This window comes from Leiobunum rupestre, chromosome 4 (genome assembly GCF_980474605.1).
Source record: "Leiobunum rupestre chromosome 4, qqLeiRupe1.1.hap1, whole genome shotgun sequence".
NCBI lineage: Eukaryota > Metazoa > Arthropoda > Arachnida > Opiliones > Sclerosomatidae > Leiobunum > Leiobunum rupestre.
Window position 1 is genome coordinate 35840172 of NC_143387.1, and position 106023 is coordinate 35946194.

General features: G+C 37.5%; 1 protein-coding gene across 6 annotated transcripts; it reads right to left on the reverse strand.

The window, feature by feature from the left end:
- Window positions 1–245: 245 nt before the first annotated feature.
- OtopLa (proton channel otopetrin-like a) lies at window positions 246–45959 on the reverse strand. 6 transcript variants are annotated; one of them, XM_090171263.1, is made up of 7 exons: window positions 45785–45959; window positions 36813–37219; window positions 8826–8940; window positions 4593–4899; window positions 4369–4529; window positions 4120–4294; window positions 246–2785 (listed from the first exon to the last, which is right to left on the reverse strand). In XM_090171263.1, exons 1-7 carry the CDS (start codon window positions 45926–45928, stop codon window positions 1872–1874), a joined length of 2223 nt encoding a protein of 740 aa, XP_090027389.1. In that variant the 5' UTR covers window positions 45929–45959; the 3' UTR covers window positions 246–1871. The 6 variants fall into 6 exon arrangements, with proteins under 6 accessions (XP_090027389.1, XP_090027388.1, XP_090027391.1 ...); XM_090171262.1 differs by having other exon boundaries at window positions 246–2800; window positions 45785–45956; XM_090171265.1 differs by lacking the exon at window positions 45785–45959 and adding an exon at window positions 41338–41365 and having other exon boundaries at window positions 246–2800.
- Window positions 45960–106023: the final 60064 nt, after the last annotated feature.

Below are 106023 nucleotides of genomic sequence, written 5' to 3' on the forward strand. Positions count from 1 at the left end.
ATGATCACATAATTATTTGAAAAACGCATTCCGAATTTCGGGTAGCTCTCCTTTTCCGTACCTCTTGATAGCAGATACGACCAACCTTATTAGAACATTTTCCAGCCCGGTTTCCGGAGACTATCGAGTGAAAATAGTTCATTCTAACGATTCTATGGATCTTTAACCTAATAATAACTTAAAACTATCCCAAATATGGCGAAAAACTACGCTCGGCAATCTAATCTATTTTCAGAAACTCAAAATCGATATTTAAAACAAATTTTAATTACAATGCACATTTACATTTATGGATATTCCGTTAAAAATTCACAAATATATTAGTAAAACGTTATAAGGTTTAGTTTCGCTGGTTTACTTTGAGAATCTATAAATTACGGGGGAGTTGGTGAAATATAATCGGAAATCGTTGTAAAAACTAAAAAGGCTTTAAAACCCTTCCAAAACCTCCTTTGTTCGCGTCGTATCACAAAATACAAAAACTTTCAAAAAAGGTAAAAATCGAAATCTAGTTGTGATCACGCCAATTCGTTTATCCGATGTCCATTCACCCAATCGAAATACAAACAGCCCACAGAGGCTTCGAACGCGAATGTTCTTAAGAACGTATACATGTACACCACGTTTCGTACTAATTCACAACGAGAAACCTATAGGTCAAGCATTCAATTGTCGTTGAGAAAGATAAAATTTATAAGGGTCTATACTTCATTACGTTAATAATTCGAAGATAATAGCCGAAGACATTCCTCGTACAGGTTTGTGGTGCCTGTTTACAAAATTTCAATCTCAAATAAATTAAAATATCATTATCCGAATCTGATACTCGTTTAGAACACATTTTTACTTAAAACTATAATTACGGTTTGTAATTTTATTATTATTATAATTCTTATTATTATATATTTTTACAACCAGTATCGTTTTTGAGTACTAGAAAGTTTATATTTAATTGTGACTAGATACGCTAGTACGCGCAATACGATGTTTTATCTATTTGGTTTCGAATTATTATTGCCGTAGAAAAATATTTTAATTGTTTACGCGACATTTCGTTTCCAAATAAAACTACTAAAATTAACAATTATCATCATTACTTTATTAATTGCGTGAACTATTTACGGTCTTTTATCTACCCCAAACGGTCGAGAATATTTTTATTTTCAGTTAAATAGAGCATTAATGGTAAATCGGATGAAAAACCGTTGTACGTGAAACCGCGAAAAAAATGTCAGTTTAGCCCATAAAAAAAGTATATTTAGGAAAATCTTTGAGAGAATATTTTGTTTTACGTTTAGATTTTCGGTTCGTGACCTCTCGATGCGAAACAAATTGAGAATTAGCCGGTAGATCGTCTGTTTCCTACGAAGAAGACGATGAACCGAATCATTTTCGTAACGAACCATCAAACCATTAATCGCAACTTCTTATTACGGGACTAGAGTTCGTCCGATTAGGCACTTTCACAACAACATTAGTGATTATTATAATAACTCGTGTAAAAATCTGTCACGTTTTTGCACGGCCCGAAAGCCGTCGCCACGGTATGGTAATAGACGTCAAACATCGAAGAACGCGCGAACATATAACCAGGATGTTCTTCATACGTTTCGCATTAGGAAACTATAAAAAAGGAATTGTTTGTAGGTTTTAAAAAATACGAATGTTTAATAAATTATGGCTAATTCAAAAACAAATCTCGCGATGTCCGTTTCGCGGAAGTCGAGTCACCGATAAGAGTCGGGTTTCCGCGTTTGGTGGTGAACTCGAGAACGAGCGTTTCCTCTCAAACGTCCGTGAACAAAACGCGTCCACTTTTGAAAAAACGACAATTGACGAAACGTAGACGCGCGACGAGTATATAGAATAATTTAAGACGTGATGTTCTTGTAGGAATTCTTCCAGACCTCGGCGAATGTGATGGAGGAATGGAAGCGGAAGAAGATGCTGAGAGGCAGGGTCGCCCTGATGATGACGGTCCACGCGATGAAGCCGTAGAAGCCCAACTGGACGGGGCTGGCTTCGACTTTCTGCATCTCGAAAGTGTAGATGATCCACAGCGTCATGTTCGCCATCAAGAGGAAGGTGACTACCTGTCGGCCCGGTTTCGTGTAGTCGTGCTCCGGCAAGTAAGTGATCCTTCGGGTGATGTCGGCGATAAAGAGTGACTGCATCGTCACTTGGGCGATAGTGAGGCAGCTGGTGACCATGACCAAGAGGTTGGGCGTGTACGTGGGCGGCGATAGAGTGCCGGCGATGATGCCAAACATGGCGTAGACGTAGAGGCCGAAAGCGGCCACGCTGAGCAACAGATCTCTGAGAGGATCCTTCCTTTCAGGAATGAAGCGCAAGTACTTGATCCGGAAAAAACCGATCCCGATCGCGAGTATTGAGAGAAGAGTGATCGCGCAATGCGAAAAGTCGGATAAGTAGATGGCCAACAGATTGTATTTGTCGTGTTGGATCAACACGAAGAAGACGATGAGGCAGATGGTGGCGCCGACGAGCATCAGCAGCCCGATGAAGAGGCCTTTCGTCGATCCGGCGCAATTGACGCGGTTGATGCTTTGGAAACTCGACGTTCTGGAAATGACGTCTTCGTTGTGGGCGTCGATTCGGTAGATGGGGTCTTTGCCGATGTTCTTCCACATGACGTAGAGCACCGCCGCCCCGATCAGACTGTACTCCACGATGAACGGGTACAGGAACGGTGACGAGTCGGACACGATCGAACCCATAATGTCCAGCTTCTGACACGGGTTCGTTTCGTTCGAGCTGAAGTTCTCTGTAACGTGGTAAACTATGACGGTACGGAAAAGTTTACCAATGAGAGAGAGCGACGCAGATTTTCTCGGACCTTGGTCTTTTTGGTATTTACCGCTAGTCGCTTTCTCCTCTCGATTTCACTTCGATAGTTTGCGTTCAACCTTAAAAAACCGCCATTACGACCACGGTTAAGACAGACGGTAATATTCTACGCTTCTTAATTACTCTACTTTGAAAATATAAAAATTTAATTTTTCAATCCGATTCTTAAAAGACGCGTTCGTGATCGTAATGGCGGTACGTGCCACCAGAATGTTGTACATTATCACCAAAGAATCTACCAAGGGCGTAGAAACTAAGTATTTTACTTGAAGGGGCATCTAATACTATTTTTGGGACGGCTTAAAACTTCAAATTGACTTGTTAAACATATAGTTAATTAAGAAAATTAACTCCGTACGAAATATGTACCCTACGTTTTTAGTTTTAATCTAATTGTAGTTGACTAACTGAAATCTGGTGACAATTATGGATTTAAAGGGCCAGTGTCAAGCTTAAATTCATAAAATAGTAATATTTGACGGAAGGAGTGAAATGTGTTTTCCAATTTCGGAGCCCGCGTTGCAAAATATTAAGCAATTTAAGCAAAATTAAAATTAATTTTTGCAGTTTGGAAATTTTCACGACCGATGCCATTGTAACCGGCCTAAGGCAGTATTAATTTTTAAAGTTTATTTTTACGTCTTCCGTTGCGTATCTTTTCAGAAAAAGAGTGTCAGTTCCCTATTTTCCGATTGTGAAAGGTTAACTAAGAAATTTCTGAAATTAGCAACAATTATTGGTGAACTTTAGACTAACTCATTTGGACCAATAGTGCAATTTGCCTCGTCAAATAGATAATTTATTTTAGATTTGGGTAATTTTGTGTTTAGAGTTGCTTATCTTTTTGGGTATGACGCCAATTCTTCGTCACTACATTTGGAGAGTTCATGCTTATTTGAATAGCTCAGCACTCGTCCTTAAAATATCTAAAAATCTGTGGGTGGTTTCTGAGCGAGTGCTACCCGCCCACGAACCCGGGATTAAAATGCCCCTACGCCCCAGGAGTCAACAGAAGACGGACTTAAATACCCAATTTGATAAAAGAGGACCGAAAACAAAGGCGAGTAGAAGGAGACCAATAGGAAGAGGAGAAAGTGAAAAGTTGCCAAGATACCAGGACCAAAGACCTCCGTATAGGCCACGCAAAGAACTAGATAAATAAATCCCTTTAAAACAACAGCACCACGATATAAAGATGAGAAAAAAATAACAATAGTTGAAAAGAAAGAAGAAGTTTCACACTAAGTATACCTCTAAATGGAAGAATAAGTTCTTCTAAGATAATTCCCGTGCCACTCGTCACGTGATGATCGACCATTTCCTGGAGAGTTTCTTTGCCCAGAGTCCGGATCCAAACGCAAACGTTCGTCGCGACTATGTGCATCAGACCAAAGCGGGCGATCACTTTGTACTTGTGAATATTCAACTGCGGCGAGAGAAGGATCAATTTGAGTTAGTAAAAGAACGTGGCGGGTTTCAAAGTATGACAAAATAACTCACGCGAGCGTTCATAAAGATGAAGTACATCTGGGCGAAGGTGAATATCATTTGAAGCAACGGGTTGATTCCCAACAGAATGCTGTAGCAGGGAGACGCCGCGGGGATCTCGAAAAACGACCCGAACTCCAGACCATTGTAGACCATAGTTCCAAGACCAAAAGCTACGGAGAAAAGTAGTAGATTTAAGACGATATAACGCTAGAGTCTAATAGAAATAGCAGTACCAATAGCGCCGATTCTGAGGAAGAGACTTCCGTGGCTCCTATCGTTTTCGGAGATCCTGTGTTTCTTGAGTCTGGGTGCCATTCCGTCGTTTCCAACGGATCCGCCCCCGACGCTGCCGCCGGAAGCCTCCATCTTGGGACCCTTGTCGCTGAACTTTCGAAGATTCTCCAAAATGTTGAGTTTTTTGTTGTTTTTACCATGTTTACTGCACGTTGACGGGGTGTTTGTTGTCGGATCCCGCAGCAGGTAAATGTAGACGTATAGCAGAAACAGAAGGCTCACGGAATACAGGTACAAGTAAAAGCCCTGGAATGTACGTTAAAAGGTATAATTAGGAAGGCAACTTAGGTACGTTTAGAGGCTAGAGCTCCAACGTCAACGATTCGTAATCATCGTACAACGAACTGATTAACAACAGCGACCATCATTTATATAAGCAGGAATGACACTTTTATAGGAATGATAATCGTGGCATCTAGGAGCAACAAACACAAGGAGAAAGCAGCTAGCCTTTAAACACGCTAAGGCAGTGTTGTGTACAAATTTCATTGGACGAGCCTTTACGCTGATCGTTTTACGGAAAGGGGGGGGGACAATTTCTGAATTTTCCCCTTCCGACGGCAGCAGGCTCTAAAGCGTCTAACCAATGAAAACTGTTAGCGAGAAAATCCACGACTTTTGACGGGTTGCGTTCTCTTTGTGTGGGGTGCTGTGTTTGTTGCTCCTATAGGTGGCATATTTCCCTTGGTACAACTAGGGTTTCACTCTAGCCTTTCATTGTCTCGTTAAAGAGAAAGTATGCTGGATAATCATTCCTAGTACAGGGTTCGTACGAAATTTTCGGATTTCAAATCCCCGACTTATCCAGGTTATCCCAGATTACTTTTTGGCAATATTCCTGACCTTTTTGGTAATATTCCTGCTAATTTTAATCATTTCATGTTTTCATCGGTAAAAGTACAAAGTTAAACAATATTTTTTAAATATCACAAACTTAATTATGTTTTATAAGAGCATACTGAGAGCGTCTCTCTCCTCTCCCGGCAAAGTTTGCTGACTAAGAAAATCCCTGACTTATCCCTAACTTTTTACGATATTATTTATATCCCTGACTTATCCCTAACTTTTTACGATATTATTTAAATCCCTGACTTTTTCCAAACATTTTACGATATGATTTTTATCCCTGACTTATTCCTGACTTTTTAATACGATATGATTTAAATCCCCGACTTTTTCCTGACTTTTTAATACGATATGATTTAAATCCCCGACTTTTTCCTGACTTTTTACGATATGATTTAAATTACTGACTTTTTCCAAACATTTTACGATATGATTTAAATCCCCGACTTTTTCCAAACATTTTACGATATGATTTAAATCCCCGACTTTCTCCTGACTTTTTACGATATGATTTAAATTACTGACTTTTTCCAAACATTTTACGATATGATTTAAATCCCCGACTTTTTCCAAACATTTTACGATATGATTTAAATCCCCGACTTTCTCCTGACTTTTTACGATATGATTTAAATCCCTGACTTATCCCTGACTTTTTACGATATGATTTAAATCCCTGACTTATCCCTGACTTTTTACGATATGATTTAAATCCCTGACTTATCCCTGACTTTTTACGATATGATTTAAATCCCCGACTTATCCGACTTTTTCCGCCAAATTGGAAATCCCTGACTTATCCAGGATATCCAGGTTCCGTACGAACCCTGTAGTAGAAGCTATTAATTCTGATACAAATAATACGTATTCTTATTATTATTTTTCGGCAGATCACCGTTACAGGGTGCTCTAATCATTTAGCTTTTTTCAGCCAAAGCTACAGATTTGATTTTAATTATAATTTAATAATTATTTAATCAATAGAGGGTGTCCCAATAAACAAGTGAGCGGTCTCCCCCTTATTCGTATTGCAGGTTACTTTGTTTACAAGTTGATCAAACCTTTTTACACTTTTGAAAACTGCGAGCGTAATTACATTTTTAACGCTTTGTAACCGTAAGTTACAAACCATAAAATAATATTACTGGTTTCCCTCGTAACATGTTTCAGTTTTTTTTTAATAAAATACCAAGGCCGAGATTGTTGTAGACCCAATTAGTATTTGCAGCGAAATCTATATTAAACAGTGTATTAGGTTACTGAGACCTTCGTAATAACGAGGTAATGTTTACGTGTCGTATTCCATTTCATTTAAAGTTTTTCACTAAAACCACACGTTCTTTTTAAAATTAATAGCGCTGTTCAAGGTTTCGTGAAAACTGTATAACGGCGTAAAATCAATTTGAAAAGGCGACCTAAAAAATTCTCAAACGCTTACGTACTGTTCAAACGACAGTCCGGAAACCAAAAAACACCGACTTTAAGAACGGAATTATAATAATTCCTAATAAATACAAGACGTTTACGGCGTCAGGTCAGTCGTGAAGCTAATTTTTTACGAGTCTATGAAATTCGTTCCTCTTTATTATCTTTTTTTTTGAAAATCAAGATTTAATTAATTCGGTTCGAAGACCAGCCAAACGTTCCGGAAGTTTTTTTTTAATTTTATTGTTAATATAAAAATCATTTTAATCTTATCATACCGTTTCTTGCTATCCGCATTTTTCGAGTTTTAAGAAACGCGCCATTATTGGTAAAACCATAAGTAACATAATTAAAATAAGTATGACACTCCCTATTGTCTTAATGCTAGTATTTTTTCGACACCGACATACTCGCTAAACAACCGAACTTGATAGTAGCATATTTCTCCTTGACTATTTTTAAATACTAGAGGGATCTGTGCTGAACTAAACCTTGATCGCGAAAATCAGTTCGGATAATTCTTTTTAATAGTCATACTTATAGATATTATGTTACTTATGGTAGAACCAGTACTTTATTTTTAGGGTATTAACGAAGTAAAAATATAAATTTAAAGGATGACGAACTACAATTGTGGTCTACTGACGAAATCAACAAAAACTAAACTTTTAACGTAAACGTCATTTCGAAGTAATTTATAATCATTCTCGAATTATAGGAATTTGGAATTTCCTTGGCATTAGACTTCGCCCTGTTATTTCAAACTAGGTATTAAAATACCGCACTGAGGACAAGGTATAGGAACTGTACTTCATTTTTATTTGCAAAATTTTTACCGTTTTTAAAGGGATATTTTTAAAACAATTCGACCATGAATATTGAAAAATACGTCACATTATTTTTTGTAGTGTAGACCCACAATAGCCCAGTTTAGCCGTTTCCCGTCCCGCGTCAGTATAATACGTGTTCCACGAGTATGACACTTCCTTTTCCTGATGACGTCAGACTCGCGTGATGACCCTTAATTTAAATAGCGCCATAGGGATACGTAGTAAACATTTTTGGGGTGTGACGTAGATACGCCCGCGCTAGTACTTAAAGTGACGTCACGGCTAACGCGTTCTCTACCGTTTTGTAAATACAAAAATGTAATATAAGAAGATGTAATAAAAGTTTTAAACACAATACGAGATTGGTATATTCATATTCAAGTGTACAGTGAAACAATAGTCCATTCACTTTGATTTCCCAGTTTCAAAGGACCAAGGTTCCGTACGAGTTAAATTAAGAGTTTTTTTTCCTGGTGATGTTACAGAAATATGTTATCACGAATGTGTATGTATGTATATCCGCGTCCACAGTCATTAGGCTTTCGTTATGGCGAAAGAGACAATAGTGGTAATATACCACCAAACGTTAATACCTCTATTGTACTTGACTTACGAGATAAGCTTTTAATAGCGTGGAAACTTTCTTCTTGACGATTTCTACCTTACCTAACATTAGAGTTAATTTACTTCACACTTTACTGAACACGACAATACGCGGAGCGATACTCATTTTAACCTTCGAAATTGAGCCGAAAATAGATTTATACATGACTAGTAAAATTGGGTCTCATTTTCGCGCTATCAGTTAAAAATTAGCGTCTTGGAAATTGCAATTATCGCGGTACAATTACAGTCCCAGCGCGAATTTTGGAATTTCGCTAATAGCGTTTACGGTAATATTTCCGAAAGCCTTCTATTATCTTATTAGATTCGCTTGATGTATTGTCTTGGTATATTTGATAGCGTGGTATTGTTCCTGACTCTCTCGGCGTCGATTCGCGTTCTTATTAAGAATACTATTGCGTACGTTCGTAATGAGGGTTGAAAAAGACACGAAAGTTGCGAACTAACCTCGAAGTAAAATAGTGGTACTCTAGGCGTGACGATTTCCGACGTGAAGAACGCTACGCAGATGACCACGAGAAGCTGGGCATACATTGAACTGACCATGACGAACTGTTGGGTTCTGAAATAAAAACGAAGCGAAAATTATTATTTGTATTATAAAAACATCATATATAAAATCAAACAAACAAAAATTCTTTCGGATCAAACGCGATGGTTAGTAGAATATTATGGAAATTAAGAACAACATTACCATGATCACTAAACTACTAAAAAATGGCATTACTTAAGCGTAAAAATTAAATTAGATTTTTTGAAATTAAGACAATGCGCTAGGTTATGTAACATTAGCACCTTGAATTCTATACCGTTCACAGACCAATATATAATTTTAAACTTAGAATTCTTTAATTATGTTTTGTATTACATTTTTGAATCAAGATAGTTTATAGAACAGTCGACACATTTTCATAAAAAAGTGATTTTTTTTTTGGAAAAAAAGGTTGTACAAGTTTAAACGAACCGCGAACACATTTATCAATTATGAAAAACGGAGCAAGTTGATCCTCAAAATAGATTCGTATATTTCATCTGTCCAGAAAAAAAAATACCCAAGAGCATTTTTTGAATACCTTTTCGCATTATCATTAAAAGAGATTAATAAAAATATTCCTCTCGAGTGAAATTGAAATCCCGCGCGCGAGAAGGAAGACGTTACTCGTCTGGAAACTAGACGCGCACCGTTGTATCAATGACGACCCAGTTCCAAGACGGGACGAGTTTATGGGTCACTGCTAGCGGGGAGTATATGGCGCCTTCTCGAATTAACCCTTTCCCAAACGTCGGCAACCATCCCCTTTCTTTTCTTAAGAGCAAAGAACCCTTCGACCGGACTTATTTATAGACCGTTATTCAAAAATCCTCGTCCTTTTTCTCTAACGACCACCTAGTTTTCTGTATCATAAATTATTTCCTTTTTTCCGCGTTCAAATGGTAAATAGAGTTTCCACATCCACGACGCGGGGTCTTTGGCATGTAAGAAACATTCGGAGGTTGCGTAATACCGGCATGGCTCGATGATAGGCTCGGCTCGTGACCATCACTTTCATTTCGATAGGGAAAGATGCTCGGAGAGATTTGCGGATAAGCGCCGCAGCTGCATTCGCAAACGGGAAATACAACGTCATCAAGGTGCTTTGCGCAAACCAGCGCCGCCAAAAAACAGAGTTCCCAAGAGGAAGTATTCGATGTTAAGGCATTCGTAACAGGGTTGGCAATTTTCTTGATTTTTGGAAAAAAAATCAAATAAATCGATTCTTTTCATTTAAATCGGATTTTTATTGATTTATTTGATTTTAATTAAAATTTCAAAGTTTTAAATAATTTAGTATCATAATTTTACCTAAAATAAATATGTTTTAATTTTTAAAGACTAATATCAGAAGAAAATTTTCTTCTGCTAATATGTATAATAAATTTATTAAATTTAAGCTAATAATCATATGGAAGTTTTTATTTTTTAAAACCTATTTTGGTACTTTACAAAATAAATCCGGCGGAATGTCCAACCACAGGTAGAATCCAATGCAAAATTAGGGGAAAGTACAAGAAAGATTATATTTAAACATAAATTATAGCAATTGGCGAGGTTTTTTTTTTCATAAATACTATATAAAAATTGATTTAAATCGTGATTAAAATCAAGTTGATTTAAATCAGCCAACCCTGATTCATAAATGTAAAACTATCAACCATAACCTGGCGGCCATCGGCAATTTATTTTTAATAAGATTTATAGTTATAACTATTTATGACTGTCGTTACGGGTTTATTAAACCTTGCTCACCGTAATTTAGCAAATTTAGGATTTACGAGTACTTACGTAACTTGTAAGCGATTAAGGGCCCTTATTCCGTAAACATTCGACTAAGATCAAAGCTGGTTTCACACTCGACGGAAAATTAGCAGCGTAAAGTTGAACGTTAGCGGTATATCGAATGGGAATCAATTTTCAGCTCGGCGTTTATTATCGTCTTTCCGGCATATTTTCCGTCGAGTGTGAAACCAGCTTTACAATTCGACTTCGACGTTTTCTACCAATTTATGCTCACCCGAAATTTTCAGACTTTTTTACAGAGTTCCCGAATTTTTAAATCGAAATCTCAAAAACTTTATTTTGTTCGTTTACGCAATTGAACTTAATCGTTTTTGTAATCCATTGAACTTACGGTAGTAATTATACTAACTTAACAGAAAACTAAGTAATTTAGGTTTTGTAAAATGAACTCACTTCCACGTAGGTACTACCAGCTCTTCCTCTACCTCCAATACTGGTATATCCATTTCACACTTTACGCTTACAATAACTCAAACACACTCTCATAGAAAAATCACCGCGTTATTACGTTACTATTTCTCGGCTTATACTACTCGAGAACGGCAAAACAACTAAAGCTAGATAACATTTACGCTCAAGTTACTAAAAAAAAGGTCCCGCATAAAAAATGCCCTTATTAGTCAGCGCGCGCGGTGAAGTGATAAATTTGAAATTACATTAAAAAGAACTTACAACTAGACACACTAAGCGAGTGCAAAATGGGAACGTTAACCACTTAAAAAACACAATAATATATTTATAACTTAGTTTACGAACATTTCCATTTTGCAACGCAAAATTAGGTGAAATTAAACAGTTTCTTTCAAACCTGGCGGGCGAAGTGGGACGCGTTGTGTCCTCGTGAAACTGATACTCTCTCAAAGTATAAATCACACTCAGATGGTCCGAAGCGTTTTGATCCCCGGGATGTACGCTCGCCATATTTTCCACAATTAGCCCCGACACGAACTTTGGTGCCGTCAGCCGCTAAATACCGCGCGACACTGCTTTAAGAAGATCCGCTTCATTTAAAATGTTTGCCCAGTTCCCGAGAAGGGGGAAAAGGGTAGTCGGACGATTGGCGAGGGGCAGCTGCATTTTGAGGTGCAAATTTGGAAGGCCCAAAATTCGCCGTTGATGGCGGGGATTGGGCTTGAGCGCCCCCTACATTGCAGCCACGTCACCGGATGGGAGGAGATAATCGACTACTAGAAATACGTATTGTTATCGAAATATTCCAAAATAAACGTTTCAACTAAAAAAAAAAAAAAATTTCGTAGAGTACGTAATCGTTAGAGTGGTATATTTCAAAAGCGTCAAATCTCACTTCAAAATATTTTTTAACGAGAGCTAAACAATAGGTAGTTCCTGCAACCGGATTTAAACTTCCGTGAAATCGTTTCGATACCGATTTTCTTTTAAAATGTCAAGCGTTTCAAAATATTCAGAATTGATTTCAATAAACGGTATTTTAAAAATTCGACTTTGCAAATTTAATCCGAATATGGTTTTACGTACATTAATTTTTTTAATTTAGGTTGTATTTGTTTATAATAGTTTTATTTATTTTTTGTTCCACAAGTAATAAATTAAATTTTTGTTTTTATAATCGAAGCAATTTCTTTATATAAATAAATATATGCAATATATGAAATGAACTTTTTCAACTTCCTTAATTGAATATTAAAATTAACAAAAATATAATAAGTGGGTGAATACACAGTGAGCCAAAAAAGGATAGCCCCCCCCCTGGCTACGCCACTGAACGCGTCGTTACGGTAACATTCATAAGAGTACGATTAAAACAGCTAATGTCGGACCCACCCTTCAGCGATGCAGGCGGTACAAAGTGTTAGTCACATTCAGAAAGTAAAGTTCATTGCGAGGCTTAATGTAGCGTTGGTAATACACGTCCATCAATCGAGAAAATCCATTTGAATAGAGCCCAAAAAGAGAACAACGAGAGAGAAAAGAAGGGCAAGCGGCGCGCCCCGAGATTCGGCCCTTTGTCCCACCGAATGGCACCACGATCTCGGACACCCTGACCTCGATACGCTACTCGTTTACGGACCCTTTTCGTCGTCTCAATTTTGGAAGATTCGCCTTGTTACAAGAGAAATTAAGCCCTTCGCGATGAAACTACAACGTGTACTCTGACAAAATGGTTTTCTTGCAGAGATTGACGTAACGAAGTCGACAAGTTTAACCTCTCAAATATAGTTAATACGCGAAATACGCGTTGTTTAAATATTAATATTTTCATATTTTGAACGACATCAGGGACACCATAACGGTCTTACAACGACCGAAGGCTACGCATTATGAGCGGTGGGTGTCCAGGGCCGTCCCTTGAGGGAAATTCCCTCCCCAAATAATATTCGGAAATTGGCAAAGTGAAGATTTTGGCAACCTTTTTTTTAGAACAATGTTTTTCTTTAATAAAGTTGAAGACAAATTGCGTTAAGTCACCTAGTAAAATTACGATGGCGTTGGCCAAATCAAGTGCTCCATCCCACTTAATAAAATCCAAGTTTTTTACAATTAGCTAAGCTAATAATAATAATCAGCCAGGCTAATAAACAAGTAATCTAGCCACTTTTAATGCCTTTAAACAGGTGACCGGGTTACAACGCGTAGGAGGGTTGTGGCAAGCCCATCATGACACGTGAGCTAACCCTCACACTATTACCGTAACCTCGACAAGTTTTTACAGAAAGAAAAAACCGATGAACACGGGAGAAACCCCTTTAACCAGTGGGGAGAGAACTTGCAAACTTAACGCGGATGGAGCATTTTCGAGTTTCCAGTTGCTACAAGCCGAGGGGCTGATCACTCCGTGTAATCGGTGTACAGAGCCGTACCTGTGACTGTACTAATGGGACTACGCGTAATCTTTGAAGTCCCAGCCTTTGGCAGTGCTAATCTAAGCGTAATCAGGTGTACAGACTTTCTAAGAGTGGTTAGCCCCTCGCTACAAGCTGGGATCGAACTCGGCTCCTCTTGCTGCGAGGCGAAAGTGCTAACCACTCCGCCACCCCCCATTTTAATAACCGCGGCACCACCATAGGCCCAAGTCGTCTAGCGACTTCTAACGCGGGTGGTGGAAAATCCTTCATGCCGCGCGAGCAGCTCTCTACACTAACTATTTCCGTTAACCGCAACAAGTTCAGTAGGTAAAAAGACAATTTTCTTCATGGATGGTGAAATGAATCCGTTACGGAGTTTCAAAGATAATATATTTTGCCTAAGAAGTTTTATTTATAGCAAGTTTAATCGGTTACTTGGAGAGCCGTGGAATATTGGGAAGTGTACCGTAAACATCGTCGGACAACTATTACGTAAATGGTGTCAATGGAATACCGCTATACATTAACGGACAGATTCAGAGAAATCTACGAACCCATCCTTTATAATGTACTCGTTTATTCGCGTAGGCTTATATTGTTCAAATACGCGGTGTAAAAAGAAAAATGCTACGCATGACTATCGTACGAATTTCCCACAACGGGCCGTTGCCGCGTGAACCTAGATACTTCCCAAACACGAAAACCAAAATTCGTGTTTTTAGCGAGGCTAATTAACACAGTCGTTAAACGCAGACGTTACGTATTGTGACAGAGAAACCCGCGAAAAAGGGTTCTTTAAGAAAAGACTAATTTTTTTTAAATAGTCTAATTTTCTCTATCTACGAAAAGAGGTTCAAGACCACGAGCCCTTGAAAGGGCATCGCGAGCGCCCTAAAATCCTAATTCCGCGCATTTGAAAACTCGTTTCAGAGAAGATTCTCGTCTAATCGCACGACGGTAACATTAAGCGGGTTCTGACACGTACGCCGTTATCTTATATTCAAATTCCACCTCAAGAAGAGATTATATTCGGCATCTCGCTTCTATTATTGTTTTGGCGGTATCACGTTCTCGGTGGGCAGTACTCGTTGCGTTGTTGAAATTTAAGGAAAATGTACGGTACATTAAATCAAACCCTTAATGAAGGATTAATGAGCTTGAAACTAATGTTACTATATTTTTGTTTAATTAAAGCTACGTTCCCACGTAAGCGGTAGAAAACGGTTTAAAACGATTTAGCCCGGTTCCACGCAAGTCCTTCGAAACGTTTTGAATCGATATCAAGGCAAAGCGTGAGTTTACGATAATTATTGCCTATTTTGTAATGATCTAAACTGGTGGTTTTTTCATATCGACTCTTCAATAAAAATACAGTATTATTACAAATATTGATTCATAATTAATTGTATTGGGTTCAAAATTTCAACTGCATATAAAATTAAAGTTATCGAGCAGTACAATACAAAAGTATATTAATTAGTAGTAAAAATATTTAAATAAATATAAAATTAAAGTTTGTTTTTAGGAATTTGGGACATTTGAGGTATTATAAGCACGGGAAATCTCGCGAGTAATTAAGAATCGGGTGACAAGTTGTATAAAATGAAAGCAACGGATCAACATACCTCGGAGTGAATCCGTAATTATTTTTATCCCCGGTAGTATAGCCATTAGTGGTTTGTATGGTGAGAGCGGTCATGGTGAGTGTCGGCACCGGGACCACGATGGTGGCTAAATGGTTATTGGGGCTCGCTTTCTCAACCATGCACTCGTCACTGGCGCTGGCCGACGACGTACTGGAGCCGCTGTAAACGCCAGGTATGCCCAGCCACATCTTGCTAATCGAGATCAACTTGGGACCCGCCAGGAACGCTGTCGCAGGCGCGGCTTAAGCCGGCATTCGTCGAACCGTTAAGAAATTCACGCGGAGAAAGACAGATACACCAGCGAAACTGGATAAACAAAACACGTCGAAGTAACACGCGGACTCGCCCCTGTCTACCGAGCGAATCTCATCCAACAAGTGGGGAAAGGTAGGACACCGAACACTCGAAAATATCGCGGGGGGGGGGGGGGATATGCAAAAGTCAAAAAACTCCGAATCGGGCTCCCCCTCCGCGGCGATTTCCTCGTTTTTTAGACTACGCGGAAAATAATGTAAATTAAAAGAATTCAGGTTTTCTAACGGTACACCGTGCACTGTGTAGCGGCCCGCGGTAGATATTATTTATACGGACGATATTTTGATATTGATCGTTTTCCAGTTCGGTTATTTCGGGATATTTAAGTGTCGAGGGCATTCGTATTATTACGACATCCACGACGAAATTTGGCTATTAATTACGTTCTTACGTTCAGTCTCGAACGACAGGGCTCTATAAAAGGAGTTATACCGCTCCGAGTGTACTGAGCGGGCATTTTCGCGGATGGGCATTGATTTTCACCGGAAGAAAAGCAACTATTAAAGTTATATGGGGAAAACTCCAAAAGATTAATATCTCGAATCGTCGTGAAATTTGTCATTTTTTATAGGACAACAAATCAGAGATATTATGAAAAATATATATATCTCTTATCTATATCGAAATATGAGACCCATTATATTATTAAAAACTGCTTAGTTTCAGCTTGATAGAATATTTTTTAAATATATTAACTTATTCATAATTGATTAAAATTTGTTCGCGTTTCTAGGTCTTAACTTCTTAAGTCTATTGGTGGATCAGAAAATTCATTTTGCGCGTGAAAATAAGCCGCCATGTTAGTTTATAAAAGCGGGTAAATATGCCTGCTATACCTCACAAGGTAAAGGTACTGTCACGCGCAAGAACGTAATTTCGAAATTGGTCAATTACCGGGAACAGATAAGGGTGATCTAATACCAACCCCTCGTGTACACATTTTAACATATACCATCTGAAATTGGTTTGAATTTCGCAAAATCTCATGAAATCCCCATGAATTTCCGAAAACATAGTCCCTTAGAAGAAATTTTATGACGTTTATCTTTTTTATAGTTTGCAGAAAACCCCCACTTTCTCCTCCCCTCCCTCCCCTCCCCTTTGTTGACCAGAAAGGCTTCGGTCAAATTGTCCTTTGTTATAATTTTACTTCTCTTTCCACTCTTTCACCGTAAGTGACAAGAGGAAGTGCTAGTACCGTCATGGATTTCCCGAGAGTTACTTTGAGAGGGTGAATTTGGGGTTTCGCTTGGGATATCTATTGTGCCAGTGATGCTGCCGTGGTTACCACTTTCTAGGTCCGTTAAATTATTTTACACGTTTTTGTTATTTTTATATTTATTTCCATAATTAATATGATAAAGATACGCGTGTAGTCAATTTGGTAAGTTGGTCAGAATATTTATGTTCTTCTACTAACATTGTAAGACATTATTTCCAGAACCAGAAAAGATACAGTTTAATTATAAAATCTGGTAAAGTCCCTAATTCTAGCTTGAAGTCATTTGAATTCCTTGATGCAGGGCCGTTTTAACCAAATTTGGCCCTCAAGGCAGACTTGTGGTGTGGGCCACTGTGGGCCCTCCCTACCGGAGTTGCAACCACTCAAATATCCAATTGTATAGTACAAGTGACAAAAAACAAAACATTGTAAGAATGCCTTGTTTTTAACATTGTTTTTACGCAGACTCTACTCGTAGAAATGGTAAAATGCACACTCAATCCTGGATCTAGTAGTTTTGAAAACCATTTTTTTCTTAAAAGCTTGTGGTGCGGGCCCCCTTTTGGTGTGGCCCCTAAGGCAGTTGCTTCGCTCGCCTGTGCCTTAAAACGGCATTGCCTTGATGTTTGCGAAGTAATTTGAAATAACGCGAAATCCTTCGCGCGAATTCATCCGTACTCATTTGAAGTTCGAAGTCAGTGGTTCGTTTTTAGCCCGAGTGGTTAGCCCCTCTTTGGTAGGCCAAATATGAATACGACCAGATTGTCGGATTTAATAAATTCAACCCTCCCTTTATTTCTTATCTGTGACACTAGCTGCTTTGAATATAATTGGAGATTGAAGTTTTATAGTCAGTGGTCTGGAACATTTCCGTTGTTTCTTACTCGAAAAGAAAAAACACCCCCCCCCTCTACATCTTCGAAATTTCACGATGAGACCAAACGGAACCAAGGGCCACGCCCTGCCTTCGAGAAAAAAAACTAATTGTTGACTAAATAGATTATTGAAAATTTTGAAATTTTAAGAACAGGGTGGGAAAGTTCCATTTTGCTTCGAAATCAAAATTTTCCGAAAATGAATTCGTTTTTTTCCCGAACAAAATGTTTAATAACCCATTATTTTAGGTGTAATTATTTTTTCACATTTGCGTAAGAATATTATTTCTTAGTTAACGATGTAACCATATAGACCTCCCGAAATTTCTTGATTGAAGATAGTTCTTAACTTAATTAAGAACTTTATCCTTTTAGCAAATGTTTGGAAAATGGAATATTGATAATGAATATGGTAAATAATTTTAAAATACATTCTTCATAAACAAGTAGTTGCGAGTCTCAAAAAAGCGTACGGTTTATTAAATTAGCCGTTTAGTCTCTTATACTTTTGCTAATGACTGTATCTTCGCATGGGTGCTGTTGAGTTTTCAAAATACGTTTCTAATGCGCTTGTTACTTGTTTTAAGAGACATATTATAAACTATTAATAGTACAGATAAGGTAGAAGATGGCAGTAAACAAGGTATATTTTTTTGTCTCAGAACTGGGTATTGTGGTTTTTTAAGAAACGCTAGTAGCATATTTAAAAAAATATCCAACAGGAAGTATAAATTAAGTACAGCTAATAGCGCCTAGAGCTGTATTGTTAAACAAAATCCACCTTTGATGTTATAGCACCTCTGCATTAAAATAAGTATTAAGACTCTCCAAGGCTTATTTCCTCTTGCCACCACGTTCTATTTGGGACATGTTGACAATAATTGATAATAGGAAAATCGGTAATAAAAGCTGTTCATAAAATATTATTCCTAAAATTTAACTGAAAACGAGATATTTCAATTAAAAATGTATTTAATAATGATTTTGAACAAAGTTTTAAGTTAGAATTCCAAGACGATATAATACAATGCGACAGTTATATCAAATTGTAATCTTTTTCGTGTTTTTTTTAGATGTTTCGGTGGAGAGTTTGCGCGAGTTTTATAGACTAAGAGCGAAGGAAACGTTTTAGCGAAATAGTAAAGCGGAAAATGTAGCACTTCTGAAAAAGGAAATTTTCCACAGAGCGGAAGCCAAACGTTAGACATTTTTCCTTTCGCAATTTCATTTATCATCACGACGTAGAGTCTAGCGGGATATGTAAAGAGCGGAATAATAAAACCTACGCGTCTAAAAACGGCGAAACTCGTTTCTATTCAGAGTACCCATCTCCCGCTATATTCGCACGCCACTCGAGGAAAGGGTGCTTCCAGTTTCAAAAGAAATATTTGAAACAAATGTCTAAAACATATTTCGAACTATCATTTAAGAAACAGAAATTTATTTAAAACGTTTTGTAATACCATTTTCATTGTTTTTTCATCCTATTTAGACGGTGTTTTTAATATGAGGTAAATATAGAATAAAATATATTCACGAGATAAAAGTCCGTGCATGTTGTAAAAGTGATTTTTATGTGAAAGTTAATTGAAAAATTGATAAAACACTTTAGTTAAATTTGCACTTTTAATTAAAAGTAAATGAAATTTTCAATGATCAGTATAATTATAATTTACTTTTAGTTAAGTGGGTATATTTAAACTTTTTTTTATCAATCATTGTACATTTTACTGCGTAATGAAATTGAAAAATTTTAGGAAGTTTTTTAACATCTTTTTTGACGAGCTGTAAACTATATGTATTAATTGTCTAAGAATGTTATGCCTTGAACATTTTATTTTAGATAGGGAGTAAATACGGATGTTGCAGACAGCGCTGATCAATCTTATGCGAGGGGTCGGACATTTGCCTGTTTTGTGTACGGGATTTTGGATTTTTTGAAAATCCAGGATTTTTTATTGTGGATTTGTCATACACAGTCTATAGGAGCAAAATTCTTGGATTTTGGATTTGTGGATTTTTTTCCAAATTTTGTACGGGATTTTTCCAAATGACCGACCCCTCGATCTTATGGGTAACCTTACTTATAATGTTACTTTCTCTAAATGGTTATAACATGGCTATACTGGTAAGTATGACGAAGAGCAAAAGGTGTTTAAAACAAAGTTTCTTAATGTTGTTCTCAGTTTGATTTAAAAACAATTTGAGACTGAACAGTAAAATAAATTGGCTCGATTTAATCCTTCTAAAGAGTTGGCAATTCTGGTCGGATGACTAAGTTCCAGCGAGTGCGTTAGCCAATTAGCGAACGGAAAAACCGTCCAACAGTGGAACAAAAGGTCGCCACTTCCTCCGTCAGCAACTGGCAATTGTCATTCGTACAGAAGAGGGAATTCGCAGCGGGATATGCGCCAGGAATTCACAATCGAGAGAGATACTTTTGTTTGGCCGTATAATAAGGGTGTGATTCGTAAATAAATCTGTCGCAATATAGGCTAATTTAGATAACGAGGTGTTAACGATACCATCAAATGCGGGATACTGCGAATTAACTATAATCGCGCTTGGTTGGACTGAAAATACTGATCGGCTCAGTTAGAGGTCGGCGTTCGATTAACTTTTATCCATGGATAAAATAAGTTCGCGGATATTTAAATAATAATTATTTAAATAACCAATGTTTAAATAATCAAAAGTGGATAAGCCTATTATTTAAACAAAACAAACAATTATTTAAATAAATACCATTTTAATTCAAATAAATGCTTGGTTGCGTAAAAAACATAATTAAATCAGTTAAAATTATATTCTTTTTACCAACTTTTGTTAAATAAATCGGAAATTTTGTGGATACTGAATAAACAATTCCGAGCACTAGGCTCAGTGGTCTTTCAAATTTACTTACAATATAAATTAATCTAACTTGTTGGAAGATTCGTGGGTTTCCACTGTAAGATCAATACACGAATTTCAATACTATGAAGAAGTTTCGATGAAGACGTCATTTGTTACGTCACCGGCGACGTCATGATAGATCGAAATTCATTGCAAAAAAATTGCAAAATAGCTTCGAATATTGAAACTCATCTATTGAAAAATAACGCGTGTGTTTAGGTCTATAGCAGTCTAATTACGGCGTGTTAAAATTTAAGATAATTGTGGTAATTACACGTATTAAAATGAGTAAAAGGCTGAACGCTGTATGAATGATATAAAATCAATTTCTGCCAATTTTAAATTTAAATATCTTTAAAATACTACACATGTAATTGCGTTATGTAGCTAAAATTTCTAATAACGTGTTTTAATTGAAATGTCTGGGCCTATAGAATGAATAGTGTGTGTCACAAGACGCGGGAAAGTCCGCTTGCGAAAAAATAAAACATACGCGCTTAAACCGGATTCAATAAACGAATTCTGTGGGTTCTAAAATGGTAAGATCGAGGATAAATATCGCTAGAGTTAAGTCTATAACTTGGCGTACAGGGAAGGTGAAGTTCAACTGTAATATATTTAATACGAATGGAAGATTTCTGACGGGGAAGTTTTTTTTTATTTTCGAACCTTTGTGGGATCAAAGTGTAGAAAAATGTTCTTTTGACGCCGTACGAAACGAATTCAATGGGCTTACTCGACCATTTCTCGAATAGCTAAATTATTTGGTATTCTTCGTCGTTATGAAGACAATAGGACGAGTCGAGCGTGATAAATATTCTACGGAAAAAAATCCCTAAGATCGAGAATATAGTATTGTCAGGTATCGGTAAATTGGCCGTGTTACAAAAACAGAACTATACAAACGGTAAATTAAGGTTAATCTAAAAAGGCGAACGAGAATTATAAGATTTGACGACCAAATAGATTTTCTCCCCGTCGTCCGATCATTTTAATGTCTTAGAATTTCGAAATTTTTACAATAAACCGTTGAAAAGAAATGTATCGTATTACAAAATTAAATTATAGTGCTCGTAAATTATTATTTTGTAAGAGTTAAAATTGTCCAAAAGATACGAGGTACAAAATGACAATTTCTTAATTTCTACTGAATGCATTTTAACTGAAAGTTTCGTAGTGATGGAAATTTTAGATTCGCGGGATTTGGGTTTATATCATTATCAAAATTGTTGAAAACTTTATAATTCAGAATTTACTTCGTACAGACAACCTTCATTTGAAATGTTTTTAATAGTTAAAGCAAAGGTTTGAAATGTGCAACAGGTGCGCGGGTTAAAGTGGGCCCTGCAGAAATGGATCTGGAGAAACGGAAACTTTCGCGTTTCAAATTTCGGTGGTCGGTCGAGGAGGTAGTCACTCGTAAAACGTTTGTATACCTAATTACTGATTTCTCACAATATTTCTGTGATTGTCAGTGATTTCTCACAATATTTCTGTGATTGTCAGTGATTTATCACCATTTTTCTGCGATTGCCAGTGATTTATCACCATATTTCTGCGATTGCCAGTGATTTATCACCATATTTCTGCGATTGCCAGTGATTTATCACAATATTTCTGTGATTGTCAGTGATTTATCACAATATTTCTGTGATTGTCAGTGATTTATCACCATTTTTCTGCGATTGTCAGTGATTTCTCACAATATTTATGTGGTCAAAATTTGGAAATTGTCTTCCCCTTTCCATAAAACGCTCAGCTTAAAGGTTCTTCCAATGAAATTTGTACACAACACTGCGTTAGCGTGTTTAAAGCCTAGCTGCGTTCTCCTTGTGTTTGTTGCTCCTAGCGTGCACTAACTATTGTTTTAAGACCACTGAAATTTGTTTTGGAACGGGGAAGCCATGGACCATGAATCTAAAGGGACTCGCTGTTCAGGCTTTTAAAAAGCACGCGTTAATGCGGGGAATAGGAAAATCACGAATAATTTTAGTACAATGTGGACAAACTTGGCGTCGCTGAAGTCGATTTCCGGCGTACTTTCGTAGAGAAGCTGGAGCGTTCACATTCAATTTTGATAAAATGGGGCCGTTTTTGTCGGTTAAATGTCGAGGCTTAGTAAGTTTTAGGCCTTTTATTATTGGTATTGGTTCTTTAAAAGTTTAAGTAATGGTAATTAACCATTGTGTTTTGTAAAAATAACCGGTAAGCAGCGAATGGTTGAGATTTATATTATAAAATTCACTCGAGGGGCTAACCACTCTTAGAAAATCTGTACACCAGATTACGCTTAGATTACCACTGCCAAAGGCAGGGACTTCAAAGATTACGCGTAATCCCATTAGTACAATCAAAGGTACGGCTCTGTACACCGATTACGCGGAGTGATCAGCCCCTCGAATTCACTGGATTCCATTTCATTTCCAAACTTAAAAAAAGTAATGAACTAAGCCTAACCTGACTTTATCGCTTAAGCACCGACTAAGCCTCTCGTAGTGATAGTTGAAGAGAATTCTTGAGGCGCTTCAAAGCGGCTGATGTACCTCAGTAAGCCTTCCGATTTAGGCCACGCCTACCGTGTCCAAATATCTGGAACAGTGAGTCCCCATAGATTCTTGGTCCATGGGGAAACCGAAGTACTCCGAGGAAAAACCCTTTAACAGACCGGGAGAGATCCAAACTCAACGCAGGAGTTGTTTATAGACTCCCACACACACACACACACACACACACACACACACACACACACACACGCCTCAGGTGTATTTATTTTTCTGCGAGGTTGATATTTTACATATGTTATATTCTATGTTCAGAAGTGCTATTTAACAGTAGACAAATTGTGTGATGAATAATGATAAGTATTGTTAAGTTATAAAATTCAAAAAGTGGTAAATGATGTACATTTATCAGTAACACATGGTGACCTGACTAAGTTTTTGAAATGTTAATTATGTAATGGGTTTGCCACTGTTTACCAAAAATTTCCTTGAATATTATTCACTATTTACCAAAACACCCATATTTATTACCATTATCATGCGCAATATTCAAAAAGTGTTATTTTTGGAACACTGACTTTATTTGAAAAGTATGATTTAGCTTAAATTTATTTAATTAAATTTAGTAATTATAATCTACCATCTCCCTGCACACTAGATGTGATTTTACTATATGCAGAGTTTCCTAGTGAAATCACGAACGACTTGATATCGTATTTTTAATATTATTTTATACAAAATAAGGTATTTAAAAATAAGACCTTCCTTAGGGTTCAAGAAAAGCTAGTGACGGAAACTATATAAACAAAATTATTTAAATAATTGTCGCTACTCGCTCGCTGTAGTTCACCCGTTCAAATGGTCCCATGTACTCTAAATGACCAACTTCCCAAATATCGACTTTTATCTTGATGAAACTATTATTGTTCAACCCGAACGGTCTATTTCGGCGCCTGAGAAGGTCGCCAAATGCCTCTTTGTCGCGGTTTAAATATTCAACGCCGGAAACAATTGCCTCCGTTTCGAAACAGAATTAACCAAAAAGGGTTAAAACAATGCCTAAACCAAGCGGGCGTGGCGGGCCCCTGCTTTAGAAGAGGCCTAAAATGAAAATAAAGTCTCGAGAAAAGTTTGCGGATACAGCGAAGGAGTGGGCTATTTTCAAATGGCTTTTAAATTTTTAACGAGCTAGTCTCGAACTTTCGCGTAAACGATAACCTTACGATTACGGCGTCGTAATTATCCAAATGCAGTTTGGGCGGTTGCTTGTGCTATTCTCTTCAGTTTTTGTTTAAAGTTCTTTTGAACTTCTTCTGGACAATTAAGCTTCTATAACATTGTTTTGCAATTAAATTTTTTTTCAATCACAATTGAATGTTTGGTGATGAATGATTTATTGATGAAATGACGATAATTATTGAATTAAATATACCTAAACCGTCCGAAATCTTGTCATTTGACATTAGTTTACTTTGAATAAATATTATACCAACTTGAAATTCAAAATATCCAGAATTTTCGTCTGCAATAGACGCATTCACATATTACCTACAGGGAAATATGCAAAAAGGGGCGAAATCCACCCGAGGTACCTTCCTATTTAATAATGTTTGAGGTAGATGGCGACTCTATAAAGTTTATGAAAAATAAACCTTTTTAAAATGTTATAAGTTAGTTACTAAATTATAGTACTTTAAATTCTTATTAAAAATAAATAATTTTTGTAATTTAAAATAACAATTAATTTTAACAGTAGTTAACACTCTCCGCCATAGATGGTACTATAATACAATTTTAAACTATCCAATCAGGGAAGATAATTTTGTATTTTAAATCTCGACAAAACCGTTCTCCACTAAAAACTGAAAACTTTCTACCAATCGTTGAAAATCAAAATTATGACGTCATGTTTGCTATCAGAGCGCCATCTACTAACAAATAACGCCATCACCACGTTACCTCGGATGAATTTTATCCCTTTAAAGTCGTCTTTGCCCGTTAAAAGTTCTAAATTGATCTATATTTTTTAAAATGAGTGAGTTTTAACGGGGATATTAACAGTGCTTGGTGAAAAATTTTGGTCAGCTTATTTTTGATTATTTACATTTTTTTAGCAAGATTATCGAGGCTATAACGAATATTTTAGTAGAATATAGTTGAATATTTAAATTCCCACCAAAATAGGCCAAAATTAGAGATATATTTCTGTTTGAATTCTAAGAAACCACTTTGGGGCTTCGGGGAATGGTAGCTGCCTCTTGGTCGCCTGTCGCTATCAAACTACCCTTATTTTTTCCAGAATATTTTCTCTCGGACAATGGTCATACCCAGAGTTCGGGTCGGGAGCTTTTAGACCCACCGCCCAATTATCTTGTCACCTTTGATGGCGCGGCTTAGTTTATTTTTACTTTAATTTTGGGGAATTGCGCGTGCTTTATTTTTGCCGCGCAGCTTTTATCATAGTTTTGGAATGCCAGGGACGACTTAATATAAATCTATCATACCCGATGCCAGGGCAATAAAAACGAACTCTTTAGAAGTTTGTGGGAAACCTCCAACGTGTCCGGTATATATACCGAGGACATGGAAAATTAAGTAGAAGAGAACTGTTCTCTAAAAAGACGGGAGCAACTTCTCCACCCAGTCCATGGGACCATTTCACCCTAATATAAAAAGAGAGACTTAGTCTCCAGTCTCGGTTTAAGTGAGTTCCCGCCAGCCGTGAATCGGTAAATTGTGCCTTGGATGTGCTCACCGACAGCAAACAAGTCAACGTATAGTTGAGTATGAAACCAAGATCGATATAACTCTAGTAGAATAATGGTTCGCCACTGACCCCAATTGTATTAAAATCCCTGGCATCCATCCAATGTTTAGTAGTAGTTTTGTAGGATTTAATTAATTAGTAGCTGTGCATGCTGCATGTTTCATTTTGGGGGAAATGTACGCGTAAAATTTAACATTAGTAAAATTATTGTAAAACCAAATTTAAAATTCTTAGTAATGATTGATATATAATAAAAAATCCACTTTAATTAAAGTAACTCTAGATATGACCAAATTCCTTCGCTCTAAACCCTATCCCTAGTTCTAGGCCTTGTAGTAATAATTTCATGTTAACGCTTGGCATAGTAGGGCCACCGAGCCGCACGAGGGCAGCTACAGTGGCGGCGTAAGGGGGGGGAGGGGGGCGGTCCGCCCCGGGTACCAGGGTAGCCAGGGGTGCCATCGGAGAAGCTCGAGGGGGGGGGGGTGCAAAACAGAACGATTAAACTTGAAGAAGACGGACCCGTGAAAACTTCTGCATGGTCCTGGGGGGTGTCACAAAACACTGCCGCCACCCCGGGGACCCAGCCTTCTTAAGCCGCCACTGGGCAGCTAGTAGGCTTACGGAAAAAGTGGTTACAAGGCTATCTACGGTATCAAGCGATATCGCGTAAATAAAACTTATATTTTTGGGTAACCCAGGGTCATGGCACCTACTTGACTTTGCACGACGGATCATCTTCGATAAAGCGGGCCTCGTTATCGTGGCAAACGGTAATGACCGACTCATCTTGCATGATGGTCGTCGCGCGCCCCACGAGCGACGGTATCCTACAGCGGCGGACGGGCCACGCGAAGATGTCTCCCGAGGAGGCGACCACTCGATGACTGAAATAGTGGGCGCAACGGGGAACGAAGCTCTGACTGGGAATGTAAATGGCCCGGGGTCTAAATCTTCGCCTCATCAAACTCCGCGAAATGAAGATTTTTAAAAAAAGCGAAAGGAAATTTTATTTTCATTTGGCGTTTTCTTTTGTGAGAAATGTCTATATCTGACGCCTGAATCGTCCTTAGGCGCTTAATGACACTCGTTGGAGAGGTAAGCTCCAGTAGCCTTCAATAGCGGAATCTGAATAGACCGACCCAAGTCGTGTACGGGGCCTCGGAAACACGCCTATAGTGACGGACAACCCGCCTGAACAGATTCTTAACTGATTTTCCCATTTGATTCCCACTTTGGAAGCGACAGTTTCGTGAAAAGCCTCGCCAGGAAATACGCTCCGCCGAATTCCACTAAAACACACTCTTCTTTCTTCCTATTATTATTGTTCAAGTATCACGAGCACGGTCGAGTGAACCTACATGCCCGATACCACGTGATGTCAACGTTAATTTATTAATTAGAAGAACGATTATACCTTTTATTAGGCGTTATCAAAATCAGTACCGAAAATTTCATTTAACGAGTTAAGTTTTAAATTAATTAAATTTTAAAATAAAGAGTTTGAAACCGTGAATAGATCCGAGAACCGTAACTTTTCAATCGAGCGTCGCCACAATACGTTGAGTGCGTTTCGCGAAGCTTTGTTGTTACGCAAATTCCTTCGCTATTCGTGCCAAATGCTCGGACAATGTTTACCATAATATTGAACGCCAAAATTCATTATACAGGTAGATAATAATTGGTAATAAACGAACGGAACCAAGGCCAAGGACATTGACGCTATAATTTGAGGGGCTTTAACAAATTAACGACTGTCACGCGGTTCAAAGTGAGTTTCTCGGTTATGGAAATTAGAACATTACCTCAAGAACTTGGCGGATTTCGCGTCTTTTCGTTTGAGCCACAGGGAACTACCTTCTCCCTCTTCGACCATTTTGGGCGGCCGACTCGGAGTAAGTGAAGTACTAAGGCCGCCGAAGAGCCACCGAAGGCGCAAAAAGAACTTATGATAAACAGAGAGGCCCGCGTGGAAACTTCCGAAAGTCCCTAGTCAATCTAGAATCGAGCCAAGCCAGATGCCTGACGAGCTATCGTGGAAAGCAACCTCGGAACGGTCGAGGAATGGCAAGTCAGACTGTTCATCCCCCGCGATGGCGTATAGCGAGGTTTCCCGTCCCACCCACAGGCCCGTTCGACCCCGGCGTGAAGACCCTCCGAAAGAAGAAGGTTCGGGGACTGGGGTGGGGTGCGAATCTGTTCACTGGCCTCTTTGTTATGATCTAGAACCGTAAATATAGCAGGAACGCTTCCCTCCGGGCACTAACCAACGCGGCTACCAGCACGCGGTTCGCTGTAACGAAGCGAGCAGGCGTACAACGCCTTAGTTACCACTGAACACCGAATAGAGGTTAGAGTTCCGAATAGATTTTTTTAAGGTCTCCTCCTCTAAAGTATATTCGCCAAAATGGTCTATTGGCACGGAAGGTACGCTCCCGTAAGCGGGTAGATGTTTCACTTACGTTGATCAGTCGGGTTGTACGCTTACCAAAGTATCTAAAGAAACGTGTACCGAAAAGAAACAACTCGGTAGACATTTCTTAACTGTATAAACCGTCCTAGGTTGGAAATACTTCGTTAAGCTTAGAGGCTGAGTTTTGACCCGCAGTTTTCGAGATCGTATTTCTGGGCTACTCTGTTTAATAGGCTTTGTAAATTTTGGAACTGATGGGATTTGACACGATTTGAACATCGAATGTTTGGAATGCCGAGAATCGGATATGAAAGAACCACTCGCGTAACAAGAGGGAGCCGCGTTTATTCAACAATGAAAAAAAAATGACGCGAGAAAAGTGGAAGATTTCTCGAAACCGGTTTTTTGGTCACGCTATTCGAACTAGGAGGATGAAAGCGCGATTGAATCAGAGCCAAGGGGCGCGGGTCACTTCCCCGCCATAACCCACATATTTGACCGGAATTTTACAGACTATTTCATTATTTTGTAACTGCAAATAATTTACGTTCCGAATTTGGTTTAGAGTTACGGAAAGTACAACATTACTGCTAAAGTTAAGAAGTTGCACTGTTGTTATTTAAGAATTTGTTTTGAACATTTAAAAAAGAAATAAACGCTAAAAAGGTAAATAAATGTTGAATGACCCGATACTGACCACACTAAAGTAGTCTCTGCTGATCAAGACCAGTTCATTAATTGCTGGGAGCAATTCATTTATTCCAAAAATAAGGGTCACTGGTCCCAGGGATCAGTGGCGTATCCAGGATTATTTCGGGAGGGGGTAGGGAGCAAAACTAACGTTAAATAGAGTTGTTAATTTTCCGGAAAAATAAAAAATTGAAACATAAATTACTTTAAGGGTTTTTAATGTTTTTAACTTTTTATCGATATAAAATGTCTAATATCAGTAAACATACTACAAAATATTAATAGTGTTACATTGTTAATCAGATTAAACTAGTCTAGAGGTTTAGTTTTACTTCTAGATCCGAAAATAATGAGGCGAAAATGCCGCTTTATCTAAATTTGCAAACAATATATTAGACTCATCGTGGAATTCATTTTTTTTCCAGAAAAATACGGAAAATTTCCGGAAAAAAGGCCCGCTTTATTTAAATTTGCAAACAATATATTACTTATCGTGGAATGAAATTTTTTTTCGGAAAAATACGGATAATTTCTCTAAAAAAAGCCCTCGGTCGTTTTCCGGAAAATTTTCTGAGCGGAAAATTTTCCGACTTACAACACCAAAGTTAAGTATTAAAAATAGTAGATTTTAAAGAGATGGCTGACCGACGTTTTTCCATAGTTTAGATTTAATAAATTCGGTAACGAATATAGATGTCGGTGGCGTCGTTTTGCAGACCCTGTGAGTGTTTTACTACTTCTCCGCCTTACAGTGAAACAGAGCCGCGACCATAGATAAAATAACTTCGTATATAGATAGGAAACTTCAATGGGGCAAACTGACTCTCAGGAGATTGCCCTGACATCTAGTGACTGCGCCAGTTGGCTGTGTTCTCAAGAGCGTAGAAAGTATTGAGGAATTTGAGGTCGGAGTTTTGGGAATAAACGTATTTTGCAAGGTATATGTCTTCAAATATACCAGAAATAGCGTTTAAAACAAACTTGAAATCTTTACTGAATGCTATTTCTTTAGTGCTATTTTTTTTTATTTGCTCTCAGTTCAAGAAAAAGTACTTAAGCCTTTGCAATTGGGATTGCGTTACACCAAGGTTCTAGTACGGACTTCGTGTAGTGCGAACTTCACCAAATAATATTATTCGGGTACCGCCACCAGATGTCGGCCAAAATTCTGGCGTCACTTCTACAACATGAAGCTTCCTATCTATATACGAAGTTATTTTATCTATGGCCGTTGGAAAGTCATTCAGAAATATCTCGAAAAACGCTGAAAATACCAATCTTTGTTGTGAATTGTAACTATAATCTAACATTTTAAACTTTATTTAAAATATCTGAATTTATTTCGAGTGGGTTTGAACACACCCTGGGTGCGCCACTGCCAGAGATCAACCTCCTTATAAGAAATTTGCTGTGGTACTATTAACTACCTGCTCAAAAGGACCAGTTTTATAATTGGACCTTTGAGGGATTTTTGGTCCACAGGACCACTTAAGGAAAATTATATATCTCCACAGAGAGAGAGAGATAGAGAGAGAGATACGTCAAACTAGTAGCGGCACCTAACTGAATAAAACTTTGTTCGACAGGTAAAACGTCAGATGTGGACTTTTTAGCCTCAGGTTTGATCATCCAAGGGGAAACGATGAGGCTACTATTGTGGCCGGTGCTTTTTTGTTTGGATCGCTTTGGGATTATTTATTTCGAAAATTTCCTTCTTTTCGAGTGGTCAATAATAAGTTAATATTAAATGTCTTAACGCGAATAAAATAGTTTTATTTTCCAGAATTTCAAAGTCAAGTAATAAAATAGAAATATTTTACGTTGCCTGTACGAAAGAGGGCGACACTATACTCCTCCCCGTTCTATCCTATCTCTCATATAACTCTAAAGTTTTAGTGTGGCACCTAACGCCATCTAGGCACGGTGTTGCACTAATAATCGCTTTGCAATAAGGTGATTTCAACACTTACCTGATACCGCGAGGAGGCATATAAGCCAATGTCAGTCTACTTTTATATTTCTAAATTCGCGACTGGTAACTGAAGACGAAGCAAAGAATCGCATCTCAAGAGGCGCTTAAAGGGAGTATAACCTTTACAGGAATTTGGGGCAATACATATTCCCCTCCCCTCATTTTTCTAACCACGTGTTTACGTAGTGTGACATACCGTGGTTTTTGAGGAGTAATCCCACTAAAAGTATCGCCGCTTTGGTACTGCTTTATTTTCTCATATCTACTGAAACGCGTTTCGTGAATCTAAAACCACGTACCTCATTATTAAGAAATTATATTTGAATAAATATCCAAACTATAATGCAAATAATTAATTTATAGCTCTGATATTGTTGTTTATATGTTAATTAAGGGTACGTTTAAAAAATAAACACTAAATATGAAACAATGGAGGTTTCAAGTGAGAAAACCTCTTCAGGGCGGGCACGCTTCCTCTAATAGAAGAATTGGTTGTTTCTATTATCGTTCTAGACTAGCGCCATGAGCGAGAAAAGAGAGAAGCTATGGCGCACCCTACCAAACAAGGATGGTTCTACTCCCTTTAAGTAAAATCGACATCCCACCTTTCGAGTATGGTGTCATAGCATTACAAAAAGAAACTCATCTTATCCAGTACAAAGGCGAACCATAGACCAAGCATTTTCTAATTGTTTTTATAAATGTAAATTAAATTATTGTATACTTACAATTAACGTAAGCCCAATCTTAAGCGCCAAAATCTATTTCGTCTTTTGTTAATTTGATTTAGAGCTATTCTACGACCAATGAATAAATGAAAGGGTCCTTTCACAGATTTTACTATCCATTATTTAAGGGTTGCATTTTTTGCCTAACCACTAACAATTGTAAGTTTACTAAAGCGCCGCGAGCGACACCTACGTCAATTAGGATTTTACACGTTGCACGGTTTAAATCCTGGAACAAGTTGAATCTCGTAATGAGATATTGTAAGTTATGCAATAGTTCTTTTTATAAAATAACCTGGGCCATCTTGTTGAAATGTTGCCTCCCCGCTTCAGCACACTAAAGAGTTTATGAACTCATTCTTAGGCATTGGCTGAACTATTACAGGGCAACATTTCAACAAGTTGGGCAAGCGTAAAGACATTTTATAAAATCAACTATTACTCCGAAATCCAATTATAAAATGTACTTGAAATTACTAAAAATACAATCAGTAATTTTTAAATCTAGTTATTGAATTTAATGAAAATGAAAATATTATAATAAGCCGAAATAGCTGTAGAACATCGTAAAAGTTGATTCACCGAATAAAAGATTGTAAATTATGTATTCCATAATTTAAGTAAAAGTGTAATTGAAAATACTAAAAATACAATCACCAAATTTTAAAACCAGTTATTCAATTTGATAAAAATAAAAATATTCTTATCCCGCGAAGTAACTGAATAACAACGTGATAGATGGCAGTATTCGCGTTAAAAGTTCAAATTTTGGGCGGAAAGAAAATTCATTACTAGGTCATTATCACCGGCATCATTAAAAATCCCCAGCTATAGAATTTTAATGTAAATAAACGACTTTAAATTAGGAAGTGGCCCTGGCACGAACGCGAGCCTCCTCCTCCCCCCCCCGGCTCAATGGGAAACGAATTGAAAGTGCCCTCCCCTCGGCCGATTCGGGGTCCTGTAAAGCTCCTGGGGACATCTACCTTCGACTAAAGTTACAGCTTTTCGTAAAACGATTTTCCACGACAAGTTCCGAAAAATAATTTCGAATAAAAAAGCCGTTTCAAATTCAATTAAAACCCTAATTTAACGATAAAATCCTTTGAATACTATTTTTCGAAATCATTAAAAGGCGTTCGGGAATTTATTACTATCTAGATTTCCTAAATAGAGGGTTGTCAAAATGCGAACTAATGCGCCGAGATTACAGAGCGGTTAACGTTTAAGCGCTCATAAAAGATTCATAATGGCGATATTAAGGCAATCATGTCAAAAGAAAACTATCATATTTTTCAAATAAAATATCACTGCGAGGGATTCTCCACCCGTCTCGTAAAATGGAACGATATTATTAAACAAAATTATTGTGCCATTCCGAAATTCGCGTTGCTTCAATCTTCTTCTCCTCTCAATGGACCAGCCTAAAGACCAGAGAGAGAGAGAGAGAGAGAGTTCAACTTCGTGATGTTATTATCGCGAAATTATCTTTAACAAGATGGGACGTTTCTACTCTCAATTTTTTTATTTCATTTCATTTTTTAACCGATTGAGCGTGTTACGCCATTTTGTAAATGATTTTAGTCTCGCTTGGGGTCTCGCCGATATCTGTATTTTCAATTTAATAGATTAGTGTAATGTCAGAAGTAAATAGTTCAGCGTGCGAGAAAAAATATAATTTCTTATACAGGTACTCTTTTAACTATACTATTATCTACGCCAAGAATTGATCTATTTATATATAGAGAGAATGTTTATATTCCGTCTATTTTTGCCTTCGCTCCCGTTGCAGCTCTAGGATTAGAACCTCGCCCCTCCCCTTAAAATCAATCAATTCCAGGCGGCGCATTATTGGCTCCCTAAATATTACGTCCTCTTGACGCGATTGACGTAATATACGTATATCTGCGGGAGTGACGTGTTAAATAAGAACGCTTGCTTTTCCATTTCATCCCCCCATTAGTTGATTCCCCCGGTTCATGATGCATCGGGACGGACGGAATATAAACATTCTCTCTATATATAAACTAGCCGAGAAGCCCAACTTATAGGCGGGCCCTCAGCTAGTTGTGTGTACTGCAGTACGCCCCCCCAACCCCTTTTTCCCATGGGATAATTTCCGTGCCACCCTTTTCCCCATAGTCGAACCATCGCAGTTAGGCACCCTCCCCCTTTTACCCATGTGATAATTACCGTGGTACCCTTTTCCCCATAGTAGAACCACCCCAGTAAGGCACCTTCCCCCTTTTCCCCATGTGATAATTACCGGGGTACCCCTCCCCCTTTTGCCCTTTGATAATTACCGTGGCCATAGATAGAACAATTCTTGCTACGCTAATGACGTAAATAACCGTTAAGAATTTGGTCTTTTTAGAGCTATAAATACATTTTCAAATTTCGTACCATATTTACAGATTTAGTAGTAACGTTTTAAAATCATTTAAGATAAATTTGTTTTTAATTCTAGACATTTCCTACTATTTTATTGTTTTGGAAAGTTTGTTAATTATATTTTTTAAATATGGTTGTAAAACATATTCCTGAAACAGCCAAAGATAACTTAAATTTAAGAAACTTTAAAATAGAAAGATGATGGTTGAAAACCTTTCCTTACTCATTTACTTCTGATAACTTGATATTCAAATTCTGAATACTTTCGTATCGGTATTTAACACGTTCACAAATATGAGGGCAATTTTATTTTTTACGGGCAAAAAGATACATTAGGTATCATTATTATATTTATAAAAAAAAACTCTCCATAATCATCGCTTTCGAAGCAGCCCAAAAACTAGCGTGCCCTATTTAGAATGTGTCATTCTCACGAAAAACGTGGGCCGTTCCAGCACAGAGAAAACACCGAAGAATTTTGCATAATAAACGGTAATTACAACGGATATAAATCTATTTTTGACAGTTACTACCTAATTGTAACCTACATCAATGGCCGCGGCCAAACTACGTAAACTGTTACGAGTCAACATCAACAAGTGATTGACACCTCTGACGCTCGAAATGCTCCGATTCCACCATCCGTTCCAGATTTCTAGCAGAAAAATCTCAAAAACTATGCTACCGCCATCTATGAGAACGTACCCGAATCATTCTTTAATGGAAGACAGTTTCTATACTCACGAGAGCTTTTAAAAATTGAATATCACAGCGCCATCTATGAAAAAAACGGCTGAACTGGTGATTTAAATGGGATTAGTTTCTCGTGCTAAAGTTTTGGTAACAAAGTGTGTAACTCCAAAAATAATATAGAACGCCGTACCCTAGATTCGAATACTGAGAGCGTTCTGATTGACGGTTTTGTAACGAAGCGTTTACCCACTTCCGGCACGTGACCTCCGAAAAATAGACCTCCATAGGTCGCTGCCATAGTCCTCCATAGGTCGCTGCCATAGTCCTCCATAGGTCGCTGCCATAGTCCTCCATAGGTCGCTGCCATAGTCCTCCATAGGTCACTGCCATAGTCCTATCACGGCCAACTTTGATGACGCGCTGTTGCTCGAACATTGCATCCTCAAATTTGGATACCATGGTAACTATGGAGCTAATTTTTTCGGAGTTTCGGCAGGAAGTGGGTAAACGTTATTGACTACGCGGATATTTCGAATCTAGGGTACGAGGTTTAAAGGGGAACGGCCAAGCTTTTCCAAATATCGCCTTATTTGCAAATTAAAAGATCAACAAGACGTTCAATATACTTACACGTACCTTATTTTGTCTTGAAAAAATAGTTTTTGGCCTAAAAAGTTGAAACGCAAAATAACGCCAAGTATTTGGGTTTCAATTTTCGCCGCCATTTTAAGGTGTATCGCCAGCGCCAGCAACACCTTAGTGAGCGATTTGCGAACTATACTAACTTTAAAAATCGCGCAATTTATGCTTAGGTCTCGCATAACTGGAACGCGCCGCGCGTGCAAAACAAATCTTTCGCGTCTTCAGCAGCACGCGATTTTATGTTGTTTTTCTGTCTCACCGATTTCTCACCAGGTGTCGCGGCGGACGCGCGCTTTTCAATTTCCCGTAATTTCTTTATTTTATTAAAAATTAACCACTTAATATTTTATGATGCGGTTTTCGCCATAAATTTCAGTTTTTAACGGGCTATAGGGTTATCTAACTGGTTAAAGCTTGACCGTTTCCCTTTATATAATCTTTGGTAACACGTACAGCCTTCTCTGAATAGTTTTATGTACAGCTCCCCGAGGGGCTATACTCCCTAAAATGCATAGGTGGCATAGTTGGCATAGTTCTGACATAGGTCGATTTCCTAGCGTAAACGTTGCTACTATAGCAAGTAAACCAAGGAGCGGAATCCCTATTTATAAGGCATTGTTGTTTTGTATCAGGCATAGCTCTTTTTGCAGCTCTCTGGCATAGCTCCCTAAAATCGACCGACGCGACATCGGCCCACGAGAAACGTGGCGGTTTGGATTCGCCGGACTTAGCACGCGATTCCAAGGGGGGATCGAAGTCTTCTCCGAGTAATGTCGCCTGACGGCGACGCGCACTCACTTCGCTCGAGTGCCGGGGGCTCGCGGCACCCCCCAAACCCATACTAAAAAATGCTATGGGCCATCTATAACGCAACCTAGAGGACAGCACCAAGCCTTACGCACCAGGTAAAGTCGGGCGTGGAATGTATCTCGACAAAAAGAGCTATGCCTGATACAAAAGAACAATGCCTTATAAATAGTGATTCCGCTCCTTGGTTTACTTGCTATAGTAGCAACGTTTACGGTAGGAAATCGACCTATGCCGGAACTATGCCAACTATGCCACCTATGCATTTTAGGGAGTAGCCCACTCGAAGAAAGTCTGTACATCGATTACGCCGGATTACGCTTAGATTAGCACTGCCAAAGGCAGGGACTTCAAAGATTATCCCATTAGTACAGTCAAAGGTACGGCTATGTACACCGATTACGCGGAGTGATCAGCCCCTCGCAGCTCCACGACGAGCAACTTAATCGAACAAAAGCATTCTTCGGGTCAAGATACTATAGAGTAGTTTCGCTACGTAGCGCGAATTGCGTTTTATAGGGAAAAGCACGGGAAACGTCTAGATCAGCGAGACACGAAAAACGTGAGGCATTCGTTCGGGCGGGGCCGAAGAACGTAGCGTATTCCCACAGTTCGTTCGACAACTAGTCACGTTGCGTTCTGGTCCGCGTAGATAGGGCGGAAATCCTCATTTCCGGTGTTAGAGTTAGTAATGACCAGCAAAATGACACCTACTTTCCGTTCTTGGGTTTTACTCTAGCCGCGCAACTCATACAAGACGACGCGGTGGATGTCGTGGTCAGTATAGAGAGTTCGCTGTTGTGTCGTCCGCCGCCTCTGGACAGCCTGATGGCGTTGAGGATCATTTGTCGGGGAGGGCCGCAATTGACGGAGGTGAGTCCACCGTCCATTCCTCCGGGATGAACACCCACCGGGCCGATGTGGGCCAAGCTGCACGACCTGGAGGCCGATGGTCCGACGCTGCTCAGACTGTCCGAGCGGGAGGCCATCGAGTCCCGGCGGTCGTTGATTGGCCCGCTGCAACACTCCATCAAGACGGGATCGACACGCCGAGATATTTGATGCGAGCCAGAGTTGCCCATGGACCCGAGCGAGCCCGACAAAGGGACTGTTGTGTACGCCTGCCAAAAGACAGAAAGGAAGAGGTTAGACGGACATTCTGACAACATTGAAAAACTCCTTATGCAATCATTTAAAATAATATATTTGTTTCGCGCGTTATTAAATAGCGGATATAGGTATTATGAAATCGCGCAGATCGAAATCGACGATAAAAACGCTAAATATTGTAACCTAGTTTCATGTTTTACATTTTTAATTAAAATGAATTTTTCCCGAGGAAAACTTAATTGAGCTTTTTTTCTTAAATTAAAGTAAAATATCATCGCAAAGCCCGTTCCGCGTTGACTCAAAATATAATTTCTTTTGAAATTACATGTTCTACGTTTTAATATAAAATAGTTTTCTTTTCCATATTTGCTATAGGTACTGTTATAAAACCAATTAATTAATACTCGGAGCCTGGACTTAAAGGTCCTTGTTGTTTGGACTTAGTGGTTTGACTTGAGTCGACTAAATTGGCTAACCAATCTGAGCTGGTAACCAACCAAGGAAAATATTTTGTTCAATGACCACTTTCGCCACTTAAGGTTTTAAATGAAGCTTCTATTTGTCGCGTACCAAACCAAAGTCAAATCAAAATCTTTTTAACTCGATTTACAATAAATTTAATTTCTACGACATAATAAATGATGATAATCTTGTACTCACATCGAATTCTACACCACCAGCGAAATCATTCTCAATTTCATACATGATTGATTTTGACGACGATATACTTAAAACTAAAATTAAAGGCTAACCGCAGCTCGTAAGTAAAAGATCGTCAGTTATAATAAAATGTCTCCAACGATTAAAAGCGAGTCGACCCAAAAATCAAGTTCATCCGGTGCGTTTTTCTCGTTAAAATATTTCGTAAGTCGCGTTTTAAAACATCAAGAAAATCATTAATATTAAATAAACGGAGGATATTATTAGGAAAAAATTGACGTTTTTTTAAATTGTTCTTATATGATTACGATAAAGAGCTAATAAGGTTTTTACAAATTAAAATTCGCTAATGGGGGCTTTCCGAATAACAAACTCAACTTGACATTCAAAGCGCGCTGGCTTCTAGGAATCGCGGGCGAAACCGCCTTGCCCACACACACTCGCCGACTAATCGTCTTGACGGGGACGCCAAGGTACCTCTTAACCCTTTCCACAACACCAGAAATTGGCCTCATTCATTACTGAGCGGATTTTGATGTGGTAATTTTTAAGATAACGGCGCCTGCAAATTAGATGGAAAAATCGACGAGCTTTTAAAATTGCCAAATTTCCATTTCGATCAATTAAAAATGAAGGGATTTATTTTTAGGTTAAGAAATAAGAAGTGGGTTTTTCAAATATGTCAAAAAACCGAGTCGAGTTGGTGTTTTTTTTTTCGCGGCGAAATTATTTTAAGAACAGACGATTTGGGCAATCATTTTCATTAACACATTATAGATACGTCACAGACGTCAGTTTGCGAGAGACGGCGTGGGATGGGGTGCACCCACAATCGGGGAAATTCGCTGATTGTGTAGCCGCTATTCAGAGGGAGTAAAAAGTGTTTTGGAAAATTGGTGTTAGTGAGTTTCAACTGAAACTGCGCTAAGGTATGGAAAGTAATATTAAGGTTAGCAAAAATCGTCTTTAGGGACGCCCACGAGAAATCACCCACAAGTGGTGATAGCTTTTAAAACACGAAAATTGCGCCGTTTCACTTTCAAAAGAACTATTTCATATTTGGTATAAACGTGTCTTCATTGACTAACTTTCACCTTATGAAAGTTATAATATGCCAAATGTTATTTCACTTCGACAAATAATAATAATAATAATCAGCTAGGCTAATACCCAAGCCGGATTTGCCATAAGGCACGAAGCCTATAGGGCTTACGAAGGAAATAAGATAAAACTTAACCACATTTTAAACACAATTTCATAAAAAAAATTGCCAAGGGCCTACGAACGAGAAAACTCGGCCCTGTCGGTTCCATTATGTCTTGAACTAGACCAAAACCCCTACGCCCTTCCTAGTCAGGGCGTACTTTACTCACTTCAGTAATCACTGGAAATCACCGAAAAATTGTGACAAATCACTGGGAATACCAGAATATCATTTTTGAAAATCGGTGGTCAAATGTGCAAATTGAAAGTGGCTAGCTGGGTACAATTCAACGGCGCCACAGCCAAATTTTAAGTGCCGGTGGTTTTAATGAAAAACCCAAAACAAAATTGTGCATATAAACCACGTTGCCCCTGTGTACAACGCTACGCCAGTAGTACTCTAAGATCGTGCGTATAAAGGGGGCACAAAATTTTGAAGTTTAAGATAATTTCTAAGGACTGGCTTCGTTTACTAAAGCCTATCATTTCCGAAACGGGTTTATTCAAGTAGAATGATATTTTTAATTTGCACCAATTAATACCATAATATTTATAAAATAAGTACTGTACAAAATACCAATAACAAGAATACTTTCAGGAACATATGGAATATGCTGGTATACCATTAGCTTCTGGTACCACGCTCGCGTACTTCGTAGCGTAAGTGTCTGATTTTGAATCCCAAAATGTAAACATAGATGGCGATCGGATGCGCGAGAGTCGAAAGCAGACGAACTTACGTTACAAAGTCTATCTCAATTTAGGTAAAAATCATTCGCCAGTCCGGAAAAATTATCGAACCGTGCTAACGCAAACTATTCGCTCGCGGAAACCGGTTCTCGGACCTTTCGGAACTGTTCAAGCAGACCAGGTACCATCAAAAACCCAAGTCTGAGCGATCTTAAATTAGACTGCAATAGTTTTTCGACTAGATAACACGTGCTTTTAAGATGGAATCTCCGACTATTCGTACAACAAGTTCTGAACTGCCGTACTTAGCTTACTTCGAATCAGTTCCAGACTTACGAATAGTTTTCAACTATTGCATTCTGGCCTATAATTACAAAAAAGTAATCTAAAATAAGTACTGCGCAAGTTATAGAAAATAAATCAAAATACGAATAGCACATTTGTCAAGGCATTTCCTTTAAGGCTTAAGAAATGCCTTTACAACGCTTGATAACCTCGAAGTATTCTGTTCACATTCTTAACCACTCTACCGGTATAGTTTGAAATAAATTATCGTTCCTTACTATACGGGTATTTATCTTACATAACGTTGCGTAAGGGGAAACGCATAATAACGCGTATCGGTATGAGGAGAAGGGGTCTGCGAAAAGTGAGCCGCCTGGGCTAATTTCGCCACGACGGCGAAAGGGTTGAAAGGGGTAAACAAAGGCGCGAGTTCGTTGTGCCAGATCGCCAAAATCCGGCTGTTAGCCCACTATCAATTGGAAACTGGGTTACGCGTGACGTAGATGAGAGTGAGAAACTGCGCGTTCCGAGAAAAAAATTACAATTTAAATATTATTTTGCGATCGCGTAAAAAATACCTCCACAAGGTCGCGAATTAAAAGTATACTGATAAAAAAAAGCTTTTATTTTATTTCCAATGATTCCCTCGAATGTAGGACGAATCGTAACCAGATAGAACGATCAAATAAAATTTAGAAAGAAAAGTTTCGATTCAATTTATTATGTAAAAAATATTGACTTTCCGACCAAGCTCAAAAAGGATGTTTTTAGATATTTTAATATTTTCTTACATTTCACTATTGTTTCCTAAAGGATAATCTAACGAAGTCACTCGTGCGAGATGCGTATCTTCACAAAACGACTATAATGATTAGCCGCACGAAATAGTATTAATAATTAATTTTACATTTTCCAAAAATAAACTTACACTATCTAAAATTATGATTTAATGACGGTTTTTCGTTAGTGCTTTTGTTATTTATGATACAATTAATTTTCCTTCAAAATCTCTTTCGTTACCACCGAAATTTAATATTTAAAAAGTCATTAAAAGTTACTTTTTTGTAACTATATATAACGTTTATAGACTTGGTTTAATATAAAACTTATCAAACTCAAAATGAAATAAATCACAAAATGTAGCGCAAAATGCGTAAAATGTTTGATATGAAATGTCGTTATAGTTAGATTGAAAAATAGATTTTAAGTTTGTTAAAAATATATTTAACTAAATATGGAATTATTTATTTTTAGCCATACGTTAAATGAATTACAAAATTAAATGACTTACAAAATAAGGATAGTAATTCATCATGGAAAACGCCAATTTATTCAACGGAACTAAATTCGGAACAACCACCGAAAGAAGTATTTTATACTCGAAATGCAGAGATATTTAATATTTTTGGGATGTCGCTCTCGTCGAGATTCTAAATTTGGCACTCATCCCATTAATTTCTATGGAAACGTCTTTGATTCTTACGAAAGGTGTTACATCTCATCATTAGCATTGGTCTATTTTAGGATAGATCATTGAAGAACGAGCGTAGACCGCGTTAAATTTCACGGATAAATATCATAAAGAGGGGAATTGCACAAACGTCCTGAAATAAAAATCACAGGCGCTATGAAAACCTTTAAACCAAGGTAACCCGCTAGTTCGCTGAAACGTTTATCCACTAATAAATACTGCCCCTGAATTCGACTGGAAAATTCTTTGAAATCGTAAAACAGCGTTACCCAACTTTTCGGAATAAATTTAAACGATGTAAATAAAGCAGTGTAATTTCGCCTTCGTTGAATTCAAGGTTTGAAAAGGATACGCTATTAAAACTAATTTTAAACTGATTCTTGTTTGTTGATAAAGTTTCCGTTAAGTTTATGTCTAAAATAATTTCATTCTTTATGAGCAAACTCAGCCGCGAAGAAATTCAGATACAATTTTTGAAGATAGCGTGTATACTTTGATAAAAATTTTGAAAGAGACAAATATACTACCCATCGCTGAAGGAGCCTTCTAACAGTAACGGGGCTCTGGGGCTCTAACCCCCACAGAAATAAAATTGAGGAAAAATAGCCATCAGGGAAAAATTTCTAATCTCACTGCCTTTATTTGGGTCCGAATTCAGTCTTTTTACCGAAGTTATTTTGAGATTGCAGATGCGAGTAGCATTAAGATGATATAACCGTAAAATTGATTGCGATAGATTCGTCGAAACAGAAAATCGCCCCGTCGTGTACCCTAATTTAGCTAAAATACCTTCGTAAAGTATGTGGCCAAGAAAGGCTTAATTATCTAGCCATGTAAACAGATAATTTCGGAATATATCGACTTAACTTTCGTTATCAATCATCAATTTATTCATTGACGGATGAGATATAAGAAAGAACACTTTTAAAAAAATATACAAGTAATACAAAATTAGAGTTGTACATTTTCTTGCTTTAAGTTTTAAGTATATGAATTTCTGGATAAAAAAATAATGGCCCGTACCCCCACAGAAATGTTTTCCGATCACCGCCGCTGCCTTCTAATTTGGTGTCGATTAATGTAAAAAGAAAACAAAGCCATACCAAAGAACCGTGTCTTGAATAAAAGCCGGATCTCATCTTATACTGGACCATATTTGTGACAGGACTTCGGGAGACTGACACCATCCGATGGGTTCATTGGGAAGAAACGCGTGCGCAAATTAGACAAAGTGAAAATAAACCAGTAATTAGTCAATTCACACCAGCCCTCCTCCTCTCGCCGGCTTAGAGTGCCTTACACACACATTTTTGTTCCCTCGAGTTCCCGGATAATTTTCGGTGGAAATATTCGGGGCAAAAAATTAAAATTAATCATTTCGCCACTTTACATTTTTAACCCCAATATGACCAGCGTAACTAATGTTAACAATACAAAGCAAGCCGTGTTGGGAATAATTAAAAAAATCGTTAAAAACGAAAGGGTTTCGTATATTTGCCTCCACGCGAGAGGAAGAATAATTTTTAATAATATAAGCCTTGGCATAATTAAATTTTACGATGAAAAGGTATAATATATTAACTTTAATTCAAAAATATTTGGGCCAATATTATATTATTTGTTTTAATTTAATTTAAACCGCAAGCCCTTGAGTTAATGGTAAAGCGAGTTAATTCGTTTTATTGTTAAATTATGAAAGGTTTTTAAAATATGACGTGTTTTTAATCTTCGTGGGAATTTACCACTTTTTACATAATTATTACGCAACGGAAGAGATTACTAAACATAACTGAGAAAATAATTTGCCTAAAATAAACGGATTTCGATTAATTTTTATCCATGAATAAAATAAGCTCGGCGATATTTAAATAATATTTATTTAAATAACCAATAGTTGAATAAAAATTGTAAAATTTTTAAATAATCGAAAGTGAAGCCTATTATTTAAATAAAACAAACAATTATTTAAATAAATGCCACTTTATTCAAATAAATGCCACTTTTATTCAAATAAATGCATGGTTGCGTGAAAAACATTAAATAAGTTAAAATTATATTCCTTTTACCAACGTTATTTAAATAAATCGGAAAATTTGTGGATAATGAATAAACAATTCCGAGCACTAAGTATAAGAATTAAACATGTAAATCTTAAAAAAAAATAAATAAAATATATGGAAATTTTAAAGAGTTCAAACATTTTATGGAGCAGTACTTTCGATTTAAAGATTTCTTATAAAGAGGAAAGACAATTTATGGAAATAAATAAATAAATAAATGGCGTTTGAAAGCCAGAGGAACAAAATGCAGTTTTTAAGAATTATATAAGAGAAAAAAAACTCAATGTGTGAAATTGCTGGTTATTGGACTATTTAAAAATAAAGATTATACTCAATTTACTGTTTATCTTTCTAGTCAAACCTATTTAAGGCAATAAAAGAATCCAAAACATATGTAAAAAATAAGTTCGAGCTCTTTGAAAGAATAAAAACCAAGTTAGTATTTTTCAAATGTTCGACGCTTTTTCTGACAAAATTCAAATTATATATATATAAATAAATCCAGTTAGCGTGAAGACCGGATAAAAAAGCTGAAAATGATACAACCTGGAAATTTTGGAGACAGTTCAAAAATTACGAAAGAATTTTTTTTAAAGAAAATGGCGAGTGTGTTTTAAGAAAACGCCAGACAAACGAGGTCAAGAAAATGATTGTTTCAATTCCTTCGAATTGTACCATTAAATATTAGCAATGAACGGGTTCGGTTGGAGATCATTAAAACTTCAATTATATAGATTTCAAACAATATAAAAACCGGAAGCTAATACACGTATCGCCGAATTAAATGATAGTTATAAGCATTTCGGATGATGCCAAGGAATTTTGCACTGTACGATTTGGCCTAGATTCCGAGGAAATAGTTCAAAACATGAATCCAAGTGATAAAAATCACTAAGTCGATATTACAAATTGGAAGATGACAGAATATTTGAAATTCGAACTCACTCAATCATCATTTACTCTTTTTTGTGGTTTACGTTTACGTATTACGTAGAAATCCCAAGTTTTAGGATAATTATTTCATTATTTTTTACATTGATATATACCGCGTATTTCTTAATTTTACAATAGCTTTAGGGTAAACTAGAATGTTAAATAATTAACGATACCTTCGGAAAAGTTTTCAAAAAAAATCGCGTATTTTTAAACCATTCATCCCAAGTTATTGAATGAAATTTGCGCAATTTTATCAATTGATCCCAATTTATAAAAAATAATTTTTCGCAATTTTTTTCAATTGATTTCAATTATTAAAGGTAAATTATTCCACTTTATAAAGCAATTTTCCAGCTGCAGATCAAAATTGCGAGTTCTAAAACGGTTCTAAATTTAAATTATAAATTATAAATTTATTTATACAGGGTGTGTCAAAAGGTTATGCAAAACTTTTAAGGAGTTGTAGGGGGTGAGTTGAGAAGTATGCCTGTTTTTTCCCATTTTCCTACGATGAGTTAAAAGAGCGCCAGAGAGCTTTCAAGTGTGGCCTACAAGCCCCTGGAAGTAGGCTGCAACAAGCGCAAAACCAAGCAGCAGGGACTTTAAATATTGTTTAAGTTTACCTTTTTACGCTGGTTACCTCGATTTGTTTACAAAGTCCTTTTACACTTATCACACGAACCCAAACCTTAATGTTCGCATTTCCCTGCTGCTTGGTTTGTCGCTGGTTGCAGCCTACTTCCAGGGGCTAGTAGGCCACACTTTGAAGCTCTCTGGCGCTCTTTTTAACTCATCGTAGGAAAATGAAAAAAAAAAACAGGCATACTTCTCAACTCACCCCTTACAACCCCTTAAACTTTTTGCATAACCTTTTGAAACACCCTGCATAATGTTTCAACAATTAATAATAATAATAATTAAGAAAACATACATAAATAGATTATTAACCCTAAATTTTCGAAAATTTTAGTTTTGACTATAAAGGAGGCAAGAATATTATTTTAAAAATTACTAAAATATTAAAATTGAACTAAAATACTTAATGTTATTCCCTGATGGCCCAGTATCGCACTTCGACTCACCATTAAAGAAAAAATAATTTCAACAACTGAATAAATCGCCGCTAATAAATTCCACTCGAAATAAAACCGATAAATTCGGTACGCGCGAATTACTCTTATGACACGAAATCGGTCGTCGATTCTAATCCGTAATTCGAAGAAGAAGCTACTCTTACGCAAAGCGGCTGAACTGACGTAATATATACTCACATCCGTGAACCATAGTGCGACCTTAGCCAAAACCCATTCGGTGGGGGACGTGACGACCCGGGTTCGAACCCGGGGATCGGCGCCTTCGTAATGGCGCTGATATCCGTTCGATCCGTAATATCCGGTGCCATTAAAATAATCCATTTCGTATGGGAAACGCGACGTCGGTGACTTATCTAACGACAATTCATCGCCGAAACTAAATTGATTCCCTTCGAATCAGAGACAAGTAGAAAAATAAGCTCTCTTCGGATACGCGACGTGGAGAATATTCTCCGGGGTTGCGCTAATGGACCAATCAAAAACGCCCGAAAAACCCTTCTTATTACGGGGCTTGCGAAACGGAAGCGAGCCAGGGTCAGCCGGAGCGACCTTACAAGGGCGACGCCGAAACGAACTTACGTAAAAAAAATGTCAGATAAAGAAAGCGCCAGCGAAATTGAATTTCGCGGTTATCGGAGAGACGTACGGACGAAAAGCGCTACTTCGGAACTTCATATCCGCGCCTTTGGACGAGCTTAGGCGTCCGTACCTGGGACGAAGCCTTACGGAAGGCGCGAGGAGCGAAGTTCCGAAGTGGCAGTGGTCGAATAACGTCGCCAGGCCTGCCATTTAAAAACAGCTTACGGGAAATATAATCCGAGCGCTTTTTCCCCGAAGACCTTCGTGGACTTTACGCGGTAAGGATCTCGACATTTGTACATGACGAAAGGTGTTATTACCCAGTTTTAATTAAGGGCGGGATTTCATTTTATCAAATTAGAAGTTAGTTTTTTTTACGCGGTTGAAAACTGGCAAATAATAGTTTATTATTATTGTTCGCTTTTAAATGCTAGGTTGATGCGGAATAATTTTCACGGCATGAAATGATAAAGGTAAACCATTAACTGGATTCGTCGGAGTCTGTGTTAGGAAATCGGCAGAAACTAGGAGCCATAAATCTTTAAGCGCGCGTCGAACAAGGACATTTTCTCAATGAATTTTAATTCCCTTTTTCCGAAAAAGTATTTATTATTTTGTTTTTTGAGTTATCGCTTTCGATCCGAAATCCGTGAGCTTTCAATGAAACCGTTAAACGAAATGTCACCGTTTGTTTATTATTCTGAAAACTAATTAAAAAAACTAAACTGAATTGAATTCTGTTTTCGCGAAGATAAATATTTAAAATGTCGGTTGTTTTTTTATCGGGGTGTAAAATGAAATCCGCTACCCTTGCCAAACTAGTGTTAAAATACTAAAACCGCATCTTTTAAAATGAAGCCTTTGGCGAAATACGCAAAAAAGGTGCTCGAATATCGGTTCTTGCGGTTAAATCTTAGTTTAATTTTTACTTTTACCTGGAAGGATTTTTTTTAACGTCGGCATAACTGAAGGCAACGTGAAATATGGTTTTAATCTCTTTGGCCTTTCGCGTTCCCCATTTGCTTCTTTGACTATGACGCCGAAACTAACACCGATGGTAAAAAAAACCCTTCTATTTCCTTTGAAATTAAGTAGGTAAGCTAAAGTATAATGTGAGAAAAATTAACATTCGGTCGACGTTCAGCCAGTTTGTTGGAAAAACAGATCAGCTCTCTCGGTAGAAAGTCGACATTTTTAACATAATCATTTTATAATTAAGCCAACCTTGCCAATGTTACTTTTTCCGCCTTTTTATTAATTTTATTAAGGTATAATATTTAAAAAACTAAAATTGAAATCGTCCTCGACTTGAATTTAAAGTGACCTGGATTTGCGAATTCCCTTTGTTTTCGTACTTAGTTTAAATAGATGGTCTATTCTCAGTTCTGGATTCGTTTAAATTAAAACCTTTTGTACGAGGTCTAGGAAAGAAAATATTATCGTAGGCGTTGGTGACAATACGTTTTATTTAAGGGGTCGAGTAAGCAAAATATTTGAAGAAAAATACTAAAAAAATTAAAACCAAACTAAGGTGTGTTCGATATACCGGTATCGCTATTTTTAACTGTGTTTTCAACAGAATTTCGACAGAGGTACGAAAGAGAAAATGTCTACATTTTCTACTGATGTAATTAAGTGTGACATATCTTTCAAAATTATTATTATTGCGCAATAATAACTCGTATTTAATATATTTCAATACCCCCCAATCAAAATACTGTAAACGTACGACGAGTGGAAATTAAATTATAATTACCAATTAAATACAAAGATGGTGTTTTTCAAGTTACAAACGTAAGCCCAACCAGTTATATACAAGTTCTATTTTATTTGAAAATAATTCCGCGAAACCTTAGAAATATTTAAACCAAGAGTCTCTATCATATTCCATAAGTACAGATTCCACAGGCACAAATTTTACTGAGACAATGTCGCTGTATGTCGTCTCCTCGATAGCTAGCTCGTTGTTGAGGTTAACGGTAATAGTAAGCGTATGGAGCTGTTGGCTTGAAGGGCTTGCCACCACCCTCCTACGCAATCTAACCGGCCACCGGTAATTGGCTTCACAAGTCACTAGTTCATTTAAGCCTGTGTGGTTCATTGGTAATTAATTATTTATTTATTTATTATTAATTGATAAAATAAAGAAAAAACCCCTGTACATCCCCTGACCACAGGGGGGAACACGTGTCCCCTGTACATCCCCTGACCGCAGGGGGGAACACGTGTCCCCTGTAAATCCCCTGACCACAGGGTAACACGTGTCCCCTGTACATCCCCTGACCACAGGGGGGAACACGTGTCCCCTGTACATCCCCTGACCACAGGGGGGAACACGTGTCCCCTGTACATCCCCTGACCACAGGGGGGAACACGTGTCCCCTGTACATCCCCTGACCACAGGGGGGAACACGTGTACCCTGTACATCCCCTGACCACAGGGGGGAACACGTGTCCCCTGTACATCCCCTGACCACAGGGGGGACACGTGTCCCCTGTAAATCCCCTGACCACATGGGGGACACGTGTCCCCTGTAAATCCCCTGACCACATGGGGGACACGTGTCCCCTGTAAATCCCCTGACCACAGGGGGGACACGTGTCCCCTGTAAATCCCCTGACCACAGGGGGGACACGTGTCCCCTGTAAATCCCCTGACCACAGGGGGGACACGTGTCCCCTGTAAATCCCCTGACCGCAGGGGGGACACGTGTCCCCTGTAAATCCCCTGACCGCAGGGGGGACACGTGTCCCCTGTAAATCCCCTGACCACAGGGGGGACACGTGTCCCCTGTAAATCCCCTGACCACAGGGTGACACGTGTCCCCTGTACATCCCCTGACCACAGGGGGGAACACGTGTCCCCTGTACATCCCCTGACCACAGGGGGGAACACGTGTCCCCTGTACATCCCCTGACCACAGGGGGGAACACGTGTACCCTGTACATCCCCTCACCACAGGGGGGACACGTGTCCCCTGTAAATCCCCTGACCACATGGGGGACACGTGTCCCCTGTAAATCCCCTGACCACAGGGGGGACACGTGTCCCCTGTAAATCCCCTGACCACATGGGGGACACGTGTCCCCTGTAAATCCCCTGACCACAGGGGGGACACGTGTCCCCTGTAAATCCCCTGACCACAGGGGGGACACGTGTCCCCTGTAAATCCCCTGACCACAGGGGGGACACGTGTCCCCTGTAAATCCCCTGACCACATGGGGGACACGTGTCCCCTGTAAATCCCCTGACCACATGGGGGACACGTGTCCCCTGTAAATCCCCTGACCACATGGGGGACACGTGTCCCCTGTACATCCCCTGACCACATGGGGGACACGTGTCACCTGTACATCCCCTGAACACAGGGGGGCACGTGTCCCCTATAACCCCCATGTCCACGCCACTGTGTAGATTTTGACAGCGCTTCGCTGAAGTATTTTTCTTTCATTCACTGATGAATGATGTCATTTCACTAGTACCTCTCTTTAAATTATTAAAATAACAACTTATGGAATATTTATTATAGACTTCTGATTAAACAACGAGTCGACTTCACATTATCAATTGATCAAGATCGGTTTTCCTTCCTCGTGTAACATTCCTTTCGATTAACTTTCGCCATCAGACTCACAAGTAGTCATTTACTTCGGAAAAAAAATTAGGAATATGACCAGAGAGTAAAAAAAAAATTATAAAATTCTAAAGGGGGGGGGGGGGGGTGCAATGTTTGTATCGAAAAGGAACCGGGTTGAAGAATCGCGAAAGGAGGCCGATAGCGACGCCTTCTCCGCCGACTGAAAAATTGTGAAGTCAAATTTAAAAATTCCCTTCGTCTGCAAAGCGGAACAGGGAATTTCGACTTTGAAAAAAATTGTAAAAAATCCTTTGTTTTCCTTCAAAAAAATAAACGCGAAAATTTGCGTAGCCAGGAAACAGAAAAGTGGAAAAAATCGTTTCATTCCATTAGTTTGTAACTATGTGTTTTTAATAGACGTTCTAAAGCGACTATTACATTTTTCATTTCCGGAAAAGGACTTTTTTTATATATTCCACAAATAATAATTTAAATGAAAATATGCCGTTATATTTTTAATTTGAAATGAAACTAGTTTGTTCTTTATTTGACCACAATTTTATTCGTAAATTCAATTGATTTACTTTAATGGTCCAATAATGTTTAATTTTTTTAAATACATTGTATTATTTAAAAGGTAAGTAATACCGAGCTTTGGCTGTATTTTTAATATTTAAATTTATGGAATGAATTAGTTTCTCTCCCGAACTTAAGCGAAAAAGGATTGATCTAATTAAAAACACATTAATTTAAACGAGTCGCTGCTACGAGCGAATAAATTAATCCGAAAAGAGATTCTGCGAGCTAAAATTGGGCTTAAAAAAGATGCTGATTCACTTTGGAAATGTTTCCTAATCGGCTGGCGTATTTTTTGGTGATTAACATTCTAACGATATAATTTTTGTATTAATTTTCGTTTTAGTTAGAATTAATATTTGAAGTATGAATATTATCATTTTAGTGAGAATTTATGTATAAGATTTTTAAAATATTAATATTATCATTTTAGTGAGAATTTATGTATAATATTTTTAAAATAGTAATATTATCATTTTAGTGATGTGTAATAGTTAATTAATATTATTATTTTACTGACGAGTGAGTAATATAATATTTAAAATATTAATATTCTCATTTTAGTGATAAGTAAATACGTAATAGTTAATTAATATTGTTATTTTATTGAAATTTAATAATGTAATATTTAAAATATTAATATTACTGATAGTCGAAACACGTAACCAGAAATAATCTAGAATGTTTTAAAACTGTTTCAAGTTTAAAAATAATGTATTTGTAACATACTTAACACTACAAATGTAATGAATGATTAGGTTTCATCAACAGTTAAAATATCAAATGAGAAACTAGTAAAATTGATGTTTCTGATCTTTTTCTCAAACACTCGTAAATTGGTCCCCAAAAGTCTTAAAATGACAACCAGATCGCGTGTCCAAATCTTTTCCTCAGACGACACCCGCCTATAGTTAAGAAACAAATGCAAAAAAAAACTTACTTGTTGTATTTCCTCTGGTATTTTGGGAAGCACCGAGTATTGCAAATTGTAAGTAAACATTTCAGAATTTGAAAAGCTAGTCGCTATAAAACTTTTAACTATAAGCCGACTTAAAATTCGTCATATGTAAAAAAATAAAGAAACTCAAATTAAAGAATTAAGTCTATAAAAAAACGTGCCTCTCTAATTTCTTCATCTCGGCGATTAAGGGGGATAATTTTCCGTGAAGAACAATAAAAGACGACTGTCGATACGGAGGCAAAAGAGTCGTTCGACAATTGAGGCAATGCACGCTTCATTCGCTCCTAGAGAGGACAGACAGAGAAGATAGAGAATGGCCCCCGAAAATGACACAGATTGTTCCCCGAGGCGCGCGCGACCACGTATCTTAGCTGCCACCGAAAGAGTGAGACGGAGAGAAAAAATCTTAGAAACGACTTAGAGAGACGCCATGACGATATAAGTCTGATGTGTTCACTTCCTGACGACGATAGGGGTGATACTGATGACGATTATTCGAGTCTTCGGGCCTTCCATCGCCAACTACTCAAGGGTTTTCGCGCGTAATTTCGTGTCATTGGTATTTTGACGTTCTTAATTGCTCGAGCTCCTTGTTGCGCGGATCGCGATCGCACTCGGATGACGACGGAGACCCAACGCGACACTCGCGAGGACAACGCGACATCTTAGACGGATTATTCGGCAAAACACGAAATGAGAAAAGGCTCAAATATACTTCGGACCGGTAGAATGCTCCACTTTCGATTTGAGGGATTATTAGCCCGGATTTTAATCTAGAGTCTTGGAATGTCTCGTAGCTACTTATCGACGTAATTGTACACGTTTTCGATACGTTTGTAATGGTCGCCTTCGATATGTCACCAAAAGAGTCTATTCACCCCTTGTTTTTGTTCTAAGCATTTAACAATAAGCGGGGAACGAACTAGATAATTATATAATTAAATCTGTAATTTATGTAGCGCATAAAGAATGTATTGTTGCTCTAGCAAGTCTATCTAACACGAGACAAAGCATTCAAATAAAAATATATTTTTATTTGTGATATCTGGTATATATTTTATTTTTATTAATTTACTCGTTCGCGGAAGTGTTCCTTCGTTAAAAAGAAACTTCTATAACTAAATAACTTAAATTCATCGATGTCATTGCAAAATTAGAACGTTAAATTTTTCTTCAGATCATTGTAAAATAAAATTCTGAAAATATAAATGCGAACGAGACTGCATTCGAGATAATTTCGATGCCCAAAAAACACGTACGTAAAAATGTAAAACGACTCGGCAAGATGGGCTCCAGAATCTCGCCAACCTCCAAGATTCTCTTTCGGCGGAACGCGGGAATCCAAGGCTTAATACCAACCCGATCGCTATGGGCCATTTCATTATATCGCTCATTGATACCGGTTGAGGTTAGGCTCTTTTGACAGACAATATATCTATCCGTACGATAGCTGTTTTTCCCTTTTAATACGGCGGTAATTTTCACGGCAAACCGTTATGTACTAACAACATAAAGGGCTTTCTTCGCTAATGTCAGTTCTTAAGTTGACTTGAGACGAAAATTATTACTTGGGACGAGAAAACGGTCTAGACGAGAGAATTAACAATAGGAAACGGAATATAATGACCTAACGCGTTTATAACCTTTGGAAAAGGTAATTAGTGGGATTAAGCCCGCACGAGAAAACGCGTAGATGAAGGTGCCCGTAACTTATCATCATTATTTTTAATTGGAACTTTCCAAAATTTAAACTAAATTCGCTCGTGATGAGTGTCAATGTTAGACAGGCTAAAACACCCCTCTTGAAACGTCAACGGGATAACTTGAAGGAGCTACGCTAACACTTCTACAAGTTCCCCGTACACGTTTTGGAGGGGTGACTTAATCTCACTATTATCACTTTAAAGTTAGGACACCTTTTGTGAATAAATGAAAATTGAATACAGTAAACTTGGAGGTGATCACCATCGCGCTTCTAAAAGGATTTTGTTTTCGTAAATGGTCATGTAAGTAAAACGGGGGAGAGTTTACCGATCGCAAATGATCCTGGAGCATTTTTCATTTTTTTTTTCATAATTATTATCTGAACAAAACGGCCTTTGGTTCCCTGGAGTGTTTTGTGGTACATAAATTTGCCTTCGGTTGGGATATTTAGCGCGATAAAAATTCCAGAAAACATGGAAACGTGTTATTACAGATACCGAATCCCAGACCAACTGATCTGGTAATTGTAGCCGGATTCTAACCGACTAGAGCCACCAAAATCCTTTGCTGAGAACTAAACCTAAATTGCGCGATAGCTCGGAAAAATCAGTTCAACGATAATTATCCTAATTGACATACTTATTGTTCTTATCTTACTTATGCTACTACGTGAATAGATTTCAATATTTTTAATGTAAATTCTAACAGGTTTAAATTATCAAAGAATCGACTTAATTTAAGTTTCAACAATACTTGTTCTAAAATGGTAAAAATATTACCATGCGAGTTTGTTTTGCAGATGCGAATTACGTTACTAGTCCAGGCTTGCCACAGTTTTTTCATATTCATTCTCCCTGACTATTTTATGCTAAAATAAGCAACTTGTATTCTATATTTTAGTATAGATTTCCGATTTCCAACCAAAATTAAATTCCCTGACATGACATTACCCTAACTTTGTTTTAGTCATTTTTTGAATTTTCTGACATTTCCTTAATTTTTTTATACATTTTGAACATTTCCTGACATTTCCCTGACTTTTTTTTAGTAATTTTTAAAATACCATGATTTTTTTTTAATTTTTTTAAATTCAATGACTTTTATAACAATTTCTAAAATTTAAAGACTTATAGTAATTCTGACATTTTCCTGATTTTTTTTAGTAAATTTTACAATTCCCTGATTTATTTTGTAATTTTTACAATTCCCTGATTTATTTTGTAATTTTTACAATTCCCTGATTTTTTTAGTAATTTTTAATAGCCCTGACATTTTCCTGATTTTTTTTTAGTAAATTTTACAATTCCCTGATTTATTTTGTAATTTTTACAATTCCCTGATTTTTTTAGTAATTTTTAATAGCCCTGACATTTTCCTGATTTTTTTAGTAAATTTTACAATTCCCTGATTTTTTTAGTAATTTTTAATAGCCTTGACATTTTCCTGATTTTTTTTATTAAATTTTACAATTCCCTGATTTTTTAGTAATTTTTAGTAGCCCTGACATTTTCCTGATTTTTTTTAGTAAATTTTACAATTCCCTGATTTATTTTGTAATTTTTACAATTCCCTGATTTTTTTAGTAATTTTTAATAGCCCTGACATTTTCCTGATTTTTTTTAGTAAATTTTACAATTCCCTGATTTATTTTGTAATTTTTACAATTCCCTGATTTTTTTAGTAATTTTTAATAGCCCTGACATTTTCCTGATTTTTTTTAGTAAATTTTACAATTCCCTGATTTATTTTTGTAATTTTTACAATTCCCTAATTTTGGTTTAGTAATTTTTAATAGCCCTGACATTTTCCTGATTTTTTTTAGTAATTTTTACAATTCCCTAATTATTGTTTAGTAATTTTTAATAGCCCTGACATTTTCCTGACTTTTTTTAGTAATTTTTTAATATTCCTTGACTTTTCCCTGATTTTTAGACCCATATCCAAATTTCTTGACTTTTCCAAGTACTGTTTTAAGCCTGTAATCGCCAACCGCAATTTGCCCTCAAAATTACCGCGGTTTCAAACAAACAATTACCCGACGCGAGCGCTCGACGCCGATTTCGATGGCCTCCCGTATAGTTTGTACCCAATTATCAAATACTTCACGATTTTTCAAGTTATAAAAAACAGACAAGGTGATGAAAATTAAGTTATCACACTTCATCGTACATTTCAATCTGTCTCAATTAAGGCAAATATATTCTATCAATTTGAATTAATGGAGTATCGATTCCGGGATTTAAACTAATTAATTGTTTCCGGGAAATTGAAAGGCTAACCCTGAAAACGCACGTTTATAATGGTTCAATTTGTTTTCCTTTCCAACGACGTGGGAAATATTAATTATCAAATCCATTCGCGGCGAAAACCTTGCTTTCAAGTCATTTTTAATTTCTTATTTGTATACCTATGGTTTTTTTTAAACTTCACATCGAAAACGCGACAAACTCTAATAGCTAATTCCAAGTATAAATATATTTTATTTTATTTAAAATATATCTCGTTGATTAGTGAAATTGTCGGACCTACCGAGGCTATGCAAATAACTATTACGAAGGTAATTACAGAATCGGAACCTCAATTAAAATCAAATCATGACGAATTGGAAAAACCACGCGTCGTGTGCGAGGGAACAAAAGCGAATAGCCTGAATACCAATGTAATCAGCCACCGCGATAGAGTGGCGCCACCTGAGGGACTTTTTGTCAATGACAATAAGAAAATACCTCTTAATTACTTCCGAGGTTTTTTTCTCCTACTTAAAGTCTTTCTACGCGACAGCTACGACTAAACGAGGTTGTTTTACAAAACCGGATTGAATCAATCTCTCTAATCCCCAATACGGCCATTTTCCGCTGGCTCTAACGGTATTCTGCAAATTAGGATTATGTTGTTTTCTTCAACCCAAAATACAATTTGAAGGTATAGAATTAGAAAATTTCATGTATTTATTTATTTTTTGTCATAAATAGCAATTTAAGTGGAATATTGGTAGAAATTTGTGGTTTGGGAATTCTTTTCAACCAAAAAGTTGAATATAGCAGGCGATACTATAAAGTAAATTTGGTCTTAACCTACTTGTTAAAATGGGAAAACAAAATCAAGTGACTACCTTTTCACAGCCAACTTCGATTCGGTAACTCGTGTAAATAGTTGGCCGTGCGACGGTAAAGAAAAAATATTCCTTCCAGATACTGCAGACAGCTAATTAACTTGCACTTTTCTATTACAAAATGTTTTAAATAATAATAATAAATAGATAATTTAGACGAATCGATCAAAATTTAAACCACCATTAACAAAATAAAATGAATAATAGTTCGTATTTCTTAGGATAGATGGCGCTACAGTTCTCCACAAAGTCACGTGACTACCATCTTTTCAGCCCCCTGGACTTTATAGTTTCGACCAAATTGAAAGCTCAACAATATTTGTCACTTACCCAATATTTAACTATTTTTCCCCAAATATTATTCGCTAATTTCTTCAGTATATTTTTGTTTTAGTAGTTAAGAGCTTCTACGTAAATATTCGTACATCGAAATTTTATTGTTTAAACTAAATTTCGAATAATGGAAGTTGGGTCATTAATATAGTTGTCTTTTTAGAACACAGATGGCGGGACTCGTCTCCGAGGCCGAAAAATGGGTCATGAGAAACGGGAAAAGCTGGAAAGGGATAGTTTTTGAATATCTCTTTAGCCAGAAGGTTGAAACGCGAGAGTAATGGAAGTTTATTAAAGCTCGAAGGTAAAATACTCCCGGTGTAAAGGACGCGAACGACTACAGAGGGCCACGCGTACGTAACCGCGCGTGGGGGCGGATATCACGCCATCTGGTGATTAACGGCTCACTTTCTCGGAATGATCTTCTCGTAGTGGACAACGAAAAGTATCCAATTTAGTCGAGGAGGGAACGATTCGTCTTCGGACAAATTAGCGGGGAGTCACGGACCGCTTAATATAGGATCTTGCGCCGTCGTCATGACAACGCGCGTCTTTACTATCACCCTGACAACTTCATTACCCGAATCCAGAAGGAACCGAAGCCTAACTTTCTCGTGGCCTCCTGGGATGGCAAGCTTTATTTCCTCCGACTCTTTGAAGGATCTTTGGTTTCATACTCTTAATTAACATTCGCTCACCTCAGTTATCGGATACGTAATTAAAATCGATAAGTAATTCAATTTGCCTACGAAGGAAAACAGCGGATAACTTTCGTGATCAAATAATTTGGGTTCTTTAAACAAAGACCTTTATTAGTTTGATATTTGGTTAAAACGTTATTCTTGCAATATTTTATTACATTTTTATTATAATTTTTAATTAAATACGAAATGAAGTTTCCAGATTCCAAAATATTGGTTTATAACAAAAATATTATAAAATAATTTTTAAATTAACCGCCAAACGTTTAAATTTTCGCGTCCAGAATGTCGTTTAGCGCTAGCTAGCGGCAGCACCCGGTACTGCTAAACTCCGCCTTAAATCCGAGTCTGACGTCATTGCACGCGTTACTATAACCATAAGCCTATAATATTGTTACATAAGATCTCACTTTGAGGAATATTTTACTAAGAGCTAGTAACGGAGTGACGTCATCACAAGAAGAAAATCTCCCCCTAGCGAGGCGCTGTCAAAGGCTACGTGTTACGCGTTAGCAAGCGGACACAAAACCGCGACGAAGCCCGTAATGCAGTCTGTCTTGTGAATAGCTCTCAGTAAAACTTTTGCATCTGAAGAATAGGAAGTGTCACGCTTAGGTAACAATATTATACACTTATACTATAACATCTGTATGTCGTCTGACTTTGATATTCGGGGATTCTTCTTACTGAAGCTTTGTTTGTGTCCTTAAGTTTTTATTATAACCGTCTGTAAGTGCTACTCATTTGGTGACTTGGTTCGCGAACTTCAGGCACGGAAGCTTGGTATAGTCGGCTAGGGCTTAGGTCAAAATGGAATTTACCATTGGTGGGTCGCGCCTGGTTGCAATTACCATAACAGTTTGATTAGGGTTAGATTCAAAATACTTTTTGGGCTTTGGTTTCCCCTTCCATAAAAACTTGTTGAGGTTAACGGTAATAGTTAGTGTAGGGAGCTGTTGGCTCGCGTGGCATGCAGGGCTTGCCACCACCCTCCTACGCATTGTAACCCGGCCACCTGAATTTAAGGCTTTAAAAGTCACTCTATGACTTAGGCCTAGGGTGGTGCCTTGGGTATTAGCCTAGCTGATTATTATTATTTTTAACCATAGGCAGGGTGGTTAGCGCTTTCGCCTCGCAGCAAGAGGAGCCGAGTTTGATCCCAGCTTGTGGCAATGGGTGCAAAACTCGGAACTTCTCCAACTGCGTTGAGTTTGCAAGTTCTCTCCCCACTGACTAAAGAGGTTTTCCCCCTAGTTATTCGATTTCCCCTTTCCATAATAGCTTGTAGAGGTTAACGGTAATAGTGAGTGTAGGGAGCTGTTTGCTCGCGTGGCATGAAGGGCTTGCCCCCACCCACCTACGCATTGTAACCCGGCCACCTGTTTGGCCTAGGGTGGTGCCTTGGGTATTAGCCTAGCGGATTATTATTAATATTAAATTAAAAATTGTTTTTAATGGGAAAGGCTACCTTCGACTATGCTTCCATAAGCTTTCCCACCAGAGAGCGTATGAATTCATCCATAGCCTTTAATAGAATTTAGTAGTCAACACAGTTTTAGTAAAAATTACCCCGATATCAATTTTGATATGAATATTAAGTATTAAAAATTAAGACACTTAAATATATTCGTACGCTAATACCACCGAAAGCAAAGTAAATTAAAAATCGAACAATTAGTTTTACAAATAGATATAACACTCGTAGAAATACTAAATAGGCGACGAATTCTAATGATTTGAATGTCTCAATTATCGCTTTCGGGTGTACTTAGCGGACTATTTTTCCGGCTACTTTTTCGGGGCGCGCCTTTGCATAAAATTCCAATTCGTCAGACTTCAAAGGGTTTTCCAAGTGACGCGACGCTCACAAATTTCAATCACTCAAATGCAAATGAAGGGAATTTTTTTTAATTATTTTTACGACATCTCGCTTGTAGATGAAATTTTCATATTTTTCCGTTAAACTTTTTTAAGAAGGCGAAAGAAGTCCTTATGTAACAACGCCTTTCCGCTCAAATCCCTATTTTCGTAATGATATCAAGATATCTATGGGCCGGGTTCGGCAAATTTCGATTTAAATTTTCAGGCGTGTACTCTTTAACGTTCCTCGGGGATTCAGTCATCTAGATATATCATTTCTGATTCACGTTTTGTATTCCGGATACATCATTCCGACATATTCATCATTGATTTAAAGAAACGCTGATAATCGCGAATAGAGTCATTTCAATCTTTGATGACCGCACGTCGAAATCATTTGGAAGATTATTTTAACAAAATGACGGAGCGTATCTTATTATTGGAATCGATTAAAGGACAAGGCAATTTGCCTGGCGGAAATGTGGTCGAAGTTGAATTACCATCATTCCCGCCAGCCAATGTAGAATATTAAATTGACAATTAATTTACATTTTAAACAACAATGACGATTTCTATTAAAACCAAAAGTGACCGTCCAATCATTGAAGAAATGGTTCTCAGAATGATTTCATTTTACGAATTTGAGTGGGGTGGCGGAGTGGTTAGCGCTTTCACCTCGCAGCAAGAGGAGCCGGGTTTGATCCCAACTTGTGGCACTGGGTGCAAAACTCAGAACTACTCCTTCTGCATAGAGTTTGCAAGTTATCTCCTTACTTTTTAAAGGGGTTTTCCCCCGTGTTTTTCGGTTTCCTTTAAAATTAACTATTAACATACTTTTCATTTAAAATTCATTTCTCTCAAATCGGTTTTAAACCTAGCTTGAAGTTAGCTTTTAGGGACCATGGCACGTAAGGCAGTGGCGTAGCCAGATATTCGTCAAGGGGGGGGGTTCGAAATTTGTGAATATTAAGAGGGGGACGAGAAGGGGTGGAAATTTAGTACAGTCAAAGGTAGGCCCAAGGGGGGGTCGGGACCCGGAAACCCCCCTTGTCTACGCCACTGACGTAAGGCCACTTCACTAACTTAAATCCAAAACCAGGTTTCTAAAAAAATCAAATTTCATAAATAAAAAATATTTAAATATTAAAATAAATTTATAATTTCGCAAAACGTTTTACAAATATTTAAAGAAAATTGGCAAATTTTGAATATCTTCAGCAAAATCCAAGGGTGAAAAGCTATTTCAAAAACCCAAAAAATACAAATTCGCGTTCGGTTTTGTAACTTAGGCATTGATCACCCTTACATAACATTTTTCAAAGTCAAAAATGGGGTCCACTTTTGAACGAAATATAAGCCGACAACTCTTACAGTTCTGGCGCTGTAAATAGGGGGAAAAAACATCTGATTGGACTGAATTGAACTATAGAAACTCGTCTGCTGCTTCAAATATGGTTTTCTAATGCAGCGGTTCCCAATTTTTTTTCTATGGAACCCTAAATGATCCACCTAATTCTGCCAGAACCCCAACTGATTTTTTTTACTTATCTTAAAAGATTCTGGAAACAAACAAAGATGGCCGCGCTGCGAATTCTCGGAACCCCTGTGACCCTTCCGGGGAACCCCATGCAGGGTTCCGCGGAACACCTTTTGCCAACCGCTGGGGTAACGGAACAAAATAACACTTTTACGAATTATTCGTAAGAACATTTAGGTTACACTGTGACGTCATCTTGGAAAATACCTTTACTGTCTTTTTGTCCTACACTAAATGCCCCGGAGAAGGGAGTTATTTCCGCCAATAGATGGCGATCTTCTGTACAAAAGAGTGTCAGGAAAAATCGAAAACGGTCGCGTATTCTTACGTATACTCGAATTCATTATTACACATCAAAAATTCAAAATATCGAACTTTTCGAGGTAAAACCACTTGTCGTTATTGAGTACTCCAACGAGTCAACGTTAATTCCTCTCATCGCGAGGCCTGTATCCGGCCAATTTGAATGTGAAGCGCGCCCGTGTGGGTAGATTAATCGATGGCCATTTTAATTCCGCGACTTACGAAACTCGGCTGTTTTCAACGTTAATTTCGACCGTGGCCCACTGATTCGAGCAACATTAAGCAGACAAGAGGCGTGCCCCAATGAATAAAGTATTAGCCAATTAATAAATAACATTAGAAACAATGTCATTTGCGATTTGCGGCGAACGCGCTCCGTTGCGTATCTGGGTTCTATGTTTTGTTTTCCCTCCCGCTATTCAAATCTTTTCGAAGGAGCATATTCAGCTGACTGTTACGAAAGATCTCGCCACTATTCAACGGACAAATTGGTTGAAAATGGAAAATGCTCAAGCGCTAATTTATTCCCAATGTAGAGAGGGGAGAATCGAACATACCGGTACTAGCTCTCTCTCTCTCTATCTCTCAATCAATCAATCAAAAACCCTTTCAAGAAGAAAAAAAGCATAACCAACAGCTGCTATGTTACGTGATCATTTAAAAAAAGTACTTAACAAAGGCGTTTGAAGTATTAAAGAATTTGCTTAAGAATAGCCTATCTAAAACTTTAATCGTGAAAAATGTGAAAAGTTTTTAACTGCCATTTTAAATAGTTCCGCAAATATTTATAAGAAATATAAGAATAAAGATGATACAATTTAACATAATTTATATAAATATAATATCGAGGAAGTGATCTAAAAATTATAATAAATATTAAAAATTTCGCGAACTGTTTAAGATTTGCGCGCGTTTGTAAAATAACGGGTATATTAGTAAAATCTCAAAAACAAGTGTAGATTTAACCGCAAAACCGTGGATTTGAAAATATTTGACGCTTTCAGTACCGTATCAAAATATTGAAGATTATGGATGTAGTATAAAGAAAACCTTTATCAACCCACGAATATCCGCGAGAATGGTGTAGAGAAGAGTTCAAAAAACCTCCATAACGAAAGATGACAAGAAAGTGCTCCTTAATTCGAGAAAAGGGTTTAAAGACCATTAATAACCTAAATGGCGTATCTAGTCTAGGAAGCCGCCTCTGTTATTTTCGTTTTTAATTGAAATAAAAGCAAACGCCTCCTAGAAAGGGTGTTCACCGACTAAAGTGTCCATTTACGGGACGCGGCGTTGCTTTCAACTCTTCCGCGAGAAGCTCAATTAACGTAATAACAGACATCGCAGCGCCAAAAAAGAGCGCTTAAGAATCTACACCGAATTAGTCGCGTTACTATGCTAATTAATATCGGCTGAAATTCTCGCGAATTTCCCCCTAAGTAATTAAAAAAACTACGGATGGCATATGATCGAAATATAAATTATAGTTAATTCTAAGGTGGCTTTTAAGCGGTCTGCGACATACCGTATCACGTACTATTTTCTGGTTGTAATTAAATCATATTCTAATACATCTTTCTCCCGTACTTTATCAAAAATATCATATTTCTACGAGTTTCAATGGGTAAAAAAATCATTACCTACGGCGTTACGAGAAAAAATGAAAATATATTTAATTTCGTAATAAAATTGTATTTTACATTTTTTTTTGTTTATTTTATTTATATTTAATTTTTTTATTCTGGGAAACCGTTATAGCGAATATTGTTAATGGTTAATCTAAAGCAAAGTGAACGTAAATTTAGTATTAACCTCTAACACGAGACGTACCATTAGCGACGCGTAGTATGAAAGAAAAATGGAAGACATCCCGAAGCCATTCTATCCGCGAACCTAAAGATGGTCGTTCAATCATTAATTCACCTTATATCTATAAGTATTTTGTCGACATTTTGCAGGGGGTGGTGCAATCATTTGACCCCTCGTTCAAATCGATCTACTCTCGGAGCCAAATGGGGAAGCCACCGTGCGCGCCAGTTCTTAATGATCAATTTTGAAGAACACCAATATCTCTTCTATATACTCGCGCTCGCTCGGTTTCGGTCACGCTAATTACATTATCACCGGCAGAGAGAGATAAATTAATTAATAATAATTACTCGAAATGCTCCGCGAAAGTTAAACGCCGGTTTTCGTTGCGAATCGAAAGAACGTTCAACCGTTCATTCTGAGATGATTAAACATGATTTACGCGAACATAACGCGATTGTTTTCAATGATAGGAACGTGTGATTGAGGTATTTATATCAACTGAAAATTTAAACGAATTGTTCTATATTTTGGACACTTTCGTGATTGAATATTCTTAAAGGATTGTATATATTAAAACATTTGACACAATAACGCGGATATTTCAAATAATGTAACGTGAAAAATAGTCATCTTACCAAAGAAGAACTCCAATGCTCACTATGGTTATCCAGTCTATGTGGAAAATCTGTAGTTTTGTTTTCACCGGGGTCTCGATCACTTTTTGCGTGAAATACAATAAACGTCGTGTCGCGCGCGAAGATATCGAATCTACGGAGGCGAGGACCAATGGTCAATCACGAGAAGCCGCGATAATGCGACGATCCGATTAAAGGTGGAAGCGATCTTTACTTTATAATTCACGTTAGTAATAAGTAGAATGAAATTGGCCCTGCCCAAATTAAAAACTACCCCATTGGACAACGTACGACGGTTTCTATTGGAAATTCCGCGAATATGTGATCTAATAAAACCACCTTTAAGCGCGAGGTTAACCATGGTTCCTCAAGGTTCGCGACAGCGCGCTAAAACCCAAAGAGACGCAAGGACTTCTCCTCCGACGACGGGGGAAAAAGGAGGTGGTCTAAACAATTACGAAACTTGGGCGCTTACGTAAGGCATTACTTTCCAATGACACTACTTAGACGGAGATAACGCGCTGGCGAAGCTCCGGAGCTCGGAGTGTCGTGACGTGGGCCATCTCCTTGAGCCGATGGAGTGAGAGAATAACGGAGCAACGCGGAGACGCGAGCCTTGGCTCCTCCTTCCAAATCACTTGCACGAACGTTTGCTCGCAGTGAGACCAGCGGATTTACCAGCTTCGCCCTTTTGCGGGTTACGGCCCATTTTAGCTGTCAGCTAAAGTATTATTGATATTTTATATTTTCGTCATAATAGAATTACGCGATGCGTTTTCTTTCTCTCTTTTAATTAGGCAGACACCGCGTTTACGATGTAGAACGCGACCTCCAAAGTGAAATGGAAATCTTTGGCGCGGGGAATTATTTATCCCAGAAATACCGCTTCGCCGGCTTAAGAGGAAGACGCCAAAACGAAACGCGATTTGCGTATTGAGATTCGCGGACGGATACGCGATTACCGGAGCGCTCGTTCTTCGAATATAATTAGAACTCGTGTACGTAGGCTTATATCATTTGAGATTCCGGAGTGAGATAATCCGAATGTAATTTAAAACATGGCCACGTTTCGTAGTTGTAGACGAAGATGGATTTGATGTTAAATATACATATAGGCATAAGTAACGTAATACTATAAGTATGACCATGAGCGAAAATTATCAACGAATTCATTTCCACAGGTTTAGTTCAGCGTAGGACGATACTTCTCGATTCGGTTGCGAGTCCAAGTCGGAACTGGCCGAGAGTGTCACTGTTGAAAAAAGGTTCGGTATGAAAATTATAATTAGTGTCACACTTATTTATAGTACGTTACTTCTGATATACGGTTTACCGTTTACTTAAAATGTATAGAAAAAAGTTGTTAATTGTAATTCGAGCGATGATGAATAAATTGGCGTAACATTGAAAACGTAAACTGTTGGATGTATTTCATAGATCAGTTCGTTCCGCGTAGTGTTGTAAGTCGGAAAATTTCTGGAAAATGACCGAGACTTTTTTTTTCCGGAATATTTTCCGTATTTTTCCGAAAACAATTTTAAAAAAGTTTTCATTCGATGATTAGTCTAATATATTGTTTGCAAATTTAAATAAAGCGGCATTTTCACTTAATTCGAATCAAAAAGTAAAACTAAACCTCTAGACTAGTTTAAAACTGATTAACAATGTAACACTATCAATGTTTTGTAGTATGTTTACTGATTTTAGACATTTTATATCGATAAAAAGTTAAAAACATTAAAAACCCTTAAAGTAATTTATGTTTCAATTTATTTTTTATTTTTTCCGAATTAAGGTAAATTTTTCCGCATTTTATTTTTCCGGGAAATTAAAAACATTAGTTCAGCGCGTCTCAATTTCTTCAACCTAAGAAAGTGAAATAATTACGCAATGACGAAGACACTTGTTGCGCAACTAAATGAGAATGCGCCTTGGAAGGCACCAGAAGAAAACGGTGACGCGTTCGGGCCAAAAAGTGTTAAGTTACTCAAAACGAACGCAAAAATGGAAAGTTGTAAGTTACAGCGTTGATCAGAAATGAAGTCTCCGTGGATGGCGGCCGAGGTCGGGCGAAAGGCAATCTCAGGGAGGCCTCCCGGGACTCTCGCCTACGATTGTAGATTCAACAGAAGCGCCCCATGCGGGTGAAATCGGCCAACTCAAAAATTATTTCCTAGTTAAACCTTTGAGGGCGTATAATTAGAGTTGGTTCGCTCGAAATGAGAAATTGCCAAATTTGCGAGAGGGCTTTTCGGGAATAATTGTCACTGGGTAAGTCTCCGTTTCAGAAGAAAAAAAAATCTTTTTTTTTCGTAGCCCACCCGCCATCAAATTACCCAATTGACTTTTTTTCTCGTCTCTTCTAGTTGTTCTTAATAAATTCCTCTCTCGTGAGGTCCTTCGGTTTAAAATTAGCCCCGAAATTAAATTTCCGATCTTGGGGAAGATTACGCTTATGCGCCCGAGTCGATGTTCCTGAATAATTATCGGTTTAAGGCGGCTCGGGATAGCGCGTAGTTAGCCCTAAACGCGTTTCGAGTCTGGATGAAGTTATTTTAACGCAAATACCCTGCTGGCGCAATCGGACACACGTCGAATTCCAATTACTCGAATAATTTTTTTAATTGTTAAGAAAAAAATGCTTGGCCTAATCGTATAATTAAAATTCAGACTGATTTATGACTTTGTGATATAGCCAAAAAAAATAATAAGCGTTTAAAGAACGTCCGGATTTGAAGTAGCTTTTAACGTTTATTGGTCCTCAGCATTTCCTTGGATCGACGGTTAAAACGTTAATTCCTTTCAACGAACAAGTTGCGGCCTTTGCCATCTTTAATTCTTTCGGAGGGTCTGACCACTTGCTCTGGCTGAAATGATTACGGTAATTACTCCGTAATTATTTTGTAATCGTCGTTATCGATACGTAATCTCCGTAATAGTTCGCCGATTACGTAATCAATATATTGAAAAATGTTAAGTGGTTAGCCCTTCAATTCTTTCAGTATCAAGCTTTCATTTTGGTATTTAAGCTCTTAAAATTATTATTTTCACGTATACAATACAATCTCTTCTATCTTAGTAGATTTTAGAGGATCGGTAAAAAGCCTGGTTTTTAGCCCCCGTAAACCAATCACACTAAGGGAGTCGGCCAAGGTTATTTAAAAAAAAAAAACAAACACGAAGTACATTTTTTCGCCAAAAGGTATTTTTTCACGTTTTTATAGATTAAATATGATATACTAAATATCAGTTGATAGTTTTTATTGAATTAAAAAACCAAAACTAAAAATTACTAAAATATGAAGCGCAAAAAATTACGTAACAATATCACCCGCATTAGATTGCCATTTTGAAATTTTAAGATCACGTGGTATAAACGACCTTGCAAGACTCCCTCGGAGTCTCTCGATCTGATTGAAATAAAATGCACTGTGGAAGGGTATCGAAAACCTGTCCTCTTAATTTACTATCCATGACTCAACTGAAGAATCGCAAACTATTTCGAGTGCTATAGATAAATGTTTGATCTACAAATCGAAGAAAATATTTTTCGGTGTAATTTGAATTCAACTCGCAATAAATTGTGGTAGTATCTAATTAAGGGTGAAAAGGGTTGATTCGCGAGGATTCCGTCTACAAGAATCCGTGGGATTTCGAATCAAAGAAGACGAGTTTCCTGGGCCCACCACGAAGTACCAGGGTCTGCCGTAAGCGGTAACGTTTGCCAATATTTGGCTCACGCAACCCTGCAGGGATCAATTGAAAAAACTTGACCCCTGCAGTAATGCCTTTCCGCTTTTTCCGATCATTTAAAATTTCGATTTTTTTCCGGGCTAGATAAGCAAAAACTTTAAAATGAAGATCGATTACCTTTAAGTTTATGAAAACATTGGCCTTAACAGCGCTTGTTTATATATAATAATAATAATAATAATCAACTAACCTAATACCCAAGGCATCACCCTAGGCCCACGTAATCTAGCGACTTTTAATGTCTTTAAATCAGGTGGCCGGGTTACACTGCGTAAGAGGGTGGTGGAAAGCCCTTCATTCCACTATTACTATTTATAAACCCACTGCGTAAATTGGAAAGTGTCACCAAGTTTTCGAAATTTAAACAAGGGACCCTTTAATAATAATTAACTACCATCTTTAAACCTTTTTTTTATACCAAATGTTCCTACGCATTACGCGCGATGAAATTGGGAATAAAAATGTTAAATGAGGTTAATTTTTTACATCTTTCAAAATTTAAAAAACACGAGTGACTAAATATTATCGTAATACGTCGCGAGACTGGTAGTTAAAGACTTATAAATGGAAATTAAATGTAATTAAGACGTGATGAAATGCCGCGGTATTCTTAAAATTTCACTAAATAGATAATTTTATTCACGTACACACGCAGCGGCAGTTGAAGATATAAATTAACAATTCCATCCGTCAGAAGAAGATAAAAGTCGTGTGGCGCGCGTAGGTTGTTGGAACGACTCATAATCATCGCTTTCGCTCAAAACGTTTCCCTCCGAATCGTTGAAGCGTTTTGCAAGAAGATAACTCAAAGTGAAGTCTCAATATCAAAATTCGCGAATTTCAAGATTACCGACTATTTCGGTATTTCTAGTTATGGAAATATCGAAATTTATATTTTACTAACATCGGATTCACTCCCCCCCAAAAAAAAGACCAAGTAAAAAAAGATTAAATTGGTTTTGCTAGATGTCACGTGACCAGATTATCTAAAAATAAACTTTCGGGTGGAAATGATTACTTTTGATTTATGACGGCCAATTATAAAACTCCGACTGCAGCGACGTCTAAGAAAGAAAGAGGTTTTAATTTGAATTTAAATTATAACGTTTCGAGAAATGTGTCGGAAATGCAGATTCGGGTAATTAATTTCTTCCTAAAAGAGGCGTTCTGGCCCTTTGAAATCTCGCGTTTAAATAAATGATGCTATACGTCCCTCTTCGTGAAATTCGAATATTTGGAGATTCTCATTTTCTCATCTGGGGTGCACTGGGTGGATGTAATCATGGTTCGTTTTTAGTGAAAAGGATAAACCAACACACCCAAAAATAATCCGCCCCGATCCGAGTTGGCTGACGCTCAGTGAAATATCGCCGGGGTGTTGCTCGAGTGTTAGAAAAACCTACAAGCTATACTCTGGTGTCTTAATAAGAAACGCGCGCATTCTCCGGGTTCGGCTCGTTTTCCTCCGCGAATCTCGACTCGTTTCAGGGTACAAAAGATTAACTTTTCTAATTAAAGATAGTAAGAAGAGATTAAAATGCGATTAAAATGGCGTGCGTGAAGTGAACGAACGCGCAACGGATTTCCAATTTTCGCTACAGTTGCACGCTATTAATAGCTGATTTTTTCAACCTTATTTTTTTAAAGAAGCACTGTTCCGAAGGCTTCTTTGTAATCATTTGAAACCTTGCGTAAGTCGCGTGATACCTCCATAAATCTTTAAAGTTAAAGTGACTCGCGGTAAATTGAATTTTAAAATCCCCTCTTTTGGCCTTCGTTTGCCTTTGATTGACCATCGATCCGTACACAACGGTGCCAACAAGTTACGAAACGTTACTCCAAATGACGTTCCCCTATTGACGTGACGTCACCAAGTTTCTAAAAGTAAAATATGACGCAAATTGTTTAACAATACAACCTCACCATTGATCAAGTTTCTTGACATCGAAGCTGTAACATCGTGATAATTTCTAAGCTTGATAAAACGCGCCACCAGGGCCGTCGCGACGTACAAGTAAAACAGGCGGTTGCCTGGAGCGCCAAATTCAACGAAGCGGCAAAAAGATTCTTTATTTTTAAATTTCATATTTTATAATTTTTTTGAACTATTTAATTTCAAATCCTATTATACTTTTTATGAACCAAAAACGTAGTGCTACTCTCTTTCCCCGATCACTGGGAAACGAAACGGTTGAATTTTGCTCCTTTTTTTGGCACAAGGGCGTATCTAAGAGGTTTTAAGGATCAAACCCCCACCCGAAAGCTAAAATTGGTTTTTGATTCTAAAGGGGGGACACAAACCCTTAACATGCTCGGTACATAGTCTGTGCTCAGGGCACTTACTATGCTCTGAGAACTTTCTTCACTGCGATACCAAGATGCGAAATGAAATAGAAACGAAAAGTGGCTGTAAATAGGGACGCAAAAAATATTTTGCCTAGGGCGCCAAAACGCCTCGCGACGGCCCTGCGCGCCACAAACATTTCACAAAATGTTCCTAAAGAACTATAACTGGCGTATCTCTATACCGGCAGCCATTTTGTAATGGTGAAAGATATGGGCCTTGGTACTATAACTTTTATGTAATACACCTTTTGTTACGGGGTGTATAGTTTATTTCTTTACCTTGCCGAGTAAATTGCGTTTTTATTTTCAGGAAAACCTTCGTAACTGGGGAAAACCGAGCAAAAATCCTCTAAAAAGGTACAAATTGATCGAGTCGGAAAACGTAAGAATGACGAGATTCTTAACAAGGCTGTAAAAAGTAAATTCGCGAATAAGTAGATTAGTCCATTATGAAAAGGGATAATAAAGCTAAACCCTAAACAAATTTGAAGAAATTTAAAAACTTACAAATAGCTCGTACCGATAGGCCTTCGAACAAACCTTTTAAATTAACATTTCGTATATACTATTCTCCTCCACTCTCCCCCTATTCGGCTTTTCGTTGCTACGCAACTCGTTTTGAAATTTGTAATGTTTAGGCTTAGTTTATCTTTTCGGTGTTACAGTCGCGAGCCAGATTTCCCGCACGGTACTGACAAGTCCCAAATAGAGTAATGGCAGTGCTACGTCACACGACGTCACCCATGCTTTTTCCTATTCATAAAAAATTCGCGCCCACGTTGGAATTTCTAGCTATTTTGTTTAATTTAATTTAGTTTTTTGAAGATCTATTTAGTCCAAGTTTCGCGTCTTTTCGTTTGATCGAAGACCTATCGGTACAAGCTGCCATTTGTAAGTTGTTAAATGTCTTCAAATTTGTTTAGGGTTTAACTTTTTTATCCCTTTTAATTAATCTACTTATTCGCTATTTTTATCATCCTTTGCAATGCAGTCCATAGCCGTGGTTCCTTTTAACTGTAAAAAGTAAATTCCAGGCTGCGATTGCGCCAACACATCGGCCGGAGTCAACGCGTCGGGGATCATAATCTTTCCATAATTTACGACGCTTTCAAGAATGATTAGGGGAGAGGACCTTCTGAAGGGAATCTACTTATCGTCGTCGATCGAAAAAGAGCGACGCGATGTACCACGGCGGTCGCGACCCCGCAATCACTGACACCTGGCGGCGAACGGCGATTACACGCGTTACATTTTCGATAGGTACGAAGCGTGGCCCCTGGCGCTAAACGAGCTTTCTCGTAGGCCGCGCGTTCGGGGATTCCAAGTTTGCCAAAAAGGGATTCATTGGAAATATATTGTTACAAAATGCAAATTTGAGAGAAAGTGCTGGCGAGATTGGCGTCGTTAAATGTTTGGGTGAGGCGAATTCGCGGCGACACTTTCGGTATCCGTCTTTGTCGGTAAACAACCAGAAGAGGCCCTTGTTTTAAAAATCCATTACGAATTGAAGTCATTATTACCTACCGGCTTCGAAAGTCGCTCGGGAGTAGATTAAAAGGGCTTATCAAGGCGAGAAAAGTCGTTAGGGTAAATGCCTTCCTCCGAAATACACGAAATTGGGTTGTATAATAGCGTTATTTAATCAAATATAGCGTAGAGCCTCGGCATTGTCTCGCTAACAGACAGCGGCGTACTTGCCGATTGTCGTTCGTTCTTCTATCCCAATGTTATTTCGAGTTGGATAATTAAAAATTTTGGGTTAATTATTTTAGAAAGGATTTGAAAATATTTCTGTCCTTAGCAATTAATAGGTTAAAACGAGTGTTAAGTTTAAGGCGTTAACGCGACGTTGGGTTTCGACAAATGCGATTATTGTCCCGAATAGCGCCGTAGTGTAGTTCAATACTACGGCGATACCATTGTAAAAACGCACGTAGTTCATGCTATTTTATTAAAGTAATGTTATTCCCAACCCATTAAGAAAAAACAACGATAGACAGAAGTTTTCCATATTTTTAAAAAGGGGCAAAATGTATCGAAATTTTCCGTAATTAAGCAATAAAAATATTGCTTATTTTCCGTAATTAAGCAATAAAAATATTGCTTATTTTCCGTAATTAAGCAATAAAAATATTGCTTATTTTCCGTAATTAAGCAATAAAAATATTGCGTGTATTTCAGTCGCAACTTCGAAAGAGTGCGTTGCGAGAATTGTATTGATAACTTCGGCGTTTCTAAATAGTGGATCGCGTCAAGTTGTCGCTCAAGTAGATAATTTAAAACTAACGAATTTGAAAAGCGGACAACTGGTATTCTTAAGTGGATTTCTCGTAACGCTACTTTTGGTTATCTTTCGAGTTAAAGTCCTATTTGGACCATTAAATATCGGATTTAACTCCGCGGGAGGTAATTTGTTTACGCAAGAGCTCGCGGTTCCCTCTGCGCGTATAATGTCGGGGAAAAAAGGGTTAGGCCTGTCACGAGGAGGAAATCTGGACCTATAGAGTAGATTAACGATCGGCTAGAATTGCCTCCTTACTTAACGGATAACCTTGAATATTTTCTCCCTCTTGTAAAATAATAAAGTTGGAACGGGTGAAAAAGAAAGATTTCCCAGCGCAGCGAGAGTGTAATGAAAAGGCGGCCGGAAAAGGGTTAAAGCCATTTCGAGAGCGGCACTCTTCACCCCGCCCATGACGCCCATGACGCCCGTGACGCCCGTGACGCCCGACGAAACACCAAAAACTGCGGGGAAGGTTTTGTTCGAAATCGCTTCGAAAGACTGTCTACACGATTTCTTGACGTTTTCGCGTTTCATAATTTTAAACGGAATTTTTCACGGAATGATTAATGGGATTATTAAACGTACTAAATCATTGAGCGGAGGTTGAATTTCGTGGACGAAGGAACCAAAAAACTTACGCTAGGGATAAAATATTACGTAGTCTCCTTTATATGGAAATCGTGCGGTGTATTTTGCAAGCATTTCATTCTAAAGCAATAGATCTCCCAAATTCTACCAAAAGGTGATTTATTTGAAGGAGATGATACCCTTAACGACTTCAGGTACTAAGAATAGAGCAATATAGTGTTAAATATACCATCCTCGCTTACTTTGTAGCGTAAGTTAGCCCGCTTAATAATCAAAAGACGGAAACCTAGAAGGTGATACTCACGAAAAACTGAAAACAAACCCACTTTGGCTACAAAGTATACCAGGGTGGCATTCAGAATCTCCGCAGTGCCATATTCTTAGGAACTGGATTTCATTGTTGACCGTGTTAAATATAGAAAAACTAATTGCATAAAAAAAATCTTGAAGTTGCTAAATTTTCAATTTAGTTTCTACTCCCTTTAAAGGCCTACAACACGATCGTTCGGTTTACTCTATCTGTTCACTCGACGTTGGCTGTTTGCATAGCACACACGCCATGCAGCCAGCCACTTTCCAGTGAAGAGACAACATGATCGTTCGGTTTACTCTATTTGTTCACTCGACTCGAAGTTGGCTGGCTGCATAGCACACACGCCATGCAGCCAGCCACCTTCCAGTGAAGAGACAGAGTAAACCGAAAGATCATGTAGTCGATTTTTAAGGGCACGAATGTTCGAAAAATTTTAAACTAAGTTTTTGAACCGAGTGACTGATGATCACTGACCACTCCACGTAATCGTTATACGAGCTAAAGTGGTTACGTAACTGATAACAGATTTAGCGTTACAAACGGCTATTCTCAGTTTCACACGGTTGTAATTGGAGAATGGATTTTTAGGAAGTTAGTGAACCCCTCGGTTTGAAGTATCTAATTATCCAAACGGGTTGACAGAAAGCAATCGTCGAATTTGAAGCTTTCGCGAACATTTTTATCGAGAGGTTCCGGAGGAAAGTAATAGGGTCCTTCGTAAGACGGATAGAGTGTGGAGTACGTAACTATTAAGTCTCTATTGTAATTGATAGTTTGGTTTCCTTTCTGTGAGGTCGACTAATATACGCGTGACAAAAACATCTACGCGGGTAATAAAAAAAAGAGGTAGAATAAATTGCCAAATTCCGTGAGGTAACAACCCTCACTTATCACGAGAATCAATCTCCGGAGATATTTAATTAAGTTATTAAAATAGCATATATTATTTCCAAACTCGCGGTGCACGAAAATGGATTGAAAAATTGCAATATAAGTAGGGTTAAAGCGAGTATAACATTAATTTCTAGATCATAACATGTGGAACAAGGACCGCAGACATCACGACTTCTTCTACCGCAATGAATTTAAAATTGCAAACGAAACGTTCATTTTGGCAGAGAGACGAGATCTCTTTCGGAACCGGCTGCTGTCGTTCAATGCCACTCTAATTTCAATTTACGCGTATTTTAATTAATCAAATTTGTTTTGGGTTAATAAGATTTACGCAATGCGAGATAATTTGAAAATTGGAAGAAATTTACGGTGATTGGTTTTTAAATTTACTAAATTATTATTTTAACATTTATCATACGAGGGGTGAAATTCGGAGATGAAAAATACGAGTCTGCGAGTCTTGAGAGAGTTTTACACGTCCCTTTGTGGATACAGAAAAAATAGTTCGGGTATCGAGTCTAAAGAAAGTGTTGCCAGAATCACTTCAAATTAGATTGATGATGAAAAATACGATCACATTATCTGAGAAATCGTCGTTACCTGGAAGTTATACACAGCGCAAAGATTGTTTGCGGAGTATTACGGAACTTGAAAATGTTTAAACACGGTGTTTATGGCCTTTAAAAACTCAAAATTAATTATTTTACTAAGAAGTGTTTAATTGCGGTATAGGTCTCAAGCCAAATCTCTAAAATAAGATACGCTTAGATTTATTTATTCATATTTATGATCAAAAGATTTGTCTTACATCGCTACATTCTTTGGTTGACAAGTCATTTGTTTCGGGACAGAAACTACGAACTCGAGAGGATATCTTTGCATAAAAATGTCTGTGAATGGCGACAGAGTACCTAGATTCTGCTGGAAATACCTGAATAACATTTTGATGAAATCAATTTGGGGGCCCAGCCGGGACAGATTCAGTCCTAATGATACTCGCCAAAGTAATCCGACCGATTCATTAAAACACACACGAGCGAGAAAGGAGGGAAACATAATACGATACTGTATATTTAAGGCGCGCGCATGAATATTTCATGTCCGCTTTCATTCGATTGTTGGCGCTTGCAGCCACACGGCGGCGTTGGTAGCTTTGCCGCGGGCAACCAAAAGTCACCCCCAAAAATGAAGAGGGCTGCCTCGTAAAGTAGGCACTCTGTCTCTCTCTCTCGGGCCAGTCACGGAAGGGCTTAATCCGCCATTTGATTGACAGATTATTTCCCGGAAAAACAGCGGTTGATGAATCTTCGAATAGATCCAATATTTTGATAAGTACCCTTTGGTCGTCATTGTTGAGTAAATTTGTTAACCTGTCTACCGAAACTCACTCTACACCACAAATTCGGCGTAACGACGGATAAGAAAACCAAGTGGCAATTATTTAAATCCGCCTGATGGAGACGGTGGAGTTACCGAGATTTTTTCCTAAAGGGGGGAAGGGGAGGCGGAATTGACTAAAAATATTTAATAGATAAATTATACCAATATAAGTAATAATATAAAATCTTCAGGTGAACAGAGAACATAGCCCAATCACCTCTTGATTCCCGAAATAAAACCCACTCTCCTTCGCCTTTCCTAGCGTAATCTTTCCCCCTTTCTGTCTGAGGAAGACAATCTGCCACGAGCCTACACGGAGAATATCTTCCAATAATTCCGAAAAAACAGGTCACATATTATTTGTTCACGCAAATACATTCCTTATAAAACCATACATCACGGAGGGGGCGGGGGGGGGGTAAATTTACGCCACTGATTGTTGCAGAACTATAGTAACCGGTAAAATATGAGATACTGATATGTGATCCATCAGAAACGCTCTTCGACAGCTGATTTGAAACGGGTGGCCTTTTTGATAACCCTTTCAAGTTCTGGCCAAGTTACGCCAAAATAATGATGAATAAAAAAATAGTAAACCTTATACGATCATTATCTTTAATTGAAAAAGTCAAAAACCATTTAGATTCGGTATTAAGCCCGGCTTGGGATATAAAAAAACGGCCGAGTCACTTAGAACGAAATACGCGAGGAAGTTCTCAATTTTGATATAATGATTTAATAATATAATGCAATTTAGCAAAAAATGAAAGAGGTGGAGTTTAAAATCCTCTGTCCGTACCGCTCCCCGGAGGGCAACGACACTTTTTCCAAACCAAAAATTTAATTTTGCAAATCAATGGCGCTACCTTGCTGCGGGCCAGATTAGCCCTTGTTCCTATTACCAGTCTCCCGGCCCCCTCAGACCCCTCCCCTGCGTTACCCTTCTCACACACGCTACTCGTCACCAAATATTTTGTTCAATTGAAAGATAAAACGCTTTTTCAAATGACAGAATCATTTATTACTTTCAACAACCAGGGACGAGTATTAAGGCTCGGTAGACCAACCAATTTTCAAAAGCGTCTTCGGTAACAAAAAAAAATAAAATAGTGATAAATAACCTTGCACTATATTCCATTAATCGCCGACAAGAATTTCAAAAATGGTGTCAAGAAGATCGTAGAGGTCGAATACCTACGAAAAAGAGTAAATCACTTGGGGCAGTGCTATTTAGTCGGTTCCTCATTAAGGGAAAGGAATTCTAGTTTAGATTTAATTAATTAATCTAATATTTCACCTTGTTTACATAATTTATATTCACCGAAACTAATTACTTAAAAGTGAAATATTGATCACATCGGCGGTATCAATGACGAATTATTCCAATATGTCGCAATCACCTTAAGCGTACTTCGTAATTGTTGTCAAAAGGGCTTAGCCACTTGTAAAAAAAAACATACAGGAATGTAAAAATTCAAGGTAAAAAGTTTATCCACGAAGGTCGAAATGTATGCTTCGATGGATTTGGACATTTATCTGGTTCCGATAATCGCGTTAACTTGATCTATTAGGCCTAATACGTTAGAATAAAAGATTAACAAGCCCGTCCGTCCAAATAGACATTAAAACGCGTTTCACGGATAGAAAAAAAAGTATACTGTAATGAAAAATTCACGTTTTCTAAAGCGGAAAGAACTTCACTGGGATGAAAATTACACTTTTTTTCGACATTAATGAACTTCTTTACGCAATTAAAATCTTCCGATCGGTTCCGAAAAAAAAGACTTTTCCTCATTTTAATCACTCAATATTTTCGACTTACACGGAATGAAGCATCATGTAAAAGATATACAGGGCGTTTCAATAGGTGATGCAAAAATTTTAATTAGTTGTAGGGAGTGAGTTGAGAAGTACGCCTGTTTTTTCCCCCCATTTTCCTACCTAGAGTTAAAAGAGCGCCAGAGAGCTTCAAAGTGTGGCCTACTAGCCCCTGGAAGTAGGCTGCAACAAGCGCAAACAAAGCAGCAGGGAAACGCGAACATTAAGGTTTGGGTTCGTGTGATAGGTAAAAAAGGACTTTGTAAACAAATCGAGGTAACCAGAGTAAAAAGGTAACTTAAGGGGGAAGACTACTGTGGCCATTGTCTACTTTCGCGCTATTTCAAGCTGAACTCTTTTAATTTTGTATTTTAACTTATAAAATTAATATTTAAGTGTAGAACAGCCTCTTGTTTAGTGATTAAAATAATTTTGACAAATTTAAAAGTAATTAAGTTTTTACGTTTTACTTCGGACCCCCGGAGCTAAACAAGTTGGGCAAGAGCCCAAACTCCCCTTTAGCTAGAACCTTATATCTCGTTAACTATTTATATTAGAATCATCAAAATTATTTTAAGCACAAGAGGAAGGTTCAGCCTAAAAAGAAAAATATAATTCAATTATGTAATTGTTAAAACAGAAACGTTCAGCTTGAACGAAAAAGAGGCTTTTACTGTATTCTTCCCACTTAAACAGTATTTAAAGTCCCTGAGCTGCTTGGTTTTGCCCTTGTTCCGTCTTACTTCCAGGGGCTAGTAGGCCACACTTTGAAGCTCCCTGGCGCTCTTTTTAAGTCATCGTAGGAAAATGGAAAAAAAACAGGCATACTTCTCAACTCCTTAAAATTTTTGCATACCTTTTGAAGCACCCTGTCGAACTAGAGTATTAAAGAAATGATCGTGGCACCCTATCTTCGTTATAGTTGTACGATTTGAAGTAACGAGAAAGGGAGAGAAATGCGCCCGAGGCTGAACTCGAAAGGCGTCAGAGGAAGGAAGGGGTAGAGCAGCCATTTAGCTTTGTCAAATACGCTTTTTATGGCCGGGTCGCTAAAAACCACTAAGAGACGCTTCGCAACCCGAACCACCCAGGTAATGTTGAATTTGGAAAATTCTTTCGGCTTTACCGATGATACCGAACAAGTCGGAAATTATTTTATTAGTATGCCGCCAGTATTTCAAAGGTATTCGAACTTTTTTTTTTCTCTCGCGGGGTGTTCCGCGGGGCGAGAAATTAGAAAACTTTGCGCCTTCTTAAGAAGGTGATTTAAAACTAGATTTAATAATCGATATGGATACATTAAATGATAAAAAAGGTGATATATTAACTGGCGTCGTCCAAATGCTTCGAGAGCCGGCGATGGAAATGTTTTAATGGATTTTGATTAGGACCCGGTCCGGTATCCTGTACTCGAAACGATAAAAATGATATGAGTTTGGGTATTTTAAAAATAGCGGCGTGTTTAATAGGATTTTGGACCTTTTACTAATCGTTAATGAATGCTTATTAAAATTGAAATAAAAACTAGTACCGATAAAAAGTCGTTGAAAAATATTGGAAATTTATTTAAATATTTTGTTTTGGGTATTTTAAGTATCGCTTTACGGGGACATCCAACGGCTACGTTTTCAATAAGCGCCTCGTATAAAAATATCCAGTCTTAACTCGTAGTCTACAAACTCGGGTATTTGTAAATGGTTATGGCAATTGTTTTAGAGCTGTCAGCACTTTGGGAATGCTGGTATTTCATGTTCCATTTTAGTGTTGTAAGTCGGAAAATTTTCGGGAAAATGACCGAGGCCTTTTTTTCGGAGAATTTTCCGTATTTTTCCGAAAAATAAAAAAAAGGTTTCATTTCATGATTAGTCTAATACATTTGTTTGAAAATTTAAATAAAGCGGCATTTTCACCTAATTGTTTCGAATCTGAAAGTAAAACTAAACCTCTAGACTAGTTTAAACTGATTAACGATGTAACCCTATTAATTTTTTGTAGTATGTTATACTTACATTAGACATTTTATATTGATAAAAAGTTAAAAACATTAAAAACCCTTAAAAAGTAATTTGTTTCAATTTTTTATTTTTCCGATTTGCGGAAAATTTTCTGGAAATTTTTCCGCATTTTATTTTTCCGGAAAATTAACAACACTATTCCATTTTGAATGGGTATTGGGTTTGGATACCAATCTGACAATTTGTAAACGAATATAAATAATAATTATACAGAAGCTCAAATCCGGTTCATACTTGGCCATTATTGTACTTCGTAAAAACGAAATTTATATTAATTTCGATTACGATGTTGTTTTCCGGATGTACAGGAAAGCATTTTTTTACCCGAAACGCGGCAGTGGTAGCTAAGTTAATGGGCATTGTCTTGGTCGCGTGGATCTCTGCCAGCAGCTAGACCGGAAGACACTTTTTCTCATTACAAATGACACGTTTTTCCCCGCACCGGTTTGACAATTTTATTAATTGTTGTTTCACCGCGGGGTAAGCCAAACATTCCCATTTATTTCTTGTTCGGAGGTTTTACTTATTTTATTTTCTGTAAAATAATTCATGCTACATAAAAAGCGCACTCATCATCCAGTCTGAAATAATAAACACTTTCGTTTTTTTCCAGACAGTGTTTACGATTCGAGCGCAAATAAAATACTTCCAAATAAAATAAAAAGTGGTTCGTCTTATTCTAATATATTATGTAAAAACTGGCCGTACAGCCGCAAAGATGAAAGAATACCCGATTGTTTGCACGCCTCAATGAACAAGATTTCTCACAACAAAGTAAAAATCAAAAGATTACCGAAAGTTAAATGTTCCGGTATTCGGCAACATGAAAAACGGAAAGTTATTTTATCTAGACTCTTAAAAGTTATTTTTGCAACTGTTATTTTATTATTTATTATTTCGTTAGCTCAGATCAAACGGGTTTTGATAAAATTTTAAAGAACACACTTTTTCAACTTTTTCACATAGATTTTCTAATTTCTTTAAAATTCTTCAATAGATGTACGGATAAATAGTCTTATGATATTATTTCATTTCTTTCTAAGACAATTTTTCACGGTACTTTTCAAAATATTGAGGTATTTAAGCTAAACTTAAGTAATTCGCTAATGTAAAAAGAAAAAAATTAATGTACCCAATATGATTCGAACTGTTATGAAAAAAAATCAAATCACACAAATAATGACTCGTGAAAGTTCCTTTTTATCCACCTTTAATATTATTTAATATTAAATAAATTTCAGATTTCCTGGTCCCCTTTTGGGGCAAAAAAAACCCTGCTCGTGTTGTCTACATTATCATCACTGTTAAGTTTTGAGTAAGACGTTTGAATAAAGAAATAATATATCACATATGCTGTGAAAATGTATTAAATAGCGCGGGGAATTTATTTCCGAAATAATTTTAAATTATTCGTCGACTCAGCTAAGAGATATCAACAAATCACAAAGTCAGATTTGGGTTGCTCAATTTAGCTGTGTTATTCGTCCCAATTCTAAAGTCCGCGACTTAACGAATCTGATACAAAACCCGTACAAGGAGAAAACTGATAGCTTCGTAACAAAAACGAGAAATGGCTAAAGAAAAAAAAAGGGGTGAGAGCGCCGGAGAAGAAACCTGACCAGGAAGTACTCGGCGTAGCAGTTTAACCCCATCCCGAAATTAAATGAAAAAGACGCGCATTAGGAAAAAAAATACAGGACCTGTTTTTTGGGTAGTTTGAAACCTCTCGCGGTATCATGAAAAAGAAGCATTTGCGGGCCAGAATGAATATTCCAGGGATAAATCTTAAATGAACTGTGGAGAGAGTTGACGCGCTTACGACTAGTATCATCTGCCGCGTATACCGGTATTGGCTGGGAACCTGGTACTTACCTATCCTTCATTATAGCATTTAAATTTTTACGTCTTCCGAGGGTCGTTCTATGAAGCCCTTAATGACGACTTCGCCAGTCAAAGAATATTAAAATGTACTTTGGAATTGGTGTTAGGCTACGATGTCGTATAAAAAAAAGCCCACTGCAATACCTGGGGATCGTATAGCGGAAGCCTTTTTTACTTTGAACCCCAAATAATAATTTTCAAAGCTATAATTTTATAGTTCTATATAGGCAGGGTAGGGTGGCCTACTGACTATTTTGTCAACCAACGTTTTGTACTGTGCTTTTAACTTTAAATTTACTTCAAAATTTGTACTGTACATATAATCAGAAAAAGGATTTCATATGTAAGTAGATAATTTGGCTTCATATGTAATCAGATAATTCGGATTCATATGTAATCAGATAATTCGGATTCATATGTAATCAGATAATTCGGATTCATATGTAATCAGATAATTCGGATTCATATGTAATCAGATAATTAAGCGGCTTCATATGTAATGAGATAATTTGGCTTCATATGTAATTATATAATTTGGCTTCATATGTAATCAGATAATTTCACTTTTTATATAATAAGAAAACTAAATTATATAGGATCCAAGCAATTTGAGCGCAAGTTTGATTTCAAAGTGTATAACGATTGGTCCACCTTTTTGTTTTTGAACTGTAAGAAGTGGAACCGCTAGTTATGGAAAGCCTTCGATCGGCGAAAACTGAAGCGAATCTTCCTTTGAAAGGGTTGTAGTTCGTGCCTATTCGGGAAAGTTGAAAATAATGATGTTTTGTTCGCAATAAGGCGATCCTCGAACTGTACACACGACCGAAACGTGTTATGTCACGGATATTTTCCACGCGCGCAAAAACTTGAAACTGCAGTTTTAATTTACAAATACACCCGCATATTTCGGGAATTTGTGGCCGAGACACGAAGGTTAATAACGTGCTAGAAACGACCGAATTCCATATGGAACTAGGTGAAGTATGGCAAGTCAATTTGAAAATTAACGTTGTTTAACGCCACAAATGTATTACCATCAAGGTAACAACGAAGTAAGAGTTCCCATCTCGTTACGCTACTTACACAAATAAATAAAAAAATTGCCGTCTTTGCTCGCCTATGCCATAAAAGGATGTTCGAATAGAAAGATTTGGATTCCTCATTAGTTAAAAGGGTTTTCCATGGAGTTTTTCGGTTTTCCCATTTCATAAAAACGTGTTGAGGTTAAAGGGGAAGAATACAGTAAAAGCCTCTATTTCGTTCAAGCTGAACGTTTCTGTTTTAACAATTACACAATTGAATTATATTTTTCTTATTAGGCTGAACCTTCCTCTAGTGCTTAAAATAATTTTGATAACTCTAATATTAATAGTTAACGAGATATAAGGTCCTAACTAAAGGGTAGTTTGGGCACTAGTGCCAAACTTGTTTAGCTCCGGGGGTCCGAATTAAAACGTAATAACTTAATTACTTTTAAATTTAAAATTGTAAAAATTATTTTAATCACTAAACAAGAGGCTGTTTTACACATAAATATTAATTTTATAAGTTATAATACAAAATTAAAAGAGTTCAGCTTGAAATAACGCGAAAGTAGACAATGACCACTGTAGTCTTCCCCCTTAACTGAATAAAAGGTTTTAAAAGTCACTTGCTTACTATTATTATTATATGTACGAGCGCGATATTGACAACCGGAAGCATTTTTTTGAAGATCGTTCGAAAAAAAAAGAGTGGCTGTAATGGTATTACTTCCTGTTAAAGAACTTACTTGAAGATCAACTTTGAATGAACAGGAAGTTTTTAAAAAAAACGGGTAAAGGCCGAGGGTAGGAAAAAGCGACATGGGCCGGAGTAACCGGAAGTATAAATTGTTCATTCATTTTCAAGATCGTAGCTATAATTTACTAATATTTCTGATACATTTTGACACTTTATCAAATATATTTCTACGATTATTTATGGGTCAAATTTGTGAAAATGGATTAAACGATTTTCGAATATTGTTGGTCGATTCACTTGGCAGAATATAAAAATTGCTCGCTTAAAAACCATTTAAAAATTGCTTACAAATTTATCTAACGAACCAAATAGTTTAAAAATTATTATTTTAATGGAATAAATTTAAACTATTCGCTTGAAACAAATGGTACACTATTTAGAATAATTCGGACCAGATAGAAAATATGTTTTTAAATGATAAAACCTGACGTACAAAATACAAAATTGTGACAATTAAATTTGTAAGATTTATCTACAAAACGTAACTTTCTTAACCCATAAACGACGTATACAGAAATAATTAAAACTATTTAGTTAAATAGCCTAGTTAAGCGCTTTCGACGAAAGACTTCGTTTTTTTTCTAGCTTTCAATGGGAAAACTATAGGAGAGGTCACGAAAAATTGAAAGAATTTTTGTGTACAAGGCGTTGAATTTGACATCAAATGTTGGTCGAGATTTATTCCGCTTGAGGTCAAATACACGTCGATACGTATCTGGGTCGAATATTTGAATTCGCATGGCTGAATCTCTTCATAGGCCAGAGACAACAAACAAAAAAAATCTGGGAGTCCTCGAATTATACAAACTAAAACACTTTCTCTTTTGGTGTCTCACTTCACGGACCAACGACTCGGACATTGCGAATGTCACAGAGTCACGTTTGCTTTCGAACTCCGGAATCGTTGGCAAAGACGCGAACATCAGCTACTCAAGATCTGGCTTCGTTTTCAGTAGTTCATCGACTCCATTGGCACTCGCGGTTTCAAATTATCCGTGAATTTGTAAACTAAAGCTAGGACGAGGTCAGAAGTTCGTCTCGATTTTAAATAGATTTAATGGTAAACACGTCGAAATGTCGTAATTATATTTTGGAAAATTGGTTCTTTCAATTTAAAAAAGGTCATTGTTCTATTCGCATTTTCCGGATCGTCTACGAACGATTGTTCAGAAAATATACCAACATTCGCCCTATACCACAGTACGATTTTGAGTTACTCGTACGTTAATATGGTATTATTAATATCTTTCTTTACTCGTATGTTATTTCCCCAAAGATTTATGGGGTAATAATACCAACAAAACCCGTGAAGAGTTTGAAGTATAGCTATTTATTGCTTACATTTTCGAGGAAAGAATTTTGTTACAAGGAGTCATGGTATGAAGTTTGATATTTTCGACAATTGGAACATTAGTAGTACTGTAATTTTACTTTATATTATTTTGAGATTTTAAATATCCACCCAAAATGGGTTAATAGAGAGATTGAGCAAAGTTTGTAAACTTTTCGATGGTAGCTTATGAATCGGTTTTTCGACTCTGTCAAAAATTTTGATTACCTCGTTGACTAACAGAAATACGTACATTTACTTCAAGAGTGCCACTGTATTATATTTGCAGATTGAACGACAATTTATTATTTTTATTTAACAAAAAAATATTTGACATTGAAAAAAAAAATAGCTTTGTTTTGGGTTTAATGAAAACTAAATATATAACGCTATATGATTTTCCTCTTTCATAATCACTATTTTCATTATTTTCGATCTTCGAAAATCACTTACGGCTTAGCTAAAGAATAATTATTATTATCGTCAATATTTTGAAATAATCCCTACAGACATAATTCAGTATTAAAAAAAAAAGACCAAATATATCTACAATACGAGTTTTAATTAGAAAAGATAAACTCGCAAAGACGTCTCGGCGCTAATTAAGAAAAGTGATAACTTTTCTGACACATCGTTTTCGCTGTCGGCTTCCAATTGGCTACGGGATTTTTTCGCGCGATAACAAAAAACAGAGTAAAAACCAGAAAAGAGGGCGGGTAAAAGGGTAATCAACGCCGTGAGCGCATTCGCAACCTGGCAAGAGAACACTGATTGAAATCTAATTTGGAATTCCGTACATCTTCGGACGCGGCTATAAGCATCGTGGATTATTTTTTGGGTACGTCCCCCCTCCCCCCCTCGATCAACGAAGTTTCCATCAGAAATTCACCCGAAGCGCCAAAAAAAATGTGACGGCAAAGTGGTCAATATTTTTCGTTTTTTTTGTTAATAGATCAAGTTTTTATCGTATCGGGGATACGCCAATCTATTATTTAGTCCCTATAAATTACTATTCTTCGGTCGTTTCTAGCGTTTTTCGAAAGGAGAAAGCGAAAGAGTCGCGTTTTGGGGTAAAACGTCTGATTAAAATTCCGTTGATAGATGGCGCCTTCACGCAGCGAACCCGATATGATGGATGGGTCGCCGATAAATATCATCAACTCCTCAGTCTTTTACCGGCAATATGTCTTCATTCCGCTCATTAGAAAATCCGACCGAAAACGTTTAATATTCCAACGAGAATTCTCCCAAAAATCGCCGACTATACGCGTCTCTAATAATAATAATTATGCAAATTAGTCTGGTCACTCTCTCGATAGGCAGCAAAAAACTGGGCATTTTCGTGTCGCTGGCCAAGAAGCTCAAAACTTAGATCGGAACCCTCCTTCCCAGCCCACTTGGGTTTTTAAGTCATCTACCGTAACTAATAAAGGCGGGTAACCACCTATAATAACCCAAAAACGTTTTACAATTTTAAGTTTTGGTGGTTTAATTATATTCTACGGTACCCGCTATATAGGACACGCGAAAAATAAACAATTTGTTCTTGCTTTTTAACTTTCTGCTCAGACTCGAAAATATTCAAACCTTGACGCCTAAATAAACTCTAAGATGCGGAAGGGGGCAGTTGTACCCGTGTAAATTTTTCGGTCAAAGGGTGGGGATAGTGCCGTAACGTGTCACCTCGTTTAGTGGAAACCATCAATTTTCACTAGTGGCGCACTTTCAGCTAGTGTTGTACGAAATCAAACTGTTGCTGAAAGTGTCTCTTTATTGGTTAATGTTTTTGAAAAATGTATCGCTCGCTACACGTTTTGGGCTGCGCGATACCCTACAAGAAAAAAACACGGAGAACATTTACACTTTCGCGCATTTTTAAACTACTTACTTAATGAACCTCAAAAATTAGATACAACAAATAGCTTTAATTTAAGATCAATATTAGATAATCAAGAGTATTTATAACAAACCATAATTAAGGCCTAATTGATTGGCTAAAATTAACTGAAATAACTAAAAATTAACTATTGTAGTTCGGCAGTGCAAGCATTAATTTTTTTGCTGTGAGCTGTGTAAGACATAGCAAACTGCCTTCCACAGTTAACATAATCATTTGATTTTAATGCCTGGACTGAGCGATACTATGAAATGCGGAGTACATTATCCGCTACACTGAAGAGCTCGAGTGTATCGTATAATTTCCACCGAGGTGCTGATCACTTTGTTACAGGGTGTCCTAATAATCATTATTAATCTTTGTACAGCCAAAGCTACAGATTTAATTTTAATCTAATTTAATCATACGAGGGTGTCCTAATAACCATTGGAGTGAGCTGCCCCTCGGTTTCCAGCAAAGTCACTGTCATTGTGTTAATTCTTTTACGTGATATGTGTCTAGACCATCACGGGGCTAATAATAATAATCAGCTAGGCTAATACCCAAGGCCCCACCTTTGGCCTAGGTCATCAAGCAACTTTTAAAGTCATTAATTACATGCCAGGTTACAATGCGTAGGAGGGTGGCGGCAAGCCCTTCATGCCACGCGAGCTAACAGCTCCCTACACTAACTATTACCTTTAACCTCAACAAGTTTATATGGAAGGGGAAACCGAAGAGCTTAGGGAAATCCCTTAATCCATCGGGGAGAGAACTTGCAAACTCAACGCAGATGGAATTGTACCGAGTTTTCACCCAGTGCCACAAGCTGGGATCGAACCCAACTCCTCTTGCTCGAGGCGAAAGTGCTAACCGTTCCACCAGCCCACTAACTTATCAGTGTCTTTTGATTTGAAGCCTTATTAGGCTCTATCACCCAAACATAAATACTTAGCCTGCAAGGTGAAATAGGAAAGGACTTATTCCGTAAGTTACCGTGGCATTATTTAAATCATAAGCTACATACCATGTTCGAGTAATATTGAAGTATTTGTTCCAACAGGTTCTCTTCATCTTTTATCTTCGGCATGGCAAACCGCTTTACTCAAACGAGACACGGACTTGCTGTTAAACAGACTCGCGAGTAACGAATAATTTCAGATAAATATCTTATACTCATTATTTTCCCAAAGATATCGTTTGTTTTGCCAATTATGTCGCCTATAACCTTGAAAATACCCTTCAAATCAATGGTACCTTATAGCGGATAATACTGTTAATTTCGCAATGTATTTTATTTTGTAAAATCATCATTAAAACTAATTCTAAATCACGAGTTACAAAAATCGTGGCAATTAGCCCCTGCGGGGTATCAATTACAGCGTTCCGGTGCATTGTTATGTAGGACTCCGAAAATCCTTCTACAATAGAAAGTGTTTACGAAAAACCAGCTCAAGGGTCCAGATTGTTTTTGGTAGATTTGAAAATGATTCTTTAGTTTAATTCAAAGGAAGGTCTACAAACGGTACAGTTCGTCTAACTTAATTAGTAGAACTACGCCACGCGCGATAAATTATCTTTCCCCCAATCCTAAAGACCGCGGAGATTCCGTACTACAAAATGTACGACTCACGCTCGATCAATTAAAAAAGAACGAAATTAAACGTGGTTAATGTAGCGAAAAGGCGAAAGCATTCGTTAGGCCTAATTTTTAGTTAAGTGGAAAAATATTTAGCTATAACTTTCAGGGTGATAATGAATTGTTAACCTTCATTGAAGCGTGCATTTTGATAATACGAACTAGGAAACGCGTCTTATCAGAAAATGGTAACCCGAGAACCAAAGAGGGAAAATATTAGTAAAATCCGCGTTCCGGATTATCTGACTCGGAGAGTAGCGCCATTGTCATATCTCGCAACCCGGAAATGGTCAGTGGAAGAGCGGACAAACCGGCTTATAGCTAGAATCGAAAGGGAAATGAGATCGGCTTACCGGGTCTGCGAATGGAGGATCACATCTCTTCTTTCTCCTCCAGGCCACGAACCTCTCCAAAACGGACACTGTCCAACGAGCCACTTTGGCGCTTTCCGTAACTGCACCCGGTACACTGACCGCGTCGAGCACCGACACCAACGCGAAAAATAGTTCCCCGGCGGTGAGAAATGTTAGCGTCTAGCGTACGGCTGTCAGCGTAGCCGGCGGCAAGGGCTATGAGCGTGAAATCGGGGTTCGGCGCCTACCGTGGAAGCCGCTGTGAAGCTGAGCGAAACGAAAAATCATCTTATCAACAAAGAGTATAACGAAATTTTTTAATATTACTCGTACGAATGGTGCGGACTTTACGGAACGAAGTGACCTAAAAAGATTCCGGGCATCTTGGCAGCCTCGTGGAAGGGACGCTTCACGAGTTCCCCGTAGGGTAACCACAGTCAAGACAATTCGCGTCGGGGGTGTAGAGACTGGAGACCCAGTCCCTGATCACACGCGGCAGTTGTTGTCGATAGAGATTTTTACTTTCATTCAATCCCCCCCCTCAGCGGCCCAAGCCGAATTTTTTGGGTCAGACGGCTCGCAATTAGAACTTAATTATACAGAGCGCGCGCGCGCACACACACGGGAGAGTACTTTCCACGATTGACCTGATGAGACATCACCCGCTCATTCTCGCCCATTGGCATTTTTTAACGGTCATAAATAACTAGTTTGGTGTTTATTCGACACTTTGAATCGACTTCGAAACTACGGGTGAAATGACAAAATAATAAAAACTTGAAATTTGAAGTTAGGGATCTGTAAAATTCTATGATGTAATGTAATGTATATTTTGACGTCATGTTTCACTTAGAGTGAGAAGAAAGAAATTTGTGTACGAAAACAAAGATTCGAACAACAACTTTTTCGAGAAACGCGATAATTGGAGGCCGGTTATTAAATCGCAATCACTCAACGGCGTTTTTCGGCGTTCATTTCCGTTGTTTCTGGTTCCCCAAACAAAAACCCGAGGATTGAAAAGAAAGCAAATTGGCTAGTCCCGATTCTTCGCGTCACTCGCGATCAGCGAAATAAGTCAATTTGGCATACGCCTATTAAACCCGTATTTTCGAACTGGCGCTTTTACGGATGAAGAAAGGAGAGCCCTCCACTTACCGTCTCTTTCGCAACCGGTTAAAACCCTTTCATTCTTTTCATTTATCTCGGCGCTATAATAAGACGAACGCGCCAGCCATCGACGTGCCAGTTCTTAATGATATCTCTCAACAATGGCTCCTTACCTCCGCGAGATCTCAGCCCGCAGCCTGTCTCCATTCGGACGATTTCAACCTTCGGTACGAGTGGAAATCTACCATTACAAAAGGCTTTCGTAAACGAAACCGATCTGATACATTCGGGAGCAATTAATCCGAATTTAATGACTTATTTTGACATTCGTAAGCCAAAGGTATCGGTAAATCCGAACTAGGGACTATTAATAACGACTTAAGTCGGTTCCTTGACAAAGATGGAATCCCGTAGAGTGCTGTAAGTGAATATTTGCCCTCGCCCCCTTTGGAAATCTATCTAATGTTAGGTTGCCAACTATCCGCTTTGAAAGGCTCGCCCTTTTCATTCGAATAGAACCCGATAAAAAGCTCGAAAAATATTTGAATAATGGTTACGACTGTTGGAATTTCGTTTTCTTTATCGTAGCCATTATTATTCCTTTTCGGGGAACCTTGACCCAACCCTTTTTAGCGCCGAAATATGATTTATAATTCCCCGCGAAGTTTACAGTCATTATTTAAAAGCTTAAAGCGTTGCCCGGCTGAAGTCATTTGTATTGTGTCTAGTTACGTGGCTCATGCAGTTCAACGATTACAGCCGGTTTTATAAATACCATTTTCACTTACCGCCACCTTAAAATTACACATTTTAAGCGTTGTTCGCCGTGAAAAATGTACTTTCGCGACGATCCGTTATCGCGATTAATCGAAATACGAAAATTAATCGATTTCTTTGAATTAATTTGAACGTAGTCGGTGGATTTATTTTAATTCTTGTTCGCTAGTCATTTAACTTCTTAACGCGAATTAGGTTATGGTATTTATGAATCACGTTTCGCGTAGAAAGACAATGGAAGTGTGACAACGGCATAGCTGGATACGGATGTCGTGTCCACGAACTGTTTCGACTAATAGCTTATTAAAGGGGCAACATTTGAAACGCCCAGAACCGAAAGGGGAACGAGTTTCCAGAGAATAGGCTTAGAAGATTCTTTACTTAATTTTTCGAAGTAACTCGACGTTGTAGCGAACGTAGCAAATTCGCGTAGCTTCGTGCTAGAAAACGTCATACAATCCGTGACGCCAAAGTCAAAGTACATCTTTTGTATTTTTTCAACTTGTATAATGGCGAGTTACGAAGACAAAATCAGAGTTTTATTTTTTAAATTTCAAACTTGTCCTTAATCGCTTCTTAAACAAAATGCAAATAAAATATTTTGTTTAAATTTCAAGGCTGGAAGCGCTTCACCTTTCCATTCTCTCGTCTCTTAGTAAAATATCAGACTCCACTTAACGGAATAATTTATTATGCCAGATATTTTTATAAAGTTATTTACAAACATTTGCGAAATATAATCTGCGGATTATTTAAAAAAAAATATATTCGGTGCTATAAATTTAGTGGGCCGCGTGATGGCAACCATTGGGGAAAATATCCCAAAATGGCGAAAATATAAAATCAAAAGTGCAAAAATCTAGTAAGCAAAATGATCCCGTAAGTTGGTGCGGTGTACGGCCCCATTTCATAAAGTAGTAAACCTGCCCCCGTTTAAAAAAAACCACAATGAATTAGCGAGTGAGAATTGCAAACTCGAGCAAGGTTAGCTTTTATAAGTAGATGCGGGAACGCTTTCACGTTTTATTAAATTTATCGATTTTAACCCTTTTATAACAAAATTTCATAACATTGAGAAAAAAGAGGAGGTTGCCCAACTCGTCTATTTCATCGACGCTTAAAATTGTTAGATTTTCAACCCAGTCGAATCTAGTGACCCTCATGGTTTCGGAACTCGTATAATCGTCACTACATCTTCCGTGGATGAGAGCAGCACTTCATATAAAGGCAAAATGTAAAATTTATTTAACTTATAATTTCAGTAAAAGATTATTTTCGACCTCACATTCAATGATACATCACTGCTTTTATATAAATATGGAAATATAGGTCACGTGTCTTTCATTTATCGTCTGGAAGATCCTTTATTTCATTAGCACTAAAATAACTTAATATTCAGATATCTTAGATACATTGCTGCACGTGCTTAAATTTGAGACCGAGCCCTTAATGATATATGTGAACCCGAGACGAAACTATCAAATATTATATTCAAAACTGAGAGCAACGAGTATTTTGCCTAATCAAAATTTTCTTGAGCTGACATTGAGTCGAGGTTTAGTTTTCCCAATTTGAGCCTTGTGTTAGTTTAGTTTTATTTCTCTCGCAAAATTGAATGTTTATTCATCCTAAAAACAATTATTAAATATCTTCGTTTTGTTTCAAGCTTAGCTACTATGACGGTAGTGAGCACAAAGTTGTGTCGATTCAAATATTGAATTCTCTAGTTGTAATGATATACATGTATTAATAAAAAGATGAGAACGGGACAGAAACACAAAAAATACAAATAAATTTCACTGTGTTAATTGAGTCCAAGACTCATCACCAAAATTTTCTTCGTGAAAGTAAGCCCGAGCCAAGCCTAAATAATTCCCACGTAAAAGTGTGAGATGAACCCGACCCCTACACGCGACGTACAGCGGCGCTTACGCATAACCAAATCTCTAGATGTCACTCTTAGATCACACGAACACTTGATGATTGTTAAAAAGTGTTCTTCGCCGCTAATTAAGATAAAAGTGATCTCACTACAAATTAGCATTTTGACCCGTGAAACAATGAGGAGATGTGGAATTTGCCGTAACATGACGGGCTTGTTTTGTTAATCATTTTTGTTTGGCGTAACTTTCTCCCAGACGATTTAGAATGAGACTCGCGCGCCCTTTAGAAAGTAACATTGTCACGTTCCAAATTGAGAACGAATGAAGGGACCATATAACAATAAACAATAACAACAATATCCTACTCTTGTCTCACATTTTATTGTTAGATAAAAGGCAAATTGCGTATCTCAACAAATTGTGTCAATGACTGGGAAGACGAATCAAAAGAGCGATGCTGAATTGTTACCTAATGCTTTTGACAGATTCAAATACAGTAATTTCATACCATGCGTCAGCGTATTGAAATTTCGTCTTGGGGAGGCAGATACCCCGAAATTTATCGTTTGCATTTCGATTTTAAAAGGCATTGGACAAACTTTAGGAAATACTTACGTAATCGCTTCAGAATTCATCTATAAATTATTCAATATTCAGAAAAAATACGTTTTCTTAGTTTATAATTAATGAAACTGACTCAATTAATAAATTGCGAATTTATTATAGTGCTCTTATTTATAAATTATCAAATACATTGAAAAATTCAAAAGGAACTCTACAATAATGGGCTACGGTCATGGTCTATTTGTTTTCAAAGCAATATTGTATGTTACTCGAATTTTAAGATATTTGGAATAATATTTTATGATTGAGTTTGTTACGACTGTTTGCTAAAAAAATATATTACTAATATATTTATTTCGAAATTGCCTGAGAGTAGTCAAATATTAATTTATTTTGTCACGAGAAGCTTCGGTTTGTTAGGTAACAATTGTACCAAACCAAAATTGAGGTGCTAGCCACTTGCGAATTCCGGTGTACACTGTGCTTTGTAATATCAAAAAATGATGACGTTCTCAAATATTATCATGTGTTATCCTACATTATTACGAAATATTCCCGTGTATTATCAAATATTTCAGTGTATTACCAAATATTCCCGTTCATTACAGAATATTCCCGTTTATTTCCGAATATTCCCATGTGTTAACGAACTCTATTTCCCAGTATTCTCGTGTACTAACAAATATTATAGTATACCAGAAAATATTATAGTATACCAGAAAATATTATAGTATACCGGAAAATATTATAGTGTACCAGCAAATATTATCGTGTGCTAGCAAATATTATCGTGTGCTAGCAAATATTATCGTGTGCTAGCAAATATTATCGTGTGCTAGCAAATATTATCGTGTGCTAGAAAATATTATAGTGTACCAGCAAATATTATCGTGTGCTAGCAAAAATTATCGTGTACCAGCAAATATTATCGTGTGCTAGCAAATATTATCGTGTGTTAGCAAATATCATCGTGTGCTAGCAAATATAATCGTGTACCAGCAAATATTATCGTGTGCTAGCAAATATTATCGTGTGCTAGCAAATATTATCGTGTGCTAGCAAATATCATCGTGTGCTAGCAAATATAAGCATGTACCAGCAAGTATTATAGTGTACCAGCAAATATTATCGTGTGCTAGCAAATATTATCGTGTACTAAAATATTCCCGTTCATTACAGAATATTCCCGTTTGTTTCCGAATATTCCCATGTGTTAACGAACTCTATTTCCCAGTATTCTCGTGTACTAACAAATATTATAGTATACCAGAAAATATTATAGTATACCAGAAAATATTATAGTATACCGGAAAATATTATAGTGTACCAGCAAATATTATCGTGTGCTAGCAAATATTATCGTGTGCTAGCAAATATTATCGTGTGCTAGAAAATATTATCGTGTGCTAGAAAATATTATAGTGTACCAGCAAATATTATCGTGTGCTAGCAAATATTATCGTGTACCAGCAAATATTATCGTGTGCTAGCAAATATTATCGTGTGCTAGCAAATATTATCGTGTGCTAGCAAATATTATCGTGTGCTAGCAAATATTATCGTGTGCTAGAAAATATTATCGTGTGCTAGAAAATATTATAGTGTACCAGCAAATATTATCGTGTGCTAGCAAATATTATCGTGTACCAGCAAATATTATCGTGTGCTAGCAAATATTATCGTGTGTTAGCAAATATCATCGTGTGCTAGCAAATATAATCGTGTACCAGCAAATATTATCGTGTGCTAGCAAATATTATCGTGTGCTAGCAAATATTATCGTGTGCTAGCAAATATCATCGTGTGCTAGCAAATATAAGCATGTACCAGCAAGTATTATAGTGTACCAGCAAATATTATCGTGTGCTAGCAAATATTATCGTGTACTAAAATATTATCGTATACTAAAATATTATCGTATACTAAAATATTATCGTATACTAAAATATTATCGTGTGCTAGTACATATTATAATGTACTAGCAAATATTATCGTGCGCTAGCAAATATTATCGTGTACTAAAATATTATCGTGTGCTAGCAAATATTATCGTGTACTAAAATATTATCGTGTACTAAAATATTATCGTGTGCTAGCAAATATTATCGTGTACTAAAATATTATCGTGTGCTAGCAAATATTATCGTGTACTAAAATATTATCGTGTGCTAGCACATATTATAGTGTACTAGCAAATATTATCGTGTACCAGCAAAAATTATCGTGTAGTAGCAAAACCTATCGTGTACTATCAAATATTATCGTGTATTACATGCATTATCGATTTCCCAGTATTTTACCAAGTACATGTTTGCAAAATATGATATCGTATTAACAGTTTTTCGCTTATAATAATTTTATATTCAGTAACGTCATTAGGGGAGGTAAGGCCGAAAAATAACGTAAGAAATGTAATAATTTTAAGGTTCATGGTTCTATTATAATTCAGGGGGTGAGTATGCTACCTAATTTGGGGGGATGGGGTCTTACGAAAATGTTAATCTTCCTAACTATTTTTTCGTGACGTAATTTGTGAACATCATTATACTTATGATACCCAAATATCTTCATAATAAATGTTTTTTTATCTCTGATGTAATTTTATGAATGTTCCTTTGTGGTCTAGTAAATTGTAAAACCACTTAAATGTGAAAAAATTGTATGTACAATTGTTTTGTTTTTAGCGCCTTTCCCCTCGGACCTAAAATCCTGGCTACGCTACTGGTTTAGCCCCTAGGCTAACACTGATATTAAAAGTTTCTATCGCTGTATATTTGTGGGTGGGATATAAAGTAATTTTTATTCGCAAACCTTGACACAAGAGCCCACAATTTCTTTAAGCGGATGTTGATTTTCATTCAAATGATTTTAAAACACTAATTTTGTTTTTCACTCACGGTATTATTACCCAATTTCGTCAAAGTCACCCCGCGTGTTTTCAGCCCTCAATACCCCAGTTACGATATTAAATTTGTCAAAACACAGTGAATTATAGTCGACTTCTTAAATTTCTACGGTTACATTTCAAAGGATAAAGTGTGTAACCCGATAAATTAAAAAATCAAATCAATTTTCTCGAAAAAAAATTATTATCGAAAAAGCGCATTGGGCACTACGCGGCGCCAACGTCGGCGAAATTTTCCAAGTGACTCGAATAATTTCGCTAATAAATTAAACTAATCCAGTGATGCAAAAGGCGGCGTTGCTTCTAATCTTCAGGCTGCGATCGCGATGCCATTTTTCCCCAAACAGGCGACGACTCCGCCCCTTTTTGTTGGCCCTCTCGCGGCTTGAAAGAGAATTATGAAATTACCGTATTATTTGGCGGTTGAGAAGAGAGTAGGCCGTAAGGGATTCCAGGAATTTCTAATCTATCATAACTTCTCCAGAGTTTTTTCGCGATTCTTCAGTGAAAAAAAAACGTATTAGTGGGTTTTATAGCTTCTATATGGTCAAGGAGAGCTTATATAATCGTTTTATTTTTCTCCGAAAACTTAAAAGGGTTGAAATGACCTTTTACGTCATCGTGTCATTCAGTAACGCCTGTTTTTAAAAATACATTAAACTTTCACGCTTATCTTTGGCCATCAAATTAATATTTCCGACATTCAACATTTCAAAATATATATTTAATTTGGTAAGCTGCGAGGTACAAAATCGTCACACTGAAGACGTATTTCGTTAAATTATCTTTCGATTCTTGATTTAGGCGCGTGACTACCTAATGTATTATACCTAAACAACAATGATGCAGAAATCAATGAAATCCATTTTAAGAATTATTTAAAGCAATTATTCTAATAAATATTTTTGAATGTTGTATTTACCAAAACCCAATGATTTCGGCCAAAACAAATAATTTTTTTTGGATAGCTTTTGCAAATTTTCTTTAAAAGCTACAAATAACGATTAAACCTTTTATTGCGAATAAAAATAAACTCATTAAAATTTTGAATTTCGGCCAAAACAAATCATTTTCTGGATTGCTTTTGTAGTTTTTCTTTCAAAGTTACAAATAGCGATTAAATATCTAATTGCGAGTAAAAAGTAAAATAATAATAATTTACCAGCAACATTGGACAATCGTGTGACGAGTTTAATTTCGTGCAGTGACAACGATTAATCCTTCCAGCTGGGCTTTTCCAACAGAAACGTAGGACATATATTTGCTCAAGAAATTTGACAACGAAAGTGGCGGGTAGAGCCGTAATCGTTTAAAAAAGGGGCTAATTTGGACTTTTGAAAGACAGATAATTTGAAGAAGCTGAAATACACGGGCTAGAAACCGATTCCGACCACCGAATGGCGGCTATTAGAGACAGCTAAAATATGGACCCCCAAAATATTGACGGGGGATAATACACGAACACCCTCCGGGGCTTAATACTCAAAATTCTCCATTAATTCATATTTGTAACATCTAACAGCTGTATATACTGTATTATATTCTGGAAGGTTTTTCTGGTCGAGGCAATCGCGGTATCTAGTTTGACTGTCACATTATTGTAACCAATATTATCCGTCCATAGATACGCTCAACGTAACGGTACAACGGGTACATCAACCTTCAAAAATCGAAATCTAAAGCTATTATAATTACGATTTCTTCTTTGAAAGGCTCAAAAGTCGAGCTGATATTTCGCGAGTTATTTTAGAACGTTGTATAATTCCAAACAAACCGGTTTCGTTAGTCAGTTTTAATACTTAACTCGTGTCTGTTTGCAAAATACATGTTATGGTATTGTCGCGTGCTAACCCGTCATTTCATATTTGGACAGTTAAGAAAGTGAATCGTTTTTTGAAGGACCGCGCGACAATTTAGAACGTAGTAGAAAATCCTGCTGCTAGCGGAAAAGGGCCCACAAGCGTGCTTTTTAGGATGATAAAATAAAATAAAATAGCCAGAAATTCCAACGGTTTCGTTCTATTTGGAACTCATCAGTACCGTGCGGGAAATCTGGCTGGACGCGAAAAAGTAGATTAGTCCATAATTAAAAGGGATAATATAGCTAAAGCCTAAACAAATTTGAAGAAATTAAAAAAATTACTAATAACTCGTACCAATAGGTCTTCGAGCAAACAAAAAGACGCGAATCTCGGATCAAATAGATCTTCGCACAGTCCATAGGTGGTTTCTTCTAACTTAACTTATCGTATATACTATTCTCCACCACACTCCCCCCTTTTCGGCATTCCGTTGCTATGCAACGCGTTTTGAAATTTTTAATGTTTAGGCTTAGTTTCTCTTTTCGATATAACAGTCGGTTTAGTTTTTCTGTAGTTTATTATCTTTTTGTTTGCTCGAAGGCCTATTTCTGGCTATTTTATTTTATCATACTTCGCACAGTCCATAGGTGCTTTTTAGGAGCCCGGTACGACAGGGACCCAACAACTTACCCTTTTATAGCTTAGAGATAAAAGGGTCCGCGACGACATAATTTTGCCCGGGGCCAAAAATATCTCTGCACAGCCCTGATGGGAGAAAATAGAATATGTCGTCCACAATGTAACGGGATAATTAGGAACGAATTAAGCCCATTCTATACGCAGATTCGCGAGCCTTCAGGGCCCGGCCTGGTTTGAAATATGGTCCAACTCGAGATTTAAAAATGGGATGTAATGAAAGAGCGTGTTTCACGAAACACTCCGGATATAATAAATAACGTCGGTATCATCTTACATTTTAACGGGTGCAATTACAGCCGAAGAAATTCACATTTTTTTCGTCCTCTTTGAAACGGAAGAAGAACCCTTTTTTTCGGAGCCGGGACCGCCACCAGAAATATTCATTTTTCACGTTCATTTTTACGGAACTCTATAAATAATTTTTCTAAAAAGCCGCTCGTTAAAAAAAAACTGGTCCCCTAAATCTTTGTGACAATTTTTATTGCCCAAAGTGTCCGTAAATGTCGGATAGTATTTAATTAGGATTCGGGTGGTCCTTCCTGCCGTTACGAAGGGCGCCACGATGAAACGCGACGATTAATCCCAGATATAAAGGACGCCGTCATTTTTCTCACCATCGATAATTAAATGGAGTGAGATTTTTTGGGGAAACACGCGGTGGGGCCGACCAGGAGGCTGCCGACCCTTGTTAAGGATGAAGTACCCTCGTCAAACGTCAAACTGGCGCTTCCTCCGATATTGGTACCGCGTTTATCGCTAATCATTTGGGAAATATTAAACGTTGTTTTCAATTAAAGTTGCTATTTTGAGGGTGAAACCAATTTCATTTTTAGGAGATATAAAGATTGCGGGAGGATATTATTCTACCGATTTTTGGAACCCGCGTGCCCCCTTCTCGAGGGCGTGTACGTAAACCAGTGTCGCAGATTTTCTTGTAAACTGGCACTTAAAATTTAGATAGAATTTTGGTAGTTTCTTTATTGGCGTAAGATTCCATTAAATAAATATCAATTATGGAAACCATTCGGTATTATCTACCAAAGCGACTGAAAGTTTAGATTTGCTATAGTATTATGATAGTAACGTATTCATATCCCTGCTAATATTTATTCCCTTTTTATTGTTTAATTGAAAACTGTTGGAAAACTGGAGGCAGAGGAACATTAAAGCCACAAGACACATTGTCCACTAAAAAATGAACCAGGGCGAATATCTCAAAATCTGTTTTAGGTATGATTTTGAAATTTTCAAGTCGTATACAAGATGTAGGGGGAAACCTACTGCGAAAATGTCGATGACCTTGAACCATGTCTTCAAGGTCATCCAAAAACTAACTCGAGAACCGTAAGTGTTACAAAGTTGGTTCCAATAAGAAAAGTGTTCCACGTGACTTTCTAGTACTAATAGCTTTGACCTGATCGGATTTGACCAATAGGAAGCCGAGAAATGCTAGATGAAAAACAAGAAGGTCGTTAAGTTGATAACGTGTTGAAAGCGAGGTTCGGGAGCTGATAACTCTAAAGATACTCGTGTTAGAGTACTGAAATTTGCTACACATCTTCATCAAGATTGAGGGTCTTTAGTTTAAATATTTCAATGACCTTGAACCATGTCTTCAAGGTCATCCAAAAAGTAACGTGAGAACCGTAAGTGTTAGAAAGTTGATTCCAATTAGAAAAGTGTTCCACGTCTAATTAGCTTTGATTCGATCGAATTTGACCAATAGGAATATATATATATATATATATATATATAGAAGTTTCTTTTAATCAAGGAATAGTTCTGCGCATGTTTCCGTACCAGAGTTTTAGTGAAAATCTTATCACCTCGGACATGAAGGCTATCAAGGACCGGACTTTGAAATGCCACGGCACGGTCAACAACGGGTTAAATATCTCCCGTCAAATCTGCGGACCCGATCGAGTCATTCATAAATTGGATGTCCGAGAGCTGCTTACTCGTGGCCTTGGTAGTCCAATGGTAGTGGCGTTGGGACGGTAACCCAAAGGTCGTAGTGTCCGAGGTGATATGATTTTTCACAGAAACTCTGGTACGGAAACATGCGCAGAACTATTCCTTGGTTAAAAAGAAACTTCTATAATCACCAGACGGTCCAGACCCATACTAAGAATTAAGATAATTATTACAAGATTTAGTTCATGGAATATAATACAGCATAAATAAAGTTAATGACAAAAATAATGTTTCACACAGATGCGTAGCCATGGAGGAGCACAGGGTTCACGTCCCCCACCGAAACCTAAGGTTCTATGTAGTGTTGTAAATTTTCCGGAAAAATAAAATGCGGAAAAATTTCCAGAAAATTTTCCGAATTGCGGAAACTTTCCCGCAAATCGGAAAAATAAAAAATTGAAACATAAATTACTTTTTAAGGGTTTTTAATTTTTTAAACTTATTATCGATATAAAATGTCTAAAATCAGTAAACAAACTACAAAACCCTAATAGTATTACATTGTTAATCAATTTAAAGCTAGTCTACGGGTTTAGTTTTACTTCAAAGACTGTTCGATAACTAGTTGATATTATTTTGGGCTAATTTAGCGCGTACACTACATTAAAATTATAAAATAATAGTGGTTCACTAAACTACAATTGCAAAGTCACAGTCCCAATAATAATAGTATTTTGACATAGCGGATTTAACAAATTATATAATTATACCCATAGGCACCCGCGGGGGGCAAATGCCCCTTTGGTGAACTAGGAATACACTAATAAAGGTATTAAGATGCCCCCCCCTTAGAAAATTATCTGCGGGCTCTCATGATTATATAAACAATTATAGTGAAATACTGGTGTTTCGACAAAAGAGCTGAAATTGTCAAGATCCTTTATTTGAAAAGTTGAAATTAATTATAGAGCACTACTACCGAAGTTCTATCATAATATCTTCCAAATTTTCAGTTTTGGCGTTAAGCTTACTCATTTTGAACGAACATGAGAGGAGCGCCATTTTCGTTTCTCAAATGAGACTAAATAAAGAGAGGAGCACTCATTTCGGCTCTCGAATGAGACTGAAAAGTAGAGGAGCACTCATTTCGGCTCTCGAATGAGACTGAAAAAAGAGACGAGCACTGATTTCGGCTCTCGAATGAGACTGAAAAAAGAGACGAGTACTGATTTCGGCTCTCGAATGAGACTGAAAAGTAGAGGAGCACTCATTTCGGCTCTCGAATGAGACTGAAAAGTAGAGGAGCACTCATTTCGGCTCTCGAATGAGACTGAAAAGTAGAGGAGCACTCATTTTGGCTCTCGAATGAGACTGAAAAGTAGAGGAGCACTCATTTCGGCTCTCGAATGAGACTGAAAAGAAGAGGAGCACTCATTTCGGCTCTCGAATGAGACTGAAAAGTAGAGGAGCACTCATTTCGGCTCTCGAATGAGACTGAAAAGTAGAGGAGCACTGATTTCGGCTCTCGAATGAGACTGAAAAGTATAGGAGCACTCATTTCGGCTCTCGAATGAGACTGAAAAAAGAGACGAGCACTGATTTCGGCTCTCGAATGAGACTGAAAAAAGAGACGAGTACTGATTTCGGCTCTCGAATGAGACTGAAAAGTAGAGGAGCACTCATTTCGGCTCTCGAATGAGACTGAAAAGTAGAGGAGCACTCATTTCGGCTCTCGAATGAGACTGAAAAGTAGAGGAGCACTCATTTCGGCTCTCGAATGAGACTGAAAAGTAGAGGAGCACTCATTTCGGCTCTCGAATGAGACTGAAAAGTAGAGGAGCACTCATTTCGGCTCTCGAATGAGACTGAAAAGTAGAGGAGCACTCATTTCGGCTCTCGAATGAGACTGAAAAGTATAGGAGCACTCATTTCGGCTCTCGAATGAGACTGAAAAAAGAGACGAGCACTGATTTCGGCTCTCGAATGAGACTGAAAAAAGAGACGAGTACTGATTTCGGCTCTCGAATGAGACTGAAAAGTAGAGGAGCACTCATTTCGGCTCTCGAATGAGACTGAAAAGTAGAGGAGCACTCATTTCGGCTCTCGAATGAGACTGAAAAGTAGAGGAGCACTCATTTCGGCTCTCGAATGAGACTGAAAAGTAGAGGAGCACTCATTTCGGCTCTCGAATGAGACTGAAAAGTAGAGGAGCACTCATTTCGGCTCTCGAATGAGACTGAAAAGTAGAGGAGCACTCATTTCGGCTCTCGAATGAGACTGAAAAGTATAGGAGCACTCATTTCGGCTCTCGAATGAGACTGAAAAAAGAGACGAGCACTGATTTCGGCTCTCGAATGAGACTGAAAAAAGAGACGAGCACTGATTTCGGCTCTCGAATGAGACTGAAAAAAGAGACGAGCACTGATTTCGGCTCTCGAATGAGACTGAAAAAAGAGACGAGCACTCGTTTCGGCTCTCGAATGAGACTGAAAAAAGAGACGAGCTCTGATTTCGGCTCTCGAATTGGACTGAAAAGTAGAGAAGCACTCATTTCGGCTCTCGAATGAGACTGAAAAAAGAGACGAGCTCTGATTTCGGCTCTCGAATGAGACTGAAAAAAGAGACGAGCTCTGATTTCGGCTCTCGAATGAGACTGAAAAGTAGAGGAGCACTCATTTCGGCTCTCGAATGAGACTGAAAAGTAGAGGAGCACTCATTTCGGCTCTCGAATGAGACTGAAAAGTAGAGGAGCACTCATTTCGGCTCTCGAATGAGACTGAAAAGTAGAGGAACACTCATTTCGGCTCTCGAATGAGACTGAAAAAGAGACGAGCACTGATTTCGGCTCTGAGACTGAAAAAAGAGACGAGCACTCGTTTCGGCTCTCGAATGAGACTGAAAAAAGAGACGAGCTCTGATTTCGGCTCTCGAATTGGACTGAAAAGTAGAGAAGCACTCATTTCGGCTCTCGAATTAGACTGAAAAGTGGAGGAGCACTCATTTCGCCTCTCAAGAGAATCACCATTTTCGTTTTCCAACTGAGCCCGGAATAAGAGAAGCACTCAATTCAGTTCTCAAATGATCCCGGAATAAGAGAAGCACTCAATTCAGTTCTCAAATGATCCCGGAATAAGAGAAGCATTCAATTCGGTTCTCAAATGATCCCGGAATAAGAGAAGCATTCAATTCGGTTCTCAACTGATCCCGGAATAAGGGAAGCATTCAATTCGGTTCTCAAATGATCCCGGAATAAGGGAAGCATTCAATTCGGTTCTCAAATGATCCCGGAATAAGAGAAGCATTCAATTCGGTTCTCAAATGATCCCGGAATAAGGGAAGCATTCAATTCGGTTCTCAAATGATCCCGGAATAAGAGAAGCATTCAATTCGGTTCTCAAATGATCTCGGAATAAGAGAAGCATTCAATTCGGTTCTCAAATGATCCCGGAATAAGAGAAGCATTCAATTCGGTTCTCAAATGATCCCGGAATAAGGGAAGCATTCAATTCGGTTCTCAAATGATCCCAGAATAAGAGAAGCACTCAATTCGGTTCTCAAATGATCCCGGAATAAGAGAAGCATTCAATTCGGTTCTCAAATGATCCCGGAATAAGAGAAGCATTCAATTCGGTTCTCAAATGATCCCGGAATAAGAGAAGCACTCAATTCGGTTCTCAAATGATCCCGGAATAAGAGAAGCACTCAATTCGGTTCTCAAATGATCCCAGAATAAGAGAAGCATTCAATTCGGTTCTCAAATGATCCCGGAATAAGAGAAGCATTCAATTCGGTTCTCAAATGATCCCGGAATAAGGGAAGCATTCAATTCGGTTCTCAAATGATCCCGGAATAAGAGAAGCACTCAATTCGGTTCTCAAATGATCCCGGAATAAGAGAAGCACTCAATTCGGTTCTCAAATGATCCCGGAATAAGAGAAGCATTCAATTCGGTTCTCAAATGATCCCGGAATAAGAGAAGCATTCAATTCGGTTCTCAAATGATCCCGGAATAAGAGAAGCACTGAATTCGGTTCTCAAATGATCCCGGAATAAGAGAAGCACTCAATTCGGTTCTCAAATGATCCCGGAATAAGAGAAGCACTCAATTCGGTTCTCAAATGATCCCGGAATAAGAGAAGCATTCAATTCGGTTCTCAAATGATCCCGGAATAAGAGAAGCATTCAATTCGGTTCTCAAATGATCCCGGAATAAGAGAAGCATTCAATTCGGTTCTCAAATGATCCCGGAATAAGAGAAGCATTCAATTCGGTTCTCAAATGATCCCGGAATAAGAGAAGCATTCAATTCGGTTCTCAAATGAAATTAGCGCCCATTATAAAACACGAGAAGATACGAGTATCACATTTATGAAGTACATTTCGCAGAATGTGAAAGGGGGATTTACTATGCCAATTTCGTTAACGTTTCAAATCCGTAACCAGGACACCAATAAATTCTCGCTGTTAAAAGTACGAGACATTTACTACTTAATTATGTAAAGAGGAATAAAAAATTACATACATTATAAAATTGTCGTTTTATTGTACGATCGCTTTGGTAAGAATCAAAGTAAAAAACGTAATTTTCCAAGTTGGGTTTTGATAATTGGAGTTCCGCTTACGCAACCGCTTCGAAGATTGCGAAAAGCGACGCTGGCGGCGCAATTTAGAAACGTTTTCGGACAATGACAAGAATATTAACCAGAACGAAATTGATGAACTTGAGAATCGTGCGGGCGGGAGAATAATTCGGAAATCGCAACTTCTCTCTCGCATTGAAAATGTACGGTATCGTTTCAATTTGTTTCCACAATAAAACCGACCTGACAAATTAAAAGGGTTAGCTCGAAACCCGTAATTTACTGTTTAGAAAGGCAATTTAACATTATTGTAATAATAGTGATTATCTCTTTGAAAGCGAAACGGGACCCGCGGCGATGTTAACCCTTTTCGAAGGCGACTATGTAATGTAGTTCATGGATCAATGGGAAATTCTCTCGCTCATTCTCGTTCTAAAGATTACCGACGATTACAGCAACAACGATCAAAGAGAGATAGAAACAGCGAGATGCGAATACAATCATAATTCAACGCAATGATATTTTCTCGCCCCGAGCGTTATGTACAAGGCGTGTAAACGAAGTGCCACTTCGACCAAAATTGGATCCTTTGGGAAAACGCCTCAGTTTTTTACGCTCGCATTCTATCACTATTTTTAACTCTTTCACCGTATCTTTACGACAGGCGTTTCAGATAGGTTACTACGCTATGCCCACAAATGGGTCTTTGTATTTCCTAAATTACGTTTAGCGATAACGTTTGTAATTGAGCGATTTAAATAAGTGTATTTTTAGATGGGTCGTGATGATAATTTTCAGAATATTACCTCACTAAATAATTTTATGATTTAAATATAAGAGCTTTACAGAAATGTTTAAATAACGATTAAATTATTCGATGACATAACAATAATTAGGATCTGTATTTAATTTATAAATTCTATTCAGATTTAATCCCTGACGTTAAATTTACTATATCATCCTAAAGCTGTTCTTGCCTATTATTTAGTTCGGCGACACACTAGATTTATAACTGATTTCAATCTTAATCCTCAATAACATCCAAACCCCAAAAAAGAACACGAAATTCCGAACCTACTAATTACAGTGGCCAAATCCTTTGACTATACAATAAATTAGATCTTATGTACTTTAAAAAATTACGCTAAAACAGTTTGAGAATATCCTTGATCAATGTAGCGGCGTTGCTTGAACTGGCCAATCCAATTCCTTTTGAAAAAAAAGCTAATTGCAGCCCGTAACAGAAAGAAAGATTTAGCCCGTGATAAAGGCTTCTTGCACGTTGAACACGAAGTTACCATTAATTACGAGAGATGGGAATTTCAACCCTTTTTACTCGACCGAAAGTTAATTTCGCTTGACTCGCGGAATTTGCGATATTCATTGGCCCGAGAAAATCTCTCTCTTCAATTTCGGGTTAATGGTGTAGTTGGAAGTGCACGCGCGCATCCGATATACCAAAAACGATAGAAGAATACTAAAAAAAAAGGTTATTTTTTGTTAAAAAAACCCACGCTTTTAGGTCATTTTTCTTACAACGATGCGTTTTTCATTCTCATAATAAATTAAACGCGCTTACTACCCTAAGACGGGAAAACTTTGTTGAAAATTGTGTGTGCTGACTGAATTTGGCGATTAGAAAACGTTAATTAATAATTGCTTTTACTTTTTCAGCGAGTACCGACCGGGTAGAGTAATTAAACACGATATAGTTTCAAAATTGTAATTTGTACTTTTCACCAAAGAGGTGTTACGACGAAGGCGCGGCTGATTATTTTATCGACAAACGATGGCGCCACGTGTTGTCTGCGCGTTCACTTTCACACAAGCTGCATACATTTCCCAAATCTGTGGAGCTGAAAGCTGATTCAGACTTATTGTTTAGATGTATTTAAGTAGACTGTACCATACAAGTAGTTAAAAAAACTGTATCATACAGGTAGTTAAATGAACTCTACGACATATGCATTTAAATAAATTATACCCTACAGGTAGTTAAATTAACTCTACTACAGAGGTATTTAAATCAACTGTACCACAAATATTTTTAAATCAATTGTACCACAAATATTTTTAAATCAATTGTACCACAAATGTATTTAAATCAACTGTACCACAAATGTATTTAAATAAATTGTACCACAAATGTATTTAAATTAACTGTACCACAAATGTATTTAAATAAAGTGTACCACAAATGTATTTAAATAAGCTGTACCGCAAATGTATTTAAATAAGCTGC

What these genes read in the sequence shown, in the direction of transcription:
- OtopLa (XM_090171262.1), bottom strand. Translation starts at nt 45,928, where the DNA reads ATGGATTATTTTAATGGCACCGGATATTACGGATCGAACGGATATCAG. An exon ending in TCATCTTTATGAACGCTCGC is followed by an intron (nt 4,295 to 4,368) that starts GTGAGTTATTTT and finishes CTCTCGCCGCAG; the next exon opens with TTGAATATTCACAAGTACAA. An exon ending in ACTTATTCTTCCATTTAGAG is followed by an intron (nt 2,801 to 4,119) that starts GTATACTTAGTG and finishes GTACCGTCATAG; the next exon opens with TTTACCACGTTACAGAGAAC.